This window comes from Schistocerca cancellata, chromosome 3 (assembly GCF_023864275.1).
Source record: "Schistocerca cancellata isolate TAMUIC-IGC-003103 chromosome 3, iqSchCanc2.1, whole genome shotgun sequence".
Taxonomy (NCBI): Eukaryota; Metazoa; Arthropoda; class Insecta; order Orthoptera; family Acrididae; genus Schistocerca; species Schistocerca cancellata.
In genome coordinates, this window is record NC_064628.1 from 730,602,307 (window position 1) to 730,724,202 (window position 121,896).

Below are 121,896 nucleotides of genomic sequence, written 5' to 3' on the forward strand. Positions count from 1 at the left end.
TGTGATGGAGGGAATGAATAGGGCAGTTAAAGATATAGTAAAAGAAAAAGACAAACGTATGATTTTTGCAGATTATATGGTAATATGGGATGATAAAGAGGTAGATGTACAGTTACAGCTTGATGCGTGAAAGGAAATAATGAAAAGGTATGGATTAAAAATAATTAAAGATAAGAGTGAAGTAATGGTATTTGGAAGAGAGAAAGGGATCAACGGAAATATTACCTTGAGTGGAGAACCACTCAAAGTGGTAGAAAGTTTCACTTATTTAGGGAGTGAAATATCTAGGGATGGAAGAATAACTAACGAAATTAATAGGAGGTTACAGAATTAAGGCAATTTCTACCAAACAATAAAACTCCTGATTTGGAATAATGAAGTTTAAGAAAGAGCAAAACTCCTTATGTATAAGAATTATTACATCCCTATTGTCACCTATGGTGGAGAAATATGGACAATGACATAAAGGCACTGGAGCAGACTGCAAGCAGGGGAAATGAAATTTCTCAGAGCAGTTAAGGGAAAAACAAGAATGGACAGGGTATTGACTGTAGAGATTAGAAAGGACCTTAAACAAGAGAGTGTGAGAGAAGAATGTGAAGGAAAGAGATTAAGATCATATGGGCATGTTAAGAGGATGCATGAGCAGAGACTCCCCAAAATTTAGGAAGAACTACAGATGGATGGGAAAAGACCTAGAGGGCGCCCAAGAACACGGTGGAAAATGGGAGTGAGAATATCTGTTGAAAGGAAAGGTGTGACCTGGCAGCAAGTGGAGGAAGGAAAGTGGTGGGAGGACCGTGCCAAATGGAAAGGACTCATCAGCACCCAGACCCCGGCAGTAGCTGGAGCGGGATTCGGATATAGATAGAGAATTGATGACTGTATGAAGAAACCCAGAATGCTGACCACAAAAGCGTAAAAATGTTTTTCCCCTTTTTTTCGTTATAACTTTCTCTGCAGTTTTCCACGGTTTTTCACTTAATGCCCCACTCAATTCACGAAATACTTAACCTACGATCTAACACTCTCATAACTTGAGAATGCATTTCACCACACTTACGAACAAATTTAAATTACGTATCAGACGATATGCACCTGCAGACGGACCCGCTGTGTACGGAATGCTTCGTGTAATTTAATGTAACACAGAAAAATTATGACTGAACGCGTTTTTATTCAAACTTCCTGTGTATTGATACCTGTGTCGTTCAAAGCTGAAAACTACAGATAAAATGAAAACGAAGCAAATCAGTGCTAAAACAAATATTTTCTTTTAGGTGCAAAGACAGGTTTAAAATACCTCTGGTAATTACGAAGCTACTACGTACAATATGGGCACATAACATAAAAATTTTATCTGCAATTTTTTTGCGAAACATTTAAATTTCTTTACTTCTTTGCTTGTAATTATTATACTGGTGAAAGGCGTATGAAATGTGTACATTAGTATTCCAGGAGAGAAGAAGAAACAAAAATTTATTGCTCTTCCTACAAATCAAGAAAATCAGATTTTCAAATGTCTGACAGCGATTAAACAATTTTACTCTAACATCACCTATCAATTAAAAGGTTAATGCTCCAGCACAAAACATACAACTTACTTTGTCTTGTTGCTGCAAATGGGTGAATATTCGGCTTCCAGCAATATTTTAAACTAATTCAAACGAAATACTGCGTTCCATACAGGGTAAAATACATCCTCACAGCTACTATCACAACTACTGCCATTTCTATACAGAAATTCCATGATTAGGAGGGGTTTGGTTTGAAAGCCATAAGCTGTGAAAAAATGAAAGAAACCAAAAGACCCTTAGCATTTGCTTTATTCAGAAAACTGATCCTTTAAACTCTGACAAACTTTAGTCATACCTCTCCATTTCTTCGACAGATAGATTAGCAAAATTAACTACTCCACAATGTTTACAATCAATAATCTAATATCAGGTCACAACAAAGATACCAGTATTACTCGCAATGTACGCATATACAAACCTGAAAAATCTCATTAAGTGTGCAAGCAAGCAACAACTCTGTGCAACGGAAAGTAGATTAGCAAAAATTCTCAATTCATACCAAACCTCCGGCGCTGTTAGCACGGTCATGGCAGGCTGCGACCTCATCAGTCGCACTGCTTCTCTCCACTGCAGACTTCGTCCGACAAATTTTAACAATTGTTTGGACGCTACCACTCTCGACAATAATATCTTGGACTCAGAGTTTGTGTTTGCAAACCGCAGCAGAAACAGTGTCATCTTTTGAAAGAAATATTAACGTCCAACTTTCACAGCCACCACCCTACTTTTAAGATTTTCATGGGGTGATTCTTCCCTAATATATGAGTAAGCCGCAAACGAAAAATTCTTAGATAACGAAAGTGAGAAAAGCAGCGTCAGATGTTTTATGTAACTAGTAAAATACATAATCATCAACTTGAGATTAAGTAAGTTATTTACGTAATAGGAAGTTGATAAGCTGTACAATTTAGTGAGGAATATATTATACAAATTTCATCTTGTGCATTTAAGCACTCATATCCACATGACACTGACAGTACTTCATTTGATAGAATTACAAAAGTTATGTATAGTTCTCCAACAGTGTAAAAAATTTGTTTCAATCTGTTCTTTTATCTCCATCATTCCTTCTTCGATGTACAGATTGAACAGTAGGGGTTAAAGTCTCTATCCCTGTCTTACACCCGAGTACTTCGTTCTTCTTCGTCGTCAACCGCAAAGCCAGAATTACTTATCTGGTACTTTTATCTTCCCTAACGCCACACTGATCGTCATCTGACACATCCTCAATTTTCTATTCCATTTTTCCGATATTATACTTGTCACGAGCTTGGATGCAAGAGCTGTTGAGCTGATTGTGATATGATTCTCGTATTTGTCAATTTTGCAGTCTTCGGAATAGTGTGAATGGTATTCTTTCGCAAATTAGATGGTATGTCGCCAGACTCGTATATTCCACAATCCAGTGTGAATAGTCGTTTTACTGCCACTTCCCACAATGATTTTAGAAATTCTGATGGAATGTTTTCTGTCCCTTCTGATGTGTCGGCAGAAGTGCCAACACTGTTTTGTTAGAGGAGGCCGAAATGCACGCTAGCTCACGCAGGCTGGCGTGAGGTCTGAAACAGGATACGTAATGAATGCTATAAAGAAAAGTACGTAGCTTCTGAAATACTTAACTTTAATCCACATTTGTAGGACATCGCTGTTGATGATACATTAATAGATTCTCAATATCTAGACTAGTAATGGCGCCTTGCTAGGTCGTAGCAAATGTAGCTGAAGGCTATGCCAGCTATCGTCTCGGCAAATGAGAGCGTAATTCTCAGTGAACCATGGCTAGCAACGTCGGCTGTACAACTGGGGCGAGTGCTAGTACGTCTCTCTAGACCTGCCGTGTGGTGGCGCTCGGTCTGCAATTACTGACAGTGGCGACACGCGGGTCCGTCGTATACTAGCGGATCGCGGCCGATTTAAAAGCTACCACCCAGCAAGTGTGGTGTCTGGCGGTGACACCACACCTTCTGCCTTATTTGATCTTAGGTCCTCCAATTACCTGTTTAATTCTGATTCCAATACCGGATCCCCTACCTCATCTGAAATGACTCTTGTTCCTTCTTCTATCACATCACACAAATATTCCCCCACGTACAGGAACTTGTTAGGGCGTAAACTCAAGCACCGCTGACCGGACTTACTCCAGAACGACAAAGCCATAGCAGCGGCTGCTATGTGAGACGGACATAAGCGCCGTGACCGACTGGTGTCGACCCAGTTCAATAGCAGCTTCAGGACTAATGACCTGGATAGTGGCGTCAACACTATATCACTTCACTTGTACTCTCTATGTAGCACAGTCTTGGATTTTTTTATGCTGAAAAAGACTCATTGTTTTTTATGTCGCCCTTAGCTTGCGACACATCTGTGTATGTACTAAAGTTAAGTACTGTTTTTTCCTATTGTGATAAAACTCATTAATACCACTAATTTTACTGTTTGTCTAGCGATTCGGGTATACAGGTTTCCTAGCTACCACAGTATTCCCGTTGCACTCTTAATGTTAACACTCTTCCTAATTTCACTGAAGGTGGTTATAATTTCCCTGACAATCTTATTTCTTTCATTCCTCATCGACTGGTATTTCTGTGTTTATGAACTTCCCTGAACATTTTTGTACTTCCTTCTTACGTCTCTTATCCTTGGTTTCTTTGCAGTTATCTTCCTTGTACCTCTGCTTTCCTTTCCAACTTCTGTGATTGTTTTTTTTAGAGATGTCCATTCCTCTTGTACCGTACTGCCTACTGAGCTATTCCTTATTGCTATACCTACAGCCTTAGAGGACTTCACACATGTTTCGTCATCTTTTAGTACTTCCTTATCCTTCTTCTTTGCGTACTAATCTCTTAAACATCAACCTACACTTCATCACTACTACATTGTGATATGAATCTATATCTGCTCCTGGGTTCGTCTTAGCATCCAATATCTGATTTCGGAATCTCTGCCTGAGACTGATGTAATCTAACTGAAATAATCCCGTATCACATGATCTTTCTCAAGTTTACCTTATCCTCTGAAATTTATTACAGAACTCAATTGGGTTTTCTCCTCTCTCATTACGTGTCCTAAGCCCATATTTTCCTGTAACCTTTTATTCTACTCCTTCCCCTACATCTGCATACTACTCTGCCATGGCTATTAGATTTTCAACCCTCCATTTGCGTGTTGCATTACCCTTTCAATATCCTCATATACTTTCCCTATCTCTTCAGCTTCAGCTTGGAACGTCGTTATGTATACCTCAACTATCGATGTCGATGTTGGTTTGCTGTCGATTCTGATTAGAATAACCCTGTCACTTAACCGTTCACAGTAAAACACTCTCCACCTAGCCTTTTTATTCATGATTTATCCTACACCCGTTATACCAATTTCTTCTGCTACTAGTGTTACCCTATACTCATCTGACCAGAAATCCTTATCTTCTTTCCATTTCACTTTACTGACACCTGCTGTATCTAGATTGAGCCTTTGCATTTCCCTTTTCAAATTTTCTAGCTTCCCTGCCCCGTTCAATCTTCCGACATTCCACTCTGAGACACGTAGATCGTTATCCTTTCGTTGGTTATTCATGCTCACCTCCCTCTTGGCAGTCCCTTCCCGGTTATTCGAAAGGGGGATTATTCCGGAAACTTTTGCGAATGGAGAGATAACCATGACACTTTTTCAATTACAGGCTACATACCTTGTGCATATACGTTAAGTGCCTTTAAAGCAGTGGTTTCCACTGCCTTCGGCATCCTCATGCAGTTGATCCTTTCTGATTCTACGCCTTTAGGGGCGGTTCCCCATCCGAGGTACAAGAGAGTACCCGAACCTCTGTCCATTCCTCCGTCCTGTTTGACGAGGCCTTTGGTGGTATGAGGATGACTTATTATGCAGGAAGTCCTCGGCTGCCGTTGCTGATTATTCATCAAAATTCTAACCCAGAACCGAGGACCTCTCAGTTTCTAATCAAAAACGCTACCACTAGAGAGTATAGGCGTTTTTTTTTTTACAATCACAGTGTCCTGCAAACATATTATGTACGCGAGAGAAGTGATCAGCATTTCCTAAATTAGTGCATTCACTGTGATACCTAACCTGTTAAGTATTGAACCAATTGGTTTTCTTTGATATTGGCATTGTCTTCCCATATAATTCTCATGTCACGTTCATTTTTCTGATTAATCTTCATGTGCCCTTCTTTAAAACATTGCAGAGACTGAAATTCTTCAGTACTGCCGAAGAGGACTGGCTGAGTATCGTCTGACCTTTTATCTGAAGCACTGTTCCCTTGCGTCACTCTGTCGGAAAGTTCTTCAATTAGATTTGCAACAGTCATCAACTAATTTTTCGTCTTTGGAAGTTCAGAGTTAGTCTATAACTGTAATAACTCCAATTTCTGCGTTAATTCTTATATTTGCAGTTGTCGTTGTCACGTCTGTTGTCTCAACTCAGTAATGTTACAGGCTGTACCTGAACAAGTCTTTCCTCAATATTATTAATATCAGACATTAGTTGCTCACGTCCCTGAATTTACAACCGTTTGATAATTCCTCGAATTTACGATTTAAATGGTCATTACTCTCATCCCCAGATTCTTTGATCTTTGCACGTCGTTCGTCATTTGACTGTTTAATCTCACGAAGTTGAGCGGGTATTAACCATGTAACTTTATTACTGATAGAGGGGAAGACAAAATTACTTTTCTCTGCAAAAATGTAAGCCATATCTAAATCTCTCGCAACAAAATCGGATTGTGTCACGGTAATTTTATCTCCTGAGTTGCTTGAAGTTCCCTACAGTTCATCATGCGTGACTGATAGGTGGTAGCTTCCACTCTGACTATTGACAGTAATTTTGGAAAGTTCCTTGACTACATCATCCTGACAAGAATTTTCTACACTATATCTCAAATTTTCCTAAACTTCGTTTGGAGCTACTTCCTGCCTGCATGGTAGTTCTCATTGTCTTTGTAGGAGTAGAGAAACTGACAAAAAATACAAAACAAATATCTTAAGACAAAACTATTAACTTAATTGTTACAAAATAAGAAAACAAATTCTGAACCAGGAAAGTATTGAAATAAAAACTTTTTGAATTAGCACAGGGCAGCATGCAGGCAACAAAAATGTTATGCAGCAAGTACTGAACCACGCATTAAATTTTACAAACGTTGTATAGCAAGGTGAAGCCGATCTAAGGGTGAAATCATCCAAAGAAACGAGGTCCTGGCATGGTTGCCAGGTTAAAACGTGTTTAGTTATTTATCTGCAATTATTATTGTACTGGTGAAAGAGGTGTGGAAATGTGTAAACCTCCATCTATGAAAATATTTGTATTCTGACAGAACAAAAGAACATAAATTTATTAGTCCTAAGATTAATCAAGAAAAATCAAGTTGTCTTCTGTCTGACTGATATTATACACATATTCTGTAACATCTCATAACAACTAATACGAGAATTCTCCTGGGTGCTACTGACAACTTACTTCATCTTACTGCCGCATCTGCGTGAATATTCTGCATCCAGCAACACGCTAAACTATTTCGAAAGAAGTAATGCGATCCATGCAGAGTACAACGCATGCTCACAGGTAGTGATACAACTACTAGCATTTCGTTATGTAGAAAATGAATTACCAGGGGGAGGTTGGTGAACAAGCCTTATGTCGTGTAAAAAATTAAGGAAACCAAGAAAAACTTTTAACCTATTTTAAACAGAAACTTGATGAATTAAATACTGACAAACTTTAACCATACCCTTACTTTTGCTCGACAAATATTGTATATTAGCAATAACTTCCATTATTCCACAATGTCTATAATGAATAATCACGTATCTGGTCACAATAAAGACACCACAATTACTCGTAATGTATGCGTATACAAATCTCGCAGAATCTCTCCAGTGCGCAAGCCGGCAACAACTAAGAGCAGCAGAAAGGCGAATTACAAAAAATCCTCAATTAATACCAAAGCCTTCTTATGCCCTGCTAGCACAGTTACGGTAGGCTGTGCCCTCATCTGTCGTATGGCGTCTCTCCTTCCCAGGCAGTGTCGGATTTAACAAGTTGCACCCCTAGGCATTCAATATTGTATGCGCCATCGCCCCCCCCCCCTCCCCGACCCCTCCAAAGAAAACTTCTTTTAAATAACCACACATCACATTGCCGTTTTGGGTGGGAGTGCTGTGAGCTGATTTCATAGTCTACTATTCGTTGTTCTGAAGAACGCGTCAGCGGTCTAGTCGCGCTCAGTCAAAATGTAATATGGTTCCTGATCTGTACCTGGTGTACGGCAGTAGATAGAACCAACTTCACTGAATTGTGTTAACACATTCTTCCGTCGAAAGACAACTGAAAAGAACACAAAGAAAATAAATTTTCTTTCATGACCTTAAATTTCAGCAGAGCGTGTAGGAGGCAACGGATTTTTGTTATAAATTCACTTTTAATATGTTATTTTACGCCAAACCGTTAGAAATGAAAATAAAAAAGTTGTGTTACGATCTAAAAACTGAAGCGAACGTGTCGTACATTAGAAACTAATTCCTTCTTTTGCAGAGATGCATTCAGAATTAAAAATAAACTATCGTTTTACGATCTAATAAGTTGAATGTGCATAATATGAAAAAAAACACGTTCGGCATTAATGCATGAATCCATAGAAAAGCGTAAGAAATGAAAAGGAAACAGACATATCGGTGCATGATCTAGTAACTAAATACATATGGACAAACACAGAACTGGATTTGCTATTACATAATTTAGCACACTAGTTTTGGAAAATCAAATTTCTTTCATAATCTAACAGTTAACGTGTAAAGCATTACGGTCTGTATAGCTACACTACTGGTCATTAAAACTGCTACACCAAGAAGAAATGCAGATGATAAACGGGCATTCATTGGACAAATATATTATACTACAACTGACATGTGATTACATTTTCACGCAATTTGGGTGCATAGATGCTGAGACATCAGTACCCATAACAACCACCTCTGGCCGTATTAACGGCCTTGATACGCCTGGGCATTGAGTCAAACACAGCTTGCATGACGTGTACAGGTACAGCTGCCAATGCAGCTTCAACACGATACCACAATCCATCAAGAGTAGTGACTGGCTTTTTGTGACGAGCCAGCTGCTCGGCCACTATTGACCAGACGTTTTCAATTGGTGAGAGATCCGGAGAATGGCCAGGCCAGCACTACAGGACCTGCAACATGTGGTCGTGCATTATCCTACTGAATTGTAGGGTTTCGCAGCGATCGCATGAAGGGTAGAGCCACGGGTCGTAACACAAATGAAATGTAACACCCACTGTTCAAAGTGTCGTCAATGCGAACAATAGGTGATCGAGACGTGTAACCAATGGCACCCCATAGCATCACGCCGGGTGATACGCCAGTATGGCAATGATGAATACAAGCTTCCAATGTGCATTCACCGCGATGTCGCCAAAAACGGATGTGACCATCATGATGCTGTAAACAGGGCCTGGATTCATCCGAAAAACTGACGTTTTGCCATTCGTGCACCCAGGTTCGTCGTGGAGTACACCATCGCAGGCCCTCCTGTCTGTGATGCAGCGTCAAGGGTAACCGCAGCCATGGTCTCCGAGCTGATAGTCCATGCTGCTGCAAACGTCGTCGAATTGCTCGTGCAGATGGTTGTTGCTTGCGAACGTCCCCATCTGCTGAGTCAGGGATCGAGACGTGGCTAGACTATCCGTTACAGCCATGCGGATAAGATGCCTGTCATCTCGAATGCTAGTGGTGCGAGGCCGTTGGGATCGAGCACGGCGTTCCGTATTACGCTCCTGAACCAACCGATTCCATATTCTGCTAACAGTTATTGGATCTCGATCAACGCGAGCAGCAATGTCGCGATACGATAAACTGTCATTGCGATAGGCCACAATCCGACGTTTATGAAAGTCGCAAAATGATGGTACGCAGTTCTCGCCCTTCCACGAGGCACCACAACATCGTTTCACCAGTGAACGTCGGTCAACTGCTATTTGTGTATGAGAAATCGGTTGGAAACTTTCTTCATGTCAGCACATTGTAGGTGTAGCCACCGGCGCCAACCTTGTGTGAATGCTCATTTGCATATCATAGCATCTTCCTCCTGTGGGTTAAATTTCGCGTCTGTAGCGGGTCATCTTCGTGGTGTAGAAATTTTAATGGCCAGTGGTGTAGATACTGCACAATCAGTGTACACAATACCTTTAATCCATGTAAGGGCTGGACAGTATTGTACTGCAGCTACTGCTCTCACCATAACTCTTTCTTACGGTATTGGCAAAACTTTTACTTACTGACCTACGTTTTTTATTAAAATTTTTTTCATCTGCGCGTACTCTTCGATAACGTATGTTTCCGCGATAACTATACATTGCAACAGACGCCAATAATACGTATCAGTTTTAATACACTACAGTATCAGTATGACGTAACTGTACAGCGCCAGGCGGCCTGGGTCATTGGGGTATTGTTTATTGTCGTCGGGCGCCTTCGGTCACGTCGGCACGTAAACGATGTTTAGTTCCCCGTTCTGCCATGTTGTTGTTGTTATTGTGGTCTTCAGTCCTGAGACTGGTTTGATTCAGCTCTCCATGCTCCTCTATCCTGTGCAAGCTTCTTCATCTCCCAGTACCAACTGCAGCCTACATCCTTCTGAATCTACTTGGTATAAAATACACAGCTAAAACGTAGTTTGTAAATCCAATGAGTGGGCTCTAAGGTATAATAAATATCACATTATAATCTTAAATGTTTATGAAAAATATGAATAAATAAGCAAACACACCAGTCAGCAAAGTTGGCGTCTGGCTTTGATGGCAGAAAATTCGTTGACCACATCTTCATAGTTGAGACGGTTATCAGTTAGAAGGTCGGCTTCGATGTGAAGAATGGACAAGGCGTTCAGTCTCTCCTCAGACAAGGTAGAACGTAGGTATGATTTCAGCCTTTTAAGAGCTGAAAACAAGCGTTGCGCCAAACAATTTTTAAGTGCCATTCATAGAAATATTCTAAGAGCAACGTCAACATTCGGAAACACGGATTGTAAAATCTGTTTTCGTAAAAATGTAGTGAATTCGATTGGTACATCACTAATCTCTCAAGATTTCAGAAGTTCGGCGAAATGTACATATTCAGTAGGGAAGGAAGGCTTTAAACCTGTGTCATGTGGCGCTTGGAGTTTTGGTGCACGTTTAGCAATATCATCAGGTGAACTGTTCTTAAGGTTAATGAAAAATGAAGGAGTCCAGCAGTGTTCGATACCTTTCCTTACACCTCTCTAATTCAGAGTACAAGTTGTCGAGTACTGGGAGAAATGTTTGGACTCTAAATTTTTCCCTTCCACTCAGAAAAACTGTTTCACAGTCCGCTTCTTCGTCATAATGAAGTTTGCGTTTTCGTCATCTTTTATAGGTGCAATCATACTCTATATCAGTCACAGTCTCCAAAGATTTATTTTCATAATAGTCGAACATGCCACGAATAGATGCCTTAAATTCTAAAAGAGATTCATACAATTCATGCACTATTTTGGTATCAGTATTTACATTTTGCAATTTCAGATTTACACTATTAAATCTCTGGAGTATGTCCTTCCAAACTGTCATCATGATTACTGTTTGTAGTCCGTTGAGTTGATCCAGTAAATCTGAAGCCTCATTTCGCTCAAGTGGTTTTTCAAACGTATTATTGGCAATATGTGTTAGAGCATAGATAGCGCCGTCTCAGTTTTCATATAGACTTACACGCACTTCCTCTCTTGCTGACCAACGTGTTTTTGATAATCTTTTGCCGTTTTTCTTCCTGGTTTCAAGAAAGAAAGAAGTTTATCAAACCGCTGTGTAGAAGCGGAGAAATGAATTACAAAGGTTTTACACTACACTGAAAAATAAACATGCTTCCCGAAAACAGCTTGCACCACTAGTGCTGACTAAATTCAAAGGATGTCCTGCACAAGGCACATAATGAGCTTTCGGATTCCGGTCTTTAACGCGTGCCTGCAAACCAGTATAGGTTCCTGACATATTGCTTGCGTTGTTAAATGACTGGCCTCTACAGTCAGTAACATCAATGGGATTTGTACACAGGACTTCTAGTACGGCCTCAGCTAAGTTTTCGAACTTGGCGCCACCTGACATCACCGGTGCTGCCACGGGCAATAGCTCCGCTAGCTGCCCTGGTCGACATACGCGCGCGCGCAACATTGGATCTATCTACATCTACTACATCTACATTTATACTCCGCAAGCCACCCAACGGTGTGTGGCGGAGGGCACTTAACGTGCCACTGTCATTACCTACCTTTTCTGTTCCAGTCGCGTATGGTTCGTGGGAAGAACGACTGTCTGAAAGCCTCCGTGCGCGCTCGAATCTCTCTAATTCTACATTCGTGATCTCCTCGGGAGGTATAAGTAGGGTGAAGCAATATATTCGATACCTCATCCAGAAACGCACCCTCTCGAAACCTGGCGAGCACTCTACACCGCGATGCAGAGCGCCTCTCTTGCAGAGTCTGCCACTTGAGTTTGTTAAACATCTCCGTAACGCTATCACGGTTACCAAATAACCCTGTGACGAAACGCGACATTCTTCATTGGATCTTCTCTATCTCCTCCATCAACCCGATCTGGTACGGATCCCACACTGATGAGCAATACTCAAGTATAGGTCCAACGAGTGTTTTGTAAGCCACCTCCTTTGATGATGGACTACATTTTCTAAGGACGCTCCCAATGAATCTCAAACTGGTACCCGCCTTACCAACGATTAATTTTATATGATCATTCCACTTCAAATCGTTCCGCACGCATACTCCCAGATATTTTACAGAAGTAACTGCTACCAGTGTTTGTTCCGCTGTCATATAATCATACAATAAAGGATCGTTCTTTCTATGTATTCGCAATACATTACATTTGTCTATGTTAAGGGTCAGTTGCCACTCCCTGCACCAAGTGCCTATCCGCTGCAGATCTTCCTCCATTTCGCTACAATTTTCTAATGCTGCGACTTCTCTGTATACTACAGCATCATCCGCGAAAAGCCGCATGGAACTTCCGACACTATCTACTGGGTCATGTATATATATTGTGAAAAGCAATGGTCCATAACACTCCCCTGTGGCACGCCACAGGTTACTTTAACGTCTGTAGACGTCTCTCCATTGATAACAACATGCTGTGTTCTGTTTGCTAAAAACTCTTCAATCCAGCCACACAGCTGGTCTGATATTCCGTAGGCTCTTACTTTGTTTATCAGGTGACAGTGCGGAACTGTATCGAACGCCTTCCGGAAGTCAAGGAAAATAGCATCTACCTGTAACTAATATTTTCTGGGTCTCATGAACAAATAAAGCGAGTTGGGTCTCACACGATCGCTGTTTTCGGAATCCATGTTGATTCCTACACAGTAGATTCTGGGTTTCCAAAAACGACATGATACGCGAGCAAAAAACATGTTCTAAAATTCTACAACAGATCGACGTCAGAGATATAGGTCTATAGTTTTGCGCATCTGCTCGACGACTCTTCTTGGACTACCTGTGCTCTTTTCCAATCATTTGGAACCTTCCGTTCCTCTAGAGACTTGCGGTACACAGTTGTTAGAAGGTGGGCAAGTTCTTTTGCGTCCTCTGTGTAGAATCGAACTGGTACCCCGTCAGGTCAAGTGGACTTTCCTCTGTTGAGTGATTCCAGTTGCTTTTCTATTCCTTGGACACTTATTTCGATGTCAGCCATTTTCTCGTTTGTGCGAGGATTTGGAGAAGGAACTGCCATGCGGTCTTCCCCTGTGAAACAGCTTTGGAAAAAGGTGTTTAGTATTTCAGCTTTACGCGTGTCATCGTCTGTTTCAATGCCATCATCATCCCGGAGTGTCTGGATATGCTGTTTCGAGCCACTTACTGATTTAACGTAAGACCAGAACTTCCTAGGATTTTCTGTCAAGTCGGTACATAGAATTTTACTTTCGAATTCACTGAACCCTTCACGCATAGCCCTCCTTACGCTAACTTTGACATCGTTCAGCTTCTGGTTGACTGAGAGGTTTTGGATGCGCTTAAACTTGGAGTGAAGCTCTCTTTGCTTTCGCAGTAGTTCCCTAACTTTGTTGTTGAACCACGGTGGGTTTTTCCCGTCCCTCACAGTTTTACTCGGCACGTACCTGTCTAAAACGCATTTTACTACTGCCTTGAACATTTTCCATAAACACTCAACATTGTCAGTGTCGGATCAGATATTTTCGTTTTGATCTGTTAGGTAGTCTGAAATCTGATTGGCTGCTGATGATGTCATCATGCCTATATAAGCGAGAAACCGTAGCAGCCCCGGTAGTCTTACTTCGTCTCGTTGAAGAAGCTTTCGATGCTATGGATCGCCACGAATACTTCGGAGCCGTTTTGTTGGACGTCTCGAAGGCGTTCGACAGCGTGTGGCACGAGGGACTCCTGTTGGGCGGTCTGGTGGCGTCTCTGCTTTAATGCAGCGAAGACTCAAACCCACATTGTTTCCCGCCGTCGCGTCCCCTTGGACCTCCGTCCACCGACAATCGCCGGCAGTGCTGTTCCATGGAGCGACACCGCACCATACCTGGGTGTCAGGCTCGGCCGCCGTCTTACGTGGCCCCAGCATGACGCGGATGTCAGACGATAGGCTTCAGGAAGTCTTCTTTATCCCCTCTTTAACCCGAGCTCATCGCTACCTCGTCACCTCGGGGTGACTCTCTTCAAGGCGCTGCTCCGCCCTGTCCTAGAGTACACCGCGGTGGTATGGGGGAACGCTGCTGACGATCACGTCCAGAAGCTGCAGACCCTGCAAAATCGAGCCTTCCGGCTTGCACACCACGTGGATCGCAACTTCCCTTCGGCGGTTGCACACCAGATGGCCGGAGTACAAAGACGTTTCCGCGAGACAGCGCTACTCTTCTGTCAGGAGACGCAAGTTTCGCACAATCCGAAAATGCGGGCTCTTGGGAGGAAAATTCACTTTCGAGCATCCACCCGCTGGCCAGACCTGCAAGTCGACCGGATCGGTTAGCCAGTGGCGACCACCGTTGAGAGATCGCCCAGAAGACTCGGGAGGAGAAGCCGCAAGGCTTGACACTCTATACACACGTGGGTTGAAGTCCAGCCCCACTGAAGATCCGTGGCGCGAGAGCCCCGGCAGTTAGTGAACTCCTGACGACGATTGCGAAGATGGCCATCGAAAGCTCGAGTATTTTATTGGAGTTGACGCAGCTGGAAAACCGAGAACGTTTTATTCATGTATGGCATCGCGAAACACTTCTAGGACACAGAAGATAATTGTTCAATATGTGAAATTCCTGCAGTAAAATCTACCATTATAAAGAAATATTCGGCCTGTTTTATTTCACGTATGATAATTCTTTTTATTCGTTCAGAAAAAGCTCTATTATTTCATCACAGATTGTTGAAGAATGATAACTTGCATGTTTCTGCCCTGGATATCCATATCGTTCAATGTGCTCTGCGAGAAAAGGATCAAATTCGGCTATACGTTCAAGAGACATCATAAATTACCATTATGTAAATGGAATCTTTCAGCATGTCCACATAGGTAAAGTCCACGACATGTTAGCTTCTTCACTACTGCGAACACCAGTTTCAGCACCCTGAGGCATTACATTTTTTCTGTCTCAACATATGACTCGAAATGGTTATGTATTGTTCCAAGTGAATTTCTTCTTCTTAAGACTGATAACTCTGAAGATTTGTGTTCAAGTGAATCCTCATGATGAGATAAAATATTACATATATTCTTACAATCTATAATACCATTAGTAGCAATTGTGGCCCTACATCCGAACAATTTAGATAGTTCACGAAAAACTGCGCCGTGTCTACAGCAGTATACTAAAATATCACGCAAAGTTGATTCACCTTTTAAATGTTTACGGTAAAATAAATTTTTGTTCAAATATTTCATTTTATATTCTACAGATTTTCTTGAATTAGAAAAATCACCATTATACTTTTAATTAATGCCACGTTGTAAGAGAAATTCGATTGTTGATTCATTGACATATCATTCTGCAGGATCATCACTAACAAGGTTATTTCTTTTTGTAATGTCTCACTCAACACTTAATTTTTCGTAAGACTCTAAATCAGGAAAATCTTGCTTTTCTTCAATTTTAACTTTTATTTCGTTTGAATTTACTTCTATTACAACGGCTGAAGTGCCGAAAATGTCATCTGTACTATATGTACTCGAAGTCGAACCAGCAACATTTTTCGCGAAGAGTTTATCTACTCTGCCAAGCGTTTTTAGAACATTGGCTTCTAGTTCTCTGCTTGCTTCGATAATTTCCGAAATGCCGCCCCTCTTAATTTGGCACGTTTGCTTTTTTTCTCTGTTATTTATGTTAAGCCACTTACAAAATTGTGAACCAAAAGTCAAAACAGAAGAAAAAAATTGTAAAAGGAAAGAAAGAAAGACTGTATCCAGTTCTAAACGTACTACACTGCACATGAGCCCAAAGTTTTTTATTCCGTTAAACATGGAGCAGTGAACTGACCAACTCCGGTTACTCGAGCTCACTGTGCTATGAAAGAACGACAATGCAGAATAATTAAATTTCTTTGTCGCCTGTTTCTCTGTTGTCAGTAAACAGTAGATGCACACCTGCCGCCTGGAATTTGTCTCGTTAAGGGAAAGAAAAAGTCACTCTTTTTTGGGTTCTGTTTCCCGCGTCACCAGATTTTAGCTAGGACGCAAATATGTTGTGAATATTCTAGACACTGTGTTTCTGATTTAAAAAGTCAATAATTTTGTCAATTTCTAGGCGTGAGGTGTGCTGGATCGACTCTTACTCCACTTATTCTTATAATATTTTAGCGGTTTGCGTGAGCAGAGAAGACAGAGTACATAGTTCAAATAGTCTTGTCGGCAGTTAATGTGATGTGTTGTCATTTGTTATGCCTATACACAAATGCACCTTTTATTCCAACATTAAACAAAAATAAACTTTCCTCGAAGAAAAAAAGCTTAGTTAAGAAGTTTAATATAAAACTTGCAATGCCACGTACTATTCGATTACATAGAGTAGGAAATTTGGCATCGCGCAGGCTGCAGCACACTAAAAGAAACAAAAGAAAGTTGGTTTCTTCTTCTTTTATCGCCAAAAAAATAACTAAGTAAAGAAATAAATAAAATTTGTAAACTGTTGTGAAGTGTATTTCACATATTATTATTGTTTTATGTTCTTTTCGTAAAATCATGTGTTTAAAAATGTAAAACATTCCCAGTATCTACACGTTTTATTAAACGGGTGTAATTAAATCAAACCTCAGATATTAAAGACCACAGAGTTTTCACATTAATTACAGTAATGGGGGGTTGACTTGATACGTCCCCGTAATTTCTACAAGAAATTTAAGCACTGTCGGGTTTTACATACATAGGCCCACACATGTTACAATTTCTAAGAAACAGCTGATTATGAAACTTCCTGGCAGATTAAAACTGTGTGCCCAACCGAGACTCTAACTCGGGACCTCTGCCTTTCGCGGGCAAGTGCTCTACCATCTGAGCTACCGAAGCACGACTCACGCCCGTTACTCACAGCCTTACTTCTTCCAGTATCTCGTCTGCTACCTTCCAAACTTTACAGAAGCTCTCCTGCGAACCATGCAGAACTAGCACTCCTGAAAGGAGGGATATTGCAGAGACATGGCTTAGCCACAGCCTGGGGGATGTTTCCAGAATGAGATTTTCACTCTGCAGCAGAGTAGAGCACTTGCCCGCGAAAGGCAAAGGTACCGAGTTCGAGTCTCAGTGGTCAAACAGTTGTAATCTGCCAGGAAGTTTCATATCAGCGCACACTCCGCTGCAGAATGAAAATCTCATTCTGGAAACTGCTGATTAGTTTATCACAGCTTTTCAGGGGTCCCGGTATTTTCACTGGGAAAATATGGTAGGATTAAGTAGAAGCCGACATCATTCTCGGAATAATATTGTTTCAAGCATTGCACTGTATGTTGCTGTCCTGGCAGCTTACTTCAAAATATTTTGAACAATCATGAACATGATACCAGACACAAACTAAATGATTACTTTCCATTCAGTCACCAAGTGAACTATGTATATTTCTAAGCTCGTATTGTCGAATTTCGTTCTTAAGGCTTATTTAAAGTAGGAAGCTGTTTAACAACATTAAAAATTTTAGTCGTTTGTAAACGCAGATATTTTAAAACTTAAAAGGTTAGAATGAGTACAGAACAAAAAATTCCGACTCCCTTAAGGTGGCGCTCCTAGGCCCATGCCTAGTGGGCCAGTAAGAAAATTCGCCACTGTCCACAGGCTGTGTCCGACTACTCTTAACAACTGTTTTCTCGCTACCACACGCGATAATAACAACCCGGAGTTTGTGTATGCACACCACAGCGGAATCAGTGACCAACATTCCAAAGAAATATTAACGTCCAACTTTCAACACAGCACCAATGATATTCTTTCATTACGCTCCACAGCTGAAATACGTTTGGGTAAGTCTCAACCATCTCTTTATACATCCTATTTTTTGCATCATTGTACTTGTAATGTTCATTATGAAATTTCCACAAACTAGTTACTGACTAAAGCAATTGAATAAGTTTATTGATGTGGTCAATCGTCCACTGCTTCACTATGCTTGTAGGAGATAAACCTTGTTGTAACGTGAAAACTATAGGAAGGCTCACTGACAATCTGAACGTGGACCTTTATAGCAGGTAGTGGGAACATTGGCTCTGAGAACTGCAGATAAAGGCACATGGGTCATGACTGGACTAAAGTGCTGGAAGATCCTGTGCGTGTTGGAGAATCCACCGGAAATATTCATAGGGTGTCACTAAAATCATTCCTTACCTGGCTAGTAATGGCCGATAGATACGTTGAGCATTCCCATTGTTCTCTCTGTCGCCTCTGTCTCGAACTATTATTACCAAATAACGAGCTACAAATTTGTCGTGCAAACAGGTACAAAAAGGCCCGTATGTATGTCTGACTTTCAGCCTTCGATTGTTAATTGCGGACGACCTTTTGAAATTGAACTTCAGGTATTCATTTCTGTATATATTGTTCACCACTAAATACACACTAATGTGTTGTTATTAGTGTTTGCTCTCACTGCTGAATTTCTTGATGACGTCTTGTCCTGGGTAATTCCTTAAAGTTCTTACAAAGTCACAGTGATGCTGGAGAAGGATAAATCTATGAGACTGACGTATGGGACCATGTTCTGCAATGATACAAGTGAAAATAGTTCAGATATCTCTGAGACTGGACCTTTTGTACTACAAGCCCTTTGCTTTCCATATTTTGGGAGGAGGAGGACGTATGGACCAAAATAGGTAATAAATCACCAGGAAACATGGTAACTAAATCTGGTATTGCGTGTCACAGAGGTTGAATGCCTGCCACCAGCGAGAGCTGACCGATTTAGAAGGCACTTAAGGCGTCGGCATGTGCGACGATTTTACTAAAGTTGACGTGGCGCTCTACGAGTTCTGCAGCATCACTTCCTATTGTTTCACGTTGAGGATCGATTTCGTTGAGAGACAGAGTAAGTTCTGCTATGTTCCGGCGACGTGTCATATAAAGTACAAACAGTAGGAAGCACGAATACTCCCTACGCCACAAGCATTAAGCTTGAGGCTCGAAGAAAGCATGGCACGATATTGTACTTGTCTCGTTCAGCAGAAGCCCGTGTTCGGTGGGTTTTATATTATGCCTTACAGTCCGTGAATACATGCTAAGTACCAGAACATTCAATGTGTCCAGGACGAACCGTTATTGATACAACTAGGTGTGATAAAAGTACGGGAAAGGTCGTATTGGTGATGGGAAGAGTTTCGTATTTATGTATTATAGCGTTATAACTGGAGTGTCATCGGGGTAAGCCGTTTTAAGACAACGGAACGTTTAAGATTCATGTAAAACATATTGTTCTTTTTAGGATTTGTTAGAATAAAATGGAATTAATAATATATCGGCGAATAAAGCCCAGAGAATATTATGATAAAATCCACACTCTCTTACAGCGATTCTACAGTCTAGCTTAATATGTAGAGGCACCTTCGGGTTTTCCAGAAAGTTCTCTCACTTCCGTACGAAAGTAACGGAAATAATTTATGCCATACTTAATGTTATGTACACATGAGTGCGACCTCTGTAAGGAGAGAGTAATTCCGTTTGGTCAACTTTTGTAAGCTGATGTTCTTACTTGATCCGGAGACATATCTTTTATTTTTCTCGTCTTACATGTTAACGGACACTGAAGTTGATATTTTTGTGTACCACAGACAGAGTAAGACGACTAACACATGGAGAAGTGAGGAAATGCGCGTGTTAGTAGAGCTAACTCAGGAGTTTTACGTCCTTAAATTATCGTAAAGAAATTTTCTTGTCTGCGAACCACATAACGGCGACGACTCTGTTGGACAGCGATAAATTGCGATAAATTGCGCTAACTAGCTCGGTCCGTGTGCCGACGATGCTGTGTCTCGTGACGTAGCACATCTCGTCTGCATGCACGTAAACGTTAGCTCCCTCGTCCAGTGCGCCGCAGTATGTAAGTGGCACCACGGCCGCGCAGCGTTGAGTTCACAAGACGAGAGCGACAGAATCTTGCCACGTGTGTACGGCAGCCAATAGTATTCCATGCGGCTGGCATATAGGCGGTCTCCCAGGCGCATCAAAAAGTTAACCAGTGAACAGTGTCTAATCCAAGCCTGATTACAGGGGAAGTTCCAAGAACTAGTACTCTACCAACACCGGAGGGAGGCACCAAAGGAAGGGTGATTGGGTTTAATGGGGGAAGTTGATGAAACACACACACTATTTCAAAAATGCACCAAATCCACAGTTTTCTTAATCGACAAAGGAGCTGCTCCCAGTGTGATACATCGTGACAGAAAAGCAGAATAGTATGTTAGCTTCACTGAACCTGTTGAAGGGATTAGTAGTCACAGTATGAGCGTCTTAACAAGTACATGATTCCCCCCCCCCCTCTCCTGACACTGGCCAACGTTGCTCACTTTCGTTTATGACTGTAGGTACGGACGACGGCCGCTGCAATTCCTCTGCCTGGCTGCCCACATTATCAGCAGACTGATGCTGGTCCTCACGCCACACATTATGGTTCTGTTCATCCTGGCAGAGTCCCTTGTATCGGCAGCTCCAGGACCCATGCATGAATCCGCCTAGTCTGTTGGTAAGTGCATCAACATACCCAGCTGCTGCCACAAGATTAACGTTTTAACACTAGGGTTACATACTCACTGAACTCAGAACTTTAAGAGACAGAAATAACACCAAAAAATCACCGTTATGTATCTGCAAATCTATGGGAGCTATTTGAGGATAAGTAGCAACAAATGGAGTTATATATTATTTAATCTGCGCATTCAAAGGCAACGAATTCGAAATGCCAATGCTGTGGTCCTGACGTTCACTTGCGTGGAGTCTCTCACGCAGTTCAATGCTTTACTCGCAAGTGTTTCCTAGAAAATTAGAAGGGCCTTACAAACAGAGTATCAGGATAGAGAAAGGCGTGGTAAGACTAGGGAGCAGCTGACATAAAACGTTCCTATGACAGAAATAAGGTATTTTCGATCTGAATGTCGTAGCCAACGAATTTACGGGGGTTAGATAGAAATATGTTTTCTGAAACATTAATAGGTCTTTACGTACCAAACAGTAATAAATGATGTATAATTGCCAATTCTTTTGACATATGTCAGCTTCCGCGTTCGTAACTCAACAGAATTCTCTATTTGGGTATATTCCAAAATGTCGAAAATGCTGTCATTTATACTTAGAATAAAAGTTATTTTGTACCAACACAAAGAACGTTCTGCCTTCTTAAGCGACTCTCTTGGAAATGTAGGGAAATCGGCAATAGACACTAATAAAAAGTAATCAGACATCCCTACCTAATACGCAACTGCCGACAAGTTGTCACGAGAAACCAACCCGCCAGTACTAAAGGAGGCGGGGCGTATTGTATTGCCAGTAGGAAATCAGTAACGGGAAATGGGATCGGTCAGGACATCTCAGTGACTTCGAACATGGCCTGATCATTGGATATCTCCAATTAGCCAGCGTATCAGGGATATTACTAGTACTTTACAACTGGCCACATCGACTGTTTGTGATGTGACTGTGAAGTAGGAAGGCGAAGAGCAACCACAGCTAAGCCATAATCAGGCCGACTTCACGTACAAACGCACAGGCAATCGCGCACTGCGGTGGGAGGTTACAAATAACCGAAAGGGAATTGCCCATGATATCCGTAGAAGACCTGCTAACACAGTTAGTAGTGGGTATAGTGGTCAAGCACCTCCTCATAAGCCAAACATTACCGTATTAAGTTCCAAGCTGATCTTTAAGTGCTGTAAAGTTGTTGATGCCACTGGACAGCGGATGACTGGAAACAGAGCCACTAATCACGCTGCAACCTGTGAAAATCTGATGAAAGAGTTTGGGTTTGGGAGATGCCTGGGGAACGTTACCTCCTACCGTATACAATGCCAGGAGTGAAGTACGGAGCAGTGGGTCCCCATATTATGCTCAGAAAACTGTAATTGTGGAAGATATAAGTACGATATAACTACATTTTACACCATAGTGTTCTGCGTACGTTAAGTGAACAGTTCGGAGATATCAGCATGAGGTGCCAACCCACCACAAAGCAGTCTATCAAATATAGGCTTTAATTTGAGGAAGCAATGCACTTGGAACACATAATTGCATCTTAGTCAGTCATAGACCTTGGGAAAACCGTAAAACGAGAGGATCGAAGCATTTCAGATAGATTTGGTTCCACAGAATAATGTTGAAAATGAAGTGGGCCAAGAAGTTAAGGTCAGAGGAGGTACGCAGCATAACCGACAAAGAAAGGAACACATATCAGACATTGATAAGAAACATGGACACGTTGGCAGGGCATATCTCAAAACATCCGGGAATAGCTTTTATGGTACCAGTGGAAGACACAGGTTAGAGTACATCCAACAAGCAACTGACAACGCAGTTGCAAGTGCTACAGTGAATTGCAAAGTTTGTGACAACATAGGAATTCGTTGCTGGCTGCATGAGACCAGGCAGAAGACCGATGACTGAATAAAAATGTGAAAATGTATACGTAGCTCATATTAATGTCCACTATCATGCGTCCAGATACTGTTTATAAGGTAGTGTTGTAAGATGTATGCGTTGCCGGCGATGGGCGAGGCATGGCAGAGTCTCTGACCAGAGGGTAGTATGTAGTTAGTTGTTGCTTGTCGCTAGTCGGCATTAGTCTTGAGTAGTCTGCAGTAGTCTAGAGAATAACAGACGAATTAACGACGAAACTTGTCCATGAGAAGCTAAGCCTGCTGCTGACGCTGAATGACATTGGCGGAAGTTATGAGATGGGATGTAGGACGCCACGATGTACCAAATCTGGATCTATAACAGTGAACTTTGTGTGGCACAGGAAAAGAAAAGTCTTCAAAACAAAGAAGAAACCTGTGGTTTCATCTCCGCCAGTACAACAGACTCTAATCCCTGAAACATTAAATATTGTGAAAAAACCTATTGCGAGTTTTGGCTTCCAAAACGAAAGGAAAAATGATGGCAGGATAATTACGATGGCTAAAAATGGAGAAAGATCAGTTTTCAATTCAATTGACTCGAAACTCTGTGCCTTAGGCGTTAATATGATGTCAGGTCTTGCTGCGAGTAGTTTGTGTGTTTATTTTGTTGTTTTAGGCTACAGTTAACCATGTTGTTGTTGTGGTCTTCAGTCCTGAGACTGGTTTGATGCAGCTCTCCATGCTACTCTATCCTGTGCAAGCTTCTTCATCTCCCAGTACCTACTGCAACCTACATCCTTCTGAATCTGCTGAGTGTATTCATCTCTTGGTCTCCCTCTACGATATTTACCCTCCACGCTGCCCTCCAATACTAAATTGGTGATCCCTTGATGCCTCAGAACATGTCCTACCAACCTTCTGGTCAAGTTGTGCCACAAATTTCTCTTCTCCCCAATCCTATTCAATACTTCCTCATTTGTTATGTGATCTACTCATCTAATCTTCAACATTCTTCTATAGCACCACATTTCGAATGCTTCTATTCTCTTCTTGTCCAAACTATTTATCGTCCATGTTTCACTTCCATACATGGCTACACTCCATACAAATACTTTCAGAAATGACTTCCTGACACTTAAATCTATACTCGATGTTAACAAATTTCTCTTCTTCAGAAACGCTTCCCTTGCCATTGGCAGTCTACATTTTATATCCTCTCTACTTCGACCATCATCAGTTATTTTGCTCCCCAAATAGCAAAGCTCCTTTACTACTTTAAGTGTCTCATTTCCTAATCTACTTCCCTCAACATCACCCGACCTAATTCGACTACATTCCATTATCCTCGTTTTGCTTTTGTTGATGTTCATCTTATATTCTCGTTTCAAGACACTGTCCATTCCATTCAACTGCTCTTCCAAGTCCTTTGCTGTCTCTGACAGAATTACAATGCCATCGGCGAACCTCAAAGTTTTCATTTCTTCTCCATGGATTTTCATTCCTACTCCGAATTTTTCTTTTGTTTCCTTTACTGCTTGCTCAATATACAGATAGAATAACATCGGGGAGAGGCTACAATCCTGTCTTACTCCCTTCCCAACCACTGCTTCCCTTTCATGTCCCTCGACTCTTATAACTGCCATTTGGTTTCTGTACAAATTGTAAATAGCCTTTCTCTCCCTGTATTTTACCCCTGCCACCTTTAGAATTTGAAAGAGAGTATTCCAGTCAACCCCCCCCCCCCATGAACCATGGACCTTGCCGTTGGTGGGGAGGCTTGCGTGCCTCAGCGATACAGATGGCTGTACCGTAGGTACAACCACAACGGAGGGGTATCTGTTGAGAGGCCAGACAAACGTGTGGTTCCTGAAGAGGGGCAGCAGCCTTTTCAGTAGTTGCAAGGGCAACAGTCTGGATGATTGACTGATCTGGCCTTGTAACAATAACCAAAACGGCATTGCTGTGCTGGTACTGCGAACGGCTGAAAGCAAGGGGAAACTACGGCCGTAATTTTTCCCGAGGGCATGCAGCTTTACTGTATGATTGAATGATGATGGCGTCCTCTTGGGTAAAATATTCCGGAGGTAAAATAGTCCCCCATTCGGATCTCCGGGCGGGGACTACTCAAGAGGATGTCGTTATCAGAAGAAAGAAAACTGGCGTCCTACGGATCGGAGCGTGGAATGTCAGATCCCTTAATCGGGCAGGTAGGTTAGAAAATTTAAAAAGGGAAATGGATAGGTTAAAGTTAGATATAGTGGGAATTAGTGAAGTTCGGTGGCAGGAGGAACAAGACTTCTGGTCAGGTGACTACAGGGTTATAAACACAAAGTCAAATAGGGGTAATGCAGGAGTAGGTTTAATAATTAATAGGAAAATAGGAATGCTGGTAAGCTACTACAAACAGCATAGTGAACTCATTATTGTGACCAAGATAGACACGAGGCCCACGCCCACAACAGTAGTACAAGTTTATATGCCAACTAGCTCTGCAGATGACGAAGAAATTGAAGAAATGTATGATGATATAAAAGAAATTATTCAGATAGTGAAGGGAGACGAAAATTTAATAGTCATGGGTGACTGGAATTCGAGTGTAGGAAAAGGGAGAGAAGGAAACGTAGTAGGTGAATATGGATTGATGCTTAGAAATGAAAGAGGAATCCGCCTGGTAGAATTTTGCACAGAGCACAACTTAATCATAGCTAACACTTGGTTTAAGAATCATGATAGAAGGTTGTATACATGGAAGAACCCTGGAGATACTAAAAGGTATCAGATAGATTATATAATGGTAAGACAGAGATTTAGGAACCAGGTTTTAAATTGTAAGACATTTCCAGGGGCAGATGTGGACTCTGACCACAATCTGTTGGTTAAGACCTGTAGATTAAAACTGAAGAAACTGCAAAAAGGTGGGAATTTAAGGAGATGGGACCTGGATAAACTGAAAGAACCAGAGGTTGTACAGAGTTTTAGGGAGAGCATAAGGGAACAATTAACAGGAATGGGCGAATGAAATACAGTAGAAGAAGAATGGGTAGCTTTGAGGGATGAAGTAGTGAAGGCAGCAGAGGATCAAGCAGGTAAAAAGACCAGGGCTCTTAGAAGTCCTTGGGTAACAGAAGAAATATTGAATTTAATTGATGAAAGGAGAAAATATAAAAATGCAGTTAATGAAACAGGCAAAAATGAATACAAACGTCTCAAAAATGAGATCGACAGGAAGTGCAAAATGGCTATGCAGGGATGGCTAGAGGACAAATGTAAGGATGTAGAGGCTTATCTCACTAGGGGTAAGATAGATACTGCCTACAGGAAAATTAAAGAGACCTTTGGAGATTAGAGAACCACTTGTATGAACATCAAGAGCTCAGATGGAAACCCAGTTCTAAGCAAAGAAGGGAAAGCAGAAAGGTGGAAGGAGTATATAGAGGGCCTATACAAGGGCGATGTACTTGAGGACAATATTATGGAAATCGAAGAGGATGTAGATGAAGATGAAATGGGAGATACGATACTGCGTGAAGAGTTTGACAGAGCACTGAAAGTCCTGAGTCGAAACAAGGCCCCCGGAGTAGACAACATTCCATTGGAACTACTGACGGCCTTGGGAGAGCCAGTCCTGACATAACTCTACCATGTGGTGAACAAGATGTATGAAACAGGCGAAATACCCTCAGGCTTCAAGAAGAATATAATTATTCCAATCCCAAAGAAAGCAGGTGTTGACAGATGTGAAAATTACCGAACAATCAGTTTAATAAGTCACAGCTGCAAAATACTAACACGAATTCTTTACAGACGAATGGAAAAACTAGTAGAAGCCGACCTCGGGGAAGATCAGTTTGGATTCCGTAGAAATACTGGAACACGTGAGGCAATACTGACCTTACGACTTATCTTAGAAGAAAGATTAAGGAAAGGCAAACCTACGTTTCTAACATTTGTAGACTTAGAGAAAGCTTTTGAAAATGTTGAGTGGAATATTCTCTTTCAAATTCTAAAGGTGGCAGGGGTAAAATACAGGGAGCGAAAGGCTATTTACAATTTGTACAGAAACCAGATGGCAGTTCTAAGAGTCGAGGGACATGAAAGGGAAGCAGTGGTTGGGAAGGGAGTGAGACAGGGTTGTAGCCTCTCCCCGATGTTATTCAATCTGTATATTGAGCAAGCAGTAAAGGAAACAAAAGAAAAATTCGGAGTAGGTATTAAAATCCATGGAGAAGAAATAAAAACCTTGAGGTTTGCCGATGACATTGTAATTCTGTCAGAGACAGCAAAGGACCTGCAAGAGCAGTTGAACGGAATGGACAGTGACTTGAAAGGAGGATATAAGATGAACATCAACAAAAGCAAAACGAGGATAATGGAATGTGTAAGGGGTCCGCAGGCCCTTACTACTAGGTTTGCACTCACACAGGTCGACAGGGCAACTATCGATTAGTGTGTCGGGTCGCGAGAGCGAGAGTTGAGTCAAGTCAGTGTGTGTTGTAGGTTCCCGCGAGGCGGGCAGAGCTGAGCAGAAGCCAGCATTTGATAGAAATTATGACAAAGGGAGTGGCCATCGCCGCGGTTCAACCCCTTTGTGTTAGTATTATACGGGAAAGTGATAAAGTATTATTACTAAAGTGAGTCAGTGATATTTATGTGCCGTTATTGAGATTCCGCGTCTACCGCGCCGGCATTATCTGGTTTGCAGTGTTGGATTGCAGTGTTGGATTGCTGTGATTGGATTTGCGTGTGACGACAATGAATAACGAAAAGGCCTCTGCTGAGATTAGCCGTCTTTAATAGTGTATGACGAAGGCAGTGGCTGTCTCCTTGTTCTTGTGTTTTTGAGACAAATATAGGTATTGACTAGTGAATCTGTGTTGACATTATTATTGTCACCAGACATTCGTTATTACAGCTCTTAAGAAGGACAGAATGGAATGTAACAACTCCGTAGCAGTCCATTTCCGATTGCCAGCCCCATTAGGTACACGGTCACATTAATTAATTATTATCTGGGCTGCTATCAGATCCCACTCGAGCGAGAACGCGTAATAAAAATTAAAAGGGAGTGTTACAAATGTAGTCGAATTAAGTCGGGTGATGCTGAGGGAATTAGAGTAGGAAATGAGACACTTAAAGTAGTAAAGGAGTTTTGCTATTTGGGGAGCAAAATAACTGATGATGGTCGGACTAGAGAGGATATAAAATGTAAACTGGCAATGGCAAGGAAAGCGTTTCTGAAGAAGAGAAATTTGTTAACATCGAGTATAGATTTAAGTGTCAGGAAGTCATTTCTGAAAGTATTTGTATGGAGTGAAGCCATGTATGGAAGTGAAACATGGACGGTAAATAGTTTGGACAAGAAGAGAATAGAAGCTTTCGAAATGTGGTGCTACAGAAGAATGCTGAAGATTAGATGGGTAGATCACATAACTAATGAGGAAGTATTGAATAGGATTGGGGAGAAGAGAAGTTTGTGGCACAACTTGACCAGAAGAAGGGATCGGTTGGTAGGACATGTTCTGAGGCATCAAGGGATCACCAATTTAATATTGGAGGGCAGCGTGGAGGGTAAAAATCGTAGGGGGAGACCAAGAGATGAATACACTAAGCAGATTCAGAAGGATGTAGGTTGCAGTAGGTACTGGGAGATGAAGAAGCTTGCACAGGATAGAGTGCATGGGGAGCTGCATCAAACCAGTCTCAGGACTGAAGACCACAACAACAACAACATTCCAGTCAACATTGTCAAAAGCTTTCTTTAAGTCTACAAATGCTAGAAACGTAGGTTAGCCTTTCCTTAATCTTTCTTCTAAGATAAGTCGTAAGTTCAGTATTGCCTCACGTGTTCCAGTGTTTCTACGGAATCCTAACTGATCTTCCCCGAGGTCGGCTTCTACTAGTTTTTCCATTCGTCTGTAAAGAATTCGCGTTAGTATTTTGCAGCTGTGGCTTATTAAACTGATTGTTCGGTAATTTTCACATCTGTCAACACCTGCTTTCTTTGGGATTGGAATTATTATATTCTTTTTGAAGTCTGAGGGTATTTCGCCTGTTTCATACATCTTGCTCACCAGATGGTAGAGTTTTGACAGGACTGGCTCTCCCAAGGCCGCCAGTAGTTCCAATGGAATGTTGTCTACTCCGGGGGCCTTGTTCCGACTCAGGTCATTCAGTGCTCTGTCAAACTCTTCACGCAGTATCGTATCTCCAACCTCATCTTCATCTACATCCTCTTCTATTTCCAAAATATTGTCCTGAAGTACATCGCTCTTGTATAGACTCTCTATATACTCCTTCTACCTTTCAGCATTCCCTTCCTTGCTTAGAACTGGGTTTCCATCTGAGCTCTTGATGTTCATACAAGTGGTTCTCTTATCTCCAAAGGTCTCTTTAATTTTCCTGTAGGCAGTATCTATCTTACCCCTAGTGAGATAAGCCTCTACATCCTTACATTTGTCCTCTAGCCATCCCTGATTTGCCATTTTGCACTTCCTGTCGATCTCATTTTTGAGAAGTTTGTATTCCTTTTTGCCTGTTTCATTTGCTGCATTTTTATATTTTCTCCTTTCATCAATTAAATTCAATATTTCTTCTGTTACCCAAGGATTTCAACTAGCCCTCGCCTTTTTACCTACTTGATCCTCTGCTGCCTTCACTACTTCATCCCTCAAAGCTACCCATTCTTCTTCTACTGTATTTCTTTCCCCCATTCCTGTCAATTGTTCCCTTATGCTCTCCCTGAACCTCTGTACAACCTCTGGTTCTTTCAGTTTATCCAGGTCCCATCTCCTTAAATTCCCACCTTAAATTCCCAGTTAACCATAACTTAACTAATGTGTTAACTGCTTTGTGGTCCTTCATTACTAATTCATCTCACCCAGAGCCGAAAGTGTACAACAATGGCACCCTCGCACGCTCATCAACAAAACACACCTAGCTCCATGTTTCATCTGAAAGAGGTTCGTTGTATATTAAAAGACATACCCATCTATGCAATAGTTCTGTCGGAGACCTGGCTCAAGCCAAGTATTCCCACAATTTCGGTGTTTATAGATGTCTACATCTTCCTAAGACACAACAGATGTAACAGGTGAGGAGACGGGGGTATGTACATACGCTCAGATTTATCACCTACTGTGCTGCAAACAACCAACAATAACAAATATAAACAGGTGGAGTATGTGTTCACTGCGATCAAGTCCCTTAACACAAAGTGTTTGATATGTGTCCTCTAGAAACATCCTAACGTAAGCCTGTCTGCTGGCTGCTTCAAAACTGTTTTCAGGTTTCGAATCGTCTTACTAGAAAATACTAATAGCACGTGAGCCAAAATATATTTTCTGTACAGTAGTCCTTGCTATGTAAACTGCAGCTGACGCTTTCTTGTTGAAATGTGTCAATCCTTCGCTTACTCCTACCCAGCATATGAACAGTAGTCACACTCTTATCGATATCTTTTCCACGATAGCCACAAACAGAGAAAGTCGAACCTCTCAAATACCTGCATTTAAAATATCTGCCCATGAATAATTTTAATGGGGTACTCGCTAGAGTATCCCAGAAAGAAACTACTGACTACATACTGAGACTTCAAACGCAGTAAGTTATCTAAACTAGCCACTTAGCTGCCCTTCTACGGCATAAAAGAAATTTCATGATTTGACTAACCAACGTACTCAGTTGTACGACAAATATACTTCTGCACTGACCGGAAAAGTAAGAAGAAATTCTGCACATTGGAAGTAAAGAATCAAGCAGCTCATGAACCTCAGAGAAGCTGCATTAATCATAAAGGTTGCATACCTCATGCGTGACTTCATTTTGCACTTGCAATACAAGTTTCTTTCCATCAAGCCTGGTGCTAGTTAAGCTACTACCTAAAGAGGGCGTAGCCGCTGCACCCGCTGATTACACTCAACAACCGAGCTAGGTTAATAATTGGCTCCTTTTACCGACCCCCCGACTCAGCAGCATTAGTGAAAGAACAACTGAGAGAAAATTTGGAATACATTTCACATAAATTTTCTCAACATGTTATGGTCTTAGGTCGAGATTTCAATTTACCAGATATAGACTGGGACAATCAGATGTTTAGGACGGGTGGTAGGGACAGAGCATCGAGTGACATTATACTGAGTGCACTATCCGAAAATTAGCTCGAGCAATTAAACAGAGAACCGACTCGTGGAGACAACATCTTGGACCTACTGATAACAAAGAGACCCGAACTTTTCGACTCTGTAAGTGCAGAACAGGGAATCAGTGATCATAAGGCCGTTGCAGCACCCCTGAATGTGGAAGTTAATAGGAATATAAAAAAAGGGAGGAAGGTTTATCTGTTTAGCAAGAGTAATAGAAGGCAGATTTCTGACTACTTAACAGATCAAAACGAAAATTTCTGTTACGACACTGACAATGTTGAGTGTTTATGGAAAAAGTTCAAGGCAATCGTAAAATGCGTTTTAGACAGCTACGTGCCGAGTAAAACTGCGAGGGCCGGAAAAAACCCACCGTGGTACAACAACAAAGTTAGGAAACTACTGCGAAAGCAAAGAGAGCTTCACTCCAAGTTTAAACGCAGCCAAAACCTCTCAGACAAACAGAAGCTAAACGATGTCAAAGTTAGCGTAAGGAGGGCTATGCGTGAAGCATTCAGTGAATTCGAAAGTAAAATACTAGGTACCGACTTGACAGAAAATCCTAGGAAGTTCTGGTCTTACGTTAAATCAGTAAGTGGCTCGAAACATCATGTCCAGACACTCCGGGATGATGATGGCATTGAAACAGAGGATGACAAGCGTAAAGCTGAAATACTAAACTCCTTTTTCCAAAGCTATTTCACAGAGGAAGACCGCACTGCAGTTCCTTCTCTAAATCCTCGCACAAACGAAAAAATGGCTGACATCGAAAAAAATGTCCAAGGAATAGAAAAGCAACTGGAATCACTCAAAAGAGGAACGTCCACTGGACCTGACGGGATACGAATTCGATGCTACACAGAGTACGCGAAAGAACTTGCCCCGCTTCTAACAGCCGTGTACCGCAAGTCTCTAGAGGAACAGAAGGTTCCAAATGATTGGAAAAGAGCACAGGTAGTCCCAGTCTTCAAGAAGGGTCGTCGAGCAGATGCGCAAAACTATAGACCTATATCTCTGACGTCGATCTGTTGTAGAATTTTAGAACATGTGTTTTGCTCGAGTATCATGTCGTTTTTGGAAACTCAGAATCTACTATGTAGGAATCAACAAGGATTCCGGAAACAGCAATCGTGTGAAACCCAACTCGCTTTATTTGTTCATGAGACCCAGAAAATATTAGATACAGGCTCCCAGGTAGATGCTATTTTCCTTGACTTCCGGAAGGCGTTCGATACAGTTCCGCACTGTCGCCTGATAAACAAAGTAAGAGCCTACGGAATATCAGACCAGCTGTGTGGCTGGATTGAAGAGTTTTTAGCAAACAGAACACAGCATGTTGTTATCAACGGAGAGACGTCTACAGACATTAAAGTAACCTCTGGCGTGCCACAGGGGAGTGTTATGGGACCATTGCTTTTCACAATATATATAAATGACCTAGTAGATAGTGTCGGAAGTTCCATGCGGCTTTTCGCGGTTGATGCTGTAGTATACACAGAAGTTGCAGCATTAGAAAATTGTAGCGAAATGCAGGAAGATCTGCAGCGGACAGGCACTTGGTGCAGGGAGTGGCAACTGACCCTTAACATAGACCAATGTAATGTATTGCGAATACATAGAAAGAAGAATCCTTTATTGTATGATTATATGATAGCGGAACAAACACTGGTAGCAGTTACTTCTGTAAAATATCTGGGAGTATGCGTGCGGAACGATTTGAAGTGGAATGATCATATAAAATTAATTGTTGGTAAGGCGGGTACCAGGTTGAGATTCATTGGGAGAGTCCTTAGAAAATGTAGTCCATCAACAAAGGAGGTGGCTTACAAAACACTCGTTCGACCTATACTTGAGTATTGCTCATCAGTGTGGGATCCGTACCAGATCGGGTTGACGGAGGAGATAGAGAAGATCCAAAGAAGAGCGGCGCGTTTCGTCACAGGGTTATTTGGTAACCGTGATAGCGTTACGGAGATGTTTAACAAACTCAAGTGGCAGACTCTGCAAGAGAGATGCGCTCTGCATCGCGGTGTAGCTTGCTCGCCAGGTTTCGAGAGGGGGCGTTTCTGGATGAGGTATCGAATATATTGCTTCCCCCTACTTATACCTCCCGAGGAGATCACGAATGTAAAATTAGAGAGATTAGAGCGCGCACAGAGGCTTTCAGACAGTCGTTCTTCCCGCGAACCATACGCGACTGGAACAGGAAAGGGAGATAATGGCAGTGGCACGTAAAGTGCCCTCCGCCACACACCGTTGGGTGGCTTGCGGAGTATAAATGTAGATGTAGATGTAGATGAAGGATACATTTTATTTTTCCTGACTGTACTCCACGACCAGCTAATAAACTACGTAAGTACAAACAATCTACTAAACATGGAAACAAAACAACAGCTTAGTGAAGGTATCCGAAGACATATGCTTCTTTTACATCAGCAAATAATGTGACACTGTCGACTTCGGCGTTTCATTTGTCAATTTATTTTTTTCTTTTACCTTCTACAACTTGTTATAGTACCATAGAAGTTATTCCCTGATGTCTTAACAGATATCCTGTCATCCTGTCCCTTCTTCTTGTCAGTGTTCTCTACATATTCATTTCCTCTCCGATTCTGCGCAGAGACTCCTCATACCTTACATCATCATTCTACCTAATTTTCATAATTTGTCTGTATCACCATATCTCAAATGCTTCGACTTCCTTCAGTTGCGGTTTTCCCACAGTCCGTATTTCTCTACCACACAATGCTGTGCTCCAAATGTACATTCTCAGACATTTTTTCCTCAAATTAAGGCTCATGTTTTATAGTAGTAGACTTCTCTTGGCCAGGAATGCACTTTTTGCCAGTGATAGTCTACTTTTGATGTCCTCCTTACTTCGTCCGTCACTGGTTATTTTGCCACCTGAGTGGCAAACTCCCTTCATCTACTTCGTCATTTCAAGTCTTTCGCAATTCTCATGCCTGCTGCTTCTCATTACTTTCATCTTCCTTCGATTTACTTTCAATCCAATTTCTATACTCGTTATACTAATCATTCCATTCATCAGATCGTGAAATTCCTCCTCGCTTTCACTTTACTTCCAATGTCATCAGCCAATCGTTCCATTGATATTCTTTGAAGTTGAATTTTGATTCCACTGCTGGACCTTTCTTTTATTTCCATCATTGCTTCTCCGCTGTTTGGACTGGAAATTCGTGACGAAATACTACATCCTTGTTTTACACCCATTTTAATCCGAGTATTTCGTTCTTGGTTTTTCACTCTTTTTATATCCTACTGGCTCTTCTTGTATATGTAGTGTATCACGTGTAAGCTTGTACCTAATTTACACAGAAGTTCGAATACCTTGCTCCGTTTGACATTGTCAAATGCTCTTTCCAGACGGACAAATCCTATGAACGAGTTTTGATTTTTCTTTAGTCTTGCTCCCATTATCAACCGCAACTTCAGAATTGGCTCTCCGGTGCCTTTACCTTTCCTGAAGCCAAATTGATCGTCATCTAACACACCCTCAATTTTCTTTCGCATTCTCCTGTATATCATTGTTTCAACATGAGCTGTAAAACTAATTGAGCTATAATTGTCACGTTTACCACTCTTGCGGTCTTCGGAATCGAGTGAATGGTATTTTTCCGAAAGTCAGGTGGTATATCGCCAGAGTCATACATTCTACGCATCAACGTTAATAGTTATTACAACCTGATGGATTATTATCGACTCTTTCTGCCGTAATTGATTTCAAGTCTTCCAGCGCTCTTGTAGATTCTAATACTGCGACCCCTATCTCTTGTTAATCTACTCTTGTCTCTTCTTCTACCTCATCAGACAAATCTTTCCCCTCACAGATGTCTTCAATGTACTCTTCTTACCTATCGGCTCTCTCCTCTGAATCTAACAACGAGATTCCTGATGCACTCTTGATGTTACCACCCTTGTTGTAGTTTCACCGAGAACTGTTTTCACTCTTGTGCATGCTGAGTCAGTCCTTCCGACAAACATTTCTTTTTGGATTTCTTTATATTTTTCATACAGCCTTTTCCGTTAGCATCCCTGCACTTCCTATTTACTTCGTCCCTATGTGACTTTTATTTCTGTTCTCCTGAATTACCCTGAACATTTTTGTACTTCTTTCTTTCATAAATCAACTGAAGCATTTTTTCTGTTACCCGTGGTTTCTTCGCAGTTACCTTTTTGTACCTATTTGTTTCTTTCCGGATTCTGTGATTCTTAATGATTTTAGACACAAAAGTTACCCATAACCCCAACAAAAATACATCTATATTAAACTACAGACTAGCAGCCCTCAGGCTCCTCAACGTACGCAAATGTTAAATAAGGAAGTATTCCAACTGTTAAGTATAAACTGGTATTTCATGTGAGGCCACCAGCCAGCAGTAAGAAAATTTATACAAAGTCTTCCCTGAAATGACTTGGCGACCTCTGTATAATTAAACGTAACAGCACTACAAAAGGTGACAGAGGAACAGCTGCCGGCCAGGCCGGCCGAGCGGTTCTAGGCGCTACAGTCTGGAACGGCGCGATCGCTACGGTCGCATGTTCGAATCCTGTCTCGGGTACGGATGTGTGTGATGTCCTTAGGTTAGTTAGGTTTAAGTAGTTCTAAGTTCTAGGGGACTGATGACCTCAGAAGTTGAGTCCCATAGTGCTCAGAGACATTTGAACAGCTCGTCTTTGCTAGAGTCATCCACTCTGTTTATCTTGTTAGTGATACTGTTAATAGAACTACATAAAAGGCAGAATAGCATTTAATTGTGGTGCATAAAATTAATCCTTCGCGAGAAACAGTATCATTAGCACTGAACAAAAATAGATCTTGTAAGTAGGCATATACAGAATGAAGAAAAATCTGTGCACTTGGACCTCGCTACGTGATTCTTTACGCGTCTTTCACACACTTCATCTTGTGTATATTTCCGGCAGTAAATGGACGATAAAGTATGGCAGTCTGACACCATTGTAATCATAGTTACAATAACTTTATCTGTCAGCAGACGCAATTAGTGCCCAGTGGATAGCGTTTAGGGTTAGCCTGCATGAGGTCGTGGATTCGATTGTGAGTCGACGCGTATTTGTATTTATTTGCTAAATGTAGGCTGCGTGGTACGGTGTCTGGCGTCTGAATCTTCGTACTACGTTTGCAGTGGATCTTCTACACAACATTTGCAAATACCTACTATGAATACGTAAATTGAAATAAAATCGTTTTCTTTTGTCAGCTTCTAAAGAAGCCTTTTGCACGTCATGGACGCGAAGTGTTTTGCATCGTTGCCCTGTTTTCTGTGCACCTTCCCATTAATAATTTCCAACTACTATTGTGTCCACGTCCAGGCTCATTACATTCCGTTAGGGAGTTACCGCACCAGTAGAGCTAGCAACGTGCTTGGCATATAATTTCCCAAGTCGGTTACCATTTATGAACATTATCACCACGGAGCCACTAATTATGCCTTTCAGCATTGAGGCTGATAAGCGCATACTGTTTAATAAGTACCTCTACGCATTATTATTATTATCATCAATGGAAATATGGAAACATGACGTCCGTTACCGTTAGGTAAACTGTGTAATATTAAATGAACCATTTGTAACGTTCCCTGGCAACACTCACACTATTAATAAACTAAAATTTAATTGTACTATATACGCCGCTATGAAGCAATTTGTATATACTGTAATTATTTAACAAAAAATATTATTTAATTTTGTGTAAAGGACATTCGTTATTATTGTAATATTTTCTGTAGTAATATTCTCGATGTATTTATGATTGTAATATTTCTATACTCATAATGTAATTACGAAATGTGTCAATATCTGCGATAAGAAAAACGTAAAATACAGCCGCAGATTGCAAAGAGACAACAACGGTTGATAGTGATATAGATAGGAATACATAGTGTGCATTCTTTGTCGTCTTCCTCGAGAGCTGAGAGAGAGAGGAACCTGTGACGTAACATTTTATGAATGGGTAGACTTCATTTGTCTGTATCTAGATTTAGCCGCCATTAGAGGAGAAATTACAAACTAATGTAAGTTGAATTATTGTTGTGGTCTAAATACATTATAATTTATCAAAAGTGTGTATTACTAATGTAAATTAGCTTGCCCATGTCATCTATAATATTTCTTTAAAGAATTTTCAGCATTTTTAGCAATTATCGCTGGTGTTGCTGGGCTGTGCCGCGACCGAACGATTTGCAGCGGCGGCACATTTAAAAAATTGTTCCGCTAAGAAAAATTAACCAAACCCGTAAATCGGGACCAGATAAAAATTAGCAGTGAATTAAGAAAATGTTTTTCTCTTACAGCGATCCTGAGACTGACGGAATTTATTACTAGTTTCACATTTGTGCATCCATAGGCGGATAGTTAACGTTGAAATTTAACAATTTGTTGGTTCTTTCAAATAATTTAATGTATAGTGAAGTGTGTTTTATCAATGATAATTAAACGTCGGCTTGGCAATATTTAACCATTTTCTGCTAATAGAGACAGTCTTGTGTTCCATAGCTAACGCCGAGAAAGAATTCAGTAAATATAAAAAAAAACCACTGCATTTAGAAAATGTGTGCCAAGGCCGAATTATGTAAAAAATTTAATTCTCAAGTAAATGTTCTTAATCAGTTAATATGAATTTATCAGCATGAGAGGGTTGACTAAGTTCACGTAATTTTCAATGTACTTAATTCTGTCTAAATGAATTTTTATTACCACACGTAAATAAGAGGTTCTACAACAAAGTTCGTACTGACAGAAAGAAAGAAAGAAATGATACCAAAAAACAATTTAAAAAAGTAACTATTTATTTTCATGTAATTTAATTTCGTTAAACAATCGAAATTTGCAGAGTTTGGATGAATCATGCAGAGCAAAGGATGTAAGAGAGGTGACGCGCTTTATGTGGAACAGTCCGTTTCGCTAATGACGTGTTTATACTACATGCTATATTTATCGGACGGGGACTAGTTGCTTGCGGTGTAAAGTGCCCGTGGTAGACTCCGAGTACATTCGTACACATACTGTATTTTCTTCTTGTGTTCTAAAACATTGTGGCAGTTGTGTGAATATGTGTATACAGTTTTGGTAATTGGTGCCTCTGATAACCGGGCTGGTGTAGCCGTTCGTGAATAAACTGCTAGATGCCCTGGTCGACCTCATCCGGATAAAAATGGCTTAATCGCCTCAAGTTCCGCCTCTCCTTCCACCATCGCGTTACATAGGTCGTGCACTGACTCGCTATATTCTAGCTACTGAGAAACCTATGATGGAGGCCATACACCAGGATAGCGTAGTAGGACATCTGCGTATCTGACAATGGACGGTCGCTGACATGCTACACGAGTTTGGGCTGCACCACTACCATTATCCTTTAAAGCAACACCTGCAACCTGAAGATTGCTCTTTGCGGATGCAGTTCTGTGAATGGTTCCAACAACAACAGGAAACCAACCACGACTTCATGAACCCTTTAATATGGTCGGATGAAGCAGCGTTCACTCGTGTGGGTATCTTCAATATGTACTATGACCACCAATGTTGCGAGGTTAACCTGCACGTCAACACGACCGTGGACATCAAGTTCTCTATGACATTAAATTCAGGGACGGAAAATTCGGAGACAAGAGTTGGGTCCCTGCTTGTTGCCTGACCTTCTGACTGCACTGAGGTATCATGCGTTCCTCTCAAAGTACTTGCCTGACACACTGGAATATGTTCCACTTCAGGTTCGACAGAGTTTGTGCTACCAACATGATGGTGTGCCTCCATTCTTTGGAATTAATGTGCGACTGTTTTTACGCAGAACATTTCCAGGAAAACGACTAGGATGGGGAGTTCCAATTGTCCATCCTCTGCATTCACGTGACCTAAATCCTGTTAATATCATCCCGTGGGGGCTCTTGAAGGAGCACATGTGTTCGACTCAACCGATACATGTGGAAGAACTGATAAGTCATGTTGATGGTGCTTTTGTACCTGTCGATGCAACTGTGTTGCGAAGAGTCCACAGCTGTACAACCCAGCGTGTTGAGCAATGTTTGGTTGTGCAAGCATCTGCTCTGAGGGCTATGTATGCTTTTGTAAACGTCATATGGTCATTTATATGGAAACTATTAGTGTCCAGGTTACTAATGTGTTACAGCGGTGCGGAAGTACTGCATATGGTATAAATGACTAGTAGATGTTGAGTTATATAACTGTGCAACCATGTTTAGCATCTCGGAACTGATATTGTTTTTGCAAGTATTCTGCTCTATGACAGATTATTCGTTTCAGCTGTCTATTTCTGACGTGTATGACCGCGTTTGGCCGGCCGCTGTGGCCGAGCGGTTCTAGGCGCTTCAGTCTGGAACCACGCGACCGCTACGGTCGCAGGTTCGAATCCTGCCTCGGGCATGGATGTGTGTGATGTCCTTAGGTTAGTTAGGTTTAAGTAGTTCTAAGTTCTAGGGGACTGATGACCTGAGTTGTTAAGTCCCATAGTGCTCAGAGCCATTTTCTGCAGTCAGTTGTGTGGTTCGAGTCCTGTTGTAGTCTGCATGCTACCTCAAAACGCTATCTAGTGCACCAACCGCAGAGCACTATGGAGTTATGGCTCAAATGGCTCTGAGCACTATGGGACTCAACATCTTAGGTCATAAGTCCCCTAGAACGTAGAACTACTTAAACCTAACTAACCTAAGGACATCACACACACCCATGCCCGAGGCAGGATTCGAACCTGCGACCGTAGCAGTCCCGCGGTTCCGGACTGCAGCGCCAGAACCGCTAGACCACCGCGGCCGGCTCTATGGAGTTATGCTGACAGAGACAGTATAATACATGTATTAATGAAATAAAGCAAAGTGTGTGGCTACGGAGTCAAATACCTCCATACGACGTCAACCCTTTCTCTTGGCTCTTGCTTCTCCCGCCAGTTATAGCTCTCTCATACACGACTGCTGTAATGCTTGCGGAACAACATAGTTTAATAAAATGATACCTCTAACTAATCCGACTAAATAACTTGCAGGTAAAATGTTCAAAGGTAGTCAGTTCCATTGTAATCCACAAGGCCAGTGCATTGGAAGCGCGATAAGCACTACAAGTGCTTTACTATGACACCGCGACCTCGGCCAATTTTCGGTACCTGAAACAGAATCTTCGGCGGCGGCGTTGCCTATCCTTTTGAATACAATAACAGCTCGGTTACAGAATCCATAAAGCATGTTCAAATATGAAAATTCCGAGTTCGTCCAGGGCCCCACGTTAACTGAGATTTAGGCGCACCGCGTCATCGCTCTCCTCAGATAGTTGCACGCCTCGCGCGCCATCTTGTGTGCGCGTGCGAGACTCCTCCCAATGATTAGCCGCGTCCTCTTTTGGCGTCGGACACAAATGTGATTCCCGCCGGAGGTGAAGTGGCGAGACGCAAGTTGTACTAATGCCGACACGGCTCATTTCTCATTTTTACAGGAGTCCATTCGTCTTCAACTGCACTGTCTACTAAACTATTCCACTATCAAAATGGCTCTGAGCACTATGGGACTCAACATCTTAGGTCATAAGTCCCCTAGAACTTAGAACTATTTAAACCTAACTAACCTAAGGACATCACACACACCCATGCCCGAGGCAGGATTCGAACCTGCGACCGTAGCAGTCCCGCGGTTCCGGACTGCAGCGCCAGAACCGCTAGATCACCACGGCCGGCTCTTGATTTCTTACTACTTCCGTATCCCACTTGTTTGCGTATTGATTCTTTCTGAACAACCTCTTAAGGTTCAGCGTACTCTTCATCACCACTAACGGAGGGGATGCCCTGAGTGACACGGTCGCTGGCTTACAAAACATTGGCACCATGATTCCCCGGCTCTGACACTGCGATCTTGTTCCTCTCACCATCCTTGAGGAATCAGATATACCATGGCTAACGATAGCCCTGTTACAGCCACTAACGAACTGCCAGTTTTGGTACTACCGCACGATATGTGTCGAGCATCATACGCTACCACTATCAATAACTAATGTAGCTGTGTTTCTTATTGCCTGCACCCTGAACTTCCACTGTCGGAGAATGGAATGGGACTTCGAGTCCCAACGCCACACATTCAACGTGCACTCCAATGATGACCTTGGAATGACATCATTGTAGGGTACAACATTCTTACCTTTACACCAAGTAAGTAACACCGAAATCCACTGGCGACTCGGTACTTCAACGTACACACACACACACACACACACACAAAAGGTAAATAAATAAATAAAAAAATTTAAAAAAAGAAAACACTACTTAATTGCCATGTGTGACTGTATCTGATACGCCTTATACTCCAGCATCTGGTTTCGGAATCTCTGCCTGACCACGATGTAATCAAACTGAAATCCTCCCATATCTCCCGGCCTTTTCGAAGCATACCTCCCCTTATTGCGATTCTTAGAGTATTCGCTATTCCTAGCTGAGATTTCTTACACATGTCAATTAATCTCTCTCTTCTCACATTCCTACTACCGAGCCCATTTTCTCCAGTGACCCTTTCTCCTACTCCTTCCTCTACAACAGCATTCCTCTTATCATTACCATCAGATTTTCATCTCCCTTTACGTACTGAACTACCCATTCAGTATCCTCATATACTTTCCCTATCTCTTCATCTTCAGCTTGCGACGGCGGCATGTATAACTGAACTCAAATGGTTGAAATGGCTGTGAGCACTATGGGACTTAACATTTGAGGTCATCAGCCCCTAGAACTTAGAACTACTTAAACATAACTAAGCTAAGGGCAGCACACACTTCCATGCCCGAGGCAGGATTCGAACCTGTGACCGTAGCGGTCGCGCGGCTCCAGACTGAAGCGACTAGAACTACTCGGTCACAGCGGCCGGCTATAACTGAACTGTCGCAGTCCGTGTTGGTTTGCTGCTGATTCTGATGACAACAACCCCTACCACTGAACTGTTCACAGTCGCGCACTCTCCTTACCTTTCTATTCATAACGATTCCTGCTGCCATTATGTCATTTCCTGACGCTATATTCATTTGACAAGAAATACATGTCTTCTAACAGTTTCGATTCAGAGACTCATATTATATCTACATAGAGCCTTTTGCATTTCTCTTTTCAGATTTTCTTCATTCTCTAACACGTTCAGTATTCTGATATTTCATGCCCCGACTTCAACAATGTTATCCTTTAGACGGTCATTCAATCTTTCTCTCATGGGGATTCTCATCTGGATTCTCTACCAATGTTAAATGGTACAGATATCAGCTTCTCTCCCTCAGAAGAAGGTCTAGAAGTAATAACAGTTGAAAATCTGAATTAGACTGAGCACGTAATGGCAATTTGAAAGAAGGCATCAGCATGTTTCCATGCCCTACAAGAATGTAGAAAGCTCTATCCTCTTGGCAAGAGACAGAAAAGTCTGAAAACATACTTCCAGTTATTGATTATAGGAAGGTTATCCTGCAAGGCCTATCTGAGAAACACACGCAGATCCTGGAAATGGTTACGAGTGTCTGTTTTCGTTATATCTGCGAAGTTCGACTCTTTAATCACGCTTCACCATCACATGCACTGCTCTCTTGGCTGCATGTACACTAGTCGAGGTATTTCCATACATTCTATCTTATCTACAGTCTTATACCTCTCCGCGACCTTAATGCTATTCTCTGATTACCAAGGCAGAAACAGCAGAGTAAAATATCTCTTGCCTCACTCTAAACCTCATCCAAATTCTTGAAGTCTTTCTCAGTAGCAGGGACATGACTCAGGAATGACCTCCCGTATTATGCTAGATAACCGAATGACATCCCCATATAAAATAAATAAAATAAAATCAAATAAAATATTAATTATTTTAATGTTAATTATTCTGTATGATGGTGATTGTAATTGTAATTGATATTTGCTTATCTGGATAATTATTCGGTATCAGACGCTTGACAATGGCTTTTTCGTAAAGGCAATGTTACTCGTAGTTGACCGTGAAATAAAATTAAAATAATCGGGCTTCGTAGTTAAATCGTTTCCAAAGACTGCTGCGGTAGGTGCGGACTCATAATCTAAATCTCAATATTACAATAATTTGCCAGCCATGCCAAAACGTCGTACAGAGGTGATTGTCTACTAAACATAAAAAAGTTACACTGTTAGTTAAATCAGATATATTCAATGAATAAGCCTACAGTTCATAATCCTACTTACTTTTATAAATATAAATTCTTTACAGAATCGAGTGCCTAGTGTGGTTGCAACTCGCAGTAATTTTCTATAACATGAAATATGGCGGTGTGCCAGACAATAAAATAAAATACGTGCTTCTCGCACCACTTCAACCAGAGCTCTCTTTTCTTAATCAAACATACGAGTAACGTAATTGTGCTTTTGTTTTATCAGCGACACAGCGCTGCAGTTGTGTGCCATAGGCTTTATTTATTTGCCACTGATTATTTATTTAATTAATATTTCGCGTTTCCGAGGAAACTCACGCTCGGCATGCAAATGTGCCTTTATACCCACTTTCAGAAGACAGCTGATGACATAGCTATTAAAGCAACAATAATCAATACCACTGACCGCTGTACATCTTACTTTGCAACCCTATCTTCCTCATGTCGCAGTATTCTTAGTACGTGCACTCTCCTAAATGTTACTTTCCCCAGACGAACTACAGATGTTTATAGTATCTGCCACTATCATTACTGTTACTATTTGTAAGTATTCTGTTTAGGTTTTTATGTTGGTAACGCCACGTAGCGCTCTGTATGAAAATCACTGACTGCGCTGTGTGCAGTCTGTGGCTGGATGGACTCATTGTTGAAATATTCAGTAGTGTATTGTTGGACAGTTGGATGTGAACGGCACGTAGCGTTGGGCAGTTGGAGGTGACCCGCCAGCAGTGGTGGATGTGGAGAGAGAGATACCACAGTTTGGAGTGGTTACTATAAGCAGACGATCTGGACGTGTGTCTGCCAGAAAAAGGAATTTTGAGAAGATGGAGGTCATGAACTGATAGATATATGTATATGACTGCTTTTAATTCTCTATCAAAATCTTTCATTTGTTAGCTATGCCTATCAGTAGTTAGTGCCTACAGTAGTTAGAATCTTTTATTTATCTGGCAGTATTGGCGTTCGCTGTATTGCTGTGGCTCGAGTAACGAATATTTTTGTGAGGTAATTGATTCATGAAGGGTATAAGTTATTGTTAGTCAGGGCCATTCTTTTGTAGGGATTATTGAAAGTTAGATTGCGTTGCGCTAAAAATATTGTGAGTCAGTTAAGTGATGATCAGAATAAGTTAAGAGAGAATTGTCTGAGTACTTTCAGTTTTGCTCAGCTCTTTGAAAATCAAATAATGTAAGAGGTTTTCCAGCATTGTTATTTTTAATTTTTTCTAAGGGGACGTATCATATTCTCATTATAACTGTTATTATTACTACTATTATGATTATTATGGTTTTCATTTATTTATCACTGTTAGTGGCAACAGCAGCAATAGTAAACGTACCACCAGTATTAACTTTATTGTTTACTCATATTGACACTATAGACATTCACGTAATTTTGATACTATTTTTCACATTACAGTTGTTATTTCTTTGTTAACTATGACATGAAATGATATTGTATTTATGATACCCTGATGGCCCAATCAGATCACGTTAAATAAATAAGGTAAATAGATACAATACAACTAATTACCTAATAGACTGATGCCAAAATAAATATCTGTGAAAGCCGAATATGATGGAGACTGCTCGTAAAACACTTGTTCCACCAATACCTGTATTTTGCTCGTCTGTCTAGGATAGTTACATGACAGCCCTGATAAATTGAATACAGACGGTGTAAAGAAGAGCTGCACCTTTCGTCATATGTTCATCTAGTAAGCACAAACGCATCACGCAGATACTCACCCAACTCCGGTGTTAGACGACACAGGAAAGTTAATACCCATCAGCTAATACTTTATATTGTTACAGTTGAAAGCGCATACGTTCCTGGAATGGTCAACCAGTATATTGCGTCTTTCTGCATAAAACTAGCGAAAAGGCCCTAATGACTAAAGCAGAGAGATACAAGGCCCCCGTGGGCTTAGAAAGTATTTCGCATCCTTCACAACATTCAGAAGAGAAAAGGCAGTGATGTGGAACACGAAGTCATCATTCTTCGTCCACTCACCCCTCCCCCCTCTCCCGCCCCGTCCCAATCGTGACAGACACTGTAAGATGGCTTGTAGAGCATGGACATAGATTTAGACGGATATGTATGATTTCTGAAGACCATTTGGTTTTCGGATGCTAATAGTTCATTAGATGGAACTAAATTTAAATCAAATTGTATGTAGCTTCTTTGTGTTCCAGGTTTGGAACTGACAGACATCAGACATCGCACGACCCTGAACTATTTCTCAAGCTGTTGCTTGGGGGCTGGCGTTATGGCAGCTGGCTTCTTAAGTTGGACTCTGCGCAACTGCAATTACTCTATGTATTGTACTGCAGCCCTTTTCTTTGTGCTGATTTTATTTTTCAGGTAATATGAACCACAGAAATATTAAGGAAACCAGTGTATTCCAAATACGCTTTATCGTGAGGATGATATATTACCAGTTCCATTTTTCAATATCACATTCCATTACGAAAATTCAGGGTTTCGTCATACACATCTCTGCTGTCTCATTAATTATTAACAGTATTACTGAAGTGTAATTTTGTCTCTGTATATGCCCTACAGAAAACATGTAGTTCCCTTGATATCTTTCTAGCGACAAAAGGAAATAAGAAATTACTATTTTGAATACATTGAGGCATATATAGCAGTATGTAATACAGAGATGACTGTTAATGTTAGAAAATATTTGATTTCGTATTTTTCGCTATTTTCAATATGTGTGTTTGACAATGGCTACACAGAAATTATCTAGGAAAATGTTAGCCCAATAAGATCTGTCGCGTGGTGTAATTTCTTCCGTTTCTGTTCTTTGTCGGGAAAGGACCTGACATTAATCTCATTCGAACAGCATCGCACTTATTCAACTGTATCTTATTATAATCGATATTTCGTATTTTCCTTTCGGGAGCACAGATGAATAATTTTTACGATTGGTCAACACATGAACGCGCTACATATAGTTGTCCATGCGAGAACACGATTCTTTTAAGTCTACTTCGCAACAATAGAAAGTTTTACCTTGCTATTTATTGATGGCATCGGAAAATATGACCATTTAATGCTCAATGACACGATAGTTACATCAAGCTAAATTCGTGTTGTGACTACTGACTATCCTTTTTCTTCGACGGGTACAATTTTCGGTTGTGTGAGGTTGTACAGAATTTTTTTACAAGGGCACTCTGGAAACTTCGAGTGAATTTAGGAGATTTGTAGGGAAATGAACGTTTTTGTCTTCGTTCAAATTCTATCATTAAATTTAAATATTTTTCTTCCGCCTTATCATATTCTGTATTGGTAGAACTGCAACATTCTATATTGCTACAATTGGTCTCTCAACACTTCCTCTTTTGTCTACATCGAGATGCATCATCTGAAAGCTACCACACGGTGCATGGCAGAGGGCGCCCAATACCACTGCCAGTCAGTCCCTTCGCTGCTTCACACGCAAATTGTGTGAGGGAAAACGACGGCTTATACGATTCGTACTTGCTCCAGTTTCCCGTATCAGCGGGGGAAAGTGAACCCTTACTGCCGGTATCTTATCTTCACAAAGGAAGTATATGGACAGTCGTTTGGGACACGGGATTCGCATTCGGGAGGACGACGGTTCAATCCCGCGTCCGGCCATGCTGATTCACGTTTTCCGTGATTTCCCTAAATCGCCCCAGGCAAATGCCGGGGTGGTTCCTTTCAAAGGGCACGGCCGACTTCCATCCCCGTCCTTCCCTAATCCGATAAAACCGATGACGTCGCTGTCTGGTCTCCTTCCCCAAACCACTAACCAACCAACAGTCGTTTGAGAGTGGAACATGAAAGCTGATGATTAAAAGTCGTACAACGCACTCTCCGCCATGCGCAGTGTGGTGGCTTGAATTATGTATGTAGATGTAGATGTGGAAAGGTTGTGTGACAGAGCAATGCGGTGACTTGAATTGCTGTGCAACACATGCATTGTGAAGTGGCGATACGTAGTAGCTCATCCAATCTAAATTAGGGTGACGGAAAAAAAAGCAGACATAAAAGTGATTACGTAGAGTGATACAATATCAAGAATACATTTTTCTAGTTACCGTATGTAAGTGATTAATATTCCAAGATCACATTTAACGCAAGCGTGATAACCTATAGCAAATGTGAAATACTGGAACGATAAAAAACGGTTTAACAGCTAGAATGTTTAATGCAAGAAAAGAAACGTACATGCATTGCCTTCTACGGATACCAGATGTCAGTTTGTGGGGTGAAGATCCATGCCTGTTGCATTTGGTCTATCAATACAGGGACGGGTAATGCTGTTCGTGGATGATGCTAGGGTTGTTATTCGATGATGCCCCACATGTGCTATACTGGAGACAGATATGATAATTGACCAGGTCTAGGTAACGTGTCGAAAGATGATGGGTTACAAGAGTAGTATGCAGGTAAGCGTTATATTGTTGGGGAACACCGCCTCGAAAGCTTTTCACGAATAGCAGCACAAGAAGCCCAGTCACCAAACTTGCACACTGATTAGCAGTCAGGTTGCGTGGGATAACTAGAAGAGTGCTCCTGCTGCCATACTAAATAGCTCTCCAGACCATAATTCCACGTGTAGTCCAGTGTGCCCAGCATGCAGTTAGGTTGGTTGCATGCCCTCAACTGACATCCTTGTGATTAATTGACGACCTTCACTAGGACCAAGGCAAAAGTTGCTTTAATCAGAAAACAAAACAGCCCTCTACCCTGCCTCAAATGAGGTCTTGCTCTTGCTTTGTACCACTGAAGTCGCAGATGGCAGTGACTTGGCGTCAGTGGAATGCACGCTACAGAGCGCCTGTCATGAAGCTGTCCTTGAAGTAAGCGACATGTAACAGTTCGTTGTGTCACTGTGGTGCCAACTGCTGGTCAAATTGCTGCTGATGTTGCAGTACGATGCGCCAGAGCACCACGCAGAAAATGAAATTCCGAGCTCTCTGTAGCTCCATGTGACTGCCCTTAACCCGGTGTCCTCCCGACCTTACATTATCATAAATTCCGCTGCCAGCAGTCATGTACTGTGGCTACATCCCTCACAAGGTTTGTTGCAGTATCGCAGAAGGAACGTCCAGCATCCCGTAGTCCTACTACGAGACATCTTTAAACTCAGTGGGATGTTGATAGCGTCATCTTTGTCGCCCTAAAGGCATTTTTGACTAACATCAACTCACATCGTCCAGTCTCAAAGCTAACTAACGCTCACGACCGTTATGACGTGTATTTTCATCCTTGTAGTGGCACTACTAGCGCCGCTATTATGTGACTGAGGCCAAATTTGAGTAGACATCTTTTTTATTTCAGATGTAGAAACGCACCAGCCAACTTTCATTTATGTCACGCATCTCCTTCATGGTATTGCAATCACTGTATCTTACGTCCTTATCGTAGCAAAGTGTGTACCATTGGTTTGAGTCTAACGAAAATTTATGTTGTTCTGCAGAGATACACTGGTATGACGGACGGTAAGGTGACAAAATTATACCTTATACTGTAAAATAATGATATGAAAACTGATCGATAGGGATGACTGTTGTGGATGTGACTATGGATTACCTCCTACTCCATATCACCGACTCTTCTCACAACTCCTTTCGCAACCTAAGACCGAGACTTTACGATCTATTTCATGGAGAGAATTTTCAGGTGACTGACTCTGGTGCTCCCAGGTGGTTCCCGGAGTCACCGCGGTGGCTGGCGTGCAGAGGTCGCGAGGAGGAAGTCCAGAGGCTGCTGCGCCGCATCGCCACCACCAACGGCGGACAGCTGCCTCCGTTCGCTCCACGAGTGATGCGGACCGTGGCCAAGGTCCAGAAAGACAGGAAGGGCTTCCTCAGCCTCTTCTCCAGCTCGAACGTCTTCAGGAATACGGTGCTGCTCATCACTGCAAGGTATGTGAGGACGGGAAAAAGGCGGCCAAAGAACTCGTTTGACGAATCATTGTAAATGTAGAACGTCACAGGGGTACCGTTGACAGTTTTCTCCTCTTGCTGTGTAAACAGAGGTTCAGCCGCTAACACAAGTTCATTGTAGTGGAAAATAATACGCTACGTTTAATCAGTTTCCCTAAAATTGAGCCAGAATGAATATTACGAGGTGTTTCAATGAAACCACACAATTCTACTTGTCACAATTTGCAAGATGTGCAACAGAGAGCTCCATGGGAGTGTTCAGTTCACGTATCGAATAATCTCTTTTAATGTAATTTAGAGATTGCTAAGAGAGAGATGTTTCACCAGCTTGCTTTGCATTTTAATGTCATCGTTAAAAGAAGAGGGACTGAGTGACAACTGAACATACTGAACTGAAGTACCTAGACATTAATGGGGAGCTACATGAACACTTAAGAACCGCCCTTTAGTTCTCTCGGACCGAAGTCGTTCTTCAGTTTCTCTGTTCGAACATTCCGGGCATTTCAGGGTAATTAAATCTTAATGAGCAATACCGTCATTTCGGCTTTGGAGCCAGTCTGAAGCTCAATAAAACATCCCTCACTACATGATAAACTTGATACACATCGTGGTGCAAACACATGTCGTCGTCATATTAATCTACCCGAAATTTTTTCCTCACCAGACGCAGTACTGTAAACAATCAAGACGCTCATATGTGAGAGAACAGACCCAGACAAGGAAAAACCGACGTCTATATCTGTACTGCGCAAATCCCATAGTGTGTGTAGTCTAGGCTATCATTACAACTTTCTGTTTCAGTCACGGATACATCGCGGGAAGAATGATTGCTGATAACCTCTCCTTTTTTCTTCAGTCATCAGACTAACGACGTAATTAATGCGCCCCGCCACGAATTCTCCCCTTGACAAATTCTTCATCTCAGAATACCAGTTGCAACCCACGTCCTCAATTATTTGCTGGATGTATTTCCATCTCTGCCTTCTTCTACAGTTTTTCCCCCTATACAGCCGCCTCTAGTACCATTGAGGACATTGTCTCGTGTCTTAACATATATTCCATTATCCTGTCCCCTCTCCTTGTCAGTATTCTCCACAGATTCCTTTCCTTTCCAATTATGTGCAGAACCTCCCCATTCCTTACCTTATAAGTCCACATAATTTTCAATGTTCGTCTGTAGCACAACATCGATTCTCTTCTGTTCGGTTTTCCCACAGTTCATATTTCACTACCATACAATACCGTACTCCAAACCACATTCTCAGAATTCTTCCTCAAACCTGTGTTTGACAATAGTAAACCCTCTAGGCTGGGAATGCCATTTTTTTCATTGCTATTCTGCTTCTGATGTCCTTCTTACTCCCTCTGTAATTGGTTATTTTTCTGCCTAGGTAGTAGAATTCCTTAACTTCATCTACTCCGTGATCATCAGTCCTGATTCTAAGTGTCTACCTGTTCTCATATCTGCTACCTCTCATTGCTTATGTCTTCCTTCTATTTACTCTCAATCCATATTCTGTACTCATTAGACTGATCATTCCATTCAGCAGATCATGCAGTTCCTCTTCGCATTCACCAAGGATTCCAGAGGCGTCAGGCAATCGTATCATTGATATCGTTTCAACTTCATTTTTGATTCAACTCCTCAAGCTTCCTTTTATTTCCATCATTGCTTCTTCGATGTACAGACCGAACAGTAGGGGCGAAAGTCCACATCGCTTTCTTACACCCTTTTTAATTCGAGCACATCGTTCTCGGATGTCCACTCTTGTTATTCCCTTTTGGGTCTTGTACATATTGTATATTACCTGTCTCTCGCTATAGCTTACCCTTATTTTTTTCAGAATTCCGCACACCTTGCACCGTATTACGTTGTCGAATGTTTTTTCATGCGGACAAATCCTATGAACATTACTTGATTTCTTTAAAATCTTGCTTCCATTATCAACGGCGACATCAGAACTGCATCTCTACTGCCTTCATCTTACCTGAAGTCAAACTAATGGTCATCTAACAAACCTTAGGTTTTCTTCTCTATCCTTCTGTGTATTTATTTGTTAGCATCTTGGATGCATGAGGTGTTAAGCTGATAGAGCGATAATTGTGGCCCTTGTCAGCTCTTGCAGTATCGAAATTGTGGGGATGAAGTTTTCCGTAAGTTAGATACTGTGTCGCCAGTGTCACACATTCTACATATCTACGTGAAAAGTGTTTTGTAGCCATTTTACCCAATGATTTTAGAAACTCTCACGGAATATTATCTATCCCTTCTGTCTTATTTGATCGTAAGTCCTCCCATATCCTTTAAATTCTGATTCCAATACTGGATCCTCTCTCTCTTCTAAATGGAACTCTGTTTCTTCTTCTATCACATCACAAAAGTCTTCCCCCTCACAGAAACCTTCAATGTGCTCTTTCCACCCATGCCCTCTCACCTTAGCATTCAACAGTGGTATTCCCGTAGCACTATTAACGGTAGCACCCTTCCTTTTAATTTCACCGGAATTTGTATGGCCTTTATTACATGTTTTTCTGTATGCTGAGTCACATGTCTCATATAGTCATTTCGCTTAGGTTCCCTGCACTTCCTTCTTTTTTCATTCCTCATAGCCTAGTGTTTCTGCATTCCTAAATTTCCGTGAACAATTCTTTACTCTCTTCTTTCATCGACCCCAAGTAAATATTTCTTCTAATACCCATGGTCTCTTCGCAGTTACCTTCTTTGCACCTATGTTATCCTTTCCAACTTCTGTGATTGCAGTTTTAGAGATGTTCATTCCTCTTCAACTGCAGTGACTGCTGAACTATTCCTTATTGATCTATCTATATCCTTAGCTAGCTTAAAGCGTATCTTGTCACTGTTTAGTGCTTCTGTATCCCACTTCTTGTGTACTGATTCTTCCTGACTAATCTTTCAAACTTCAGCCTACTCTTCGTAACTACTATAATGTGATCTGAGTCTATGTCAACTCCTGAGTACGCCATACCATGCAGTATCTGATTTCGGAATCTCTGTCTTACCATGATGTTGGGTTGGGTAGTTTAAGGGAAGAGACGAAACAGCGAGGTCATCGGTCTCATAGGATTAGGGAAGAGAGTCGGCCGTGCCCTTACAAAGGAAGGCATTCGCCAGGAGTCATTTAGGGAAATCACTGAAAACTTATAATAGGATGGCCGGACGCGGGATTGAATCGTCGTCCTCCCGAATGCGAGTCCAGTGTTAACCATGATGTAATCTATCTGAAATCTACCCGTATCACCCGGCTTTTGCCATGCATAACACCTTTTCTTAAAGTTGTTGGACTCAGTATTCACTATTACTAGTTGAAATTTATTACAGAACACAACTAGTCTTTCTCCTCCCCATTACTTGTCCCATGCCCATATTCTCCTGTAATCTTTTCTTCTTCCTTCCCCTACAAATGCATTCCAGTCTCCCATGACTATTAGATTTTCATCTCCCTTTACAAACTATATTACCGTTTCAGTATCCTCATACACTTTCTCCATCTCTTCAGCTTCAGATTGCGACTTCGCCGTGTATACCTGAACTATCGTTGTCGGATTTGGTTTGCTGTCTATTCTGATAAGAACCACCGTATAACTGAATTGTTCAGAGTAACACAGTCTCTGCCCTATCTTCCTATTCATAACGAACCCTATTATTTTCTGCTGCTGTCGATATTACCCTATACTCGTTTGACCAGAAATCCTCGTCTTCTTCCCACGTCACTACACTGACTGCTACAATGTCTAGATTAAGCATTTGAATTTGCCTTTTCTGATTTTGTAGCTTCGCTACCACGTTCAAACTTCTCACGTTCCACACCCTGTCTCGTTGAACGTTATCCATTCGCTAGTTATTCAATATTTCCTTATGGTCACCACCCTCTTGGAAGTCTCCTCCCGGAGATCCGAATGAGGGATTCTCCATTGCCAATGGAGGTATGATCAGTACAGTTTTTCATTTACAGGCCTCATGGCCTCTGGATACACGCTAAACGTCTTTAAGGTAGTGGTTCCTATTGCAGTTTGCGTTGTCATGCCGTTGATCACTGATGACTCTTCTGCCCTGTAGGGGCAGTTTCCTATCCCATGGACCAGATAGTTCCCTAAACCTCTGTATGCTCCGCCATCCTCTTTCAGAAAACCGTTAGCAGAATGAGGATGAGTTCATATGCCGGAAGTCTTCGGTCGCCAGTGCTGATTATTAATCAAAATTTAATGGGTGGCAGTTGTCGAATGCGGAATACAGGGTATTTTGATGACTAATCAAAGACGCTATTCCATTGTCGACTCAAATAATTTTAGTTTGGCTTTACGGCTTTTGGCGAGGGGAAATACACACATATCAAAAAACGTATTACATTACCTCGGTTCCGAGAGGTCCGGAACTTGTATAGAGAATTGGAATAGAGATCAACATAAACATCATTTTCGCCCTTTTTATTGTCAATGAAAACCACACATTTCATGTTGTACCACAATACAGCTAGATCTTCAGAGTTGGTGGTCCACATTGCTGTACACACTGGTACCTCTAATACCCAGTAGCACGTCCTCTTGCTGTATACATCGTGGCATACTATCCACAAGTTCATGAAGGCACTGTTAGTCACGATTGTCCCACTCCTCAACAGCAATTCGGCGTAGAACCTTCAGAGTGGTTGGTGGGTCATGTCGTCCATAAACAGTCCTTTTCAAGCTGTTCTATTCATGTTCTATAGGGTTCATGTCTGGAGATCATGCTGGCCACTCTAGTCGAGCGATGTCGTTCTCCTGAAGGAAGTCATTCACAAGATGTGCACGTAGTGGGGTGGGGGTGAGGGGGGGCAGGGTGGCGCGAAATGTCTTCCATGAAGACGAATGCCTCGCCAATATGCTTCCGATATCGTTGCACTAATGTTCGGAGGATGGCATTAACGTATCGTACAGACTTTACAGCGCCTTCCATGACCACTAGCGGCGTGCGTCGACGCCACATAATGCCACCCCAAAACAACAGGGAACCTCCACCTTGCTGCACTCGCTGGACGGTGTGTCTAAGACGTTCAGCCTGACCGGGTTGCCTCCAAACTCGTCTCCGACGATTGTCTGGTTGAAGTCATATGCGATACACATCTGTGAAGAGAACGTAATGCCAATACTGAGATGTACATTCGGCATGATGTTGGGCCGATCTGTACCGCGCTGCATGGTGTCATGGTTGCAAAGATGGACCTCGCCACTGACGTCGGAAGTGACGTTGCGTATCATACAGCCTACTGCGCACAGTTTGAGTCGTAACACGACGTCCTGTGCTGCACGAAAAGCATTATTCAACATGGTGGCGTTTGTCAGGGTTCTTCCGAGCCATAATCCGTAGGTATCGGTCAACCACTGAAGAAGTAGCCCTTGGGCGGCCAGAGCGAGGCATGTCATCGACAATTCCTACCTCTATCTCCTGATTGTCCGAACAACATCGCTTTGGTTCACTCCGAGACACCTGGACACTTCCCTTGCTGGGAGCCCTACCTGGCACAAAGTAACAACGCGGACGCGATCAAATTTCAGTATTGACCGTGTAGGTATGTTTGAACTACAGACAACACGAGCCGTGTACCTCCTTCCTAGTGGAATGACTGGAAATGATCAGCTGTCGGATCCCCTCCGTCTAATAGGCGCTGCTCATGCAAGGTTGTTTACATCTCTGGGCGGGTTTAGTGACAGCTATGAACAGTCAAAGAGACTGTTTCTGTGATACAATATCAAAAGTCAACGTCTATCTTCTGGAGTTCTCGGAACCTAGGTGGTGCAAAACTTTTTTGATTTGGGTATTAGTTAGCTTGCCTAGGGAAGTACGTTAACGGAACTTCAGTAGTAAACCTCACCGTCTGAAGAACGCCTCTCTTGAAGCGTCTGCGAGTGGAGTTGGATGGACATCTCCGTGACGTTTTTGCAAATAGTAAATGAGTGTGTAACGAAACGCACCTCCCAAATGAACCTATAGCGAACTGCACTGCTCATCTTTGGATCTTCTGTATTTCCTTTATCCATGATTCCTGGAACGGATCCTACATTGCCAGAAACATTCAGCTATTAGTCGAAATAGATTTTTTTAAGCTATTTCCGTTAAAGGTGAACTACATATCCTGACGATTATTCCAAAGAATTTCAGTCTTGCGTCTGACTTACCTGCTACTAATTACATGTGGCCGTTCCACTAGATATCATTCCGTACATATACTCCTAGAAATCTTATAAATGTAACTGCTGCCGGATGTTGTTCTGCAATCATGCAGTCATACAGTAAAAGCAATTTCTGTCTATTTGCATACAATACGTTAATTAGTTTGTTTTGAGGGCTAAATTCTAGCCTCGACCTCAAGCATCGATACTTTGCAGTTCTTACGTTCCGCTACAATTTTCTGTGTTCTCTGTACAAGCGTCCCGGTAATTCTAAAGTTATCCAACACGCTATTAAACATTTTGCGAAAATTAGTGGTCCTGAACATAGCCGTGCGGTACGACAAATGTTAGTTTTGAATCTTAACATTTATCCCCGTTGAAAGTGACGTCCTGTATTCTGTGTGATAGAAAAACTTCACCCCAAGCCTGCATTAGTCTGACATTTCTTTAACTAGTATTTTGCTCATTAGGCAGTAATGGGACATGGGTTAAACGCCTTGGTTGGTAGCAGAGCGTGGTTTCGAACCACGGACCTCTGGGTTATGAGCCCAGCATACTTCCACTGGTAGCAGAGCGTGGTTTCGATCCACGGACCTTTTGGTTATGGGTCCAGCATGCTTCTACATAGTGATACCGCCCGCTAAATTCGCTAGGCAGCACAGGTAATAGGATTGTGGAAAGGTCCTAGGGTTGAGGTCAGTTTCTGCTTCTAATTGTAATTTATTGTAATTCAGTAACCTTTACAACCAAAACGGCACATAGCCGAGTCTTTGCCGAATGCAACATTTTTACGGATGAAGGCCTCCAACAAGAAATCTTAACAAGATAAAAATCCAGTTAAGATGGCAATAAAATAATTCAAAACAAAACAACATACGCGAAATGCAATAAAAATGGTTGAGGGCCACAGTTAAATTCCAAAACTTCAGAACATATTACCATGGACCCTTAAGGCAGAAGGCCGCAGTGTTTAAGCATGAAAGATAAATTTCAAAATTAATTTTGCAAAATTTTAAGAAAACAAACAAATAACCATAAGCCTAAAATTTTAAATAGCTGACAACATATAATTAAACACCGATGGCACTCACAAGGCTTCCAGGGAGGGCTGTCTGCCTCCGTTCACTTAGGTGAGACAGATGGTGAGCCCAACTGTACACTTAATGCGTCGGAACCAACCCAGGGGATGGCCACAGACCGACCGACACGAGTTGCTTCCCGTCAGTGTTACAAACGTGAAAATCCACAATGGAGTATGTATTAGCTTTCAAAATTACACACCATGTTGGACAGCGACAACAGATGATGAAAGAATGCTGCCTGAAATTACGTTAGTGGCCAGGGCATGTAACCGGAACACCAAAGGCCACTAGGCAGAAAATTCCGCTGGTAAACTTGAATTTGAAACAGGGTAATATTTAACTTGACTCAAAAGAACACTGCCAGAATGTACGTCAGTGCCCATGGCAGGTAACAAGAACACTAACGGCCACAAGACAGAGAATTCCACTGGTGCACTCAAATCGTAGTCGACCAAAATAGTTAATTGTACGCATGGCGGCTAAATCTGAGCAGTAGAACCACTCGGTGTTGCTCATCGGAAAACCTCCCCAACAGCAAACCACCGAAGGGAACTACCGCAAGCCGACCGGAGTGGCCGAGCGGTTAAAGGCGCTACAGTCTGGAACCGCTACGGTCGCAGGTTCGAATCCTGCCTCGGGCATGGATGTGTGTGATGACCTTAGGTTAGTTAGGTTCAAGTAGTTCTAAGTTCTAGGGGACTTATGACCACAGCAGTTGAGTCCCATAGCGCTCAGAGCCATTTGAACCATTTTTGAACTACCGCAACATGGGTAGACGTGGCTTGGGGAGCTGAAACCACTACTCAACTTTGACGTCCTGGGTCGGCGAACCAAGAAGTTCGTAGCGATCGGACAGCTCCACATTCGCTCTGACACTGCACAGGGGCTGCTAGCGGTCGCAGCCGACTACACCGCGCGGAGATAGCTTCCCTCGTCCGCAACAACCGACCGACTCCACTCAGAATACCAACAACATTTAAAATCGTTGTTAGCAGACATAACGTCAACTACAAACACAACCTGACAAACGCTTGCCCGAAGAGCTGAACAATACACAACAGTAATTAACCTTTCACGAAGACAAATCGGGAGTCGATGCACACTTACAGACGACTCATGAACGATCGGCGAGGCAAAACGTGTCGACCGGTTGGACGACCGAGCGACGATCCACTAAGACCGTGGCCAGGTTCAAGTGGTGTGTGGCGCCAGTGGTCGGGCGAGCGATGTCGATGTAGAGTTCACTACTCCAACCCTACTAAACTAGTGCAGCATTACAACTGCCCGACAGGCAGGTTTGGACTTCGCTCCCGACGCGTTCTCAACCGACTGGCAGACCCGAAATCGCGACTCGACCTCGCGACGAACTCCCCTACCACAGCAACGACCGGGAAGTATAGCAGTCAAGCAAAGATACCACGAGAGAGGATATATCGATACGCGCTGCCAACGCCGCTCACGGTCAGGCAAAGCAGCAACTCAGTGACAGCAGTTATTTAAATTAACGTAGTGAGGTGCAAGTACGTTAGAAACAGCGTGCAAATGCATAATTGGAGGGAACACGAGCCACGTTCGGCTCAATGCACTTAATACTATTTATTCCACGATCTCGCTCTTTAATTTCACAAGAGCATCATCGTAAACTCTACAATTTATGTCTCAAAATACAGTAGTTGACTGTTACATTAAAGAGCGAAATCGCCCAATAAAACATATCAAGTTCGATTTGTACCTCTCCTGAAAAACTATATTTCAAGCGTTTCTGTTTACCCTGTAGACCAGGGCTTCACATCATACGTGCTCGCGGAGCAAGCTGTGACAACAAGGTGCGAGCACGGAGCAGCGCGAGCACACTACCCCCACTACCGGACAAGAGCGGAGAGTGGGGAAAGTCACGTGGGACACACAACAGCTGCCACCAGTCAATGCAAATCCGCGGCCACCTGCAGGGTTATCACTCACGAATTATTACTGCGACAAATGAAACAAATAAAGGAGAGTGTACACATGCCACATAATTTTATTAGCTCAGTGTATGCCTCTACATTCGCATTAATTTATGAACTATTACACAATAAAAGGTTTCACTGAAGTGTGGGATTCTCGGTTATCTTGTACTTTTTGCCCTTTACAATTGCGTCTGTGTTCGGAGTAATCGTTCTTGTGCATTTTAGGCGCAGCGTGCAGTTTAAATTTCGATCAGACAATAAGTTTCTCAGGCGTGTCTTCTTACATTTCACTGCATGGAACAGTTGTTCGCAAACATACGTGGAACCGTACATTGTAGCCGTCAGTTTGTGCAAACGAGGAAATCTATCCTGAGGGAAGTGTCTGTAGAATTCCAAAATGTTTTTCTTGTTCTGAAATTTGTCTCTGTATTCTCTGTCACACTGCAGGTCAATAATTTCTTTCTGCAGCTCAGGACGAATCTCTTAAATATTCGGTGAATATGGAGAGAACAGATCAAAATCACTGTCTAGTGCTGTCAGATCTTGAAAGCGCTGATCAACTAAACTATGTGAATAACGTTCACAGTCTTTGTGAACATCTTGCATGGATGATAATTTAGGAAAATGAGCTAGGATTCCTGTTTCCAGCTGACTCACTCAAAGTGTCAATTTCATTTTAAAAGCTCGTATTCGATCTATGAAATGAGTAATAAGCAGATCTTTACGTTGTAGTGAAATGTTCAAAGCATTCAGATGGCTAGTTAAATCTGCTAAGAACGCGAGATCACATTCAAACGTGCGCGCGCATTTCCCCTCCCTCCCCTCCCTCCCTACTCCACGACCTTGCACCTGCTCGCGAGCACGTGCCTGAGCAGACGCGAGTACTCGCGCTCAAAACCGGCCAGTCGTTAAGCCATGCTGTAGACAATGCCGGCTCTAGCTAAGAGTGTGTGTGTTCCCTGTGTTCAAAAAATAGTAAAGTATGGAGTGGAATATGGAGAGAGCGTTAAAGCTTAAATAGCTTGATTGTTAACCGTCACGTAAATCGGCCCCTCCGAACAGTTATTATCAAAAGAAATTGAAAATATTAAATGCTTGGAGGGGAGCAAGTGATCCGTAAGAAAGAAACGTGCAGGACGTGAAAAAGAACATTCTGTTTTTTTACATTTTTTTACCTTGAACGACAAAGAGAAACAAACAAAACTTGGAGGGGCCATTAACGTTTGTGCAGTAGGTGCATCTCTCCTAAAACAGGTGTCACTTTTGGAAATATTAGGATCTACACAATTCAATCACAATTCGATATGTATAGCTTCTCTTCGTAAAAAAAAGTTATGAAATAGCCCAATTCCGATTCGGCGTTCAGGTAGACATTAATTTTGACCCACCACACTGCTCCCCACTTTTTAAAAGAGAGATCGTCCACCAGTGTCGTTTCTTCTGATGATCATCTTCTTGCAGTAAAATAAATGCCGCGCATGCCACGACTGCTATAGCTTAGTATTCCCTCGTAACACCGGCAGGTGAAATTGTAATGAAAACGCTGCTTTGTAACAATAACAAAACGGGAGCTACGTCGACAAGTTAATTAGAGCCATCTGCGATTCCTCATAGCTGAATACCTTGACCCCAAGACCTTGATTTGGTGAGGATGAGAAACCCAAAGCCAATGCACTAGCGATTAACTTTCTGCAGAATCCTGTGTCTGTCGTTTGTTGGCCTTCACTCGCCTCGAGTGTACGCACCCGAAAGTAACGTTATGTGTTTTTGGGAATGTCATGATCTAATGGTAACAGATTATGCTCGTAAGTGGCACACCATCACAAGTGCGTACTATGGAAATCTCGTTGGAGGTTTGTTGCAGACTGTCAAGACATAGTTGCGCGGTTTGCTGTCTCAGCAGTTTTTGCTTTCAGGCAACGCCATAGCTCGTTCTACATAAGACACAGTTGCATATGCTGGGAATGAAGAATAGACATTGGAAAATGTATAGGAATACACCGAGGTGAGTTATGGTACAGCGAAATGTACATATGCAGGTGGCGGTAGCATCGCGTACACATGGTATAAAAGGGCTGTGCATTTCTTGATGTGTCGTTTGTAGCACTCACGTGATTCATATGCGAAGGTTTCCGACGGGATTACAGTCGCACGACGGGAATTAACAGACTCTGAACTTGGAATGGTAGTTGGAGATAGATGCATGGGACATTACATTTCGGATCAGAAATTGCTAGGGAATTCAATATCCCGTGGTCTACATTGTCAAGAGTGTGTCGAGAATTTCAAATTTCAGGCACTGTCTCCCACCACCTACAATGCAATGGCTGACGATGTTCACCAATCGACCGAGAGCAGCGGCGTTTGCGTAGAGCTGTCACTGGTAAGAAATATAGAAGTCGATCTGGAACGTGCTACAAACTTATTCGTTAGGAGAGTTTGGCGAAATTTAACGTTAATTGGCTACTGCAGCAGACGATTGTCAGGAGTGCATTTGCTAACAGCACCACATCACCTGTAGCGCCTTTCCTGGGCTTGTTACCATGTCAGTTTGACCCAAGTCGACTAGAAAACCGTAGCCTGGTCAGATGAGTCCCGATTTCGGCTCGTAGGAGCTGATGATAGCGCTCGAGTTTGACGCAGAGCCCACGAAGCCACTGACCCAATTTGTCGACAAGGCCTTATGCAACCTGCTGGTTGCTCCATAATGCTGAGGGCTCTGTTTACATGTAATTTACTGAATCCTCTCGTCCAAGTGAACCTGTCATTTGCCGCAAATGATTATGTTTGGATACTTGCACAGCATCTGCTGCTATTCATGGACTTCAAGTTCCCAAACAACGATGGAGTTTCCTACTCATCCTTGTCACCGGTCATAAATTGTTCGTGATTGGTTTGAACAAGATTCTGGATAATTAGAGGAAATTATATTTCCACCAAGATCGCTCGACATGAATCGCATCGAACATTTGTGGGACATTATTAGGAGGTGACTTTGTGCACAAAATCCTGCATCGAGAACATCTTTGCAATTATGGACGGCCATAAAGACAGCATCGCTCAACATTTCTGCATGGGATTTCCAACGAGCTGGCATGTTGATCTGCTGCCCTACGTCGGGAAAAAGGAAATCCAACACATTATTAGGAGGTATTGCGTGACTTTTATCACCCCTGTGCAAAATAATAATGATATTTTAGAGATGGGAATTAATTCTTTCTTGCTGACACTGGTACCAAGAAAATTAAGGTGAATTGGAACGCCCTATCCTGACAATGTTAAATTTAGTGACTTGGCTTCTCTGCATTTCGGAAAACACCGTAGCCATTCACATGAAACTTTTACAGGACATTAAACTGTATGTTCTGAGTCTAGTGAACTACAATAATTGCATTTCAGCCACTGCTTTCGGAAGTAGGATTTTTTAACTACACGGTGAAAATTTTGTATACTTTTTGTACGTTATCCTAAATAATATTAATTATATATAATATTATGTTCTACTTTTAGTTCAGTAGGCTCAGTATATGTATTATGCCCTGAAAATTTGAGTACTATAGTCGAAGTGATTTCTGAGATTTAGGGAAAAGTGCAACAGAGAATGTAAATTTTCAGGAACGGCTTCTAAAGTTTCAAAAGACAGTAACTTGCTTAATATATGCTTAATCTTTTATTTTCAGTCACTCAGAAGCACCATGCACCATACTGCACATCTCCTCTTGATCTTTTTCCAAGTTTTTTCTTCTTTCTGTACTCCTTAGTGGCCAACCGTACTGCATACTCTGCGTTACCAACGCGAACCAGATCTCTGATGCTGTTTGCTCAAGGATTAACTCCCATATGCTGTAGTACACTACCAATGTTGCATCATTAAAAGCAATAACAGCATCAGTGACCTTCATTCCAATAAAACCCTTTTTTTCGCAAGCGAGTCCATATAACATTATTGAATGAATCATTCGAATTTTGAGTCTGACAATGCAAACAATTCTTCAGTAATTCAGGATTTGCCAGGTCTGTGTAAATAGGTTTTATAATATCCATGAATGCTGCTGGGATGGAATGTTTATGGCTCTATGAACTGATACTGGGCATTGCGAAAATTGTACCATGAATCAGGTCCAGGAGGGCAAAGATGGTGTACTGGTTTTTCGTCAGTTGACAGTCTGTGGAGGAAGGTAGCCCTTACTGCCTGCTTCGTTTTCCACAAATCCTCATTATTATTTCAAATGGACATCCAATTAACTGCTGTAGTTCATCTTATGGTTTTACCATTACAAAGTTTGTTGTCTCTCAAACTTTGTTTTAACTTCCTCAACCTGGTGCCCATCCTCCACAGCCTTCTACATAAAAAAAATTACCAATTTTATTACATCTTGAAGTAGTGCACGTGAAAGTTGTAACATTTTCTACAGGCGTAGATTTCATTTAAAAAAGTAAAATAAAATACTTCCCATGTGAGTTTATATGTGATATATATCATCATTTTATTGAGAAACTTGCAAATTTTATTACCAGATAAAAATCCGAACATGTAAAAAAAAATCCGTTCTAACTCTCCTTAACATTCTTAACTATAGTGTAAAGACAGTCAATTACATATCTGTGACCCAGAAAAATTGTGACACAATTCAAGCTAACTGTCTACATAATAGCTAGAGATGAAAACTATGACCTGGGGAGCATGCAGATGACGTAATATTTACCTCAAAATATTTACTGCTTCGAGCAGGTCTGCGCACGTACTAACGCGGTTCTCGCTGGTGTTGCTGGCTGGTGGTGTGGGCGTGAATCCCTTCGTGGCTTTGGTGGCGCAGGGCGCGGTCCAGCTGCCCTCTGTCTGCGCCGTCCACGTGTGCGCGGCTCGCTTCGGCCGCCGCTGGACCGCTGTGGGCTGCGCTCTGCTGGCAGGGGTCACCTGCGCAGCCACCTTCTGCATGCTGAGGGGTAAGCCGTGTAGACTGTAAATATTCCTCTGGATGCTCGGTTCTGTAGTGCAGTATTTCTCTCACGGTGTATGACATTCTGCGTTCCCTTCCTCTCATTTCGCTGTTCTTGCATAATCGTTGAAGCGACTCATTAGCATCTCATACTTTATCGAATTTGTAGCGCACTTAATGTCAAATATCTGTAACTCATTTAATACGATAATTTTGAGAACTGCGATTCTGGCGTCGTAAAACGCCCTTCCTGAAACCTGTAACCAACACAAATGCAAGGTAAGAACTCACTTTAGTGCAGCGTCTGATGCGTTGTACCCCACCCTGGATAACGTACAAAAAGTATACAAAATTTTCACCGTGTAGTTAAAAAATCCTACTTCCGAAAGCAGTGGCTGAAATGCAATTATTGTAGTTCACAAGACTCAGAACATACAGTTTAATGTATCAGTCACTGAATTCTCGCACTGATTAATGAAAGTGATATAGATGAAATTGATTGACTGTACCACAATCAGGCCAGTAGGAAAAGTTCAAATATCGGATGGTGGCGGATGTATGTTGTTCACTAAATGTTAACATGTGAGTTTACATTTTGACTAAAATAAAATGAAGTCGTACTTATAAACTGATTTCGTGTGCTGATAAAGACATCAGTGTAGAAAGAAAGTGACTAAACGAAAACTTTCTGACATATCGGTCTGAGCATGAGTTAGAACTCCTAGCAATTGTAAGCTCAGCATTTCTTAAGTAATATTTTATTTAGCTAAACATATATCCCAGTTATATCTTCAGTTCCAAATGTATTGAAATTTCAAATATTTTGGTGACACACTGACACATGCTATCTATTAACAATGGTATTCTACAATGATGTTTAGTCTTATAATTGTGGCACAGGAATTGGTAGCTGTGAAAAGTGGCTAAGGGCTGCGTGGGAGTAGTTGCTCAAAAAATTTTAAAAGAAAATTCAACAAATCTGAGAGGATGGGAAAAATTGATATACAAGAAACATGACCAGCTCCCAGACCATAAAATTAACCTACAATAATCGTGCCTGTATGCAGGTCCACAGAATCGATAAATTATCTGAAACGAAACCTTGCCATTGTTCCAAACGTTAAACCTACAACAGACAAAGTTTTCCTCTGAGATAATAAATTCACATTGACTTAATATATAACATAACATTCCAACTGAGTAAAGTTCATGCTCCTTAGGGAGACGTAACTTTACAATAACACAGAACACTGACAGATATAACCTACTCTCCCACTAAAAGAAGTGTAAATAATGCCAAACAAAGCAGAATAATTGAGTAGACAGTAAAACCCAAAACTAATACAAATTCTACTGATCAAAAAGGGACAATAGACATGAGACGATTAGACCAGAATGAGACAGCCTCCTCTTACACTGATAAAAGGATTATATAACTCGGAGCTGTAATTCAAATAAGGCCTGTTATTATGTATCCGGAAATAAATCAGTTACGCACAATCGACAAAAGTAAAGTACGCTCTGGGGCATAGTTTGCAAGGATTCTTTTACTGGAACTTATTTCCGATAACAGTAATAGGCATTGCAGTGGCCCGTTTTAATGACAATACAACAGTGACACACAAACACTGAGACAGAACCAGACACAGTCGTCTGCACCTCGAATTTTTTCCAAGCCCTTCCATTATACCACTCTTTTTGTGCAACACTGATAAACAGGTCATGCCACATTTCACCTCTGCTTGTACCTCGTCAGCACGACCTTCCTTGGTGCCAAAACAGGAGTTGATGCCCCGCGTTTTAATAAATCTCAGCTGACTGTGGCCTAGTTATTTCTTATTTACTTTATTCGCGATTTTCTTTTAGTCTGCTATCTACATAAAGGAACAGACTGAATGTTGCACATGAATTGTCATGATTGTATCATATAATATTTAATTAGTTTCAGATGTGTTAGTAGTAACTAAACGTTCTGGTATTTAAATGGAAAAAAATCTACATAGAATACGTACATAATGAAACGTCATAAAAAAACAAGAGAAATGAAAAGCTCTACACGCTATCATTTGGCTATCGGGCCACAGATATCTCATTTTCCGAAATCCTGAAACTATTTGCTAGTGGTCCATTACACTGTGCCGGTCGGAGTGGCCAAGCGGTTCTAGGCGCTTCAGTCTGGAACCGCGCGACCGCTACGATCGCAGGTTCGAGTCCTGCCTCGGCCATGGATCTGTGTGATGTCCTTAGGTTAGTAAGGTTTAAGTTTTTCTAAGTTCTAGGGGACTGATGACGTCAGCTATTAAGTCCCATAGTGCTCAGAGCCATTTGAACCATTTGAACCATTACACTGTTCTGGACTACAGTACTATATAACACTACACTACACCGCTGTATTTGGTATTAGAATGAAGCTCGACTTCTGTCTGGATGTTTAGCCCAAGGCGCATTGAGAGGTAGCTCAGGATTCAACGCTGCTATACTGCTTTGCCACATAAGGCGCTGAGATCGGGAGATGGCCGCCATGGCCTCACGATGTTCTTCCTAGTCCTCTACACGGCTTATTTCCTCACTGCTTCCTGAGGATTGTTTTAGGTGAATGTTCCACCGTGGCGCGTCTCGTTATCATAAATTACGCTCTGTTCTTGATTGCCTTCCTGCCTTGTTCACTTGTAGTTCACAAGCTAATATTTTATATGTCTCCGAGTTCAGCTTGTGCCACAGTTCCTCATTCTTTATTATATTACAGACCAGCTGTATTAGTTTGGAACATATTGTGTAATAGCACATTCCCAGGTGCCGTTTGCTCCACATTCACAAGTGTGTATGGTGTGCTGTCGTATTTTTGTTAAGTAGCAGGGATACCGACCATGATCCTACAGGAAGTGTATAGCGCCCTATGTCGGAAGGAAGTATGTCATTCTTGTTCTATCTTTTATGTTACTCAGCGGTGAGCGTTGGCTTCTCAACAGAGTAGTCCTGTCTGGTTATCGATGGTCGCCCGTGGCTTAGTCTTCCGACCAGAGACGCTGGACTGAGGGTCTTTGCCTGTAAGGCTACCTAAGCGCATGCTGCGTGTCGATGCTCTCGATGACATTGGCACCACGACCACCGGGCACTGGTACCGCTATCCTGCTCTTCTCACCATCCTTGAGGAATCTGATTCTGACCATGGCTAATGATAGCCCTGTTAAGTACACTAATGAGCGCCAGTCTCCATACGACCACACGACATGTGTCGACCATCACACACGACCAGCCGGCCGTTGTGGCCGAGCGGTTCTAGACGCTTCAGTCCAGAGCCACTCGGCTGCTACGGTCGTAGGTTCGAATCCTGCCTCGGCCATAGATGTGCGTGATGTCCTTAGGTTAGTTAGGTTCAAGTAGTTCTGAGTCTATGGGACTATTGACCTCAGATGGTAAGTCCTATAGTGTTTGGAGCCATTTGAATTTTAAATACACACCACTAATATCGGTACCAAATATAGCTGTGTTTCCTACTGCCTGCATCTTGAACTTAAGCCGTCAAACGATGTTAGGGGACTTCAAGTCCCACCGCCACACCTTCAACATGCACTCCAATGATGTCCTTGGCATGGCATTATTGTAGGATAGAACGATTTTATCTTTGCACCAAGACAGCAAGACCGAGATCCACCGGTGACGCTGTACTTCAAAATACCACAAAAAGAAGGTAATTCTAGAGTCCTTCAAGTCTGATTCCGCCGTATTGAGAAGATACTACGGAAGGAGGCGCGTCACGAGCCTGCTGGCAGAGAGAGAGAGAGAGAGACAAAGAGAGAGAGAGCGCACGGTGCAGTGAGGGGCGTGTTGTCCGCTGAGATTGTCCGGAGCCGGCCTGGTCGCACAGCACGACCCTGATGAGAGCCCTGGTGTCTGAGGGACCAGTATGCCCTCGTGTTCACAAACTGTGAAGACCGTTTATTAGTTTTGTGGGTTTGGTGGCCAAACGGCTGTTTAAAGTCTTAGGGTGCTCCACAGACTGGTTACAGAAGAAGTACGAGTACAGTTCCGCTATTGTATACTATTCCGGGACCGGATTGCACTGCTGAGTGTATATGTTACGGAACAGCTGGTTGGTCTAAGTAAACCGGAAGTGCCGTGTGGCTAGGCCCTTCCGTCGGATAAACCGTTTGCTTCGTAAAAGTCTTTCTAGTTGGCGCCCCTTCGGCGACTTGCGTGTCGATTGGGATGAAATGATGATATGGACAACACTACACCAAGTCCCTGAACAGAGAAAATCTCCGACCCGGCTGAGAATCGAACTCGGGCCGATTGGTATTACATTCGGCAGCGCTGACCACTCAGCGATCAGGGGCAGACCTTGGTCCAAGTGATTTGATGTTAATAATTTTCCACGTTTTACTGTTCAAGTTTCTTTTACCCGTTAAGAAAAGTCGTAACTTGAGTTGGCTGTAATTTAGTGCGGTGTTCATATAGAAAGAACCGTCGTGTGCTGTAGTTCCTGTTTTGCCGTACTTTACGTATCTTGTGCTTCAAAGGGAGTTTTTGTTTACTCAAGCACTATGTAAAGATTGGCTGTGTGGATGATCACTCATTGGTTTACAATTCTAGTACGGTTAAGTGGGCTGTGCCTGTTGCTTCTCGTATACCAAAGATATGTTAGTCCACTAGCTGTCGACATACTGAGTGCGTGTGGAATACAAGTAACTGGTTCGAACTGTTTGCGTTGCTACTGTTTCTGGATTGTTTCATAAAGTCAAGTGGTCTTGCTCCTTTATTGGTCAAATAGTTACTTCTTACTTGCAGTGTGTGGAATCATTCTGATTGTTGGTTTGTTAAGTTAGTATGAGAGGGAGCAATCATCTATTGGTTTAATTTACAGACAGTTAAATTAAAGGTGAAAATTAAATGTGTTCATGTCGCTTAATGCCAAGGATGATTCAAATACCTGAATTTGCTTTTCATTGCAATGTTTCTATGTGTGTGTGTGTGGGGTGGGGGTGGGGGGGGGGGGGCGGGGAAGTAGGTTTAATTATGTTTCTTCCGTTATTGAACATCTTAACTAAACGCTAAGACTCATTGTCTATGAATGGTGCTAGTAGGTTTATGTTACAGGTATCGTAAGTTATACTAATCAGAAGCACTAAGAGCCGGACTATCGTAACAAGGAAGACAGGCTAGTGCACTTAAGGACCTAAAACTAATACGAATATTGTGGCGCATAACCCCCCCCCCCCCCCCCCCCCCCAGTGTTCAAGTGTTTAAAAGTTTTCACGAGACAAACAATAAACGTGTTTTTAAGGTAGGTTTATAAAGTGGCTTGGCCCCTTACCATTCCCCTTCCGCTGTTACCATTTGAGTTAGGAAGATACAAGAAGTTTCTCATCCGTGTGTCTGCCCTATACCTGATTCCTCGCCATTCTCTATTACTGTGTGCTTTCATTGCCATCTTAGATACGGCTCTTTTGCCCAGTATTTCCTGTATCTTATCACTGCAATTGTGTAGCTCTCGTCCTTAGTTCTAGGTCAAGATGTGGCAAACCTAATATCACAAGCAGCGCCTTAGTTAGTATTGTTCTACACGAGCCTGTGAGGGGTGAACGGCCCCATTGCATGGCCCCTGAGCTCTACGGAATTCTTGCTATTTCAGTTCTCTTGCCAATCTACGTTAACGATCGCGTGTGCAAAATACTTTGCTACGTACTTAAGCGAATCAATGAGTACCCACAACTCTTGATGCTGCAATACTGTCATCTACATCACCTTGATTTATACGACCGACGAGTGAGGCAAATCTGAAGTCCTGGCGTACGAGAAAAAGCTTTAAAAACTGCTTCTATACGTTTTGCAACAAACCACAATACTCTGTATCTTAAAGATCCTAAGCTATAATTTCTTGAAAGGATAGCGAACATTTACTGACACTGGTTTTTTCATTCCATTGCTCCAACTTCCCTCTCTCTCCCTCTCTCTCTTTTTTTATATATATTCTTCGTCTGAAAACATATGCTCTGTTTCAACTTTCTTTACTATCTATAACACTTGTGAACACGTCTCCATTTCTGAACACATGTTACCATCACTTGTTACTGTATAGCGGTTTCTTCAGTATCCTAGTGAATGCTATTTAATATTGCCTCTTGGTAATCGTTGTAGGAGGTGTTCCTGACTAATTCAGCTACCTTCACAAAGGCTTCAGGTACAATGGCTTCAAAAGTCATCAGAAAATTGAAATGATATCACAGTGAGTATCCTCATAAGACTACAGAGGAGGACAACGGAAATTGACTTTTTACAGTTCTGCGGGTCTGAGACGAGTAAGACAAGCGATCTGCTGGGAAGACACAAAGTAAAATCGATCTCCAGACTACTGTCAAAAATTCCGCAATAAATCAGACCAGTAAAAGATGCAGCAGTTCACATAGCCACAAAGTTATACAAAACGCCTTATGAGTATGCCCAGTTTTACGTTTTACAAACGTTTCGCATTGTAGAACAACACGTTATAGGTTTTATTGCAAATTGAACCCCGAAAAATTCTGTTTAATTGAGTATGCTCTTGTAAATGGTCAGGAGATCAATCATAACGAATCTTCTATCATGGCTTACTCTAATGGCCGCTAGAACAGTGTAAATAAGAAACCCACAGAAATAAAAATCACTACACGCTCAGTAGGGAAGGAGGGACGCAATCTGTTGTGGATTGGCAAGACAGCCAACCCACTATGCGGAAGCCGAAAGGCACGCGTTTAAACTCACGCAGGCTGGCGCGAGGTCTGTAACAGGACAAGGAATTGAGACTAGCAAAAAACGTACGTATCTTGGGGAATAATTAACTTTAATCCATAATTGATGAACATCGCTCTTGACGGTACATGTTTTACAGCATCAATAGCAACTGGTAATGGCGCCTTGCTAGGTCGTAGCAAATGACGTAGCTGAAGGCTATGCTAACTATCGTCTCGGCAAATGAGAGCGTAATTTGTCAGTGAACCATCGCTAACAAAGTCGGCTGTACCACTGGGGCGAGTGCTAGGAAGTGTCTCTAGACCTGCCGTGTGGGGGCGCTCGGTCTGCAATCACTGATAGTGGCGACACGCGGGTCCGACGTATACTAACGGACCGCGGCCGATTTAAAGGCTACCACCTAGCAAGTGTGGTGTCTGGCGGTGACACCACACAATCAGTAGTGATAGAGGGCTACAGCTCTGTGCTGAGTGTGATACAGCGATCGTCAAGTTGAAGCAGGCGCATCCAACGAAGAGTCGACTTGTACCAATATACAGAGATTACGTGGGCAGCAATGACGCCACAACCGGCAGTTGGATTGGGTAAGAGGGTACCAGAAGCCAATTAGCAGTCATTTCACTTGTCAGTGGCCAAGGAGTACTCTGTCGAATGTTTGTGGTATGTAAACGCGGTTGGAAAGCGGAGAGTATTTTAAGCACTGTTATCTCAGCGGGACTCTGCATTCTTATCAGACACTTGTGGTGGTCCTGTGCGGCGGTTTACACGTATGGGAACATTGTCTATGCGATACTGAAGATACATAGCAAACATCTTGACCTCTTGATGCTTTAATTCATGTCTAGTATTTGATATAGTATGAACAACGCGTCTCGCACCAATCCTAATCCCATGGTCAAAGGTAGATTAACTAACGTGATCACTAGACAACTATCTGTATCAGGCTGAGCCTATGGTCATATCATACGCAACATTCGTGTGTCATAAACGGTAAACACGCAAATGGGACAGCCCTTCACATAAGGTTGGGCCGCTAAGTTGACAGAACGAGCAGTAACGTATGAGGTACAGAGAGCGTGTGCGTTTTCATGTGCGTGTGCGTGTGCCATTCTCTCATTAACCATTTCTCGCAACTGCTGTGATGCATGTTTTGATTCAGCTGGCATCATCGGACTGGCCATCACGGTGATGGTGGTAGTAACGCAGTTCTTCAAGACGGGCACAATCGCCACGGCCAACCTACAGAATGTTGAGGTGCACCCCACGTGTCTGCGACAGATCGCAGCCTGCGCCGAGTGGACCGCAGCTGGAGTCGTCATGTCTGCTCTGCCATACGTGGCCCTCAAGGTAAGTGAAGCGAAACGAGCGTGGCATCTATACCCCTGTTTTCATTGGCTGTTACACGAGTGACCTCCAAATGTTGTCAGTTGTCAATAGCCTAGCGGCACAGATAGCAAGAGAAAAGCGATGCGCAGAGGAAAGGAGAGTAAAGGAAAGAAAATGATAGTAATAACAACACAAACGTATCGACCATAGAATATTGGATCACGTTTTCCTGAGCAACGATTTCACGAACACCATACTTACTGCATATCATTCTCATATTTAAAGAACTCGCATACTTATCTTCTCACACTTGTAGCATACTTATAGGTTTTCGACCTACCTGCTACAGTGGTAGTCAGTTGCCATAGGAACGTATCAACAAGAATGACGAAACAGTGGATCATAAGACGCTACGGGAATTCGACGGAAACATCTCAGCCTCGAAACCTTACGTTGTTGTGCTATCAAGCCTCTATGCCCTCTGCATTACTACGCTGCCAACAATCCGGGCACTGTTTTCTAGAGATATCAGAAAACACGTGCGTTCCTCCAATATCAGGTCAAGGGTAATATTGAAGATTAAATGAAAGGCCCATATCACCTACGTTTCATCACCACAGGATCTTAGGTAAATTAAATGTAAGATATCATATATATATATATATATATATATATATATATATATATATATATATATATATGTGCATTCCACTGGTAAGATAAGCGGAACACTGAGAATATCGGCGATATGCGCTGCTTGACTTGTTTGGAAACAAACTAGTTCCGTTTACTCATACTAGATGATACTAGAAACAGAAACGCCCACTTCACATTTCGTCCGTAACCTCTCATTCAGTATTGTTCAGTTCTGTCACGGGTTTGTTTTTCTGGTGTAATTGGCTTCAGATTAACAGTGATACACAACAGTACGGATAAGTGTACTAATTAAGAGTTGGCCAGTAAGTACTTCCAGAATGACGTCAAACAACACAATGGATGAGCGGAACCATGACGCTATGCTGAACTTTCCCAGCAGCTATGGAGTCACGTCATAGTATTTTCCCGTTGCTTCAAGAGTTTCATTATAACTTTCGCGTTGATGTATGACCGACTGTGTATTATAGGCTTATTCTTTGTTGTGCAGATATTTGCACAGGAACAAAAGAAAGTAAGATAACAAACTGATGAAATAATAGTTTCATTCTCACTCTGGAGTTAGCCGCCGGAGACTGCGGGATCCATATAAAAGATCACTGAAAAATACTATTGAAAAACGTCAGAAATTTTGGCTATGTGATTCGGGGCATACTCCAATACAGCCTCTTCGTAGTAAGTACCCGTTTCCACGCACTGCTCAATACTAACCCATTCACGTTGTTCATACACGCCGGCATTTCCTCAGAATCACTGACGATAAAATCCCAGCATTTTTAACCATGGGATACAAACCGTGTAGGCTCTGGCGTGATCTTGGGCTTATTCGTATGGCTGCATTTTGGAACACAGCGGATTTCTATATACAACTGAAAGAAAATCAGCCCCCGTTCACTATTTTTAACAAATTAACCTGTTTTCGACATTGCTAGGAATGTCATCCTCAGAATTTAAAACAAAGAATGGTCTATATTCTGTAACATGGTCACAGAATTACGACTAAAATGTATGATAGAGTATAAGTACGGATCGTCGTGAAAGACTGGCAGTACTTATATGTCATTTATAAAATAATAAATATGCCAAAAGGGCATTAGTCACAAAGATATTTAAGATAATGAAAACTGTGATGGTGAGCCACTAAGTACTGCTCGTTACTTGTGTGGTGCAAGTACTGGCAGTCTTTCACGACGTTTCCGTACTTAATCATACATTTTTAGTCATAATTCTGTGACCATGTTGTAGAATATAGACCATTCTTTGTTTTAAATTCTGAGGAAGACACTCCTAGCAGTGTCGAAACCAGATTAATTTGTTAAAAATAGTGACCGAGGAATGATTTTCTTTCAATTGTAACTATTCACCGTCTCTGAACGTGCAGCCATGTACAAGATTTTGGATTTCTATATTTGGTGCACCTTTATCATGTTCTTTGCAGCGGAGGACGAGGAGGAGATTATTGTTTAACGTCCCGTCGACAACGGGGCCATTAGAGACGGAGAACAAGCTCGGATTAAGGAAGGAAAGCGGCAGTACCCTTTCAAAGGAAGCATCCCAGCATTTACCTTAAGCGATTTAGGGAAATCATGGAAAACCTAAATCTGGATGACCGGACGCGTCTTTGAACCATCGTCATCCCAAATGCGAGGTGACTGCGCTACCCTTCTAGGTTCATTACAGCATTATGTAGACGTATGTTGTTTGCCGCATTCTTTGTATACGCTTCAGCCATTTTGTTATCTCGTATTATATTATTTCATCCAAGCAAAATATATGTCATTCTTTCCTTATTTGAAAATCCCTTACTTGCTCTCTCACAGAACATCCTCTCACTTTCCTTGAAAATTTCTCTTAAGCTGAATGTATCCTTATTTGTTCTTTCGTAGTTAATGTCCAGCTCTCACTCCCGCATGTGAGCATAGGTATTGCTAATATTTGGTTACGTAAGCTTTCCCGGCGGAATAAGTCTTGAAAATCTTTACGGGTTTGCTGCCGGATCCTAAAATCAACTTGACTCGCTATTTCGGCGATCCAACTGTTCGCCATCTTCAGGAATGCTGCTTCTGCTGTTGAGTCCCGCTGAGAACTGACGCAAGATTGCAATTCGACGTCCTATATAGGCCACCGTTCAGTACGGCGCATGCGCCGCCCATCACGGTTTCTACCTTTCAAAACAGGGAGGTGGCGCCGCCCTTGGTGAAACATTGCTGGCAGCGATATATCGCAATCCATGCCGAACCGAAGAACGTTCAGTTTTGATGCGAGATAATACGGGATTCCACGTTTTGCTAAGAGGAAACCCATTGTCTCTGTTGATTAAATTATCAGCCAACCTAATTTCAATCGCCTCTTTATAGACACTATCCCAAAATCCGGAAATGTTGGCAATCACAACAGTTTCCTCAAATTTCATTTTGTGTGCCTCATTTAGGCAGTGTTCTGCTACGGCCGATTTTTCCGGCTGTTGTAGCCTCGTGTGACGGCGATGTTCCACACACCTGTCATGCACTGTGCGAACAGAACGGCCAACGTAAGCTTTCCCACATTGACACGGGATTTTTTACACTCCGCGTTTCCTAAGTCCCAAATCATCCTTGACAGAGCCGAGAAGAGCCCTAAACTTAGAAGGTGGACGGAACACACTCTTAATGTTAAAATTCCTTAAAATTCGTCCAATCTTAAACGATAAGCCTCCAGCATAAGGAAGAAAGGCCACAGACCTATGTTCCTCTTCGTACGCCTCCGGAGATGGTCCAAATTCCATAGCCCGACGAATCTGTTTCTCGGTATATCCATTTTCCTTAAAAACAGTCATCAAATGCTCAAGTTCTTGTGTTAAGCTGTCTGCGTCGCAAATGGCATATGCTCTCCGTACCAAAGTCCTAAGGACGCCACTACGTTGGTGTGGTGGATGAAAACTCTTAGGGTGCAGATACCAATCTGTATGTGTCGGCTTTCGGTGAACACTGTGTCCCAAAGTTCCATCTGGTTTTTTATAAACCATTACGTCTAAAAATGGAAGCATCCCATCATTTTCAACCTCCATAGTAAATTTGATATGGGGATGAAGACAATTGAAGTGGTCCAAAAATCTGTTAAGAGCATCACGTCCATGCGGCCAGACGAAGAATGTATCGTCCACGTATCTCCAAAAGCACGTTGGTTGCAAAGCTGAAGTCTTCAGTGCCATGGCCTCGAAGTCCTCCATAAATAAATTGGCGACTATGGGTGACAAAGGACTACCCATAGCCACTCCGTCATTCTGTTCAAAAATGTTACCGTTAAATAAAAAATACGTGGAGGTCAGCACATGACGACAAAGCTCTTCATCCAGTCTTTCACTGATCAAGCTAAGGGACTCTTCCAGAGGAACTCGTGTAAATAGAGATACCACATCGCAACTCACTAACAGATCTGAAGGACTCAACTTCAAAGATCCCAATCGTCGAATAAAATCCACGGAACTGGATATATGGTGCTCACACTTGCCAACAACTGGACTGAGGACAGATGATAAGTACTTTGCCAGGTTATAAGTTGGTGCACCCAAATTACTAACAATAGGGCGTAGAGGAACCCCTTCCTTATGCAACTTAGGCAGACCATACAACCTAGGTGGAACGGCAGCACCAGGATGAAGTTTTTTACGTAAATCATCTGACAACGAACTCTTTTTCAACAGTGAAAGTGTCTTACGTTTGATCCTTTCTGTGGGGTCATTAGATAGTCTTCTGTACGCCGTGTCGTTGAGAAGTGAATCCATTTTTAGGACATAATCATCCCGCGTCATTACGACTGTGGCATTCCCCTTGTCAGCTGGTAAAACTACTACTTCGTCATCATTCTTAAGGGAACGAATGGCTGCCCTCTCTGCGGAAGAGATGTTATCCCGCGGTGGTCGAGCCCGACGTAATGTATGCGACACTTCTTGCCTTATTTCCTCTGCTTGATCTTCGGGTAGGCTGTGTACTGCTTGTTCTACAGAGCATATGAACTCTGTGATAGGAAGTCTCTTGGGAGTGGGCGAAAAATTTAAACCTTTCTCCAATATCGACACTGTGGGCCCATGCAACGCCTTGTTAGAGAGATTAATCACAGTACGCCGACGTTTATCCACTTGTGATGCTGCAGAACGAGAAAGAAGCCGTTCAAATTTCGAGGATTGTCTGGTAACGGCGCTCCTATGCGTCCAATCTGATAGCGCCCACGTGGAATCATCAACCCACTGCCAAACATCCCTTGAAAACTGCGAGGACAAGTTCAAATGTAAATAAAATAAATCTTTGGAAACAATATCCAGCTGTCTACGGGTAAAACGAATGCGTTCTCTTAAAAGTGCTTGGCTTGCACGTTCCTTAATCCTATTGGCTCTCTTACTATTAATCAAATGAATAAATCTGGCGAAATTAGGAATAATACCTTCGTCATGGCATCTCAGCAAGAAGGCGAGTGTACTCAACAGCTTTCCTTTCTTTCTCCGAAGTTTATCTAACTTCTGTATAAGTTTCACCATCTCCTCCACGTAGAGGTACTTGATGTGATTACGTAAGCTTTCCCGGCGTAATAAGTCTTGAAAATCTTTACGGGTTTGCTGCCGGATCCTAAAATCAACTTGACTCGATATTTCGGCGATCCAACTGTTCGCCATCTTCAGGAATGCTGCTTCTGCTGTTGAGTCCCGCTGAGAACTGACGCAAGATTGCAATTCGACGTCCTATATAGGCCACCGTTCAGTACGGCGCATGCGCCGCCCATCACGGTTTCTACCTTTCAAAACAGGGAGGTGGCGCCGCCCTTGGTGAAACATTGCTGGCAGCGATATATCGCAATCCATGCCGAACCGAAGAACGTTCAGTTTTGATGCGAGATAATACGGGATTCCACGTTTTGCTAAGAGGAAACCCATTGTCTCTGTTGATTAAATTATCAGCCAACCTAATTTCAATCGCCTCTTTATAGACACTATCCCAAAATCCGGAAATGTTGGCAATCACAACAGTTTCCTCAAATTTCATTTTGTGTGCCTCATTTAGGCAGTGTTCTGCTACGGCCGATTTTTCCGGCTGTTGTAGCCTCGTGTGACGGCGATGTTCCACACACCTGTCATGCACTGTGCGAACAGAACGGCCAACGTAAGCTTTCCCACATTGACACGGGATTTTATACACTCCGCGTTTCCTAAGTCCCAAATCATCCTTGACAGAGCCGAGAAGAGCCCTAAACTTAGAAGGTGGACGGAACACACTCTTAATGTTAAAATTCCTTAAAATTCGTCCAATCTTAAACGATAAGCCTCCAGCATAAGGAAGAAAGGCCACAGACCTATGTTCCTCTTCGTACGCCTCCGGAGATGGTCCAAATTCCATAGCCCGACGAATCTGTTTCTCGGTATATCCATTTTCCTTAAAAACAGTCATCAAATGCTCAAGTTCTTGGGTTAAGCTGTCTGCGTCGCAAATGGCATATGCTCTCCGTACCAAAGTCCTAAGGACGCCACTACGTTGGTGTGGTGGATGAAAACTCTTAGGGTGCAGATACCAATCTGTATGTGTCGGCTTTCGGTGAACACTGTGTCCCAAAGTTCCATCTGGTTTTTTATAAACCATTACGTCTAAAAATGGAAGCCCATCCAACGCCTTGTTAGAGGGATTAACAACACAGTGTCGATATTGGAGAAAGGTTTAAATTTTTCGCCCACTCCCAAGAGATTTCCTATCACAGAGTTCATATGCTCTGTAGAACAAGCAGTACACAGCCTACCCGAAGATCAAGCAGAGGAAATAAGGCAAGACGTGTCGCATACATTACGTCGGGCTCGACCACCGCGGGATAACATCTCTTCCGCAGAGAGGGCAGCCATTCGTTCCCTTAAGAATGATGACGAAGTAGTAGTTTTACCAGCTGACAAGGGGAATGCCACAGTCGTAATGACGCGGGATGATTATGTCCTAAAAATGGATTCACTTCTCAACGACACGGCGTACAGAAGACTATCTAATGACCCCACAGAAAGGATCAAACGTAAGACACTTTCACTGTTGAAAAAGAGTTCGTTGTCAGATGATTTACGTAAAAAACTTCATCCTGGTGCTGCCGTTCCACCTAGGTTGTATGGTCTGCCTAAGTTGCATAAGGAAGGGGTTCCTCTACGCCCTATTGTTAGTAATTTGGGTGCACCAACTTATAACCTGGCAAAGTACTTATCATCTGTCCTCAGTCCATTTGTTGGCAAGTGTGAGCACCATATATCCAGTTCCGTGGATTTTATTCGACGATTGGGATCTTTGAATATGAGTCCTTCGGAACTGTTAGTGAGTTTCGATGTGGTATCTCTATTTACACGAGTTCCTCTGGAAGAGTCCCTTAGCTTGATCAGTGAAAGACTGGATGAAGAGCTTTGTCGTCATGTGCTGACCTCCACGTATTTTTTATTTAACGGTAACATTTTTGAACAGAATGACGGAGTGGCTATGGGTAGTCCTTTGTCACCCATAGTCGCCAATTTATTTATGGAGGACTTCGAGCCCATGGCACTGAAGACTTCAGCTTTGCAACCAACGTGCTTTTGGAGATACGTGGACGATACATTCTTCGTCTGGCCGCATGGACGTGATGCTCTTAACAGATTTTTGGACCACTTCAATTGTCTTCATCCCCATATCAAATTTACTATGGAGGTTGAAAATGATGGGATGCTTCCATTTTTAGACGTAATGGTTTATAAAAAACCAGATGGAACATAGGGACACAGTGTTCACCGAAAGCCGACACATACAGATTGGTATCTGCACCCTAAGAGTTTTCATCCACCACACCAACGTAGTGGCGTCCTTAGGACTTTGGTACGGAGAGCATATGCCATTTGCGACGCAGACAGCTTAACCCAAGAACTTGAGCATTTGATTGACTGTTTTTAAGGAAAATGGATATACCGAGAAACAGATTCGTCGGGCTATGGAATTTGGACCATCTCCGGAGGCGTACGAAGAGGAACATAGGTCTGTGGCCTTTCTTCCTTATGCTGGAGGCTTATCGTTTAAGATTGGACGAATTTTAAGGAATTTTAACATTAAGAGTGTGTTCCGTCCACCTTCTAAGTTTAGGGCTCTTCTCGGCTCTGTCAAGGATGATTTGGGACTTAGGAAACGCGGAGTGTATAAAATCCCGTGTCAATGTGGGAAAGCTTACGTTGGCCGTTCTGTTCGCACAGTGCATGACAGGTGTGTGGAACATCGCCGTCACACGAGGCTACAACAGCCGGAAAAATCGGCCGTAGCAGAACACTGCCTTAATGAGGCACACAAAATGAAATTTGAGGAAACTGTTGTGATTGCCAACATTTCCGGATTTTGGGATAGTGTCTATAAAGAGGCGATTGAAATTAGGTTGGCTGATAATTTAATCAACAGAGACAATGGGTTTCCTCTTAGCAAAACGTGGAATCCCGTATTATCTCGCATCAAAACTGAACGTTCTTCGGTTCGGCATGGATTGCGATATATCGCTGCCAGCAATGTTTCACCAAGGGCGGCGCCACCTCCCTGTTTTGAAAGGTAGAAACCGTGATGGGCGGCGCATGCGCCGTACTGAACGGTGGCCTATATAGGACGTCGAATTGCAATCTTGCGTCAGTTCTCAGCGGGACTCAACAGCAGAAGCAGCATTCCTGAAGATGGCGAACAGTTGGATCGCCGAAATATCGAGTCAAGTTGATTTTAGGATCCGGCAGCAAACCCGTAAAGATTTTCATTGCTAATATTTGTTAGAATCTTGTGTCTGTGACTTCGCTGCACATTGGCAAATGTGCTATGAATAGTGCAACATATCATTTCAGTTTTCAATTTTATTTAAGTTATTGAAGTTACCATTATCATATTCATGAATTATATAATAGCAGAATAACTAAAATTGGGTTACCTGTTCAACTTATTTTCCATTTAGCATTATGTTAGAAAGTACTCGGCATTTATCTGTAAAATCTGCCACCTTGCTTATATTTTGCGAAATTTCCGATGTACAAAGTTTGTGTATTAAGTCAAAGCGATTTAGAGCAAATTGAAAAGTATCCCCTAATTTTCGCAGAATTATTTCGTCATGGGCAAAGAGTACAGTATTTCAATGTGTACCTTAGATATTAATTTCATTTCTCACAAAACTTCTTGGTTCCATTGCCTAATAGAGTCGTCAAGGTATATATAAAATAAGGTGGGTGAGAGACTGCACCCATCTCGTACTACTATTTTAACCGCTGTTGGTCCGTTCTCTCTTTGCCTGTAATAATTACAATTTCTTTATTGAAAGAGAACATTTTCGTCACCTAGCATAACTTCTTGTTTCAATTATATTCTATAGTACATACCTCTTCACTTTGCTCACAATCTACAAATACAAACCAAATTACTCTCTCGTCTACAGAAATATTGTAGCCGCAGCAAGATAGTCCTTATGCTCATCCAGTAAGAGGGCGTCAGCTATTCTTTTCGGTATATTATTAATTATTTTTGCATATAATTCACAGCTAGTCTTCAGGTGACTTATTTCTCTACCGTTTTCACAAGCATACACTATGCGACCTAAGGTATCCGGACACCTGGCTGGAAAAGTCTTACAAATTCGTGGCGCCCTCCATCGGTAATGCTGGAATTCAGTATGGTGTTGGCCCACCCTTAGCCTTGATGACAGCTTCCACTCTCGCAAGCATATGTTCAATCATGTGCTCGAACGTCTTTTGGGAAATGGCAGGCAAATATCCATGGACTGCAGCACTGAGGAGAGGTATCGATGTATCGATGTTGGTCGGTCGGCGTTCCAAAACATCCTAAAGGGGTTCTATAGGATACAGGTCAGGACTCTGTGCAGACATGTCCATTACAGTGACGTTATTGTCATATAACCTCTCCAGCATAGGCCGTGCATTATGAACAGGTGCTCGACCGTGTTGAAAGATGCAATCGCAATCCCCGAATTGCTCGTCAACAGTGGGAAGCAAAATGGTGCTTAAAACCTCCATGTAGGCCTGTGCTGTGATAGTGCCACGCAAAACAACAACAGGTGCAAGCCCCCTCCAAGAAAAACACGACCACACCATAAGACCACCACCTAAAAATTTTACTGTGGCACTACACATGCTAGCAGATGACGTTGACCGGGCATTCGTCATACCCATACCCTGACATCGGATCGCCACATTGTGTGCCGTTATTCGTCACTCCACACAACGTTTTTGCACTGTTCAATCCTCCAATGTTTACGTTCCTTACAGCAAGTGAGGCATCGTTTGACATTTACGAGCGTGATGTGTGGCTTATGAGCAGGACAATGAAGTTTTCTCACCTCCTGCCTAACTGTCATAGAACTTACAGTGGATCCTGATGCAGTCTGGAATTAATGTGTGATGGTCTGGATAGATGTCCGTCTATTACAAATTACAACCCTTTAGAACTGTCGGCGGTCGCTGTCAGTCAACAGACGAGGTCTGCCTGTACGTGTTCCTTCACGCTTCCAATTCACAATCGCATCTGCAACAGTGGACCTAGGGATTTTTAGAAGTGTGGAAATCTCGCGTACAGACGTATGACACAAGTGACACCCAATCACCTGACCACGTCCGAAGTCCATTAGTTCCGCGGAGCGCCTCATTCTACTATCTCATGATGCCTAATGAATATGGAGTACCTGGCAGTAGGTGTCAGCACAATGCACCTAATATGACAAATGTATGTTTCTGGGTACGTCTGGATACTTTTTGATCATAGATCTTCATTTATAGAATAATACTTCATCCACGCTACAAGAAGCGGTTATCACACATCATTTCCTACATTATTTTAATAAATGCAACAGCCTCATTTATAACAGAAGTCCTGCACATCTGATAAGCCCTGCATTCATATTATCGTGCCCAGCTAGTTTTCTAGTCGTCATCTGTATTAATGCTCCTTGTATCTTCTCCAGTGTAATTTGTCCCCTTGCTGTATTATTCATCATCTTGTCTTATGATATCAAACGAAAAGGAACTCGGTGACGACATAAACCGTCTAATCCTTGCATTTAAAAAAGATGGATTATTGAACCAAACCAGTCCTTCTGAAATGGTTGAAATGGCTCTGAGCACTATGGGACTTGACTGCTGAGGTCATCAGTCCCCTTGAACTTAGAACTACTTAAACCTAACTAACCTAAGGACACCACACACATCCATGCCCGAGGCAGGATTCGAACCTGCGACCGTAGCGGACGCGCGGTTCCAGACTGTAGCTCCTAGAACCGCTCGGACACACCGGCAGGCAGTCCTTCTCAGAAAACGCCAACCCAGATCCGATGGATTAGTCGCTAGAGACTAGAAAGAAAGTTAAGCGTCTCTTAGATGGCCTCCAATTTGGCTTTAAGAATTGTAAAGGTACCATAGAGGAACTTACGGCTTCGCGTTCGATAATGGATACGAGAATTAGGATTTTCCGACCTAGAGAAACCGCTCCACAATGTAAAACAGTGCAATGTGTTCGAACTTCTCAGAAAATCTGAGCTATAGGGAAAGAAACGAAATACACAGTAGCAGTATGAACCGTAAAGCAAAAATAAGAATGGAATACCAAGGTCGAAGTAACTGAATTGGAAAAGGTGTGTGGCATGGAGATTCTGGAGTGTTATTAAAATACAGGAAGAAAGAACGTCAACGATAAGATTTGATGATAAGACTGGCATCTGCAGTGAGAGTGTAGATGTATTGGATGACATACTGAGTGGAATGAACAGTTTATAAAAAACAGATTGTGTATTTAGGGTAAACAGAAGAAACACGAAAATAATTATGGCTATCAGATACAAGAAAAGTGATAACATTAGCGTCAACATTAGGGACCCAGAAGCAGACGAAATGCACTTTGAGCTCGAAATAATGTATGACAAACAAAGCAAGGATGACGTAAAAGCGGTTCAGAACAAGCAAAGAGAGCATTTCTTTCCAAAGGAGGTCCACCTCTATCACACTGTAGCCTTAATTTGAGGAAGAAATTTCTGCGAGTGGAAGTCAGCATGACATCTAAAGAAGCGAAGCATGGACTGCAGAGATCAGGAGAAGAAGACAATGGAGCGTTTGAAATATCTTACTGTAGAAAGATGCTGAAAATTAGGTGGGCTCATATGACGAGAAACGGGGTAGTATTCAGCAGTATTGGAGAGGACGGGAACAACGGAGAATACTGACAGGAAGAAGGGGCAGAATTTTAGGGCGTGTGTTGGACACATTAGAGAAGTGGAGGGAACTGTAAGAGGTAAGAACTGTTTGGGTTGCTAGAGATTGGAACGTATTCAGCAAACAGCTGAGAGTGCAGCATGCAAGTGCTGTTCTGAGATGAAGAGGTTGGTACAGAAGAGGAAGTTGGATGGGCCTAATCAAACCAGTCAGGAAACTGATGATCGCCGTGTGGCTCTAGGCGCTACAGTCTGGATCCGAGCGACCGCTACGGTCGTAGGTTCGAATCCTGCCTCGGGCATGGATGTGTGTGATATCCTTAGGTTAGTTAGGTTTAATTAGTTCTAAGTTCTAGGCGACTGATGACCTCAGAAGTGCTCAGAGCCATTTGAACCATTTTTGAAACTGATGATCCCCCTCCCAAAACAGAAGCATATGATGTTCAATTCGTTTTGTGGAGATTCATGAAGTACACCCAGACGACATCGTCTTCCGGCAGCCCAAGAGCTCTAACGGACTGTTGCAATATGTTAACGCTAACTATAGCCTAACCTATTCGCTTTCATTTAAATAAACTGCTGATCTAGTATAATCAGAGATAATGAAATTCACAGCAAGCAAATTATACCTACTAAGTATGTAGACTCTATGACTTAAAATCTGGTCGGCGGCCGGTCGCAAAAGAGCTTCAGTCAGCGCCCATCGGGACCTCAGGAAAACAGCACGACCGTGAAGATAATACTCTTTAGATCCGGCTGTCTGCACAGTATGCCAACATCGTAGGCTGTTGCACTGTCTGGAAGAACTCTTCTCTTCGAATTAAAGTTGAAACAAATGAGCTCTCGGTCAGAATTTTTAGTATTATAAGAATGAATGAGACATTACCGAAGTCATGAGTAAAATGGTAGCACAGATACAGTGTATTTCACTTTCTGTCACGCCGGTAACAACAGTTGAAACCTAAAGAATGTTTGGAAATTATTTCTTGGCAGGCTGTCTGCGTTGACCGCCACATCCACCAGAGCTTTCTGGAACCTGTTAGCTCGGAAGCGGTAGTGTCTGCAACCGAGGCGATGCGATCCTTCGCCTTGTGTCGGATCATCGGTCTGGATAGTACAAAATACTTTACTGTTGTTGATAGATGCTCCTTAGAAAATATCTGCGACTTGCATTTCATTCTCAGTGGCAGCGGAGGCAGACGACCTGTTTTAATGCGAAGAACTTGTATTACACTAAGATGGAAGACATTCATATAGATAAAAATTGTTTCCGTATATAATGGTCCAATCAGAATACATAAATAAGCTGTTTAATGTCGTCGTTAATACCGTAGATCTCGTTTATTTTTGTTTTAGAAGCGATTCTTCCCGCAAGTTTTCTTCCGGATTTCGTATGTTTTCGCCAGTCCGCAGTGAGTGTGTGTAGTGTAATGGGTTTTATGTCATTATTTGATTCTTTATCGTAAATCTGTGTGATAAACTGTATGAATACATTGCAGTGCTTGTTCTGTAGCACAGTAGGCACACTGCACATTTTCTGATCTATTTATGGATTCATGACGTTTTTGAAACTAGTCTAGTGATATTTAAGGTATATAGTTAGATGTAAACCTACAAAATTGCCATTTCTGTAACCACCCAGAGTGGAGGGACGTTGCCATCGCAGCTGTTAGCAAACGGATGCAGGGATGCCTAATTACTATTATATAGGTCTAGCGCAGCGCTGCTGTGTTAATAGCTATGTTCTCTTCATCACTATTCCTCTTTCGGGCTACGTGACGAACAAAACCCACATTCGTGTCGGTGTTGGTCGAGTCTAAGCGATTTTTAGGCATTTCTGTAGTGACGTGACTTATAACTACTGAAGCCGCCATCCGTGACCATTAACAGAGCTCAATGAGTTTGGATGGTGAAAAGGCTTAATGTGTGAAGATTATGTTCAGATTCTGTTAGAGAGTGTCTTCCAGCAATTTGCAGTTCCATTAAATAATACGATCAATTAGAAGCAGGGAGTGCACGTCGAGACGTCCTCTCTGATGGGAATATTGGTCCCTTCGTCTCATAATGAACCTCCAAAGTAACAGTTGTTAGTTGTATGAAGTATGGCATTCCTGGAGGTCAGATATCAAATTTTCAGTCTCAGGGTCTTATCTCACGTGAGGAGTACGTAGCAAAAGTCATCTAAGCGGAAAGGCAATGCCAGATGAATTTAACTTAACAATCCAGAACAACACGAGGAAGTAAATGTACTATCAGAGGTTTGCCGAATATTTGAAAAGCACTTGCCAGATATCGCTGACGATTCCTTAGGTTATTTTCCAGTGACTCTTTTCATTGTTGTTCCTTGGTATTCGTATAGCAGACCACTATTGCTACTCACACGAGGTATTAGATCGAGGTTAGACGAAGGCCTACGAACTGTATTCGAAATCAAAAGTGAAAAATTAAACAATCACTTGATTACTGGGAATTTCCATGTTAATATTCGTAGCTACATAAATAAAAGCGAGAAGAAATCCTACTGTATCCATTGGCATAACTCATTCGAACAGTCTCCGATTTACAACTCTAACACTATAACCAACTACTGAGCCGATGGAAAAAAAATGGTCATGGTTACTAATTCATAGCTATCTGTTGTTGGGGCAGGGTCCATACCACAAATTCTCTTGTTGAGTAATGAATTACAACGAAAATTTATCCCCCGTCACGGTGTTGTATCAACAGAAAGCATTGTCTAGTTCTGCTTGCATCGCCGAACTCGCGGTCGTCCTTTCTTTTGCGCTTATCACATTGCGCTGAAAACGAGAAGCCGAGATAAATTTGTATGTTCCGTAAGGCAAAATATCCAATATTCCACCCTCCCAGATTCACTGGTCACTTGCATCGATACCAGATAGTGATTGCATAGCTGTTGAACTGTTGCGATTAACCATTGAAGAAAAAAAATATTAACAATAGCAAATTAATCTAAATGGCGTTTCTTGCGTTACAGCGGAAGGTTGACGACGAAATGTGCTTACTAAGATAAGAGGCTCATCCTTCCATTGGCCGAATACAAAGGTTTTCTTGGGATGTTTTTACTGAATTCCATACTGATTCTTTGTACAGTAAAAAAATATTGAAGCGACACAAATTGGTGGCCCAACGCGATATGAACCAACAGCTATCCTTGTCTTAAATCACATGACAAGCATGACTCTATGTAGTAAACATTACACTGCTTCGTTCAGCTGTCTGCCATCCATCTGGTTGCTGTTAACTAAATACAAAAGCAGTTGAAATTTAACAGTGGAAGAATCTAATACCGGACAATTAAACTGAGGATTTCGATGTCATATAAATGCGATCACTTATTCAGATTACTTCGTCTGGATGAAAAGATAATGTTGCGAGGCTCTAGCAGGATGTCCCGGAAAGTAACTGAACGACCATCTGGTTTCAAAAATCCTCAGCAGTCTTTCCAACTGTCGACTGCACCAGAAATATTAAGAACTTCATGGAGGAATCACAATTTCCTTACTAATATCTACAGAGTGCTCCAGCCAGTCCTCAGTGGCGATGCGCTACCAGACGCCGATCTAATGTAAGACATCGGATCGACAGACGATTACACCATTGAATGATAAAAAGTAGATATCTTAGGTGTTTCGTAATAACTCAAATCACTTAAGAAACGTAAGTCTTCCGGTCCAGATGGTATACCAATCAGGTTCCTTTCAGACTATGCCGACGCATAGCGCCTTCCTTAGCAATCATATACAACCGCTATCTTGGCGAATGGTCTGTTCCTAATGACTGGAAAGTAGCACAGGTCACACCAATGTTCAAGAAAGGAAATAAGAGTAATCCATTGAATTACAGACTCATATTACTGACCTCAATTTGCAGTTGGATTTTGGAGCATATACTGTACTCGAACATTATGAATCACGTTGAAGAAAATGACTTGTTGATGCATAACCAACACGGATTCTTAAAATATCGTTCTTGTGCAACACAGCTAGCTCTTTATTCCCATGAAGTAATGAGTGCTGCCGACAAGGGATCTCAGATCGATTCCATGTTCTTAGGTTTCCAGAAGGCTTTTGATGCCGTTCCTCACAAGCGACTAATAACCAAATTAGATGCATATGGAGTATCGCCTCAGTAGTGTGACTGGATTCGTGATTTCCTCTCAGAGAGGTCATGTTCGTAGTGATAGACGGTAAATCATCGAACAGAACCGAAGCGATATCTGGCGTTCCGCAAGGTAGTGTCGTAGGCCCTCTGCTTTTCCTAATTTACATCAGTGATCTAGGTGATAATCTGAGGAGCACCCTTAGATTGTTTGTAGATGTCGCTGTAATTTAGCGTATACTAAAATCATCATACGATCAATTACAATTACAAAATTATCTAGAGAGAATTTATGTATGGTGCGAAAAGGTGGCCTGGCACTAAACAAAGAAAAGGGCTAGGTCATCCACATGCGTACTAAAGGAAATCGGATAAATTTTCGGTATACGATAAATCGCACAAATATAAGGGCTGTCAATTCGACTAAATACCTAGGAATTAAAATTAAAGCAACTTAAATTGGAAATACCACATAGATAATATTGTGGGGAAGGCTGTGCTTTATAGGCAGAACACTTAGAAGATGCGACAAACCCACTGAAGAGACAGCCTACATTACACTTGTCCGTCCTCTAGTGAAATATTGCTGCACAGTGTGGATCCTTACCAGGTGGGATTGACGGAGGACATCGAAAAAGTGCAAAGAAGGGCCTCTCGTTTCGTGTTATCGCGCGATAGGGGTGAGAGTGTTACTGATATATACATGCGAGTTGTGGTGGCAGTTACTGAAACAAAGGCGGCTTTCTTTGTGACGAGATCTATTCACAAAATTTCAATCACCAACTTTCTCTTCCGAATGCGAAAATATTTTGTTGACACCCTCCTACGTAGGGAGAAATGATCATCATAATAAAATAAGAGAAATCAGAGCTAGATCGGAAAGATTTAGGTGCTAATTTTTCCCACGCGCCATTCGAGAGTGGAATGCAGACAAATAGTATGAAAATTGTTGGATGAAACCACTGCCAGGGACTTAAGTGTGAATTGCAGATCAACAATGTAGATGTAGATGTAGATGTAGATGGTATGCTTACTTACCCTGCTCGGCTTTGCGGCTAAAGCTTATTACATAAAAGCTGAAAATGTATACAATACAGCCTTGTCCGAAAGGTGAAGGAAGAGGAAGGTACTACACACCACTGACCTCGTGGTAAGATCGGCTCCGTTTGTATTACGCATTTTTGTTGGAAAACCGAATAGACTAACCTTCGCTTTCGGTTAGCGAGTGCATGTAATGGCATCAGTTTTGTCGTGCAAAAGCCGTGCTGATGTGACTGTGATAATAAGAGAGGTATAAATACTCCGCGGCTGGGGTCACGTCAGATTGCGAAAAGTCAGCGTCCAGGCCAAGTGGAGCGCAGCCCACATCAGCATTAACTCCGCCACTGGCTGCCACACCGCCAGCCACCGGAGGTCTCGTCTTCGGCGGCGGAGAAGGAGAGTGACGTCGGCGACTCGGAGGCAGCAGAGGCATCAGCAGCAACATCGTCTCTACGTACACGTCAGTAACAGCACAGTAAGGGCTACGTAACTCATCCACTCATTATGAATCATGGATGAGGCAAAGAGTGATTCATAGGGTGCAACAAAGCCCTCCGCAAAATCTTGAGAGCTCTCTGAAATGAATAATGTACACTCGGATGATAATACAATATTCTGATGAGGAATACCTCGTAAGAGCATAGGTTACTGCCGCAAAAGTACTACAGTCGAAATACCAAATGGTTCAAATGGCTGTGAGCACTATGGGACTTAACATCTATGGTCATCAGTCCCTTAGAACTTAGAACTATTTAAACCTAACTAACCTAAGGACATCACACAACACCCAGTCATCACGAGAAAATCCCTAACTCCGCCCGGAATCGAACCCGGGAAACCGGGCGCGGGAAGCGAGAACGCTACCGCACGACCACTAGCTGCGGACTAGTTGAAATACCAACTAACTCGCTGGGCAATATCACACGCAAAGCGAACAGGGAGTATAGAATATTTAGAGAAGGGAAATGGCAAGCTTAGGGAAGAATCCAGAAACAAGACGTTCCATTCGTCCATTGGTGTGGCAGCCACTACTCCACACGCTCAGGCGGTCGCCTCAGAATAAAGGACTGAGACCACACAATCCAAGGAAGGTAGCAGACTGCCATCAAATCGAAGAACGAGAAAGACCCAAAAGAAATATAGACCCGTCTGACAGCGATAATTGACCAGAAGAAGGAAAAGATAACAATCAGGAAAATGAATGCAGGAAACAAGGTAGTCTGATCAGAAACAGAAACAGAAGAGGAAATCAGGGAGCTGAAAAAAAATTCAGAACTCAATCAATGAATCATATGCGAGCCACATAAGAAGCGTGGCCCGAAAATGATAGTACATGGCGTCCCACTTACCTTGCTGGAAAGTCAGTTAACAGAGTCACTGTACGAAAAAAACTTGGAGGCAATTACAGATGGCAGTTCTTAGGAAAAAACACAACAGTTTTAAAACAGGACACGGGATCAGATTAAATTATGCATTGGAGTAAATCCAAAACTCAGAGAACAATTGTTTACGCAGAAAACAATATACGTCGGATTTCGACCAACCACTATGAAGGTCAGTGTTGCATCAGCAAATACCGTAAGTATCACAACTCTGGGAACATGGCAAAGTACTGTAAGGAAAAAAATGACATGCTCCCATTGTGGAGAGTGTGACCATCTAAAAAAGGAACTGTAAAAGTACATAGCGAGCTTCAGTATGCATTCCATGTGCGAAATGGAAGAAATCATTCAGCCAACGAGGCAAAGACTGTGTGACGTAGCAAACGCTCTTAGAGCGGGAAATTCGAGGAACCCCATATGGATTCTGAACTATTGTGCCTTCGACTGGAGAGCATCACAGGAAACCACAGCGTAATTACAGTCACAGCAAATATCATGTCGGCAATCGTGGAAGACCAGGCACTGTCCAGGAAGAAAACGATTAAATTAGAGCCCACTGATCGAATGGATTATAAAGTTACATGTCATCTTGTAAGAAAGAGAAACCTCCATCAAAAACAAAGTGATATGTAGAAAGAGCCAAAATACGGTCGTCCAGTGTCACGTTCAGAACAAGAACAGATATAGCGACACAAACCGAAAGCGTGACAAATAGTGTAGACAAGGGTGATAAAGTGATGGACAAAAAATGGCCATTAGTAACAATAGTGGGTAGAAGGAGTGAAGTTTCTGGAAATGGCTAAAAGGAATGGAAAACAAGAAATGGACCGCATGCGTACCTCTATGCAAGGGAGACTTAAAGAAGGTCATAATATCAAATTGAGAAAAATTTTAAGTGCAATAAATACAAGGCGTGACAGCACGATATACATTGGAGTAGCGGAGTGTGATAAGACGTAACAGACTACACAGGAAAATGATGAAAATAAACACATCAAAAAATCTACAGATGGCAACAGGAATTACGATAGGGATACTAACAATGATGGACATGACATGAAAAATGGAAGAAGTTCATGGCCAAACCTGCAGCCTGTACAGAAAACCTGCGAAAATGTAATGAGACTGGCTAAATTAGAGGATTTTCATGTGTTAGCCATAACAATAAGACAACTGGTTATGCAATGTCGTCCAAAAGGCTGTACCATAAATTTCCGTCATAAAAGAAGTTGATCACATTCAGCTCGGTGTCAACTACTTTCCTACAAAAGCGAAGGACCTTCAGACTCTACTTGATGTTGTCTTTAAGGGGAGACAGAAGACGATAATGAGCACCTATACAGGCAATTAGTGATAACACATGGCTAAATTACATGTGATTAAAGCTTACACTGGTATCATTAGCTATGAGCTCACTGGGTTCCCGTGCCATTCACTTACATTAAAATCAAAACCGAGCGTAAATGGAACAGAGACAAATTATTAAAATCGGCCAGAGAAATGCGATGCGCAGTACTATGGTGATGGAACAACGCAGGTAAGTGTTATAAGAGTTGGACCTAGACATACTAGTCATACAGTAGCCATATTCCAGAAATGGGTCATTAACCTACATGCCATTAGGTCGGCATCTAATGACCGTTATTGTGGTGTCACATAAAGACATAACAGTGACAGAGATACATCAGCTTTGTGACGAACAGGCGGTGATAGTAGAAATAATGACTGCTTTAGGACAATTTTAAGTGAGTATCAATATTTTCAAACCACACATAGAAAACTTATAAACAACGGCATTACTGGGTCGACACGACAGATACTTTTCGTAATGGACGCAAAATCAACATTGTGGCATAGCAGACTCTGCCTTTATGACATTATATAAAAAATTCGCTAGCTTGTCATGAATAGGGCACTCAACCCACCTGCTGTCCAAAAGCGCGCAGGTGTGGCAACAATTATACTGATATCACACTCTCAGACTCGAAAGTCAGTAACCACATTGAAAATGGAATGTTAGCAATGGACTTACAGCACGTTAACATAATCTCATATACTTCACAATTATAAACGCAGAAAATTACATGGACACTAACTGGAAGAGAAGATGCTAGTTGTGGTACGAGGTACCCTCCGCCACGCGCCGTATGGTGGATTGCGAAGTATATGTGTAGATGTAGATGTAGATCCTAATCAAGCGACTACACAGTCCACACAGTGTACATTGGGAACTTGACGCAGAATTAAAGATACAAACATTTCAAGGTGGCGGATTTGATGTTGACTCCAAAGCGGACAAATTGTGCGGGCGCTGGAAATGGCTAAGATAGAGCGATCCCAACATTTGTTAGCAACTCACAAGGATTTAAAATTCTCTGTAGTCCCGCAGACAGTCCTTAAGACGTAGAGCAAGGCAGGCGTGGAGATACTACGAAAGATCTTCAGGGGAAACAGGATGACCAAGATTTTCTATCGAGCAGTCAAACAACACTATAAAGGACAAATTCGCGACAAAGGAATACAAAAATTTGACGCATACGTTAAGTACCAAATGGTAATAGATGTTTGGTGCTCTCCACGCAGACTTACAACAAATAGGGTTCGATCACACACTGTATTATCAATCCTGATAAGATCCGACTTAACGAGGACAACAGACTTGAAAACATCTGTACAGTAGCTACTCAGATCATCGTTGCCAGACGATATAACGATGGAAGATACGGACTTCCATTAGCATCTTCGCTCTGTATTATTAAACGAGCAGGTGAATAACTGTGTTGTTATCCCATTTGCCCAAGAGGAAGTAAGACTGGCTGCTACGAAATTTTAAAGAAGAATAAAGCACCAGGACTTCATAGATGCTGGCTGAATTGTTGTATTAGTTTGTGAAGCAAATTCTGTTATATATAACGATGTTGCTATATCTTTTGCAAGGTCAGGTGTCTTGAAACAGGACAATCTCGAATATTATTACACTAAAAAAGGGGAAGAAAAAGACCCAAGACACTAGAGATCTTACAGGAGTATCTGCTTGATAAATACTCTACCCTAAATAGAGAAAAAGCCTCTGACGGACCACAGACAGTTAGTAGGCATGAGACACTTGCATTATGATTTCAAAACAAGGGAATTCTCCAGAGACGCTAAATGCACGCAATGAATATTATGAACACCTCAGACGACAAGTATGTCACACTCATAATGATTGATATAGCTGCGGCATTTGAAAACTTGGATTGGCCTCCCTTCTTCCAAATACTGAAACAGATGGACTGTCGGATGCGTTTGTATAACAGTCTCCGAGATTACTGCACAGACATGCAGGTGCATGGAAAGAAAATTGCGGAAGACGTCACAAAATGTTGCCCACAGGGCCCTGTCTTTGGACCAGAATTCGGGGGTACTGGCCGTTAATGAATCAGCTTCAGAATAAACAATCACTAGAGTCTCTATCGCCTTCGCAGATGATGTACTGATTAGAGTATCTGCTAAAACAAGAGCTAAATTAAAGGAAAATACTGGAGTAGTTCTTGAAGGACTGAATGACTGGAGCATTCAGAACAAACTAACGATAGCAGCGCACGAAACAGTTTATATGTTACTACAAGGTACATTATCAAGAAGGAGAAAGTCCACAATCAGAATAAATGACCAACCTATGGAAAGAAAAACTGTTTATAGGTAACTTGGAATTAACATCAAGCAAATCTTACATCCACATGTAGAAATCGTCTGCAAGAAGACATTAAAATTACCAATAACATAGCAACAATTGGCCGAAAAAGCTTTTAGCTGCCAGTGAGTGGAATGAGAACGTACCACAACGCTATCTTGCTTGCTATTGAGGGCTACGTGTCGAGAGTTTGGGCTCAGAGCCATAAAGGTAGGGACAGCACAACCTCTACGGCGAGCAGAGAGGATTACACGCCTGCGCCTGACATGCGGGTATAGAAAATCGACTGAGGCGCTGCTGGTGATATTACGCTTGCTTTCTCTAGGCCTGGCAGGGAGAAAGAGAGGTGCACAACATTGGCTCAAAAAGCGACAGTATGATAGGGTAAAAGAGATACTGGGCATAAGAGCCGTATAGAATAAGGAAAGAAAAGTATGCGCTGATATAGAATTGCAAGAAATCTGGAATAGGACCGAAATGGGGAGAAGAACTTACCAGTTCCTTCCAAATATAAAGGGAAGAATAAGAATGACATACTTCCTTCCAACGAAAGGAGCTGTATACTACCTATCGGGATACTGTCAATACTGCACTTGTGGATGTGGCGCGATAGGTAGCTCGGATGACTTCGCCAGGGAGTGTTCCGTTAGAGAAGATGTTATAGACCATGACCGGAGTGCATTTGGAAATGCAACAGACTGTAATATAATAAGGTATGAGGAATTGAGGCGCAAGCTGTACTCTCTCGCAGCTATTATATCAGCTTACGAACTGCAAACTTACATATCTGAGAGACAACCAGAAAGAGGCGTTACATCATGATAACGGGATTCGCCAGTGCAGTATACCCACCTACAAGAAGCTTTGGAAGCAGGGAGGTAAAGACCCTGAGGGAGAGCCAGGTAGGATTTCCTGAGACCACACGCTCTAAGCCTTTGGTGGCACAGCAGCGCAGGGCTGTAAGCCCTGAATTGCACTTCAGCACGCCCCAACCGTCCTGACGAATGCGAGATGCACCTTGGCTCTAATACCGGGTGTAGTAGCGTGGTGTAGAGTTGTGCCTTGTAGTACAGTTTTGTAGTAGTGTAGTCCTGAATTATAAATTACGAAATTTGTGATCTACCAATGGTGCATGCTGTAATAGACCAGTAACGTGTACCTTCTGATATCAGTGCGTCGGATTGCCAAATGGTAGTATGCAGACTTTCTTCTAGTTTTCATTATTTTTGTTTTAATGTAGTTATTCTATGTAGGTCTTTTATATCTTAAATAGAATAACTCTCATTCACTACTAACACGTTTTCAATTATGTTAAAATATTATATGCTTTAGTCATGGAAATTCATGTCAAGGTCAGGTCTCTTCTTTTATATAGATGACGGACTAAATAATTAGTAAATAAACGAATAGCACCATTGACCTCGAATGGACCGTATTTACGTCATGTGTTGTATCAAACTCAAGTGCAATATCAAGAATATCACCGAAATAAGGAGATATTATATTTAATAGACTAATATCGACGTCAGAAAGTATTAAATCAAAATTCGGATTCTAAGGAGCAGATTTGTTGTGTGACTACTGAAGCACAAACAAAAAGGAAGTAATTGTCAAATGTGAGTTGTGTGCTTTCATATGTTATTCATCTCGAGATCTACCATACATAATGCCTACTTACTAACTTGTTCATTGCTTCTGTAGCTTTTCCCGTCTTTTGTGATACCGAGATAACGAACAAATTTCAAATTCGTGTCACTGACCTTCCTTTAGTTCGTATTCAGAGAGTTTGTCCTCTTCTGCTAGTAATGTAACGCGGTATTTGTAAACTAGATGACTGTGTATACTCTTGCGCTGTTGTCAGGAGGCATATGAGATGCAGGGTTAAAATTCCTCATTTGAATCGTGAGACACAGAAGCACAATTAAATCAGCAGCGATAGAAAGTGGAGAGACTTTTTCACATAAATTCGGAATAATTTCCAAAGAAGCTACCGTTGCAGCAACTGAGAACACAAGGCACTGCTGCAATAAACGGTGTCTCAAGTATATACCCCGCAACGCGAAAGATGAATATAGGGGTAGCGTATGACTAAAACGACCTCCTCAGAACCAAAAATGTTTACTAAACTAACTCAGGGTCATATCCTAAGTCGAAATTTTTCCGAAGATTTCATTAATATAACAAGGAAAAGTTCAAGTTAATTTAGTTGGATTAATCATTCCCACACACGCAAATCGTCCTTATGACAACAGAGTTGCCAAAAAATTCCTTAGGTTTCGCCAAGTTCTGACTATGACAGTGGCATCAAAACGCATTTTTCTTGCTAGAATCGTCCTTGCTCGGATCCAAACGTGACAGTGGTTTGCTGCTCTGGTTCACATTTTGCTATCTACTCGATGAAATACACTCCTGGAAATGGAAAAAAGAACACATTGACACCGGTGTGTCAGACCCACCATACTTGCTCCGGACACTGCGAGAGGGCTGTACAAGCAATGATCACACGCACGGCACAGCGGACACACCAGGAACCGCGGTGTTGGCCGTCGAATGGCGCTAGCTACGCAGCATTTGTGCACCGCCGCCGTCAGTGTCAGCCAGTTTGCCGTGGCATACGGAGCTCCATCGCAGTCTTTAACACTGGTAGCATGCCGCGACAGCGTGGACGTGAACCGTATGTGCAGTTGACGGACTTTGAGCCCGTCGACCTGGGACCGGACCGCAGCGACGCACGGATGCACGCCAAGACCGTAGGATCCTACGCAGTGCCGTAGGGGACCGCACCGCCACTTTCCAGCAAATTAGGGACACTGTTGCTCCTGGGGTATCGGCGAGGACCATTCGCAACCGTCCCCATGAAGCTGGGCTACGGTCCCGCACACTGTTAGGCCGTCTTCCGCTCACGCCCCAACATCGTGCAGCCCGCCTCCAGTGGTGTCGCGACAGGCGTGAATGGAGGGACGAATGGAGACGTGTCGTCTTCAGCGATGAGAGTCGCTTCTGCCTTGGTGCCAATGATGGTCGTATGCTTGTTTGGCGCCGTGCAGGTGAGCGCCACAATCAGGACTGCATACGACCGAGGCACACAGGGCCAACACCCGGCATCATGGTGTGGGGAGCGATCTCCTACACTGGCTGTACACCACTAGTGATCGTCGAGGGGACACTGAATAGTGCACGGTACATCCAAACCGTCATCGAACCCATCGTTCTACCATTCCTAGACCGGCAAGGGAACTTGCTGTTCCAACAGGACAATGCACGTCCGCATGTATCCCGTGCCACCCAACGTGCTCTAGAAGGTGTAAGTCAACTACCCTGGCCATCAAGATCTCCGGATCTGTCCCCCATTGAGCATGTTTGGGACTGGATGAAGCGTCGTCTCACACAGTCTGCACGTCCAGCACGAACGCTGGTCCAACTGAGGCGCCAGGTGGAAATGGCATGGCAAGCCGTCCCACAGGACTACATCCAGCATCTCTACGATCGTCTCCATGGGAGAATAGCAGCCTGCATTGCTGCGAAAGGTGGATATACACTGTACTAGTGCCGACATTGTGCATGCTCTGTTGCCTGTGTCTATGTGCCTGTGGTTCTGTCAGTGTGATCATGTGATGTATCTGACCCCAGGAATGTGTCAATAAAGTTTCCCCTTCCTGGGACAATGAATTCACGGTGTTCTTATTTCAATTTCCAGGAGTGTATTCTGACTAGTGTTCACTCAAGATATTACACTGGGTTAGTAAATTATTTATTTTACAAGAAAGGCGTTCCATCTGTAAGATAGCCCTGCTCTCATATTTTACGTTGCAACGTATCTTCCTCAGGAGCGAGTATGTCATTGAGAGAGTGTTCACAGCAGCAGTAACTTGTCCGTATAATTTTAAAGTGCTCACTTCCTGAAACGGTAGTTGCTTTTGGGCAAGAAGCTGTATATTCTCACTTCCTTTCACTGCTACATTTTCTGGATTGCTAACAGTCACAAATAAGTGATGAATCTTAAACGGCGGTGTCATATATCTCTTGGAAACATCACTCTAGTAGCCTTGGTCAGCTGCTCCGCGGATACCGAGTTACATGACCAAAATAACAGGACAAGTCTCTGAACATGTTTTACGGAATGTGAGTGACCTGAAACTGAATTTTGTTCATCATCTCGGTATCATACAAGGAGAAAAAAATTACAGATGCAAGGAGGAAGCTTGTTAGTATTCATTACCTATGATTTATATGGAGATGAAGAACATATGAGTGTGCACAACTCACTTAAGCTTCTTTCTGCTTCAGCAGTCGTATTTTCATTTTTTTCCTCTCGGAACCCACTATTTGATATACAGGGTGTTTCAAAAAGTTTATACGTATTTCTAATGCATATATTTATTAAACTTTAAGACAAACGAATATAAACTTGACACACATATTTACGAACCTCTCAAGTTCAGATTACAGATGTTCAATATATCCTACATCAGCAACACGAACAATATCACATAGATACTCAAATTCCTCCTATAGTCGGGCAAGCATATCCTTCGCCACTGATGTTATGGCAGTACAGATCCGGTTCTTCAACTCTTCCAGGTTCTGTGGGAGGGGTGGTACATCAATATTGTCTTTAACGAAACCCCACAGGAAGAAGTCAGAGGGTATCAAAACCGGTGACCGTGGAGTCCAGCTGAGGCATGCTAAATCGCCAGCTCCTTGACGACCAATCCAACGATTCGGTAGAGTTTCATTCCGATATTCACTCATGTATCGACTCCAGTGTGGGGTTGCACCGTCTTCTTGAGAAATGAAGTTGTCTTCGTGCAGCCTCGGAAACAAAAGTTTTGTAACATGGCGAGATACTGCTGACAGTTAACTGTGTTTCCATGAAATAAGAATGGGCCGTATACAAATGATCGGGATATCGCACAAAACACATTGACTTTGGGCGAATCTCGTACATGTTCAGTGGCTGCATGTGGCTTCTGTAGGCCCCAAATTCAAACATTGTGTTTGTTTACCTGACCACTAATATGAAAAGTCACTTCATCAGTGAGCACGATGCGTTGTGCGAAAATGTCATCATTGTCAATAGCATCGAGAATCTCATTATAAAATGCCACAAGTTTTCGTTTGACATCAGGACCCAGAGCTTCTGACAGCTGTAACTTGTACGGCTTCATAACCAACCCACGTCTCAAAACACGCCAAATTATTGTTGTAGGCAGTTCTAACTCCAGACTGGCACGACGAGTTGATTTTGAAGGACTGCGTTGGAAAGCAATTAGAATTCGTGCAACTTTTCTTCAGGAACACGAGGGTTGCCAGAACTCTTTCCTGTACATTAACATCCTTTATCTAGAAACGGTCGATACAATCTAAGAATGTTCCATCCATTGGGATGATCAATTTGCTACCTCAGCTTGAAACAGCTTTGCACTGTAATGACGGAATTGCTCTTCGCAAACTCCAGAACACAAAATGATTTCTGTTGGGGAGTACCATTTTAAACATATAACGATTACCAAGCAAAACAGAAGACACATGACATCTAGCGGATATTAATATAAACTAGACTATGTATTCGTTTCTCCAATAGCTGAGCGGAGGCGTAGCGATCGAGAGTTTGGACATTGTAATACGAACATTCATTTTGCAATACCCTGTGGCACCGATGTGTTTGTCTATTATCCCTACTATCTACATATTTTGGTAGTATAATTGATAATATAAGCGTGTCTGACGCAAGACCGGACATAGAAACGGTCCATTTGAGGTCAGTGGTCCGTAGTATGTCACTGTTTTTTGACCTTAAGTACAAATTCGTATTGTTCATCTCTTCAGCTTTAGATCGGCGTCTCGAAGGACAACTCCACTGGCGGCTGGCTGGAGCAGACTGTAGTTAACAGTGAGGACATTGTGAGCTCTCCAGGAAGTTCTTCATATTGCTACTGCAGCTGAGACTCGGAAATAGTGCTAACGGTGTCTGCCAACTCGTGGTCGTTTATTATCATTCGGGTCTGCAGCTGAGTGACACTGCTAGACTCTCTTAATATTCTCTTTTCATACTGACGAAGTAATCTGAGAAGCAATTGCTTTTATATGACGCCGAAATCGTCAGATTAATTTTTCCATCTTACGAACGTCGAACCACTGATAATTTCAACTAATTGTGTGTTTCATGATGTGAAATGTCAATATTAACTACCACCAGTCCAATGGCAGAGGGCCAAACGAAGCAGTGTCATATTTTCTACATGAGGCCATGCTCGTCTCATGAGTTTTCTGGTTAACCTGTCGCTGGACTACCGAAGTGTACAGCTGCTGTCCTGTTTTTTTTGTTTTACCATGCAAAGAGTCAGAATAGGGTTCAGTAACAAAATGCTGAGAAAACCTGTCTGTTCCACCAACTTCAGGGTCATACATTTTTTGTAGATTTTCATATTTAATCGTGAACCTTGCAACAAATTTTATTCAAAATCACTTTGTTATTTTTACTATCGTTCGTTGTTATTAATTGTTCATTACCAACAGTTTCTCAGTCACTATTCGATCACGATGCGTATCACCCGTGAATGTGGAAGAGAGGAACGTTCGACGTTTCGCTATGCAGAATACGCACTTTTGCATTGGTGCCTCGTTTTCAGGGATATAGGGTGAGAAATATGCCACGATCAAATGTGTGTGAATTGCTAAGGGACGAAACTGCTGAGGTCTTCGGTTCCTAGACTTACTTACACACTATTTAAACTAACTTATGCTAAGAACACACACACATGCATGCCCAAGGGAGGACTCGAACCTGCGGCGGGAGGGGAAGATGACAAGTCCGGTGACGCAAGCAGAACTCTGCATCGATTTGTGTTCATGTTACAATGTGACGACGGATAAATTGTCGTTTAAGTATATTATTCAACAGCATAATATGTACAAACGCAGCAACAGTTATAGACAGCAATGAATTTGGGACGAAGAATAGGTTTACCATTGACTAACCTGCTGTCTATAGTGTTACAATTGTAAATGGAAGACCATGTTTTGTTGTAATGCAGTTAGAATGCTTTATGTCAGTGAATAAATTAGTATTTCTTTTCACTTTTCTTTACGCAGCTAACATGGAAATTTCAGGTAATCAAGTGCGTGTTTTATTTGTGAATTTTGTATTTGCATCCAGTTCGTAAGCCTTCTGGCAATTTCAGCCAGTACCCTGCGGGACCAGGAATCCCGTCTGCTTTACGAATACCAATCAACAACGCTCAATTAAGTTACTGTAAATATTTAAAAAAAGTCATTGGCAAAGGTTTGGACTTATTCATGATTTAGGGACAAAAGGAGAGGGAAAAGATACGAAAGCATTGGGCACGCTAGTTAGTATAGATTTAAGTATGAAAAATGCACTAAGGTGCAGTTTGGAAAACTTCCCGTATGTACAGTTTCGTTTCAGTGTTATCGAATATAATTTTCAGTTTCATCTCTTCAGATTGCTCAAATGAATTGCTTATGCGTAACATGGAGTAATTAGTAAAGAGCCTTCTTTATTGCTTCCTTCGCAACCAATATTCCTTTATGACCTTGTGGTACTTCCACCCCAACCAATATTCCTTTATGTTCTTGTGGTAGTTGTGAAATTTAGTTTCGGTGTGGCATAAGAGGTCACGAGGACACAGTCGATTTCGAGGTGCACAGTTTCCTGACGTGTGGGGCAAGGATGATTTGCAATTAACTTTTATTAGTTTGAAATCAGCTTCCGTTGCAAACAGTGTAAGCGTTTAATTAAACTCTACGTTGTGGAACGTGTAACTGTGACGAAAAATTATACACCTCAACATTTCACACGCCGTATGCAGCATCTGCGCAAACTAATATCATTAGATTTGCAGTCCCTGTAGCAGAATTAAATGACACGTGAGTTAACAGCACGACAGAAATCATCAAAAATGATGAATTCGAGACAAAATTTGATTGATTGTCCTAAATATACTAACAGATAGCCTGAAAGGCTACACCAGAACGAATCAGTGATAATTCTGCATAAGAACCTACGTTGCTCGAGCCTCCCCTCAAAGATTCCTTGGAAGGCACACACGACAAGCAATTTTCTACGTAACTACCCCAGGAACAGCTCATAATTGGCTACATTGTTGAAAATATTTGGCAATCCTGTGATAGTGGACTTACTTTCATGATCCTGAATTGTTCCGCTAAATTCACTTGGCATTCCCTTTCCACTTCCATAACTTTTGCTACGTCGTCCTCATATGAGATCAGACACTGAGATAGAAAGTTAAGTATCTGATTTCCACGAATGCCATGCTTCACCTTAGTAACAACTGTTACTTTATTGTTTCATAATGAGGCCCAGCGACCAATATTGCGATCAGAAAGAGAGACCCGCTCCCAACAACATCTCGTTAGCCGTGTGCCCAGCACATGTCATAGCATATTAAGGACGGTGCAAGCACGTGCACCCCAAGTTCTAAATTTCCGTTTTATTAAGTGAGTTGCAAATTGTTAGAAGAAACTGTTTTACAGACTCTAAACAACCGTTACGCATTAAGCCCTCTCACGAGCTCGACCCAGGAAGTTGTATTAATGGTCATAGACTTCTGCTTAACGAGTTCTAAACTGCATCACTATATAATAGTTTCTGAAGAGCTTCGACTCGGTGGTCAACGATTAAAACTGTGAGTTTAGTACGTCAGGCAGGGCCCGTATGTCAGAGGAATATTTGTGAAGTCAACATTCCGATTAATATAGAGGCTAAGCGTTCCATACCCTGCTGAGGAGCACATGGGAATACGGTCACTTAATTGACCATTGGTCTTCCCCTGGCATTCTAATTACAATTGTGTGAAACGTGTTCCGAGGACATGTAGGAATATATGATTTGGATCCTTAGGCTCTCCGCAAACACGTAGAGGTTTGGCGTTGAATTTTGGGCGATAGTAGTGTTCGTTGACCTTTCAATGGTTAAATTTCAGCAGTGCTATAACTGTCGTGATATTTCTTGACGTTTTTGTCAAACTCTATGGTGCTCTTGGAATAGTGGGATGAATTAGTGCATAGTGACTGCCATTGATTTTAGGTGCCCTCAACCAGTCCTCTTTCCAATCATATGATAACCGCTTTCTGAGAATGGGTATCATCCCTGCGATATTTAGTAGCTCCATACCGAGGTTCATGCTTTGCTAGGGCGTCCACTTGTTCATTACCATTTATCCCAGAGTGGTCTTTCACCCATAGCATCAGGATGTTGCCATCATTTCACTGCACTCGAAACACAACGTCGGCAACTGGTGCTACCAAGTGGCGTTTTATCGATACTATCAAGATGTAGTGATCGTTCCACTACACCCGCAACACAGCATCGATAATTCTTGCTACTGTGCGTCTGGTAGAACTATCATAATGGTGTCTAGCCAGTTGCAGGTCTGACATACTATCACAGACTATGATTACTGTGTCATGTGTGGTCGTCTGTGCGAAGAGCAGGACCCCCAACACGGCAACCAGCTCGACTGTCATAATAGTGGAGAGTGTATCCTGCCTGTATGGACTTCGCCGTTTGCTTCATTGTACACAATAGACACTAACAGCACCGTCATCTAATTTGGACCCATCTGCATATACCATGCCATGCACCGTGATAGTGAGATAGGAAGTCCATAGCTGTTCCGTTAGTTGGGTCTTCGCTCTGAAACGTTAAAGTGTCGCTGGTATCAATCTGCGGACTCGACGTTTCTTATGACCTGTTGTAGACTTTTGTACACCCTATGGCTTCATGCCTGCATCGCCATGTATTCAGCTGCGACAGGTGACATTTGCTTATTTATCCAATATCGTCAGCTCGCACAGTAGGATGACAATGCACAGAATTATTTGTTAAAGGCCCGTATTGATTGAGAAAGAAACGCAGGAAGAATTTTGCAAAGAAATATTCGTCGTTGCATGAACGATGCTACTTTCCCTTCAGGCAATAATGTACTCGTTAGGATTGACGTGAACCCACCAGTAACTATACTGACGTGACGGCCCCAGTAACTATACGTAAGGATTTGTACCGCATAGTGTCTAGACCTCCCCCCCCCCTCCCCCAAGGACCATGGACCTTGCCGTTGGTGGGGAGGCTTGCCTGCCTCAGCGATACAGATGGCCGTACCGTAGGTGCAACCACAACGGAGGGGTATCTGTTGAGACGCCAGACAAACTTGTGGTTCCTGAAGAGTGGCAGCAGCCTTTTCAGTAGGTGCAGGGGCAACAGTCTGGATGATTGACTGATCTGGCTTTTTAACACTAACCAAAACGGCCTTGCTGTGCTGGTACTGCGAACGGCTGAAAGCAAGGGGAAACTACAGCCGTAATTTTTCCCGAGGGCATGCAGCTTTACTGTATGATTAAATGATGACGGCGTCCTCTAGGGTAAAATATTCCGGAGGTAAAATAGTCCCCCATTCGGATCTCCCGGCGGGGACTACTCAGGAGGACGTCGTTATCAGGAGAAAGAAAACTGGCGTTCTACGGATCGGAGCGTGGAATGTCAGATCCCTTAATCGGGCACATAGGTTAGAAAATTTAAAAAGGGAAATGGATAGGTTAAAGTTAGATATAGCAGGAATTAGTGAAGTTTGGTGGCAGGAGGACCAAGACTTTTGTTCAGGCGAACACAAGGTTATAAATACAAAATCAAATAGGGGTAAAGCAGGCGTCGGTTTAATAATGAATAAAAAAATATTAGTGCGAGTCAACACTAGAAACAGCATAGTGAACGCTTTATTGTGGCCAAGGTAGACACGAAGCCCATGCCTACTACAGTAGTACATGTTTATACGCCAGCTAGCTCGTCAGATGACGAAGAAATTGAAGAAATGTATGATGAAATAAAAGAAGTTATTCAGAGAGTGAAGGGAGACGAAAATTTAATAGTCATGGAAGACTGGAATTCTGTAGTAGGAAAAGGGGGAGAAGGAAACGTAGTAGGTGAATATGGATTGGGGCTAAGAAATGAAAGAGGAAGCCGCCTGGTGGAATTTTGCACAGAGCACAACTTAATCATAGCTAACACTAGGTTCAAGAATCATATAAGAAGTATGTATACATGGAAGAAACCTGGAGATACTGACAGGTTTCCGATAGATTATAAAATGGTAAAACAGAGATTTAGGAACCAGGTTTTAAACTGTAAGACATTTCCAGGGGCAGATGTGGACTCTGACCACATTCTATTGGTTATTAACTGTACATTAAAACTGAAGAAACTGCAATATGGTGGGAATTTAAGGAGATGGGACCTGGATAAGATGACTAAACCAGAGGTTGTACAGAGGTTCAGGGAGAGCATAAGGGAACAATTGACAGGAATGGGGGAAAGAATTACAGTAGAAGAAGAATGGGTAGCTTTGAGAGATGAAGTAGTGAAGGCAGCAGAAGATCAAGTAGGTAAAAATACGAGGGCCAGTAGAAATCCTTGGGTAACAAGAGAAATATTGAATTTAATTGATGAAAGGAGCAAATATTAAAATGCAGTAAATGAAGCAGGCAAAAAGGAATACAAACGTCTCAAAAATGAGATCGACAGGAAGTGCAAAATGGCAAATCAGGGATCGCTAGAGGACAAATGTAAGGATGTAGAGGCTTATCTCACTGGGTAAGATAGATACTGCCTACAGGAAAATTAAATAGACCTTTGTAGTAAAGAGAACCACTTGTATGAATATCAAGAGCTCAGATGGAAACCCAGTTCTAAGCAAAGAAGGACAAGCAGAAAGGTGGAAGGAGTATATAGAGGGTCTATACAAGGGCGATGTACTTGAGGAAAATATTATGGAAATGGAAGTGGATGTAGATGAAGATGAAATGGGACATACGATACTGCGTGATGAGTTTGATAGAGCACTGAAAGACCTGAGTCAAAACAAGGCCCCGGGAGTAGACAACATTCGAGCAGAGCTACTGACAGCCTAGGGAGAGCCAGTCCTGACAAAACTCTACCATCTGGTGAGCAAGATGTATGAGACAGGCGAAATACCCTCAGACTTCAAGAAAAATTTAGTAATTCCAATCCCAAAGAAAGCAGGTGTTGACAGATGTGAAAATTAAGGAAATATGAGTTTAATAGGTAACAGCTGCAAAATACTAACGCGTATTCCTTGCAGACGAATGGAAAAACTGGTAGAAGCCGACCTCGGGGAAGATCAGTTTGCATTCCGCAGAAATGTTGGAACACATGAGGCAATACTGACCCTACGACTTATCTTAGAAAATAGATTGAGAAATGGCAAACCTACATTTCTAGCATTTGTAGACTTAGAGAAAGCTTTTGACAATTTTAACTGGAATACTCTCATTCAAATTCTAAAGGTGGCAGGGAGCGAAAGGCTATTTACAATTTGTACAGAAACCCGATGACAGTTATAAGAGTCGAGGGGCATAAAAGGGAAGCAGCGGTTGGGAAGGGAGTAAGACAGGTTTGTAACCTGTCCCCGATGTTATTCAATCTGTATATTGAACAAGCAGTAAAGGAAACAAAAGAAAAATTCGGAGTAAGTGTTAAAGTCCTTGGAGAAGAATTTAAAACGTTGAGGTTCGCCGATGACATTGTAATTCTGTCAGAGACAGCAAATGACTTAGAAGAGCAATTGAACAGAATGGATAGTGTCTTGAAAGGAGGATATAAGATGAACATGAACAAAAGCAAAACGAGGATAATGGAATGTAGTCGAATTAAGTCGGGTGATGCTGAAATAATTAGATTAGTAAATAAGACACTTACAGTAGTAAAGGAGTTTTGCTATTTGGGGAGAAAAATAACTGATGATGGTCCAAGTAGAGAGGATATAAAATATAAAATGTAGACTGGCAATGACAAGGAAAACGTTTGTGAAAAACAGAAATTTGTTAACATCGAGTATAGATTTAAGGGTCAGGAAGTCGTTTCTGAAAGTATTTGAATGGAGTGTAGCCATGTATGGAAGTGAAACATGGACGATAACTTGTTTGAACAAGAAGAGAATACAAGCTTTAGAAATGTGGTGCTACAGAAGAGTGCTGTAGATTAGATGGGTAGATCTCATAAATAATGAGGAGGTATTGAATAGGACTGGGGAGAAGAGAAGATTGTGGGACAACTTGACTAGAAGAAGGGATCGGTTGGTAGGACATGTTCTGAGGCACCAAGGGATCACCAATTTGGTATTGGAGGGCAGCGTGGAGGGTAAAAATCGTAGAGGGAGACCAAGAGATGAATACACTAAACAGATACAGAAGGATGTAGGTTGCAGTAGGTACGGGAGATGAAGAAGCTTACACAGGATAGAGTTGGATGGAGAGCTGCATCAAACCAATCTCAGGACAGAAGACCACAACAACAACAAGAACAGTTTCTAGATCATGCCGTGTGCTGTGTGTCCCTGATCTGTAGCATATGTTTCCGTAATCACAAGGGACCAGTGTAAAGTTATCGCTGTCCGCCGATCAAGGTCACATATCTATTCCTGTCCTACTCTGGTAAGAGTTGGAGAAGTATAGTCTGGCAAGGACAGATAATTATAGCAGCCCTGTTAACAGATATTTCGAGGCCACTTTCTGTATACTACTCATTTATCCGTGTGCCCATACCCACGATTTGTAATGTATCATGGTGTGTACTAATATTAACAGCAGAAAAGTGAATACCAAAGACGCTGCACCGCCGTAGGCATCATCTCTATTGCGACTAGTGACAGAGTATCCCAGGTATGCGAACAGTTCGTTTGGTTTTCACTATATTTCAGTGATGGCACAAATGTCTACTTTAGTTTCGAGGAGATAATATCGAAAGGCGATCTTGCGTTAAATTGGATGAATTTATAGGCCATTTTAGGGAGTAAAGATTTGGAGCCTACCTATCATTCTGTCTATACTTTCGAAAAAAGGACCCTTTCACGGCAATTGCGTAGAAGTTATCAGTAGAAATGACATGTCGGTTGGTGACAGTTCCTTCTTGGATGACGCCGATGTGTAACACTTTCCCGATTTTTTTTAATTATTTGAGTCATTACTATTCAGAGTGTTTCTATGCGGCAATTGAAACCAATGTCCCCATTTATTTGCTAGCTTTATCCCTCTACAGTTTTACCCTCTTAAACACCCTCTAGTGCCATGACAAATATTCCGTAGTTATATAACACACGTCCTGCCATCCATTTCCTGCTTATTGTCAGCGATTTTCATACATTCCTTCTCTCGTGGATTCAGTGGAGAACCTCCGCTTTCTTTGCTTTATCAGAGCACCAAGTTTTCAACATTCGTAAGTAGCACTACATCTCAAATGTTTTTTTCTGTTATGTTCTGGTTCTCTCACAGTCCATGTTTCACTAGCTGACAATGCTGTGCCCTACATATACAAGCGAAGAAAATTCTTCTTCAAGTTAAGGTCTGTGTTTGATACGGGTAGACTTCTCTTGGCCAGTAATGCCATTCTTGCGTGTCATACTACTTTTACGTAGTTGTTCCGTCCATAACAGGTTATTTTGCTGCCTAAGTAACAGAATTCCTTAACATTGTCTATTTCGTGATCCCCATCTACGATGTTAAGTTTCTCGTTCTCATTTCCGCTACTTCTCGTTACTTTCTTCGATTTCCTAAGAGTCCATATGCTGTACTCATCCGACAGTTGATTCCACTCAACAGGTGCTGCAATTCTTCTTCACGTTGGCTAAGTATTTCACTGTCATCGGTGTATATCATCACTGATATATCGTCGCTTTCAATTTTAATACCAGTCATGAACCTCTCTTTTATTTCAGTCATTTATTCTTGGATGCATGGGTTGAACAGTAGTGGCAAAAAACTCTCTCAAAGCGTTAGAACTGCCTCCTTGATGCCATCACATCTCCTAAAGTAAAACTGATATTCATCTAATAGTCCGTCATTGTGTATATTATCTCCTCAGCAACTTGGTTGCATAAGCTGTTAAGCTGATTGTGCGATAATTCTCGAACTTGTTGGATCATGCTGTCTTCGGAATTGTGTGGCTGATGCTTTACCGAAACTCTGATGGTACATCGTCACTCACATAAGTTCTACCCACCAACGCGAATAGTCATTTTGTTGCCACTACTCCCTATGATTTTAGATATACCTGCCTTATTTCAACTTAAGTCGTCCAAAGATCTTTTAAATTCAGATTCTAATGCTGGATCCCCTGTATCTCGCATGTCAACTTTTGTTTCTTCTTTCATCAAGTCATCAGACAACTCCTCCCTCTCATACTAACCTACAATGTACTGTTTCCTTCTATCTGCTCTCTACTCTGCATTTAACAGTGAAGTTCCCATTGCACTATTCGTCTTATCGCCATTGATTTTAAGTTCGGCAAAGATCGTTCTGATTTCTCTGCACGCTGAGTTAGTTCTACCGAGAGTCTTTCCTTCTTAAATTTCTTCACATTGCTCGTGCAACCGGTTCGCCTTAGCTACTTAGCACTTCGCATATCCTTCATTCCTAAGTGACTTGTGTTTCTGTATTACCGACTTCCCCTTAAAATTTTTGTACTTCCTTCCTTAAACGAAAATTTGACGTGTTTCTTCAGTTTCTCTTGGTTTCGTCGCAGCTACTGTACTTGTACTTTTGTTTTTCTTTCCAACTTTTGTGACTTCCCTTTTTAGAGATGTTGATTCTTTTTCAAAAAATGGTTCAAATGGCTCTGAGCACTATGGGACTTAACTTCTAAGGTCATCAGTCCCCTAGAACTTAGAACTACTTAAACCTAACTAACCTAAGGACATCACACACATCCATGCCCGAGGCAGGATTCGAACCTGCGACCGTAGCGGTCACGCGGTTCCAGACTGTAGCGCCTTTAACCGCTTGGCCACACCGGCCGGCGATTCTTTTTCAGATGAAATGTCTGTTGAGCTATTGATTATCGCAGTATCTATAGCCTCAAAGAATTTCTTGCGTATCTCTTAATCGGTTAATACACCCGTATTCTTCTTCTTCGGACATTGATTTCTTTCACTTATATCTTAAATTTTTGCCTACTCTTCATCACTACAAAATTATGATCTGAGCCTCTACCTCAGCGGTCCTCAACCTGGGGGTAACAACCACCTAAGGGTTGTCTGAGAAGTGAAAACATAACGCTTCAATTACGTCTCATTCGCGAAGCTGAATAATCTTTAAAGACCATTACTATTATCACTGTTTCGTAAAACTGTAATACTGAGTACATAACTTATCAGTGATTATAATTTATTTTAAAATACTAACTTTAACATAGGACACCGTGTGCCGGACGTTACACCTTATCAAACGAATTTATGAACGACATTTTCTTCACGTAGCGCACCCACTAAGCAATACATTGTTCTTTGTGCAGTACATCACGTATACAGGAATATCTTAATAAAATGCTTTTTCAGAGCTGTTGATAGTTCCCGGAACACACCAGAAGTGTCTTCATTATGCACTTCGCGACGATAAAAGAACTAAGTGACATCACAAGAGAAACTGTACTGAGGTGCCGAAATCATGGGATAGCGAGATGCGCAGACACACATGGCTGTAGTATCGCGTACACAAGGTGTAAAAGGGTAGTGGAATGGTAGAGCTGTCGATGGTACTCATATGATTCATTCGAAAAGGTTTACGCCATCATTATCACTGCACAAAGTGAGTTAACAAGTTTTGAACGTTGGGTGGTAGTTAGTTCTAGTGAAACGTCCCCTTAGAACAACTTGTACATGTGAAACGTCCACTTAGAACAATTATACAAGCCTGTGCTTAACCTGACACACAATATTATTTAGCGCAACGCAATCTGACTTTCAATAACCCCTACAAAACAATGGCCCGACTAACTTTAACCTATACCTTTTACAAATCACTTACCTCACAAAAATCTTCGCTACTCAAGCTACTGCAAAACAGCGAGCGCCACTACTGCCAGCTAAATAAAAGATTCAAACCACTGAAGGTACTAACTACTGATAGGGATAGTTAGCAAATGAAAGATATTAATAGAGAACAAACAATGTATTTACCTTAATATTCATAATTGACATTCAGTCTTACAGATTATCAAAACTCCGCCATCTCTCTCCCCACGTCCACCACTGCTGGCGGCTCACCTCCAACTGCCCAACGCTATCTGCTGTTCACATCCAGCTATAGCAGTTCATGACAACAATGGCAGGCAACAATGCAAACTAGCCACATACTGCACACAGCACAGCCAGTGATTTTCATACAGAGAGCGCTACGTAACGTTGCCAATAAAAAACATAAACAGCAAACTTACATAAAGAAAACATAAACAGCCTACTTACACTAGACGCGTGGGACATTCCATTTCGGAAATCGTCAGGGAATTCAATATTCCGAGATGGACAGTGTCAAGAGTGTGACGACAACACCAAACTACTGTCGTTACCTCTCACCACAGACAAATAACCGACAGCGCTCACTTAACACCGAGAGCAATGTAGCTTGCGTAGAGTTGCGTTAACAGACAAGCGTTAGTGCGTGAAATAACCGCAGAAGTATCCATTAGGACAGTGCGGAAAATTTGACGTTAATCAGTTATGAAATTACGATGAAATCCAGGCCATGGACCGCTTACAGACGTTGATAAATATCAACAGTGACAGTTGAAAATGTGTGCCCCGACTGGGACTCGAATCCGGGATATCCTGATCAAATGCAGATTGACTGGCGCGAGTAATGAGTGTAACGGGCAGGGGCACTACAAATGTAGTGTGTGGACAGTCAGTAGGAAAGTGGACCTCACGGGGGCGTGGCACAGATAAGTCCGTGCAGTCGTACTATCCTCTGTATCCCCGATGACTCAGTCGGATAGAGCGTCGGACATGTAAGAAGGGCGTCCAGGTTCGAGTCCCGGTTAGAGTACAAATTTTCAATTGTCACTGTTGATATTTATCAACGTCTATAAGCAGCCAATGGTTTAATTTCATTGTAATTTCACTCTTCGAGAGCTGCTAGATCATCAATGGTACCTGTTCTTTTGGACATGTCCGATAGAACAGAAACCATCTTCATATATTAATCGGCTATGGTTCGCGACCAGAATGGTTGGACTATAGACTACTGAAAAACCTTTGTCTGGATAGATGAGCCTCGATTTTAGTTGGTAAGATCTGATCGTAGGTTTTGAGTGTGGCGCTGACCCCACGAAACCATGGACTCAGGTTGTCATTAAGGCACTGTGCCAGCTGATGTATGTTGTGTTTACGTGAAATGGGCTGGTTCCTTTGGTCCTACTGGACCGAACATTTATTGGAAATGGTTGTGTTCGCCTATCTAAAGACCATTTTCAGCCACTCATGTACTTCATGTCCCTAAAAAATTTCTCCCGAACAGGCCATGAAGGTCCAACGGTACCGACCGGTCGCCTTGTCATCCTCAGCTCACAGGCGTCACTGGATGCGGATATGGAGGGGCATGTGGTCAGCACACCGCTCTCTCGGCCGTATGTCAGTTTCAGAGACCGGAGTCGCTACTTCTCAATCAAGCAGCTTCTCAGTTTGCCTCACAAGGGCTGAGTGCACACCGCTTGCCAACAGCACCAGGCAGACCAGATGGTCACTCATCCAAGTGCGAGCCCAGCCCGACAGCGCTTAACTTCGGTGATCTGAGGGGAACAGGTGTTACCACTACGGCAAGGAAGTTTGGCCTTCATGTCCCTAAACAACGGTGGAATTTTTATAGATGTCAATGCCCTATTTCATCAGGCCACAACCGTTCGCGGTTGGTTTCAAGAACATTCAGGACAATTACAGCGAAGGATTTTCACATGCGAATCGCCCAACAAGAATCCCATTGAACATTTATGGGACATAATCGAGATCTCAGTTCCTACACAACCTGCAACAGCAACACTTTCGCAATTGTGGACAGCTTTAGAACCAATATGGCTCAATATTTCTGCAAGGGACACACGGCTTGTTGGGTCCATGTCTCGTCGAGTTGCTGCACTAAGGCAAAAGGATGTCCGACAAGATATTAGGTTGTGTCCCCTGAATTTTGTCACCTCAACCTATGTAATGGCAACTATACTGCAGTAGCGTCTCCACTTCCTTACTATTATTATTATTATTATTATTATTATTATTATTATTATTAGTGGCAATGGTCAGACAGAAAACATTCGCAGCTTGAAGATTTTTCTGCACAATTAAGAAATATGGAATCCTGATATCACGTGATTTACAAATGACATATGTAGTACATACATTTCAATTTGGTTGATTTTAAATGAGTATGTGCGGTTTGGGTGAAGCAAGTGTCAGCAAGAAGAGGAGTGGTACAGGGGACTCATGTTTTGTAAAAAGGGTCTACCTTCAACGTTGATAGTTATCTTCCCCTTCCGAAAAGGAGTTGTTGGTAGCACTGACGATTCATTCAGAATTGCTTCATCGTCGTATGAGAAAGGATTATTAGAAATAAGCAGCTCCAACTGTGTCGTTGATTTGTATTAATTCATGTTTAAAAAAACAGCTACAAAAAACAAAATGTCATTTATTTTTCATCATTTTAAAAACATAACTGGTCAAGGAATTTGTTTTCATTCTAAAGCTTGTTTAGGCCTTATGCTGAGGTTGGTGGGGTTAAGGGAGGAGAGTTGGGGTAGAGGATGGGGTTCAATTTTATATCTGGTTGAACTCAGAGCAATGTTCGCAGAAAGGACGGGAACCACTGCAGTATCTGATCCCAGGTACGCCTTGCAATCGAATATCTGATTCTGGAATCTCTGCCTGTCCATGATGTAACCTAACCTAAATCTTCCCGTATCCCCCAGACTTTTCCAAGTTTATCTTCGCCTCTTGCAATTCTTGAACACATTATTCGCTATTACTAGTAGATTCTATTACTAGTTAATATTTTTTGTAGAATTTTATTAGGCATTTCTCTTCTGTCATTCTAATTACAAAGTCCACACTCTCCCGCAAGTCTTTCTTCTCGTCCTTCCCATACAAACTCATTCCAGTGCCCTATGATTTGTATTTTATCCCCCTTTATGTAAAGAGTAACCCTTTCATTATCCTTATTGTTGTGGGTTGGCAGGAGAGCCAACACCGGTATGAGAGGAAGCCGAAAGGCACGCGTTTTAGCTCACGCATTCTGGCGTGAGGTCTGGAACAGGACAAGGAAATTAGACTGTAGAAAAAACTGACGTAGCTGGTGGAATACTTAACTTTAATCCATAAATGGTGAACGTCGCTCTTGACGGTACATGTTTTACAGTAACAATAGTAACTGGTAGTGGCGCCTTGCTAGGTCGTAGCAAATGACGTAGCTGAAGGCTATGCTAACTATCGTCTGGGCAAATGAGAGCGTATTTTGTCAGTGAACCATCGCTAGCAAAGTCGGCTGTACAACTGGGGCGAGTGCTAGGAAGTCTCTCTAGACCAGCCGTGTGGCGGCGCTCGGCCTGCAATCACTGATAGTGGCGACATGCGGGTCCGACGTATACTAACGGACCGCGGCCGATTTAAGGGCTACCACCTAGCAAGTGTGGTGTCTGGCGGTGACACCACACTTATATACGCAAATCAGAAAAAGTTTTGCATCACTTCTTTTTCGAGAGTTCCGTAACCTATACAAAAAATTGGAATAGAGAAACATAAACATCATTTCAGCCCTTTTAATTGCTCATGAAAAACCACACATTGCATTTTGTGCCACCACACAGTGAGTCCTTCAGATGTGGTCGTCCTGATTGCTGTACACACCGGTACCCCTAATACCCAGTGGCATGTCCTCTTGCATTCAACCATACCTGTATTCGTCGTGGCACAATGTCCCCAAGTTCGTCACGGCACTGTTGGTCCAGATGGTCCCACTCCTCAACGGCGATCCCTCAGAGTGGTTGGTGGGTCACGTCGTCCACAAACAGCCCTTTTCAATCTATCCCAGGCATGTTCGACAGCGTTCATGTCTGGAAAACATGCTGGTCACTCTAGTCGAGCGATGTCGTTATACTGATGGAACTCACTCACAACATGTGTACGTTTGGGGCGCGATATGTCTTCCATGAAGAATACGTTGCCCATATGCTGCCTATATGGTCGCACTATCGGTCGGAAAATGATATTCACGTATCGTACAGCCGTTACAGCGCCTTCCATGACGACCAGCGGTGTACGTTGACCCGACATAATGGCACCCCAAAACAGCAGGGAACCTCCAACTTGCTGCAATCACTGGACAGTGTATCTAAGGCGTTCAGCCTGACCGGGTTTCCTTCAGACACGTCTCCGACTATTGTCTGGTTTAAGGCATATGTAACACTTTTCGGTGAAGAGGTGATGCCAATCGTAAGCGGTCCATTGGGCATGTTGTTGAGCCTGTATGTACAGCCCTGTGTGGTGTCGCGGTGGCAAAGATGGACCTCGCCATGGACGTGGGAGTGACGTTGCGCATCATTCAGCCTGTTGCGCACAGTTTGAGTAGTAACACGACGTCCTGTGGCTACACGAAAATCATTCTTCAACATGGTGGCGTTGCTGTCAGGGTTCCTCCGAGCCATAATCCTAAGGTGGCGGTCATCAACTGTAGTAGTAGCCCTCGGGCGGCCTGAGCGAGGCGTGTAATTGTCTATTCCTGTCTCTCTGTGTCTCCTCCATTTCCGAGCTACATCGATTTGGTTCACTCCGAGGCACTTGGACACTTCCCTTGTTGAGAACCCTTCCTGTCAGAAAGTAACAATGCGGACGCGATCGAACTACGATATTGACCCTCTAGGCAGGGTTGAACTACAGACAACACGAGCCGTGTACCTGTTCCCTGGTGGAATGCGTGGAACTGATCGGCTGTCGGACCCCCTACGTCTATTAGGCGCTGGTCATGCATTGTTGTTTACATCTTTGGGCAGGTTTAGTGACATCTCTGAACGGTCAAAGGGGCTGTGTCTGTGATACAATGTCCACAGTCAACGTCTGTCTTCAGGATCTCTGGGAAACGGAGTAGTGCAAAATTCTTTTGATATATGTACTTTCTCCATCACTTCATCTTCTGCTTGCGATGTCGGCGTGTATAATTGAACTACTGTTGTCGGTGTTGGTACGCTGTTGTTGCTTACGAGAACAGTTCTATCACAGTAACTCACTCTCGGCACTACTTCATTTTCATAACGAATTTTACTCTTGTCTTGACATTTTACGCTGCTATTGATATTTCCCTATAGTCGCCTGACCCCATTGATCACACTATATCTAGTTTGAGGCTTCCGTAACACGTTCAAACATCTGACATTCCAAGCCTGGATTCGTAGAAAGTTAATCTTTCATTGGTTTTTCTCATGGTCACCTCTACCTTCGCTGTCTCCTCCCCGAGATCTGAATGGAAGAGTAGTGCGAAATATTTTGCCAATGGAGAGATCATCATGACACTTTTCAAATCCTGTGGATACATATTGTATATACTGTAATGCAGTGGTTTCCATAGTCTTTTTCATTTAGGTGTAATATCCCAACCAAGGGCATGAGAATGCTCTGAACGTCTGCCCGCTCCTCGGCCCTCTTTGACAAGGCAGATTTCAGAATGAAGGTGAATTATTATGCCGTAAGTCTTCAGCCGCCATTAGTTCGGATTTTTATTCAGAATTTAAGCAGTAACGAAGTGCGAACCCGGGAACCTGGACGTAATTCTTATTAGTTAATACCGCCACCCCTCAATAGCTTATCAACTCCACCTACTCTCCATAATGCCCATAGTTTGGTATGTACATATGTCTGCTGGTCTGCCATGTATAGCTGAAGCCAGTGATTCAAGTAAGGGTACATAGACTTCTATGTTTCACCAGTTGCACGAAGTAATCTTAGAAATTTCTACAACATCAAGATCCCAGTGATGTAGCGAGCCATTCAACGTGTCACAGGCTCTCTAATTGTTTCTCAAACTAGGAACGTGAGCTGGCAGTGTTGTGTACACAGTATTTGTCATCTTGGAAGACAACAGTCTCTAGAGTATACTCGTATGGAGAGATATAAGAAAGGGAAACACTTGACTTCTGAGAGTGTTGAACTAAACATCGCGGTTCATCATAAAATGTTTTACAAGGATGCGTGGTGTCTCTTCTATTGCTAATGTCCGAAAAAACAAATACCGTGCGGGATCCGCAGCTGTGATACACATTATGTAAACTGAAGGCGGGGGAGGGAGGAAGGAAAGGAAATGGAAGGGCAGATGCGTCGGGATTATGTGCGGTATCACGGGCGACGAGGGAAAATGTGTGCCGGACCGTGACTCGGACCTCAGACCTCCTCAATATTAGGCAGTTACATTAACAACTGCGCCACCTTTACTTATTATTATTACTATTATTATTTCCCACTTGGCGCGAGCGGTCGTCTCAATCACTACTGCAATTTTTTTATCTCTTTTATTGTCAGCCTGACTTGGTAGTATCATGAAACTTCAGTGGACCATAGTCAAATCATCATGTAATATAAACCGCAAGTAGGAGGAAAAATTAATTATGATAATAGAATATTACATGAAAAGTGAAAGGAAAAGAAACCGAGAACACCTCCGACAAATCATCACCAAGCCCTCACGATACGTATCAACAATTTTTTATATAGCTTTCTATACTTTATTAATTTTTTATGTGTTTTTATTTTTTTAGGTTTTGTACAGAATCTAAAGTAGAAAGAGAATGAAGCAGTTTATATTCTAAATTGCAAACTAAGAAAAATTCCAATTTGATTGCAAGGATTGTATAGGCTCATGTCTATATATATAGTTCATGTATACAAATTTTACGACAGAACTGGAGCAATACACAAAAATAAAACGAGCAAGGAAAATAGAAGAGAAAAAGCTGAAGCAAATCAGATATAACAAAGTAAACATCTATCACCAGGAAAATGAAATTAACGAACACCTAGTGCGAGCGAGTAATGAGTAGATGGGCAAATATTAGGTACATTACGTATGTAGAGTGTGGACAGTTGGGAATGTGGGTCTAATGGGATGCGTGCAAGGGATAAGTTCCTGCAGTCGCGCTGTTCATATAAAACCTCGCTGGCTCAGATGGATAGAGCGACTGCCATGTAAGCAGGAGATCCCGGGTTCGAGTCCCGGTAAGGGGCACACATTTTCAGCTGTTCCCATCGAGGTATATCAACAACACCTGTCGGCAGCTGACGGTTTTAATTAATTATCACTTCCCCTACCAGTTTTAGTGTTAGTGCGTCCTAATAGAGAAAAAGACAGACACATCAGTTTTTACAGTTTTGTAATTAGTATACATATAACAGGTGTATGTCTAAAGAAAAAAGAAATATTTTCACAGTACGGTACCTAAGTAAATTTCAGTGTTCGCTATTTCTCTACAGTTACTATAAATGTCAGAAAATCGTGTGTACTATACGATTTTCCATTTTCGTTACCAATCTTGGTAGGTACTTCGCAGATGCAGGGCGTCATAGGCACGTTCCCAGTTTGCACGTTTCACCTATTCTGAATATCAATTATAGTGGAACATTTCAGTGGCACCTAAGCCACAAATAATTCTGTAGCAACTTTATGACTAAAGTACAAAGTCATTTTCTTTTTCGTGTGTTGTGTAGTATAGGACAGAAACGTATCCATGTTGGGATGTAGATACTCTATAGGCCAAAAATACAATAGTCTTTACTTCGACATACTCAATAACTGCGAAAATTTGTGTAATATCTTTCTGAAACCAAATACATTTCTAGTGTGACTCAGAGTTTTAAACGTGTGTGTCATTCATTGATACAGTAGGTAAGAAGTAAACGTAGAAATTTTGAGAGGCCAAGAATGCATAGCAGTAATCTCAGAGTATATACTCTGTGGTGTCGAAAGGTACTGCCGCATTGTTAACGTCTATTACCGTCAGATCACCGAAGTCAAGCGCTGTCGGCGCTATCGGGCTCGGCTTGAACTACGATGGGAGACCATCCAGTCTGCCGAGCGCTGTTGGTAAACGGGGTGCACTAAGCCCTTGTGATACCAAATGAGGAGCTACCTGATGGGGGAGGGGTGGCTCCGGTCACGAAAAGTGATAACTACCGGGAGAACGGTGTGCTGACCACATGCCTCTCCATATTCGCATCCAGTGACACCCGTGAGGTGAGGATGACACGGAGATCGGTCGGTACCCTTAGGCCTTGAAGTCTTTTTCGGACAAAGTTTAGTATTCTATAGTGAGAGGTCAATGATTATTCCACAGAATATGTAAAACAATTTGCATGAACATAAAAATTACCTCTCTTGCTTTTGTGCGGTCTAGATCAGAAACTTATCCTAACACGACTTAAAAAGTACACCTGTGCAGTGACAGTGCCCGGTACACTACCTTTGGGAAGACAAGTGACTAGTTTCATGGTCCGACAATCTCACTTAGTCTGTCAAAAAGTTCGTAATTGCTTACATTCCGCTGCAGAGTGAACCATTAGTTGTAGCATTTCGGTATTGTCATATTTTAATATAGAAAAACCGTAAAAACTGTTAAGGATAAGAACATAGTGCTGTTGACATTTCTGATATAACTCCAAAGTGACGTTACGAAATTAGGAGTGTTTCAGTGGCTGATCTTGTCCTCCTGCACCATATTATGTGAATTATTTTGACTCACAAATTTAATTTGCATCGCTCATGCCCTTTTCCTTTTTCAGAGTGACAGACGGACGCCCTACGCCATTCTCGCAACTCTGAACTTGGGGACAGCGTTTGCAGTATCGTTCCTTCCAGAATCGGCGTTGCAGAGGTTACCAGAGTCATTACAGGATGCTGCCGTCTTCGGCAAAGACCAGAAGTGTTGGAGCTGGAAGCCAAAACCAGCTCCACAGTATGCCATGGCATAAAATGATTTTGCGATTTCGTTAAACGATTCCGTCGTTTATAACTTTTTTTAAAGAAAAGTGCAAACTTGTTCGTTGTTCGTTAGCATAGCTGAAGACTACGCCAAAATAATGGGATAACGAGAGATGACAGTTGACTATAGGGCCACATGATTCATTAAAGATGTCGTGAAATATTTCTTCACACTGCACACATGCTTCGTAATACGTCTAATAATTATACCTGCAGTGAAATAATTACAAGTTTCAGAAAATAAATAGTATCAGTCAAGAACAGTTTCAGTCTAGAATATTGCAAAATTTTGCATTATTTAACATAGCTCAAAATTTTCCCTGTATTATGTACACAGAACCACGTGTTGTCTTAGGAAGAAAATTTTGTTTATAATGCTTGGGAAGAACCAAAATGATATAATGTTTTTACTGAAACGTTTTCATTCAAGATGATTGGTGAATGTGTAATATAATACACCATTACGAAGTAATGTCGTTCATTATGGACAAGATTATTTGAGCTCCAATGTTTCTCCCGTCATTTGCATATGTTAGAAGTACCTGACAAACATATTTAGTCTACATAACACTATATTTTTGAAGACATGACACCGGTGGTCCGGGTTTTATGTCTCCTGACAACGGAGTAGTCCAACACGGATAGCTTTCTTACACAGGTAAGTAGGGGCAATAATATCGAACTTAAGTTATCGATTGGAATTATCGTGGCAGTCATCTTAATCTAAAAAAGGAAAAAAAAGAAGGAAATCGCATGGGCTGTGTGGTATGTTTTCTCGATTTCTGTATCCAATTTGCCACCACTCTTGATCTTACATTTACAAGTTACTTGTAAAATTTGTACTTATTCCCGAAATGCGACTGATTAGCACTGTAAATTATCAGGAGAACGCCCAATTTGTTTCCTGTACACTAGTGAGACTGGACCAAGTGTCGATATCTATGACGACTAACCTACGGCACGATTGGCCACTTTATCATCGACCAATAATTACCACAGGCCGACGAAAATTTTTTTTAAAAAGCATTTTTTACTTTGATAGCTGATCTTAATAGACTTTTATGAGCTGATCCAAATGTAGCCTTAGTTTCTTTGTAACACCTATAGTTTTAGATGAATATGCTTTTGATTATATAGTACAAAAAATCCAATGCTATACGGTAAACTGGGAAATTAATGAAACGCTTTGTTACATCATAAGAGTGGTTTGTATTTACAGTAAGCTACTTATAACAATGATATGTGTTAATAGAGGTTTTACTTGTCAGCTGGAATTGGTTTGTATGTTCTTTCTCTTTGAGACTTCCTGTTTTGCTTTTTCTACGACCAGTCGCTTGCTGAAATCCTCGGTGAAGTGACCAAAAGTAGTCACCCATCATGTTGGTGTTCCAGCGGCGTTGGTAGCATTTCTCCATCACTTTAATGTCCTGGTGAAAACCTCTCCTTGGTCCTCAGTAACATCTCCAATATTGTCTGGGAAGTAATCAAGTTGACTGTTCAAAAGGTGAACTTTGCGGGTCATTAAACATCCTAAAGCTTTAAACTTCTTAACCATTGTAGCTATAATCGAAACACATTCTCGGTCTTTTTCATGTCGCAAGAACTTTGTAATGACTTACATGAATGATATCCATGCTTTTTCTCATTTAAGGTCGCTGTGTATTCTAAGTTAATATCAAACATGAATTTTCTAATGTCAGGTCCGACAAAGGCGCCTTCTATTAATTTAGCGCTGAAAGGTTGGGAAACGTTTGGCAGAGATACTTACAACATGGTTGATCTTAAGGCAAAGCCTTTACAAACTGTTTCATTAGGCCTAACTTTATATGTAGAGGTGGTACGAGTAGGTTTTTTTTGTGTCTACAGGATTTTTGTGTAGAATGTTCTTCTCACCTGGTTTTAAAGACTCCGTCACAGGCCAGTTCTTTCTGCACCAGTGTTGATCCCTAGCCCTACTGTCTCATTCACACAAGAAACGTGGAAAGATGGTAAAGCCACCTTGCTGACCAAGGAGCATGCATGTTACCTTTAGATCGCCACATATCATCCATCGATAAGCAGAATAGTCTATTTAGCAATATTTCTAGGTTTTCATAGCTGTCTTTCATATGTACAGAATGTCCAAGAGGTATAGATGCATACATGTTACCATTGTGTAATAAAACAGCCTTTAAACTAGTTTTGGATGGATCAATGAACAGCCTCCAGTCTTCCTTTTTGTATTCAATACCAAACTCATTCATCAGACCAGGAATGTCTGAGCAGTACACTAAATCACCTTCTTGTTGAAAAACTTGGTAAATTGCTGCCCTCTCTTTCTATACACGTATACGCTGGTTCCAACTGTCAATAAGTTCTTTTCTTTTAATCTAAAGCCAAGCAATTCGCTAACCAAATCGTTACGCTTGTTCTGAGTAAACAGTCTGGGCTCTAGACTTTCTGTATTACAATGCAATTCATCATCATCTGGTTCATTTACATCAGAAAATACTTCTTTTGGAATAGAATTTAAATCATCTGGTAGTTCGGTAACCGGCATATCTACACCAAGCCCTACTGGTCAGATGGCAGATGAAAGGTTAGGGTAGCTTATTTACCTTCTTGTTTTTCGAATTATGACCAGCAATATAAACACTGCAAAAGTGGCAATCATGAGAATCATTTCTAGGCTTTCTCCATATCATAGGAACTGTAAAGGACACTTTATCAGATCTTCAACACACACATGACATACCTTATGTGGCGCCCATGATTTTTCTTGATCACTAAGTTTAGATCCAAAGTATGATAGGTAAACCTTTTTCACAAAGTCTGTAACGTTTCTTTGGTGTTTTTTAATCACAACTTTATCACAAATACAACAAAAACTGTCAGCAGAGTTTTACAACCGCAATT

At 42.1% G+C, this 121,896-nt stretch overlaps 1 protein-coding gene across 1 annotated transcript; it reads left to right on the forward strand.

Moving 5' to 3' along the window:
* Positions 1–29,566: 29,566 nt before the first annotated feature.
* LOC126176539 (solute carrier family 22 member 13-like) lies at positions 29,567–118,991 on the forward strand. The gene is made up of 5 exons (XM_049923695.1): positions 29,567–29,757; positions 48,673–48,894; positions 62,847–63,061; positions 70,943–71,130; positions 118,803–118,991. Exons 1-5 carry the CDS (start codon positions 29,567–29,569, stop codon positions 118,989–118,991), a joined length of 1,005 nt encoding a protein of 334 aa, XP_049779652.1.
* The last annotated feature ends 2,905 nt before the right edge of the window (positions 118,992–121,896 follow it).

Excerpts from the sequence above, each read along its gene's own strand:
- LOC126176539 (XM_049923695.1), top strand. The coding sequence starts at position 29,567 with ATGGCACCCTCGCACGCTCATCAACAAAACACACCTAGCTCCATGTTT. Across the intron at positions 48,895-62,846 it reads GTGCTGCTCATCACTGCAAG|GTCTGCGCACGTACTAACGC; the intron begins GTATGTGAGGAC and ends TGCTTCGAGCAG. Across the intron at positions 63,062-70,942 it reads CACCTTCTGCATGCTGAGGG|CTGGCATCATCGGACTGGCC; the intron begins GTAAGCCGTGTA and ends GTTTTGATTCAG.